The 138,401-nt window shown below is 59.2% G+C and overlaps 1 protein-coding gene and 1 long non-coding RNA gene across 13 annotated transcripts; both read left to right on the top strand.

Annotated features, from left to right (window-relative positions):
- The first annotated feature begins 41,393 nt into the window (after positions 1-41,393).
- Positions 41,394-64,498, top strand: LOC138850440 (uncharacterized). Of its 6 annotated transcripts, none has more exons than XR_016236777.1 (4): positions 41,394-41,543; positions 43,173-43,336; positions 52,381-52,471; positions 64,158-64,498. It is a non-coding gene; the product is annotated as an uncharacterized LOC138850440 (long non-coding RNA). The 6 variants fall into 6 exon arrangements; XR_016236778.1 differs by having other exon boundaries at positions 52,378-52,471; XR_016236775.1 differs by lacking the exon at positions 64,158-64,498 and adding an exon at positions 61,320-62,263.
- Positions 64,499-71,894: 7,396 nt separating this feature from the next.
- DISP3 (dispatched RND transporter family member 3) lies at positions 71,895-129,588 on the top strand. 7 transcript variants are annotated; one of them, XM_070077053.2, is made up of 21 exons: positions 71,897-72,290; positions 92,105-93,173; positions 93,614-93,833; positions 107,918-108,054; positions 108,867-109,001; positions 109,399-109,559; positions 110,653-110,792; positions 112,256-112,404; positions 112,577-112,738; positions 113,684-113,812; positions 115,304-115,423; positions 115,938-116,074; positions 116,732-116,916; positions 118,430-118,560; positions 118,639-118,811; positions 119,528-119,654; positions 120,040-120,159; positions 121,724-121,883; positions 122,283-122,396; positions 122,741-122,907; positions 123,583-129,588. In XM_070077053.2, exons 2-21 carry the CDS (start codon positions 92,108-92,110, stop codon positions 124,431-124,433), a joined length of 4,584 nt encoding a protein of 1,527 aa, XP_069933154.2. In that variant the 5' UTR covers positions 71,897-72,290; positions 92,105-92,107; the 3' UTR covers positions 124,434-129,588. The 7 variants fall into 7 exon arrangements, 4 of the variants coding, with proteins under 4 accessions (XP_089155440.1, XP_069933154.2, XP_069933153.2 ...); XM_070077052.2 differs by having other exon boundaries at positions 71,898-72,290; positions 113,651-113,812; XM_070077054.2 differs by having other exon boundaries at positions 71,899-72,290; positions 113,651-113,812; positions 120,014-120,159; positions 123,583-124,077.
- The last annotated feature ends 8,813 nt before the right edge of the window (positions 129,589-138,401 follow it).

Here is a 138,401-nt window from a genome sequence, read left to right as displayed (position 1 = left end):
TGTGTGCCTGTGTGTGAGGCGTGTGTATGTGTCAGTGTGTGGGGTATGGGTATGTATGAGAGCATGTGTCTCTCTTTGTGTCAATGTGTGTCAACGTGGGGGTGTGTCTATGGAACAGTGTGTCTGTGAGGCTATGTACATCTTGCATGTGTCTGTGTGTGTGTGTGTGTGTGTCAGTGTGGAGGTGAGTCTATGGAGCAGCATGTCTGTGAGGCTGTGTGTACCCTGCACGTGTCTGTGTCAGTAGTCTGTGTGTCAGCGGTCTGTGTGTCAGTGATCTGTGTGTCAGCGGTCTGTGTGTCAGTGATCTGTGTGTCAGTGGTCTGTGTGTCTGTGTGTCAGTGGTCTGTGAGGCTGTGTATGCCCTGCATGTGTCTGTGTATCTGTGTGTCTGTGTGTCAGTGTATCTGTGTGTGTGTCTGTGTATGTGTGTTTATGTATGTGTGAGTCTGTGTGTGTGTCTCTGTATGTGTGTGTGTGTGTGTGTGTGTGGTGTTCCTTGGGGGTATGGGGTCTTGAGGAGGAAGCAGAGGAGTCATATTTTCTTTTCTTTTTTTAAAAGATTTATTGGTTGGCGCCGCGGCTCACTAGGCTAATCCTCCACCTTGCGGCGCCGGCACACCGGGTTCTAGTCCTGGTTGGGGCGCCGGATTCTGTCCCGGTTGCCCCTCTTCCAGGCCAGCTCTCTGCTGTGGCCCGGGAGGGCAGTGGAGGATGGCCCAAGTGCTTGGGCCCTGCACCCCATGGGAGACCAGGAGGAAGCACCTGGCTCCTGGCTTTGGATCAGTGCAGTGTGCCAGCCGCAGCAGCCATTGGAAGGGTGGACCAACGGAAAAGGAAGACCTTTCTCTCTCTCTCTCTCTCTCATTGTCCACTCTGCCTGTCAAAAAAAAAGATTTATTTTATTTATTTGAAAGGTAGCAATACAGAGAGCGAGTGAGATCTTCCATCTGCTGGTTCACTCCCCAAATGGCCACAATGGGCGGGGTTGGGTCAGGCCAAAGCCAGGAGCCAGGAGCTTCTTCTAGGTCTCCCATGTAGGTGCGGGGGCCCAGGGACTTGGGTTATTTTCCACTGCTTTCCCAGGTGCATTTAGCAGGGAGCTATATCGGAAGTAGAGCAGCTGGGACTAGAACCAACACCCACATGGGATGCTGGCGCCGCAGGGGGAGGATTAACCTACTGCTACACGGCGCCGGCCCCTAGGCGTCACATTTTCTATGCCATCAGCTAAGGGGCAGATGCTCTCAGACCACCCTGTGTAAGCCCTGGGCCCCGCCCGGGGAAGGAAGCGCCTCAGCCCCATTGCTCGGAGCCTCTGATTGGCAAAGGAGCTACAGCTTGCAAGTGTCCAGGATTGGGGTCCAATTCACACCTGGGTTATTTTCTTCTTTCAACTAACAGGATTTTCTGATTTGGAAATTTCAAAACGAGGCCGGGAAGGAAGGCTACTGAGACTGAGAGAAGCGAGTTCATGGCGGAGTCTTGAATAAATCAGACCACATTTCTTCACAGGCAGAGGATGGGAAGCAGCCCGAGCCTGGGGGCCCAGGGACTCTGGGAGGGGGAGGATTCTGGCTTCCTCCCTACTCCGGGCTGCGCAGGAGCCCAGCCCACGGGGGGAGGGGGAGCAGGGGCGGCTTGCTCCGTGCCTGTCTGGACGCAGCCTCTGGTGGAGGGAGCCAAGGCCCGGCTCCCCACACAGCTCAGGAACCCCCTGGAGACACAAGGGAGCACGCTGATGCTCCCTGGACTGTGTAGAGACTCCCGGGGCGCCCTGCGGGTCGGTGAATCCCGGCCTCACCGCTCACTTCTGCTGGGGTAGCAGCTTGTAACCAGGGCGTTCTGGGCCGTGGGACTCAGCTCTGGCCAAGGGAAGTGACGACCCCGCCCCCACACCCCCATCCCCAGGCCGTGGAAGGAAGCCCCCGCTTCCTGGCTTCTTTTCTGCTCCCAAAGGGAGCTCAGCAGCCCTGGGACACGATGGGAAGCAAGCTAGAAGGAGCCTCTGGGGGGGGAGACCTGGGCAGGAATCCTGGCTTGGCCACTTGGAGCCGTGGGAACCTGGGCAGGCTGCCCTCGCCTCTCTGAGCTCAGTTTGTCCATCTGTAAATAGAGGGCAACGCGCTGCCTTCCTTGAGGGGCTGTTTCGAGACTGCTGATCTGGGAGAACTCTGAAAGCCATCAGGGTTCCTGCCGAGCTGGCCGTGGCCCCTGTGCCTTCTGCCGCGTCTGCTCGACTCCTGCCAGGAGTCTGCCGCTCTGTGTTCTTCGGATGGAAGAGGTCACGGAATGAGGTTTGAGATGAAATTTCTGGGGTCCGCTGGCAATGAGAACCCCCTCCCCGTGCTATAGCAGTGCTGTTGTTCAAACGATCGCCAGGGACCAGCGTGGCTCTGGTACTGGAGCACTGGTTCAAGTCCCCGCTGCTCTACTTCCAACCCGGTTCCTGCTAATGCTCCTGGGAGAAGATGGGCCGAATACTTGGGCCCCTGCCACTCACGTGGGACACCTGGGTGCAGTTCCGGGCTCCTGGCTTTGGTGTGGCCCAAACCTGGCTGTTGCCATTTGGGGAGTGAACCAGCGGATGGAAGACCTCTCTCTGTCTGTCTGTCTGTCTGTCTCTCTCTCTCTCTGTCACTTTGCCTTTCAAATAAATAAATACATTTTAGAAAACCAACCAGCCAACCTGTCTCCAGCGGTGAGATTGGATGGAAACTCGTGGGAGGGCGTGCCTTGGTGACTCAGGATCTCACAGCCCCCGAGAGGTTTAGAGGAAGCCACCAGTCCAGACTGCAGAGTCAGAGAGCGGTCGCTGGGAGTCTCCCAGGGCTTGCAGAAAGACCATGAGAGGCCGGGGTGATCACTCAGTGGGTGAGTGAGGCGTGAAGGCCGCCTCGGCAGAGCCCACCAGGAGCCCCTCCCCTCCCGCAGGGGCGGACGTGGAAGTTAATTAAAGAGGAGTTAATTAAAGAGGATGCTGGGGGCTCTGGCGGTAGGACGCTGTGTGTCTGCCTCGGGTGTGCCTCGTCCTCCCCTCCTGTCCAACAGACCCATACCTCGGGGCAAGGACAACAGGCCCCATTATGGGAAGGGAAGGGAGGCACGCTGGGACGCTGGGCTGAGCAGGCCCGGGATCCGGCCGGCCTTCACTGGCTTGGACCCGAGAGTTTAGGTGGATTAGATCGCGAGCGGGCTGCGGTCAAGGGTGATGGAGCAGGAAGTTGGAGAGGGAGAGCTCATGTGGGAAGTCTGGGAGGAGCGGGGCTCACCCGGGGTGAGCAGTGCAGGTGGGGACGTGGGGATCACAAGGCTGGAGCGTGGTGGGGGGTGCTGCCGTGGCTACGCCATGGAAAGCCAGTAAACCCACCTGCCAGCTTTGCTCCCGGCAGTAGCGGCAGGGGATTGGGGGGGGGCAGACGAAAGCCATTTGCCATGTGCCTGTGACGGGGTGACAGCACACTCGCAAAGTTCAGCGGTGGCTGTCCCCTCAAAGCCAACGTTGACAGCTGCTTTGACAGAGCTGCACTCCCCGTGGTAGCAAGGGGGCCGGGATCCCAGGCTAACAGAGCCTGGGGGTGGGATTGAACCTCTGAAGCCAGGCGGGCAGGTTTACTGCAATGAGCTGCAGGATCAGATGGCACGCAGGTGCCTGCCGGGAGCTCTAAAGATGGGAACCGGCACGCGCTGTTCCCAGGGGCAGGGCAGCCGGGCAGCCGGAAGCGTGGTTATAGCTCTCAGGGCTGGAAGACTCCAAGGGCGGAGCGTCTGAGTTGAAGCAGCCGTCCCAACTGTCCCGTGCTGGGTTGTGGCGTGGACCGGTGACAGGTGACCAACAGGCCGGAGCCCAAGGAAGGAGGAGCCGGCAACACCAGCAAGCGTGCATGGTCGCGGCCACCCCGGCCCTGTCCCAAAGGACCTGCAGCCATTCACGTGGGCAACGGCGCTTATGAACGAGGCGGGAACCATGCATTTGCCACCTTTGTCAAGTGCGGAATACGTCACTTAAAGACCACTGTAGCCCCAGAAACTTCACGGATGTCGGGTCCCACCTCCTGAAGCACCTTTCTGGTTTTGTTATTTGATGTTTAAGTATTTATTTTCATCTAATTGAAAGGCAGGGTGAGAGAGAGAGCGAGCGAGAGAGAGAGGGAGAAAGAAACAACAAGAAACATCTTCCTTTTTCTTATTTTTTTTTTTTTTGACAGGCAGAGTGGACAGTGAGAGAGAGAGACAGACAGAGAGAAAGGTCTTCCTTTTGCCGTTGGTTCACCCTCCAATGGCCGCCGCAGCTGGCGCACTGCGCTGATCCAATGGCAGGAGCCAGGTGCTTCTCCTGGTCTCCCATGGGGTGCAGGGCCCAAGCACTTGGGCCATCCTCCACGGCACTCCCGGGCCACAGCAGAGAGCTGGCCTGGAAGAGGGGCCACTGGGACAGAATCCGGCGCCCCGACCGGGACTAGAACCTGCTGTGCTGGCGCCACAAGGTGGAGGATTAGCATAGTGAGCCACGGCACCGGCCGAAACATCTTCCTTCCACTTGTTCATGCCCCAGTGACTGTAAGAGCCAGGCAGGGCCAGGCCAAGAAGAGAAGCCAGGAACTCCATCCGGGTCTCCCATGGGGTGCAGGGCCCAGCCCTTGGGTCAAACTCCAGTGCCTCCCAGGTGCAATAGCAGGAGGCTGGGTGGGAAGCAGAGCAGCTGGGACTGGATCCGGCGCTCCGATACGGCCGCAGGCATCACAAGCACTGGCCTCACCCACCGCGCCCCAACCCCGGCCCCTGAGGCGTGTTTCCCCCAAAGCCCCCAGAGAACTTGCCACTTCCTGCCTATCCAGGCTGACTGACATGGGTGTCGCTGATGGAAGGGACCCGTGTGGAGTCCGTGGGGTGCTGGGATGGCCCAGGTGCCTGTAGTCCAGGGTTCCTTGGAGTGGGCACTGCTCACACGGTGGAGCAGATCCACACGGACCGCCCTGTGCACTGCAGGTGCTGGCAGCAGCCCCGCCTTGACCCAGGAGCACGTGCCCGGCTGCGACAGCCGGAAATGTGTGCACAGTGCCGCGTGCCCCAGCTGGGAACCAGCTTGAAGCTCTGTGGAGACGGAGTGCTGTCTCTGGAGCGCTCGTGCCGTCCGAGCCCGGTTCATGGGGCCAGCGAGGGAGCAGTGGAGGAGCCTGTGGGGAGGCCCTGGCCCTGCCCTCCTCTGCCTCCGCTGCTGCTGCCCTGTCCTGGGTCTCTGCCCTGCGCTCCGCCGTCCTCGGGCCTGGCTGTGGGGCTCAGGATGCGGCCTCAGGGCGCCTCCGTGCCTACTTCACTGATCTGCTCTGGTACCAAGGGCCAGAGGGGCTTCTACTCCGACCATGAGTTCCAAAGGGACACTGTGTCAGCACGGTCTGAGGCCGGAGTCAGTGCTCTTTTTATTTTATTTCTTTAAGATGCATTTATTTGAAAGTCAGAGCTATAAAGAGAGAGAGAGGGAGAGACAGACAGAGATCTTCCATCCACTGGTTCACTCCCAAACAGCCAGGGCTGAGCCAGGCCAAAGCCAGGAGCCAGGAGCTTCATCCGGGTCTCCCACATGGGTGCAGGGGCCCAAGCATTTGGGCCACCCTCCGCTGCTTTCCCAGGTACATTAACAGGGAGCTGGATTGGAAGTGGAGCAGCTGAGACTCAAACCAGCGCCCGTAGTGGATGCTGGCATCACAGGCGGTGGTGTTACCTGCTGTGCCACAACGCTGACCTCTCAATGGCTTTATTTTTATTTTTTTAAAGATTTTATTTATTTATTTGAGAGGTAGAGTTACAGTGAGAGGGAGAAACAGAGAGAAAGGTCTTTTGTCTGCTGGTTCACTCTCCAAATGGCCGCTACGGCCGGAGCTGCGCTAATCCGAAGCCAGGAGCCAGGTGCTTCTCCTGGTCTCCCACGCGGGTGCAGAGGCCCAAGGACTTGGGCCATCCTCCACTGCCCTCCCGGGCCACAGCAGAGAGGATGGCCCAAGTCCTTGGGTCCCTGAACCCATGTGGGAAGACCTGGAGGAAGTTCCTAGCTCCTGGCTTTGGATCGGTGCAGTTCCGGCTGTTGTGGCCAACTAGGGAGTGAACCAGCGGATGGAAGACCTCTCTCTCTCTGCCTCTCCTTCTCTCTCTGTGTAACTCTTTCAAATAAATAAATAAACCTTAAAAAGCTATTTCAAACAAGTAAATAAGCCAATCTTTTAGAAAAGTATTTGATTGTTTATTTAAGAGATGGACAGAGAATGCTCCCATCTGCGGATTTGCTTCCCAAATGCCTGCAAATGCCTCCCTCCCACTGGCAGGACCGCAGCTGGGAGCCAGGAACCCCATCCAGGTCTCTAAGTGCACCGCCACTGCTGCCCCCCAGGGTCTGCATCAGCAGGAAGCTGGAGCCAGGAGTGGAGCTGGGATGGAACCCAGGCCCTTCTGTGCGGGCTTCAGGCTTCTTACCCACTTGACCAAATACTTAAGTGCTTGTCCTGAGTGACTTTGGGCAGGTAACTCAGCCTCAGTCTTTTTACCTGCAAAATGGGCAGAACACTGACTTCCTCCGGAGATTGCTGTATTGTAGAGGACACTGCCCTGGCGTTGGAAAGGTGTCGTCCTCGCCATTCCTGGTCTCACCTCTGACCTCTGACCTCAGATGTCACCTCTGACCTCTGACCTCAGACGTCCCCAGACTGAAGGAATCCTCGCCTACAAGTCAGAGAAATGCCGGGGTCCAGCCTAGCTCTTCCACCCCCAGTTTCCCAGGAGGGTGCCCGGGACCTCCTGTCCTGCTCCTGCCGCCCTCAGCGCTGGGGGGCAAAGCTGGCCTCTCCCCTCCTCCCCTTCGCCTCTGCCCTTCTCTGCCCTCCCTGGGTCTCCCAGGCCCCAGTCCTCTGCCACCAGTCACCCACCGCCCACAACTCGATGGCCTCCTGGTTTGCAGTGCACAGTTCACGGCTGCTACTTTTGATTAAATTTCCAGTCTCTCTTTTCAAGTTTATTTCCCCCAGGTCTCCCGGCTCTGCTCGGAGCCGGGAGGGAGCCGAGGGGCCACACTTCCAGGGAAGACTGAAGACTTGGGAGATGACAGGGAGGGGGGCATGTGGGCTCTGTGTGCTGGGGGTGAGCCCCTGGGGCCTTCCTGACGCCGCATTCTGCACTGGCAGCCTTGAGCCCACCCATTGCTGGGGCTTCCCTTCAGCTTCTGCCCACTCCCTCCCAGCCCTGACCCTTTTTTTAGAAATCATTATGAAGTCTCTCTCTTTTTAAAAAAGATTTATTTATTTATTTGAGAGGTAGAATTACACACACACACACACACACACAGAGAGAGAGAAAGGGTTCTTCCATCTACTGGTTCACTCCCCAGATGGCAGCAACGGCTGGAACTGAGCCTATCCAAAGCCTGGAACCAGGAGCTTCTTCTGGGTCTCCCACTTGAGTGGAGGGGCCCAGGGGCTCGGGCCATCTCCCACTGCTTTCCCAGGCCATAGTGGAGAGCAGGATTGGAAGAGGAGCAGCCGGGACTTGAACCGGCGCCCATACGCTACAGGGCTGGCTCCCCATCCCCAATTTTTTATGGTTTCCCAGCACCACCTGTGTGTTCCACCCAGGCCCTGGCACCCAAGGACACCCTGAGCGCAGCCCAGCCCAGGCTGCTGGCTCCCTCGTGCACCTGCTCAGCCCTCTGCCCAGCCGTGCTCCTGGTCCCCAGGCCTCTCCTGCACATGGACTTCCTGCCAGCCTGCCCCCTGCAGGACAGACGTGCACAGTGCGGGCCAGCGGAGGAGCTCAAGGCTGGGAGTCCGCGGTCACTGTTCATCTGAGCAATTGGGTGACCCTCGGCAAGCCACCCAGCCTCTGCTGAGGACACAGACACGGTTAGAAAACGTCTTAGGAGGCCCAGCATAGGCGGCAGCTCCTGTCTCGTTACTGCAAATGAAGTCCCCTGCGGCTCAGACTCCTGGGCGCCCCCCCACCCCCCACCCAGCACCTGTCATGGTGAATTCCCAGCGCCCGGTGCACGGTGAGCGCTCTCAAAGCCATGGCTGTTGTTCCTGTTACTGAGAGCGGAGCGGAGGCCTTGTGTTTTCTGAAAGGGTCAAGTTTAGAGGGAAGACTGGACGTGGCTTCACCAAGGCCTCCAGGGCTACAGAGGGGCTGTCTGGGCTTGGCCAACCAAGGCTGCTTCTTGGCCAGAAGGGGACTTGGAAGACGCAGTGAAGTCCGCAGGAAGCAGAGGGAAGAGGAGGCGGGGCAAGGGGAGGGAGAGAGCAGACAGGGGCAAGCCACGCGGTGCGGGCCGTGGACTGAGCCATGACCCCTGGGAGGGCGCGAGGACAGGATGCCCGATCGTGTTTCCTGCACTGTCAACCTCCTTTTACCCCCAAATCGTTGACAAAAAGAGCCATGGTGGGGGGTTCTCCATGTCGAAATCCAAGAGAGAGGCCCCGTGCGAAGCCGGGAAAGCCGGCTCGGGACGGCAGGAAGGTGACAAACTGAACGAACTCGGGGGGAGATGGCTCCTGGAGGCCAAGGTGACCAGACACATCTGGAAGAGGCCCTGGCGCCCACACCGGCGGGCACCCCAAAGCCAGGAGCCTGCAACTCCATCCGGGTCTCTCACGTGGGTGCGGGAGCCCAAGCACTCGGGCCACCTGCTGCTGCCTTCCCAGGCGCATCAGCAGTCTCCCTCAGTTTTTATTTGGTGTTTTGGAAACATTTCAAGCAATATGCGATGCTGTCACAGCAGACCCCCGAGCTTCTGTCCGTCTGTCCGTCTGTCCGTCTGTCCGTCTGTCCGTCTGTCACTCGGATTTGCCGACGTCAGCATTCTCTGCTCGCCGCTTTCTCCCATTCCTTTTGATGACCTGTGAGTCAATTGTAGACATCCCACTCCTCACCGCTGCGTGATTGGCACCTGTCGCCTCTGAACCGGGACTCTGTCCTGGGTAACCCAGGACTTCAACACGGATCCGACAATGTCATCTGCAGCACCATTCATACCCAGATTTCCCTGCTGTGTCACAAATGTCTGGCAGAGCCGGGTTCCCCCGTTCAGTAGCCACTCGAGGACTGTGCTTTGCATTTAATCCCCGTGTCTTTGGGTCTGGCGTGTAATTGACACATTCCGAAGAGTCCGTAGCCGAAGTCTGGCGGAAGACGTTTGTTTGCTCCTGATTGGATTCGGTTCCAACCGTTCTGGTGAGAATACCAACTAGGGGATCTCGCGTCCCTGTGACCGCATTGTGGGGCCGCCTTGTCCTGCTTGGGTGGCCCTGCCATGACCCCCGTAGTGAGGGTGGTGTCTGCTGGGCTTCCCCCTCCAGTACTGAGGAACCAGTCTGTGGGGGCACTGTCGGGCGCAGGGATGCGCCGCTGGGACCACCTACGCTGGCAGTGGCAGAACGCGTTTGCTGCGGCTTCTGCCGGCAGGCAGCTCACGTGCACGGTCACGCACCAGCCCCATGGAGGGGGCTTTGTGAGTGTGACAGCCCAGGATTGTCCTCAGTGGCCTGCAGTTCGCTGTCCTTGGCCACAGGGCCTGGCTGGTCTCTGGCCGGAGAGCTGGTCTCCCACCAGCTGGAGGGACCCGGGCCTGAGACTGCCCAGTGGAAGGAATGACCGCTCATCCGCCGGGTCAGCCTGCTTGTTACTGGGAGTGCCTGTGTTTTCGCGTGTGTGCGCACATGCGTGTGCGTGCACGTGAGCTGGGTGGGAGGACGTCTGGGCACCCGGGACCCACAGGCAGCACTTTCGCTCCGTGCCTGGGAGCTGCAGGGTGCTGGGCTCTGGCCTTGGTTTCCATGGCAATGGGCAACCTCCTTTGGCAGCCCGCTCCTCTCTGGACCAGCTGACAGTGCTGGGGCCAGGGACAGGAGGCGGGGTGGGCCAGGGGCTCTGCCAGACCCTGAGTGTGTATCTTGGAGAGGAGAAGCAGTAGGGCCTCCATGATATCTTGGAGATGAGAACTTTGGGTCACTCCCCACCCCCGCTGTGCTATAGAATGGACTTTCCCAGGGGTCCCATGTGCCCCCACTGACAGCAGAATGGACTCTCCCACCAGCATGGCAGCAGGCGCCCAGTGCATTCCCCGTGAATTCCACTCAAGGGTTAAACGCAGTGAGATCTTTGGTTTCTTGAACTGCTGCACGTGTTATCTTGATCTCTTGGCCACGTCCGTCATGTGCCCTGTTCCACCATCAGCCACTGTTGTTTTCCCATCGTCGGGTACAGGGACGACTCTGCTAGGGTTCCACGGCCAGGACAGGATGACGCTGGAACCGGAACTCAGGGCAGCAGTGCGGCTTAGCGACTTAGCCCTTGAGCGGCAGGACGGGCAGCCCGATTCTCTCACTTACTCTCTGGGTGACTCTGGCACTGATGGCCAGCACGGGGCCTCTCCAGGGCCGCAGGCTCTGCTCTCAGACTTACTGGTCAGAGGTCCCACGTGCGTGTTCACCCGTGGCTCTCAGGGCAACTTAGACCAACAGAGTCCCCAGAGCTGAGCGTGTCCACGTGACTAAGTTCTGGCCAATGAAGAGCGATCTATTGTACTTCTAGGACGTCTCTTTGAAAGAGAAGTCTGCTTCTTTGTTCTCTCCTCTCCTTCCTGTTCCCTAGAATGTAGTTGTGATCAATGGAGCATTTGCAGCCATCCTGAACTAAGAGGTGACCTTGAGGCTGGTGGAGCAGAAACAGCCTAGGTCCCTGCTGACTTCACGGGAAAACCGTACCAGCCCTGCACTGCCTACGCCTGGAGTTCTGCGTGGGAGAGCAAACCCCACGGGTGTTTGAGTCACCGGTTCTCAGATCGCCAGTGGCACTCTCAGAGGTGTCCAATTATTCTGAGGCTGCCCACGGCAGGTGCACCTCTGGCGTGAGCACCCAGGCACCGTCACCCTCACACTCAGTGCCCCTCCCTCTCCAGCCCTGCGAGCTGCCCTCAGCCTGGGAGCCGCTCTGCCCCCTCTCCCCCCGCCCCCTCTCCTTTCTTCCGGCTGCACAGCCCCCCCGTTTCTCGAGGTGGTGCACCTGCCTGCTGTCGTGTCAGAGGTCAGCGCTGCTGACTTCGCAGGCTGACCGGTCCCGTCCTCGGGTCCGAGGCCCGTGGGAGGTGGCTCTGGAACGTCCAGCCCCCGAGGGCCCATCGCCACCTGTGCGTCTCCGGCTACTCGGCTGTTCGTCACCGTAGCTCGAGGCACCATAGCTCGAGACCAATCTCCAAAGTAGCGGAGCTTCCCGCCTCTCCGCTTGGGCTTTCTCAGGTCCAGGTGAGAACGGGAACTCGACCTCATGTTTGGGGAATGGCAGCAGCTTGGGACTTCCAGAAACATCAGAGATGATGCCGTGGCGTGGAGTTCAAAGTGAATTTTCCCATTGCAAGACTTCAATAATCCGCCCATCCGTCCACCCCAAACCCATCTATCCACTGAGCTGAACTTGACAGAGGGCTTGGTGTTCCAGGCACTCAGCCAGGCAGTGGGGGTGGAGAAATACACCCGAGCCGGCTCCTTTCCAGGCGCCCCCGGGCCCCACGTGCTGTGAGGGGGCGAAGGTGGGGCTCTGTGTCGCACGGGCAGGGGCTCCCCGCTCCGGGCTGGGCCCAGGACCTCCAGCAAAGCCTCCAACTGTGGGTGATTTTTCAGCTGAGACCTGAAGGGGCAGGGAAGGTGCGGGAGGGGCAGGAGGGGGCACCCCCTGGAGCGGGCAGGGCCTGCGGGCTCACTGCTCAGAGAGGTGATTGGCATCTCTCCTCCCCGCCCCCTGGAAGAGTTTCACCGTCTTGTTTTGCCAGGGGGGCCAGGGAAGAGAGCTCCTCCCTCAACCCGTGACCCCGGCAGCCCAGAGAGGGCAGGTGCCGGCCGGCCTGGGGTGCCACAGCTCTTCTGTAGCAGCCCTGATTCAGGTGCCACGGTGGCCCCAGGCCCAGCTAGCCTCCGGCTCCCCAACTGTCCGAGTGACCCACTCCCTGACTGCAGGAAGTAGCGGAGCTGGGAGCTCATGCACTGGGCAGTCTGCACTCACTAATTTAATCCTTACAACCACAGGAAATCGCTACCATTGCTAGCATCCGCATGGCACAGACGAATAAGGAGAGGCTCCGCGTGCCTGAATCACGCAGCGGCTGCACCGTTCCGCACCTCGTCCTTGGCGGTCATCTCGGTGCATGGTGGGTTGTCAGGCATCTCCCAGGCCACGTTCAAGGATGCAGCGAGCAACACACACAGGGCCAGGATGGACGCGTCTCACTGCAGGGCGCGGCACCCTGCTGCCCCCTTCCTCGGCCCTGCCGCTGTCCTCCGCCTACAGAGCTCAGCTTGGTCCACGGCTTCCCCTCCCTCCCACCAGCTCCCTCCCCCCAAACATCAGAGCCCTTCTTTCAGGCTCAATGACCTTGGACGGTGCCCTTCATGGGTCAAGTTCACTTTTCTCGTCTGTGCCACGAGGTGCTGGTGCAGAGCCGGTGGGACTGTCGTGGGGAGGAGACGAGGCTGCCCTGGAAAGAGCCAGGCGTGTTCTGGGAGAAGTCCAGAACCAGCTCTGTGCATCCTGGTCTTCCTTCTGGGCAGGGAACTGCCGAGGCCCCCGCGTGCCCAGGCGGCCGTGGCCAGCAGCTGTCACGCTCTGGGGTGGCTCGCGTCCCATCACTCTCGCAGCGGGTGGGCTCCTCGCCGGCAGATGAGCCGTCAGCGGCCTCCTCCTGCCCCCCACGGCTCAGAGTCTCTGCCCAGGAGGTGCCAGTGGCCAGGATGCCTCGTCTCTCCAGCAGGAATGTGGTTACCACGGCGATGAGTCTTTTGTCCCCAGCCCCCCCCCCCCCCCCGGGACACGGCCCCCTCCTGGGACCAGCTGGCTCCTGCCCTGTTTCCTTGTCTCTCGCTGACGAGAAGTCCTCCAGCTGCAGCTCTGCCTGTTGCAGAAACACCTGCAGAGCGGAAGTGCGGCGGCCGCTCCGAGGCCCCCAGTGTCCTGGCCTCCTGGGCCTCCCCTCAGCTTCTCCCATGAGGCCGAGGGCACCTGGCCACAGGTGCGGCCCCGTGCACCAAGGTCCTCTGCTTCATGCTTTCAGTCTGGGGGTGTGCTGGGGTGCAGGGGTTGGGAAGGAGGTGGCCCTGCCTGGGGTCATGCGGGCCCCTGAAGGCCCCAGGGCGGCAGCCACAGCAAACCAGACCCGGGCACTTGGCAGAGAGCCTCAAGGGGGCCCTGGCTCCAGGCTCCCGCGAGAGACTTCTCTGCCCAGATGAGCTGATGGTGGGCACGGGGGAGGCTGCCATGGGCTGTGAGTTTCCCTGGGAGTCAGCATCCTGCCAGGCCTCCAGGTGAGCGGGAGGGAACTGCCCAGTGTCCCTCCCCTGGGGAGCAGCCTGGACAGGGCAGGTCAGCCTGGTGTGGCCAAAGATGGTGGCCGTGGCCTTTTGGGTCCGTGGGCCTGGCGTGCTAAGGCACTGTGGCCGTTGGAATGGTGAAGCCCAAGGACTGAGGGCACAGCAGCTGTGCAGGGCACCTGTCCCGATCCACAGGGCCTGCACCCTCCCTTCCCCCTCCCTTCCCTCCCCACCTCCGGACTCGGCGGTGACCACATCCTGACTTGGGGAGGGAGGTGGAAGTTGCTGGCCCTTGGCGCTGGGGAGTCTTTGTGAAGCCCCTGGGGGAGTCAGGGACCCCAGGGCTGAAGCAAAGCCCAGGGCACCTCCCCGGTGCAGACGCCTGCTCTCAGCCCTGCTAACCGGGCGGGAGAGAGAAAACTCACCAGCCTCTGGCCACAGGTCTCTGAGGTCATGTCCGTGTTCCACTGGCCGTGCCGGAGGCGGGAAAACCACGTGTCTGCCCGCTCCCGACCGTTGCCTTTCTTGCTGCTCTCACAAGCGACGCTGGCCCTGCCATCCCCCGGCACACGGACCTTGTCCCCTGGACTCTGGGGCTCCCCCAGGGTGGGCGCCTTCTGAGCGGGGGTTCCTCCGGGCTACTCCTCTTGTCTCTGTCTTCCCTCTCCCTTCCCTTCCCAATGTAGTTCATCTCCACCCTCTCCGTGTCCCAGAGGAGGGACAAGAAGGAGGAAAAGGAAGCGAGAGAAGTCTCACATCAGAGCGCCAGGAGGAGGCCCGGCTGCTCCGCTTCCGATCCCGCTCCCTGCTGATGGCCTGGGAAAGCGGCAGAGGCCGGCCCTGGATGAAGCTCCCCAAATGGCTGTGACGGCCAGGGCTGGGCCAGGGTGAAGCCAGGAGCCAGGAGCTTCTTCCAGGTCTCTCATGCGGGTGCAGGGACCCAAGGACTTGGGCCATCCTCTGCTGCTTTCCCAGACCATAGCAGAGAGCTGGATCGGAAGAGGAGCAGCCAGGACTCAAACTGGTGCCCATATGGGATGCTGGTGCTGCAGGCGGAAGCCTAGCCCACTACCCCACAGCGCCAGCACCAGGAAGAGCGCTTGACCAAATGAATGCCTGCTGCGCGTCACCAGGAGTGGACTCCAGGTCTGCAGAGCCAGCAGTGTGCGCGCTCCCGGGAGTCTGTCCGTGTGGGCCAGGGCCCAAGGCAGAGAGGCCACCTCGCCAGAGCCTGGGCCTGAGATGGGCTGGCGGGCGGCAGAGCTGGGCAGCAGGGGAGGAAGCAGCTCCATTGCCCAAGGGCCCGGCTGAGCCACTTCCCGCACTCTCCAGCTGTGCTGCCGCCCATGCCACGTCTGAGTGGCCCCAGGCTGGTCTCTGCTCCCGCCAGGCTGGTCTCCGCTCCCGCCAGGCGTGCCCAGGATGGAGCAGGGCCCCTCTGGATGCCCCTGAAGCCGGGCCCTCCCCCCGTGCCTTCGATGTAGACTTGCCCAGGCCCAGTGGCTCTCGCTCAGCCTGCGGTGCCTTACAGAGTCACTCATTCAACACAGGGAGTGACACCAGCAAGGAGCCCGAGCCGGAACCCAGTCACCAGGCTCAGATCGGCCCTGTGGTTCACAGCTGGATGCCGGGGTCTGCTCTGAGAACCTCCACATGTCCAATCAGGAAAGTGATTAATCCCCAAGCTACCCCTAGAGCCACAGAGAAACCTGAGTCCAGCTGTGCCGGTACAGAGGAAGCACACGGCACCGACCAGCTCCAGCCTGGCCGCGGGGGCTGATCACACACTGCCCACCCCCACTTTGATCTCTGACTCACTGCCGCTAATCCCTCGGGGAGCTGGGGAATTGAGCAAGCGGCCCTCCTCCCACCACCCCAGTGTTTGCGATTGGCTGGCTGCTGTCAGGTGAGCGGACCCAGTTCTGGGGGCTCCACGGCGATTCCCCAGCCAGCTTCAGGGTGCTCTGGCTGCTTCCCAGCCTGGGGGGGCCTGGGAAAGTGCATCCTGACTCCTGGACATCCCTGGCCCCAGGGATGCTTTCTGAGTCCCTTGTCCCCATCCCCCGCCCAGCTGGGGTCTCTGTCCTGGCAGCGCCACCTCTGGGGACCCTCTCAGAATCTTCTCTGAGACTCAGCAGCCAGGGCCGGGAGACGAGACCTCGCTCCTGGCCCCCTGCTCCCGGTCTCTGGCTCTTCCGAGCTCAGACGCATGCTGCCTCCTTAGGGGGGCGGCAAGGATGGGCTCCCCATTTACTGCTGCCCTTTTGTGTCAATAGAAGGTGCTTTGGTGGAGCAGACCCTGGGCTCTCCAGTGTCCCAGGAGTGTGGACACCGGCTCTGGGTCCAGATCGATGTCCCGAACGTGGCAGGTCCAGACTGCGCTCCTTCACCTGCCCGATTCGGTCTCCGGAGCCGCGGTGAGTGGCGCCCCAGCCCCCAGGGGCTCAGCTCTAGGGCCTTGGGGTCGCCCTGATGGCCCCCCACTCCCACGCCACCTGTCAGGAAGTCCTACGAGCTCTACCTTCAGAGAGTAACCGGAATCCCAGCGCTGCTTCCCGACGCGGCAGCCTCTGCCTCGGTCAGTTCCCACGGAAGCCACTGGCCTGGCCCCCAGCTGGACTGCCTGCTCCCCGCTCTGCTCATTCAGCAGCCAGAGGGGTCTCAAAGCCCCGGTCAGCACAGCCCTGCTCTGCTCACAGCCCTGCCAAGCCGCTGGCCGCGGCCCCTGGCCTGTGGGATGTGCCCCTCGGACCTCTCTGCGCTCTGCTGTCCTCCATCCACACTGGCTCCGGCTGTTCCTGAGATCCCTGCCCCAGGACGTTTGCTCTTGCTGTGCCCTCGGCCTGGGATGCGGCCCCCCCCACACAGCTGCGGGGCTCACTCCCCCTCGGGTCTCTGCTCCCCTGTGACCTCCTCGTATCTCTCCACGTGCACAGGCCCCACTGCACCTGCTGGGGTCTAGGTGGGATTTGTCCCCCAGGTTTCATGTGCCAGCGGCTTTGGAAGCCTGGCTGCCAGGTGGTGGTGTTGAGTGGCGGGCACTTTAAGAGACGCGGTCCAGTGGAGGGTAACTGGTGGTGGGGGGGAGGGGGCCGTGTTCTGGTCTAGTGGAACAAATTTATCCTGTGGACAGTAGGTTATTAGACAGGGAGGCCACCCCCAAGTGGCCCCTTCTGCACAAGGCTGGCTCCCTCTCTGTTCCTCTGTGGTCAGGGGCTGTCAGCAGGGGCTGGTACAAGGCTGTCGGACCCCCAGCCACTAGGATCATGAGCCAAATAGACCTCTTTAAAAAGTGTCTGGGGGGCAGGGCTGGTGCTGTGGTGCAGCAGATTAAATCCCTGGCCTGAAGCGCCGGCATCCCATATGGGTGCCAGTTCAAGTCCCGGCTACTCCTCTTCTGATCCAGCTCTCTGTTATGGCCTGGGAAAGCAGTAGAAAATGGTCCAGGTCCTTGGGCCCCTGCACCCACATGGGAGATCTGGAAGAAGCTCCTGGCTCCTGGCTTCAGATTGGCTCAGCTCTGGCCATTGGGGCCTGGGGAGTGAACCAGTGGATGGAAGACCTCTCTCTCTCTCTCTCTCTCTCTACTTCTCTCTGTAACTGTCTTTCAGATAAATAAAATAAATCTTCAAAAAAAGTGTCTGGGGGCCAGCATCGTGGCACAGTGGGTAAAGCTGCCGCCTGCAGTGCCGGCCTCCTGTATGGTCCTCTAGTTTGTGTCCCGGCTGCTCCACTTCTGATCCAGCTCCCTGCTATGGCCTGGGGAAATCAGTGGAAGATGGCCCGAGTGTTTGGGCCCCTGCCACCCACGTGGGAGACCTGGTTGGAGTTCCAGGCTCCTAACTTCGACCTGGCTCAGCCCAAGCCATTGCAGCCATTTGGGGCGAGTGAACCAGTGGATGGAAGATCTCTTTCTCTCTTTCCCCAAACTCTGCTTTCAAATACATAAATAAATCTTAAGGAAAAAGTATCCAGTCTCCCACACAAGGGACGGATACACACTATGGAACCAAACACACGATGATAGAGGCACATACAAGAGACAGACACACAACAAACAGGCACACACAACGGGTGGGCACAGACAGTAGACGACACACACAAGGGACACATACAGTGGGCGGATACACACAGTGGACAGACACGCTCGCCTGCGGGTTGCTCGTAGCCCTGTCCAGCTTGGACGGCATAAGGACTTCCTGTCGGTTCAAGTGTTGGTGCCGGGGCAGCAGGCAAGAGTGCCGTGGGCAACCTCATTGCTGTTGCTTAGCACTGTGTGGTCCAACATGGTAGCTCTGAGCCTTAGGTGGCTTTTTGAAAAAAAGTTATTTATTTTATTTCCATTTTATTTGAAAGGCAGAGGGGGAGGGACACTGACAGAGAGATCTCTCAGAGGCTGGGGCGCTCTCCAAATGCCTGTGTCAGCAAGGCTGGACCAAGTTGACGCCAGGAGCCAGGAGCTCCATGTGGGTCTTCTGCGTGGATGTCGGGGACCCCACTACCAGAGCCGTCACCTGCTGCCTGCCCGGCTGTGCGTGAGCAGAAAGCCGGCTGGGAAGTGGAGCAGCGGGGACTGGACGCAGGCACCAGGTGAGGATGGTGATGATGGTGATGGCACAGGATGTGGGTGTCCTAGGGCTCCCCTCCCCCGTGTGATGATGTAACTGTGAAATTAATTAAAATGAAACAAGCCCAGTTCTTCAGTCACAGCAGCCACACTGCGAGGGCTCGGTAGCCACGGTGGCCAGGGGCTGTGGCGTGGGGAGACAGAGAGGACTTCCTTGGTAGTGGGAAGTTCTGCTGAGCAGCGCTGGCTTAGAACACGGCAGCGTCCTGTGCTGTTCGTGGAGGGAGGGAATGACTGGGTGAACGATGCTCTCGGGCGTCATCCTCAAAGGGGCGTGGTGAGTTCCTCCCTTCAGCCCGGAGGTCTCCCGAGAGCGGCACGCAGCAGCCCCCGTGGTCCCAGGATCAGAGGAGGAGATGGGGCTATGGATCTTTTTTCTTTTTTCTTTTTTTTGACAGGCAGAGTGGACAGTGAGAGAGAGAGAGAGACAGAGAGAAAGGTCTTCCTTTGCTGTTGGTTCACCCTCCAATGGCCGCCGCGGCCAGCGTGCTGCTGCAGGGGCACCGCGCTGAACCGAAGGCAGGAGCCAGGAGCCAGGTACTTCTCCCGGTCTCCCATGGGGTGCAGGGCCCAAGCATTTGGGCCATTCTCCACTGCACTCCCTGGCCACAGCAGAGAGCTGGCCTGGAAGAGGGGCAACCGGGAAAGAATCCGGCGCCCCGACTGGGACTAGAACCCGGTGTGCCGGTGCCACAAGGCGGAGGATTAGCCTAGTGAGCCGCGGCGCCGGCCTGACCTTTTTTCTTAAAGAGTTACAGAGAGGCACAGCAGAGAGAGAGAGAGAGAGAGAGAGGTCTTCCATCCGATGGTTCACTCTTCAAATGGCCGCAATGGCCAGAGCTGCACCGATCCAAAGTCAGGAGCCAGGAGCTTCCTCCGGGTCTCCCACGTGGGCGCAGGGGCCCAAGCACTTGGGCCATCTTCCACTGCTTTCCCAGGCCACGGCAGAGAGCTGGATCAGAAGTAAAGCAGCCTGGTCTCGAACCATATGGGATGCCAGCACTGCAGGTGGCGGCTTTACCCGTTATACCGCAGCACTGGCCCCAGCTAGGGACTTTTTGAAACAGCTTGATGGAGCTGTAACTTCCAGACCAGGAAGCACACCCGTTTTCAGCGCACAGCTCAGCTTTTTGCTGTGTGCTCGCCATTGACAGGCATCCGCATAACCGGCTGTAGAACGCCGCCTCTCCCCACACAGCACCCGCCTCTCCCATGACAGCGCCTGGAAGTAGTCATTCCCCACCCTACCCAGTGCCCGGCTCCAGCCCTGGCTGCCCGCAGGCTGCCATCTGTCTCTGGACTTTCCCTTTCCAGTTGTTTCATAGAAATGGGAGCGCACAATATGTGGCACTGTGTGACTGGTGACTCCATGCTCTTGTTGCTGTTTTAAGGTTTATTTATGTATTTGAAGGCAGAATTACAGAGAGAGAGAGAGAGAGAGAGAGAGAGAGAGAGAGAGAATGAATCTTCCATTTGCTTGTTCGTTCCCCCCAACTGCAATGGCTGGTACTGGGCCAGGTTGAAGCCAGGAGCCAGCTGCTCCATCTGGGTCTCCCGCATGGGGCCCAAGCACTCGGGCCATCTTCTACTGCTCTCCCAGGCCACAGCAGAGCTGGATCGGAAGTGGAGCAGCCAGAACTCGAACCGGTGCCCACATGGAATGCTGGCACTGCAGGCAGTGGCTTTACCTGCTACGCCACAGCACCAGCCCCGAGGCCTTGAGTTCTAGTTGTGATTCTGTCTTTACCTTCAGGAACTTGCGCCAGACCACAACTTCCCAGGGGACACTAAGTTTGTGCCACAACCGACAGAAACAGACCACAGCTGCTGCTCTCCCTGTAAGACCCACTGTGCAGGGGAACTCTGGGTCGGGCCTTCAGCCGTGCAGCGGAGCGGGCTCGGGGAGCCGCCACCCCCACAGGGGCCTGGGACTTGTGCTGCCTTCTGGCTGGTCTCGCTGGTCTCCCCGGCCGGCTGGAAGGCAACTGCGGAGAAGCCATGGTCGAAGCATCAACTGAGTTCCTGAAAGTCTCCTTCCCAGCCGCACATCGAATCCCCAGAAATAAGCCTCAGTCTCCTCATCTGTAAATGGGCTAACACATGCATCTGCTGAAGACGACCCACAATGAAGCATGCACCTGGCACGCAGCCTGGGCTTCGCCACTCTGTTCTCTCCTGGGGCGAGGAGTCGCTGAGTGCAGGTGCGAAGGGGGAGGAGAGGCTGGCGTAGGCTCGGGTCTTTCTTGGTTGCACCTGGCCCTTCCTTTTGGGGCCTGGAGCCACTGCCCTATGGTGTGCTCCCCTGAGGCTGCCTGGGTGGTGCCGGGGACAGGGCCCTGGCAGGGTGGGGGAGTGGAGCTGGGGCGGCTGCCTGTTTCTTACCCCCACTCGGAACACTGTGGCCTCCTAGCTGGAGCATCCATCTCAGTGGGAACCTTTGCTGAGATTTATCGCGCTGTTCCTGCAGGCTACGGACTGCGGGGAGGTAAAAAATGTCCTTTTTGAGGCAATAAAACATAAAATGGAACCCAATTTCTCTCCAGGGTAAGAATCATTATGGTTGACAATGGCTGTAAAGTGTGCAGCCGTGAGGGGTGGGGTCGGCTGCTGGGGCCCCAGGGGTGAGGGGGAGAGTGGGAGTGAGGGTAGCACCTGTGAGCTGGCACCTGTGCCATTGCTGAAGTCGGCCTGGGAGGCGCCCAGGGCCCAGGACGCCCCTCCGTCTCCTCCCTCAAGGTCCCCTTGCAGATTCCATGCCAATTACCAAGCATCCGAGCCGGGCAGGGAGCAGTGACAGGGCCCCAGCTTGCTATGCCTGGCCGGTGGGAGACAGGAGAAATGTGTGCTCCATGAAGCGAAAGCAACTTGACTTACACATTAAGGCATCTGGACCTCACCCAGCGGGAATCAGGAGCCCAGGGTTTAAGGGCTTCACATGGTTTGTGACATTGCTTATAAAGTACACAGATCTTTTAAAAATAAGTCAATTAATTTGAGAGGCAGAGTGACAGTGAGAAAGTGACAGAGAGGGAGATAGTGAGCTCCTCCCATCCACCGGTTCACTCCCCAGATGGCCACAACATCCCCGGCTGGGCCAGGCCGAGCCAGGAGCCAGGAGCCTCCTCCAGCTCTCCCACATGAGTGCAGGGGTCCAAGCACCTGCCCTCCCAGGAGCATTAGCAGGGAGCTGGACTGGAAGTGGAGCAGCCGGGACTCGAACTGGTGCCCTTATGGGATGCCAGCATGGCAGGTGGCTACTTTACCCGACACAATACAAGAAACAAGCCCCCCAGGCACAAATCTTAAGTATATAGTTTAATACCTTTTCACTCACAGACATCCATGTAATCACCACTCAGGCCAAGAGAGAGAATATTTATAGCATTCTAGAAAGTTCCCTCAAGCCCTTTTCATTTTCCCGTTTCTTGAACTTGAACTTCACATTGTGGGAGTCACAGGACAGAGGGCGGCAGTCGAGTCTTTCCTTCTTCGACTCGTCGTTGTCGGGAAGACGGTGTTGCTGTAACTCCATGACGGGCACAAATCACAGCGTCCCTCCCACGCTGCGGTAGCTGGACATCGTGGCCTGGGTGTGGGCTCACAGGCTGCTGTGGGCGCTGTGGTGTGGCTCCGGCAGTGGGCACCTTGTGATGAGTTGTCCACAGGGGAGTGACAGCTTAGGTTGGCACTTTCTAGAAAAGCTTTTGTTTCCTCAATTTCATCTTTTTAAAGGTTTTTATATATTTATTTGAAAAGCAAAGCTACAAAGAGAGGGAAAGAGAAAGAGAGACAACTTCCATCTGCTGGTTTACTCCCCAAAATGGCTGAAACCGCTAGGGCTGGGCCAGGCCAAAGCCAGGAGCCAGGAGCTTCTTCTTGGTCTCCCACGTGGGTGCAGGGGCCTAAGGACTTGGGCCATGTTCTGCTGCTTTCCCAGGCCCTAGCAGAGCGCTGGATCGGAAGTGGAGCAGCAGGACTTGAACCAGTGCCCATGAGGGATGCCAGCACTGCAGGCGGAGGCTTAGCCTACTATGCAGTAGAAGATGTGGGAGACCCAGATCGGTCTCCTGGCTCCTGGCTTCAGATCAGTGCAGCTCTGGCCATTTCAGTCATTTGGGGGAATGAACCAGATGTTGGAAGACTTCTCTCTCTCTCTGGCTCTACCTCTCTCTGTAACGCTTTCAAATAAATCTTTAAAAAACCAATCAATAAAAAAAAAGTGTTCCTTTCGCTGCTTCCTCTCCTGGATCACTGCCAAGGCCCGCGGGCCTGAGGGAGGTAGAGGCCATCGGGGAGGTGGGTGGTCCAGCCTGGGGCAGCGGAGTTGCCCCAGCATTGGCTTGGGCTTGTAGTGGATGGCTAACTGCTGTTAAGTAGGGGTGGTTTGTTAACAAAACCCCCGGCACAACAGCAAACACATGCTGATCCCCCACCAGCATTAATGCTGGCTGCGGTATTTGCCTGACTGCTCTTTTTATACTTTGTTCCTTGAAATGTTTCAAAGTTGCCAACATGATGACATTTCCCAGAAGGCGGTGCCCGCCATCAAGACACAAAGTTGCGTTCCAATGATACCATGTGACGTCCAGTGCATATCCAGAGTTCCCCGAGCACCCAGCAGCCTCCTCTTGAGCTGTTTCATGAGTTGTTTCACATCCGGGACCCAGTGAGCATCAGTCCGGGGCACTGCCCTGTTCCACACTCCTGTCCCTGGCTACAGATTGCCAGAGGCCCAGGCAACATCCACCCAAGGGAACCGAGGCAGGTCAGCGTGGGGAGTGCAGGCATCAGCTCACGTCCTGCACGGCCACTTCCCAGCGCGGTGACCTCGGGAACATGGCTTTGTCTTCCTGCCTAAGGCTACGATCCTGTCCATCTCACACTCACTCACCATGTGACTGTCCAGTGAACGCTCAGGGAAAACCAAGCGAAAAGATGTTTGCTTTGGTGCAAGCTGAGTGACTTTGGTTACAGAAACTTTTTTTTTTTTTTAAGATTTATTTATTTATTTGAAAGTCAGAGTTACACAGAGAGGAGAGGCAGAGAGAGAGAGAGGTCTTCCACCTGATGGTTCACTCCCCAGTTGGTCGCAAAGGCTGGAGCTCTGCCGATCTGAAACCAGGAGCCAGAAGCTTCTTCCAGGTCTCCCATGCGGGTGCAGGGGCCCAAGGACTTGGGCCATCCTCCACTGCTTTCCCAGGCCATAGCAGAGAGCTGGATCAGAAGTGGAACAGCTGGGTCTTGAACCAGCGCCCATATGGGATGCCGGCGCTTCAGGCCAGGGCGTTGACCCACTGCACCACGGCACCGGCCCCCACAGTAACATTTCTTGCTCTCCAAACATTGATTAAAGGATTTTTCTCATGAACCTTTCCAGGGTCTGTCGGAGTAGGGTGCTGTCATCACAGCTGGGAAACCTGCCAGGGCTTGGATTCCTGCTTGGAAAATCCCCATTGATCCAGGGGAAGCTTGCATGGTTTGGGAGAAAGAGCGCCAGGGTGGGAATCGGGAAACCTGGACCCGAGGGCTCTCCGCCTCCAACTTGCCACGTGTGACCTGGACGGGCCCCTGCTCTCTGGTCTCAGTACCCCGCCCCTTCCTTCTTCCAGTGATCTTGATTGAAATTTTTTTCCCCTGGATAGTCCACTATTTTCCTATTAATTCGGAAGTTAGAGTGCATGCGGCATCTACTCCCTCATAATCCTCTTAGCAAACTGAACCAGCATATTGGATTATAGCCGCCATCCATGAGGTCTGCCTTCGCCCATGCCCTCCACAGTCCCAGCTCCTTAAAGGCATCCAGGCAGGCACATCCCTTCCAACTCGCGTGGCATTGTTCCCCTGCACTTTTATTGTCTCTTCTTTGTTTGCTTTAATGCTGAAAACCAAGCGTTTTCAATAGCCGATGTTTGCGTAAGTCACCAGCACGCTGGCCTTTTGTTTTTGCGAGCTGTTCTTTCTTGAATCCCTCACCTTCGCGCTGGAGTCATTTTCCTTTTTCATACTCTTTAGAACTTCTTTGGTGAGGACGTTGTGTTGTAAATCCTGACAGTTTTTGTCTGAAAATGTCTTGATTTTGCTCTCATTCTTGAAACATCTGACGTTAATAAAATCCTCAGATGTGTCGTCTCATCCCAGCTTTTGGAAGGAGTTTTTTTGTTTTTTTCACCACCTTCCGGCCCCTCCAGCAGAACACGCCCTGGGTCCTTTGACGCCCTTTGACCCTTTCACAAGGTCATCTCGACGTGTCTCCAGCGGCTTCTAAGCTCGCTCCCCTCCGTCTGTGGTCTGTGACAGTGCGGGGTGGGGAATCCCCCGGCTGCACCTGCTCGTGGTTCGCAAGCGTCCTGAATCGGAGGACTGGAGCTTTTCAGGTTGTCTGGAAAACTCTGCGTGGTCCCCTGCGAGGTCTCCAGCAGGAGTCTGACCCCGTGAGTCAGACTCCGGGATCGCCAGGTCTCTCCTCCTCTCTGTTGTGGTGTTCACTTCCTGGTCTCTCTCCGCTGCCTTGGAAGACGTGCGCTTCTGAGACCCCATTCCAGGTCACTGATTCTCTTCTTGGCCGCGTCTCCTCTCCTGCTGAATCCCTTCCTCAGCTTCCGATTTCAGTGATTCCGCTTCTCATCCCTGAGATTTTCCTTGATCTGCCTGGGCATTTTTCATCCTCTCATTGTCCTTTGTCCTATTTTTGACTCCAGGTTTTCCTTTTTTTTTTTTTTTAAGATTTTATTTTATTTATTTGAGAGGTAGAGCTACAGACAGTGAGAGGGAGAGACAGAGAGAAAGGTCTTCTGTCCATTGGTTCACTCCCCAAATGGCTGCAATGGCCAGAGCTGTGCCAATCAGGAGCCAGGAGCCAGGAGCCAGGAGCTTCCTCCGGGTCTCCCACGTGGGTGCAGGGACCAAGGACTTGGGCCATCTGCTGCTGCTTTCCCAGGCCATAGCAGAGAGCTGGATGGGAAGTGGAGCAACCAGGACTTGAACCAGCACCCATATAGGATGCTGGCACCACAGGTGGAGGATTAACCTACTGCGCCATGGCGCCGGCCCCCCAGTTTTCCTTTTTAAACACACTACCTACTTGTTTTATATGTGGTTTCTGATAATTCATCATTTGCAGTCTCTGCCGTCTGGTTTGTAGTTGTTTCTGCTGAGTTTTCCTTAAAGGAGTTTGTTTCCTTGATTTCTGTTTTTTTTTTTTTTTTGGATTAAGATTGATTTATTTGTTTGAAAGGTAGAATTACAGAGAGAGGGGGAGAGATGGAGAGAGAGAGACAGAGACAGAGAGACTGAGAGACAGAGAGAGACAAAGAAAGCTTCCATCCAGTGGTTCACTCCCCAGATGCTCACAAGGCTGTAGCTAGGCCAGGCCCAAGCCGGGAACCAGGAACTCCATCTAGATCTCCTACCTGGTGGCAGGGACCCGACTACCTGCTGCCTCTCAGGGTGAGCATTAGCAGGAGGCTGGATGGGGCAGAGGCGGGACTTGAACCCAGGCGCTACGATACGGGACGGCGCGTCTTCAGCGGCGCCATACCTGCTAGGCCAAATGCTTGCCCTGTGTGTGGGTTCAGAGGCCACAGGAGTAGAATGTCCAGCCCCAAACCCACATGGGGGTGAGCCTGTGGCTCCGTCTCTCCCGCAGGGAACTTCCCGCTCCCGACCAGAGCCCAGGGCCTTCCGCAGCCGCACGAGGAGGAGTCTGCCTCTGGGGAGCTGCCGACCTGACCCCACCCAGCCCAGCCCAGAGCTCCTCTCTGCTCTCCTAACACAGCGTGGTGGAGCCCCAGCTGTGGGGCGGCCAGAGGCCCCCAGGGAACTCGCTGCTGCTCTGACGTTGTGTTTCTTGCCCTTTCCGGCCCACAAAGGGTCCTCTTTACTGTCCCACAGGCACGGCCCTGCATCACGGGTGTTCTCTTTCATTGTTTTTTTTTTAAGATTTATTTATTTATTTGAAAGGCAGAGTTACAGAGAGGCAGAGGCAGAGAGAGAGAGAGAGAGAGAGAGAGAAATTCTTCCATCTGCTAGCTCACTCCCCAGACAGCCGAAACGGCTGGAGCTGAGCTGATCCAAAGCCAGGAGCCAGGAGCCTCCTCTGGGTCTCCCACATGAGTGGGGACCCAAGGACCTGGGCCATCCTCTGCTGCTTTCCCAGGCATGTTAGCATGGAGCTGGATTGGAAGTGGAGTGGCAGGGACTTGAACCGGCGCCCATATGCTGTGTCACAGCGCCAGCCCCTAAGAACATTTTAGAGTTGATCCAACCGCGTTAGGTGTCCTGTATGGGGAAAGCATCTCCAGAAGTTGCCGTAGGCCCAGTTTTATTCCTCCTTCATTCCTTCTTTGTTCACTTATTCACGAATCGACACCTCCTCAAGCATCCGCCAGGGCCCAGGCCCCGGGTCAGGAAACGGGCTCAGAGACCCACAGGGCGCTGTCTCTGCTCGTGGGGGTTCATCATGAACCAGGAGCCCTAGAAAGTGTCGGGGGCCCTGGCGGAATCATCCAGATTCTACAAGGTCGGCATCTGCTGCCATGGGCCCAGCTCCTCGGCCAGCCAGCCTCCCCTGTGGCAGCTCACCGACTGCTCTCACTGGCCCCGTGGGGGAGCCGGCGCCAGCAACTCATGAGCGGGGAAACCAAGGCACAGGGCGATCAGAGCCGCAGGGGGACAGGATTGTCCTTGGGAACCAGGTGCCTCCCGCCCCTGGCAGGAGCTGGGGTCTTGGCCTTTGTGCTGAGGAAGCGCTGGCTCCCGTCCGGGCTCCCCCTCCCCACTCACCACCTGTCCCTTCAGCAGCCTCCAGGCCCTGTCCTGCCATCTGGGCCAGGCCCGTGCTGAGCACCAGAGGCAGCTCCATGAGGACGTGGCGAGGACGGCCCGGGGCGACTCCTTTCCTTCTGTCACCTTGGCAGGAAACCTGGAGATACTGGGGGAGGGGGTTTTTGACCCTGGCAAAAGGCAAGGTCTTTTTTTTGTTTTTAAGATTTATTTATTTAGGGGCAGGCTTTGTGGCTTACTAGGCTAAGCCTCCGCCTGCGGCGCTGGCATCTCATATGGTTGCTGGTTCATATCCCAGCTGCTCCACTTCTAATCCAGCTCTGCTATGGCCTGGGAAAGCAGTAGACGATGGCTCAAGTCCTGTTGTGGTCATTTGGGGACTGAACCAGCGGAGGGAAGACCTCTCTCTCTGTAACTCTCCCTCTCTCCATAAAGGACCTCCTTGCTGGGGTTGACTCTCAGGCCTGCAGAGGTGGGATGGGGGGATTTTCTTCACACTGGGCCCAACCAGTCTTATGCTGCGTGTACAGGCAGGCACGCACACACACACATGCACACACACTCTTAGGCATGCACACGGACTCACACGCACATACGCACACACACACAGGCACACATGCACACATGCACACGCACCCACACTCATAGACGCGCTCACACACGCCCTCCTGGGCCTCTGTACTCCCCAAGAAAGGACTGGACTGTGGAGCCACCTCTGTCCCCAGCGCACTTAGCTTGGAGCCTGGCTGAGCAGATCACAGCTGACGGATTAAGCAGTCCTGACTGCTGAGTGCGGCTCCTGGCTCGAAGCACGCCCCGGGGAAGCGCGCCATGGAGAAGTGAGCCCCCTCCCCTCCCCTCCCACTCCTCACCCCCCACAAAGGCGGCCACTGTTGGCTACTTGGCGCCTCTCCTGCCAGATGGTTTTCCAGACTCGTGAATTTGTAGTCTCATGAAATGGGCACCACACACCCCTGCACACACCCCCCACAGTGGACAGTAGACCGCATGCACACGCACACACACAACACCGGGCTTTGGCACCTACAGTTCTGGACGGAAACCCCTCTCCCTTCCCTGAACTTGTGTGTACTCCTCTGGTCTCCTCCTGTGTGGAGGGAGGGGTGCGGCCGGGACAGGGGGAGGCCCCGGAAGGAAGGTGGGGGATGCTCCCGAGGTCCCCCACGATGGCGAGAGAGGATGCGGAGACCCAGGAGCAGCTGCATTTCCCAGGGGGCTGCTCTTCCCTCACGCTCTCCCCTTTCCCTCCTCCTCCTCCGTGCCCCCCTCGCACTCCAACAGGGCCCCCGTCTTGCATCTCCTGCCCGGATCTGCCACCCGGCACGGAGGTCTGGCTCGCTCTGAAGGCTTGTCATGTCTGCGCTTAATGAAGTTTAATTATCTTCCAAGATTCAATGAATAATTATAAATCTTTTCAAGATGCAATCACACGGGTTCATGCTTCATTAACGGTGGGAAATCAATTGTAATGCGCGTAATTCCTCTCTTCTGGAGAGTGGTCTGTTTGTGCGGGCTGGCTGCTCGCCCCGCTGTGACTCCCCCTGGGAGTACATCTGACGCCTGGTGTTTTCCTTCCGAATGAATGAACCTGGGGTGGGGGGGTGGGGGCAGGGGAGGAGCCGGCCCAGGGGAGGCGGAGAAAGACAGACTCCCTGCAGAGAGGGTTGGGGGCAGGGAGCAGGAGCTTAGAGGCCGCCAGGAAGCACTTTTTAGGGAAGCACAGTCCAGAGAGAAGGAGAGGCAGAGAGAGAGAGAGAGAGAGAGAGAGAGAGAGAGAGAGAGGTCTTCCATCCGCTGGTTCACTCCCCAGTTGGCTGCAACAGCCAGAGCTGCGCCAATCCAAAGCCAGGAGCCAGGAGCTTCCACCAGGTCTCCCGTGTGGGTGCCCCATAAATAAACCTTTTTTAAGGAAAGAGGCTCTGCCTGGACTCAGGGCCGTGGGCAGCCAGGCTCCAGGAGAGACTTTGCTCTGGGCTTCTCGTAAGCCCTGGGCAACTTGGCGGGAGCCTCACCTTCGCTCCAGCTCCTCTGCCTGGCATGGCCACCCTGCAGCCTGGACGTGGGCCTTGCTCTTGAACGTGGCAATGTGCCCAAGGTTGCACAGCACAGGGGAGCGGGGCTCTGTGGGGGACTTCAGGGAACACAAGGACCTGGGGAAGTTCTCACGCAATTAGCCAGACCAAGAGGGAGCAAGGGCCCTTCAGAGCAAACAGAGGGTGAGGACCCGTGGCCCCCACTGCCGGCCCAGCTTCTTCCCCCGCCCTTCAGTTCTGTGCCGCCAAGCTGGGCCGGGCAAGAGAACTTCCTGTCCGGTCCAGAAGCCGCCAGCCACAGGTGATGATTCCACTTGAAATCCATATTGAGGGGCCGGCCCTGTGGTGCATGGAGTAAAACCACCGCCTGAGGGGCCGGCATCCCATATGGACGCCGGTTCGAGTCCTGGCTGCTCCACTTCCCATCCAGCTCTCTGCTATGGGGGAAAGCAGTGAAAGATGGCCAAGTGCTTGGGCCTCTGTGCCACGTGGGAGACCGGAAGAAGCTCCTGGTTCTAGATGTGCTCAGCTCCGGCCATTGCGGCCATTTGGGGAGTGAACCAGCGGATGGAAGACCTCTCTCTCTCTCTCTCTCTCTCTCTCTCTCTACCTCTGCCTTTCAAATAAAAAAATTCACAAGCAAATGAAAGCAGATGAAAAAGCTAGTTCCCAGCAGCACCAGCCACATTTCCAGGGCTCCACCGCCACGTGGCGAGTGGCTGGCGTCGGGGCCCACACAGAGAGCAGGCCCTGGGGCATCAAATCACGCAAGAGCTGTGCCCGGACTGTGTCCACACCCTTGCCCCAGCCCCGGCAGAGGGCACGGCACGAGGCTGGAAGTGAGGTCGCACCTCCCGCACACTGTGTGAGACGCCCCTAGGCTCACTTCCTGCCCCCTCCGTGACCATAACCATCGCGAATGTGTGCATCTACGGTCCTGCAGGTGACAGGCCAAACGTGGGTTTCACGGGGCCAAACTGCAGGTGTCAGCAGAGCTGTGTACTTTCCGGGATGTTCCGGGGGGAGGGGGGACTGAGGCCGTGACCTTGCCTCTTCCGGGTTCTGGAGCCTTCCCGTGTCTCTGGGGCCATTGCCCTGTGTCCATCTTCAAAGCCAGCAAGACCCTCGCGTCCCCCCTGCCATAAACTAGACCCCTCTCCCGCCACCAGACAGATGACCTAGGATAAGCTCCCAGTCTCAAGGCCCTTACCTCGGTCACGTGCTAAGCCGGAATGTCTGCGCTGGCGTCTTCTCTTTTTCTGTGCAGGGCCCCTGAGACCCAGAGCAGGGAGGGGCCTCTCCCTGGTCACCCCGGTGTCCTGGGCACTGCACTGCACGTCCAGATCTCTTCTCCCGGGGCACCCCTCCCCCAGCGCCATGACAGCTCACGGGGAACTGCCTCAGTCACAGTGCCACCTTCCCACCTGCTCTCCTCCTGCAGGGGATGGCCCCCTGCCTGGACTGGCCTGGGGGAGGAAAGACAGAATCTGTCCCCTTGCCTCCAGTGGGGTCCGCTGCAAGGGGCGGGCCAGGCCCTGGCAACCCCCAGGCTCAGCTTGGGCATCGGCTGCTCCCTGGCCTGGCCTGCGACCGCACTGCCTGCCGGTGTGTCCCCCGAGGGATGCTCCAGCTCCTCATCGCGGTTATTCCTGTCCTGATCCGGCTCCTGCCGAGCCCGCAGCCCCCTGCTCCAGCCCCAGCCAGCCGCTTCCGACTTCTCAAATGTCCTACACCTTCTTTGGTCCCCACGCCTTTGCCTGGGTGGGTCCTACTGCTTGCAATGCCCTCCGTCTCCTGGCCAGCCCCTCCTCACTCTTTAGCAACGAAATCCACCTGCTCACGCGTTTGCCACGGAGAAAACGGAAGCACGCAGTCCTCTCGACCTGGCCAAAGCCTTCCTTGCGTCAGAGCTCACCCGAGGAACTGCCTCCAACAGGAAGTCCTCCCAGACTGCCCTGACTCTCAGCGGGTCTCCAGCTCGTGTGCTCCTCCTGCCTTGAGCCGCAGCCGGCCTGCAGCCCGGCCGGCAGTTCAGCTAGGAGCAGGCTAATAATCACTGATGTGCCAACCCGGTGAGTAATTTGCTCTGAAGGAAAAAAGATCAAGCGGAGCAGATTTAATGTTCTCTCTCTAATAAGGTCACTGTCACTCATCGCCAGGCTTCCTCGCAGGGAAGGCGGGGCCGGGGGCATCGCACCTGGGAACAGCACGGTCCCCAGGGCTCGCGCTCATCACGGAGGCGCCCAAGGGTCACGCGCGGCCGGGGAACCTGTGCAGGATCGCGGGGCGCATGCGCGGCGGCTTTCGTACCGTCTCCGTTCCTCTCCCAGGCTGGCCGCTCTGAGCCTGGCTGGGCCTGGGTAGGCGTACAAGGAGCGGGTGGAGCCCTCTGGAGCGCTTTCCCACGCCCGGGTGCTGCCGTCCCAAGCTCTGCGTGGGCAGGGGTCTTTGACAGCCCCTGGCAAGCCCATGAGGTAGGTCCTGTGGTCTGCCTCCTCGCAGAGAGGACAACCAGAGCTCAGAGAGGTGGAGGAACTGGCCCAGGCGCGCACAGCAGCCCGTGGCAGAGTGAGGAGTTGAACCAGGTTTACTCCAGTGCAGAGCTGGTTTTAAAAAAATCTTGCAAGGCGAATGTTGCATAGCCTCAAAGGCACCCACGGGCCCACTCTCTGTGAGCTGGGCTCTGGCCAGAGGCTCAGGAAGTGGCCCCCAGGGGATGCTGCTGTCCACCCATACTCCTGTGCCACCGATTCCCCCTCCCCTCGGGTCAGGCCCACACTGTAGAGCTCGCTGCTACCATTTTCCCCTGCTTAAAAGAACCTCTCTAAGCCTTGCTTCTCCCTTCTTTATTTTCTTTTTTAAGATTTATTTATTAAATTGAAAGGCAGAGTTACTGGGGGAGAGAGAGAGAGAGAGAGAGAGAGAGAGAGAGAGAGAGAGATCTTCCATCTGCTGGTTCACTCCCCAAATGGCTGCGATGGCCAGAGCTAAGGCCAGGCTGAGACCAGGAGCCAGGAGCTTCTTCCAGGTCTCCCACGCAGGTGCAGGGGCCCAAGCACTTGGGCCATCTTCTGCTGCTTTCCCAGGCCACAGCAGAGAGCTGGACAGGAAGTGGAGCAGCCGGAACTCGAAACGGCACCCATATTGGATGCCGGCACTGCAAGTGGCGGCCTTTCCCGCTACGCCACAGCCCTGACCCTAACATCATTTGAAAGCGTACAGAGTACAAGAATCCACGAGTGACCTTCATGGGGGAGAAATGCTGGTGGTCAGAGAGGGCCAGTGACTTGCCCGAGGTCACACAGCAGGGTCAGTGCAGAACCAGGACACAGGTGCTTCTCTGCAAAGTCCTGTCCCAGCTGGGATAACCTGGCCAGTTCTCCAGCGTCTCTCTGTGTGTCCGGTCCTGGACTGAGTACTTGGAGGCACGAGCTCCGCCTGCCAGCAGCCTTTCAGGAACGCTGTTACCGCCCTGCCCCGCGTGTGGGCAGGGGCCTGAGTCCTGGAGCGGCCAGAGTCCATGCCCCGAGTCCATGTCCCAACCCAGAGTTCCCCCGGGGGACCTGGACTGGCTGCGGCGGCCTGGGAAGCCCCTGAACTCGCGCACCTGTGTGCGATTCCCAGGGGATAGGATCTGCCACTTTGACTGGACTCTCACACACCCTGCTCGCTGCGAGGTGACATTGATCGGATGATTAATTCCGAGGACGGAGGTGCCGGTGAGCTTAGTGAAGGGGTGCGTGTGTGTGCGTTTGCATGCGTGTGCGTGCGTGTGCAGGGAAGATGTGTGCGAAGGGGGTTGGGGGAGGCTCCCCTCTCGCTGTTTTCCTGCCCTGCCCCCACGTCCCCTGCCAACACCCGTGTGCTCCGCGCCGCGGTGGCCTGGACTCACCGCCGGCTTCCACGCCACCTCCCATTTCTCTGCCGCCCGTCAGCCCGGCCTCCCCAGGGCCCGATCTCCACAGTTGTTTTATGGAAGGTGTCAGCTCCCTGCTCGGCTCTGGCCTGATGTAGTTATCAGGAACAGCTACAAGGAGAGACAACCACGGTGAGCAGGCGGGGGCTGGGTCCCGAGCAGCTGCTGAGACCGTGTAATCCCTCATTCCTCGTGTCACGGAGCCGCCTCGCCACTCCTGCCGTCACTTCCTATTTAGAACTGCATAATCATTAGCACGCGTATTCGGAAACAATTAGAAATCAGCTGCCAGTGTGTGGCTAATTTTGCTCAGGCTGCGTTGATAAAATGAACGCAGAAGAGAGTGAGAAGGAGAAGGCGGAGTCCCCAAGGCCCAGCCGGCTTCTGGCCTGCCTGCCGGTCTTATTATCCGACCGCCCCTGGCTTCTCTTTGGCCGGGGCCTAGGCCTGGCGGGGTAGGGATGGCGTGGGCCGGCAGCCGAGGACCCTGGTGATCGGTTGGCAGGACCAGGCTGCTCTGGCAGCCCTCACCTTTCTCCCTGAGCCTGCACACCCACGTCCCCATGGCTTCGGGAGAGTTCTCTGTGCTGGGGGGAGGCAGCCCCCACCCACCCGTGGCCAGCTCCCCTGGCTCCTTCTGCCCCGGCAGGTAACCTCCAGGGCATCACATGAGAGTGAATTTGTGCACAGGGGGCCTGGGTTCAAGTCCTACTGCGGCCTCCTATGGCCTGGGAGCCTTAGAGGAATTCTTTGCCTCCTTTCCCTCCACTCTCCCTCTGCCTTGGCCTCAGCCAGTGTCGATTCAGATTCCAGCTCCGCCTCTCACCAGCGTGGTGATTTTTGAGTGAGCCTCAGTTTCTTCATCTGCAAAATGGGGGTAACAGAATCTGCCTTCTGCCGTTCTGATGGAGATGAAAGGGGAAAAGGTGCAGAAAGCCCTTGGCGAGGAGCCCGGCTCGTGGGGAGCCCTGCGGAAGATTCAGAAACGCTGCTCGCACTGGGGCCTGCGCTGCTTGTGGGAGCTGCCGACCACCAGGGCAAATTCCTTCCCGCACACCCCCTGGTCTTTGTAGCTCTCTCTCCACGCTCTGTCCTGGGCAGTGAACTCAGAGGGCAGAGGCCAGTCCTGGGGCCCCCCAGTGCCCTCCCTGCCCCCCATCTGTCTGCCAACCCTGGAGGCACCCACTCACACTCCCTTCCGCTCGGGCCTCTGCTAGTTCCCGTAGCGCGGCCTCCACGTGGGCTTCCTAACCTGGCTGCAGTGGGAGATTCCCCGAGGCCGTGGTGGTGGTGGTCCTGAGGCCGTGGTGGCTGCGTCCTCACTGCCCCTACCCCACCCAGCAGAGCATGCGCCCTGGTCCTTCCCAGCATCACCCCCCCCCCACTCTCCTCCAAGGACATCGGGGGATCCAGGATGGTCTCCTCTCTTAAGATCCTTTGCTTAGTTGCATTGAAGGTCACGGCTCTCAGTTCTAAGCGTTTGGATGGGGACGTGTATTTGGGGGGTGCAGCCTCTCGGGGGTTCCATCCCTCCCTGCACCCTCCCCTCGCTCCCTCGCCGCAGCCCCAGCCTGCACGCCATTCTGCAGACACTGCCTTCTGGGTGTCTGGCAGCCCGGCCCTTGCTCCTTCCCAGTCTTCTCACGGGTCCCCGGCCAGCGAGGACATCCCTGGCATGCTGTTGGGTCCCTGCTGCCCTCACTGCCTTCAACCTACGCCCAGGCGCCCTCCAGCTGCGACGTCCTGTGGGTGAGGGGCTGCGAATGCCTTGTTCACGGGGCTTTCCCCAGCGTCTAAGGCGGTGCCCAACGCAGCGCAGGTGCGCTGGAGCCTGTGGTGGAGCGGAGGCGTGGGAGGCGAGGTGCGATGCTGCTCCGAGCTGGGCACTCCCCAGCGGCCTGCTGAACCGGCCCAGTGCCCTCGGAGCGTCTGGCGGGAGTGGACGTGGTGGCCTCGGGTCTGCTTTGCTCTCCTATCCGTCGAGGGAGAGAACAGGTGACCGCGAGGGTGCAGAGTTGGTTTTTGTCTTTGTGAGCAAAGCTGTCGGGAGCCCCCGCTGTGTGTCAGCCTTGAGCCTGGAACAAGGGGATGGAGCCCAGGGGCAGCTGTGCTGGCTGCTCCCTTGCCCCACCCCCAGGCCCCAGCACAGGGCAGGCGCTCTGCAGAGCCTTGTTGAATGAATGAATGAATGAATGCTTCACCCCATCCTGGGTCCCAGACAGTACAAGGGGCTGAGTCCTGACACAGAGGGGAGGACTTGGGCCTGGCCCCTGTCTTTGGTCCAGGACGGGGAGAGGTGCACACGTACCTTGTCACTGTCACAGTGGCAAACCCTCCTGAGAAGCTGATGCTGTCCCTTGGGGTGGGGCTGGCTGGTGACCAGCATGTAGGGCCAGTCGCCTGGGCCCACACAGAGGTGGTCCCTGGGTGTGTGGCCGCCCCTACCAGGGACCCCCTCATGGCAGGTGCAGAGTGATGATTGGGCTGCAGAGCCCAGGAACATCAGAGTGAGGGGCTTGTCCACAAGGAAGGGCCAGGTTCCGTGTCCTGTGTCCCTCCCCTCCCACCGTTCCAACCTGGCCCTGCTGCTGCCTACCACCTGTGCCAGCTCATGGGGCTGTCTCAGCAGTGCAGGGAGACAGGCGTGGGAGCCTATGTCAGCCCCTTAGGGAGAGCAGAGCAGACGGCCGGGGCACAGCCGTGGTGATCCCAGGGGCTGCTCAAGGAGGCACCGCCTCCGTCCCCTCCCAGCAGCGAGGCCCGGCAACACGGAGCCAGCTCCTTTCCTCCCAGGCACCTGGGACCAGACAGCGAGAGCCGCACCAGACTCCTTCCCTTGGGACAGCGAGGGGAGGGGGGACTGGGCGGCAGGGGATCCCCAACAGCTCCCTCTTCCCAGACCCCCGCGGGCACAGAGTCTGTCCCAGGAAATGATGTCCAAGTCCCCATCTGGCTCCTCACCACCACCGTCACCGTCTGTGCAGCCCCCCGGGAGGCCAGGCCCTGTCTCCTGCGGGCAGGACGTGGAGGACAAGCTGCCGCAGCCTGCAGGCATGTCCTTGCCGTGACTGTCAGGGGCACCTGTGCCAGCCGGGGAGGTAAAGGGGCTCGGAGGGTTGCAGGGGCCCAGCTGCTGCACTCGCTCCTCAGGTTGGAGTGAGAACACAGGGGCTTTTTTTTTCCTTTGTCATCTGAGCCAAAGCTTTTATCCCTGGAGAAGGCCAGCTGGGGTACGAGATGGTGGGGCTGGGGGCGTTGGGCCCCCATGGTGGTGGGACAGTTCCTTGCCCTCCTGGGCTGTCCCCAAGGATGCCCGCAGAGCTACCTGCAGCCCACGGCTACCTGTCCCCAGCCACCCTGGCTGCAGCCCTCTTTGCGTCCACCCCCGGCCCTGTCCCTATTCCTGGGTCAGGGACTGGCACCAGGCAGGCCCAGGATCCCTGTGTCTGTGCCCCCCAGTAGGGCACAGGAAGGAGGAAGGGTGTGCCCTATGCCCCCCTGTGGCCCTTCATGCCATTTTGATATAATTCGGGCTAGGCCATATGGCTCATAGTGGGACACTGAAGGAAGGTCTGGGCACAAGGGAAAACCTCCGGATGGCCTGTACCTGTTCTCGCTGTTGCGTGCCGTGGACTTCCACACATCGACAACCAAGGGCTCCTCGCCTGCCTCCAGGGAGCAGCTTTCCCCGCCGCCTGCCGGGATCGCGAGCGTTGCTTGGCGAGGCGACGCTGGCCGTGCTTTCTCACTCGGTGACCCAGGACACTGCGTGGGATGTCAGCAGCCGCGATGCTGCCGACACGTTTGTCCGTGAGGAATCAGACCCCTGAAAATCGTCTGTGGGTGGGCAAGGCACACGGCTGTGTTCACCTGGAGGCGACTGCACGTGGGGGCCCCCATGGTCAATTTGTGGCCCTAGGGATCTGTGGCTGGCTTGGGCTGCGAGGAGCCTTGGAGCAAGCCCGGGGTTGGGGGGGGGGCGGCGGGGTGTGTGTGTCCCATGTGGACGCCGAGCCGCGTGAGGTCTGCGGCGTCAGCTTCCAGATTCTCTCTCCTCCCGGTCAAGGTGAAGGTGGCCTCTCTGGAGCCCTCCCCTAGGAAGGAGCCTGCCTTCTCCATGCCCTGGGCACCCTGGGGCAGGGAACCCACAAGCCAAGCCCTAGATGAGCAGAGACGGAAGAAGGGCAGCTTGACATGTGAGGGGGACCTCCGGAGGTCGAGAGATGGGGGCCAGGGTGGGACACTGAGGGGATGGGGCCAGCAGGGGAGCCTCTGGGATGAAAGGAGAGGCCCCCCACCCAGGGAGAAATGGCCAGAAATGGAGGGGGGGAGGGCACTGAGACTCAGCCTTCTCGTTCTACTTTCTTAAAGATGTAGTCGTTGATTAAGAAGGCAGAAAGAGAGAGAAAGAGGAACAGGCAGAGAGAGAGAATCTTCCCTCTGCTGGCTCGCTCCCGTGCACCTGTAACATCTGGGGCTATACCAGGCTGAAGCCAGCAGCCCGGAGCTCCATCCGAGTCTCCCACATGGATGGAGGGCACCCAACGCTCCGGCCAACATGCGCCACCTTCCCAGGAGCGCCAGCAGGGAGCCAGATCAGAAGCAGGGTAACCAGTGCTCCTGTCTGGGGTGACGGCGCCCCAAGCCACGGCTTAACCTGCCGCACCGCAACAGCGACCCCCAGCCTTCTTCAGTGTGTGACCAGGAGCCAGCAAGAGCGCAGGGTCTCAGTGCTCGGGCTCACCAGCCCCCTGCTGCACCAGGGCACAGTTCCTCTCTCACGGCTCCCAGGGAGCGGCTGGCTGTGAAGGGTCTTCCGAAGGCGATCGCTCCCCAGGCCCTCCTCCGATGGCTTCAGTGAACGTCTGACGATGCACCCACGAGATTGGGCCCTGCCTGTCTCTTCCCCTCTCCCTTCCCTTTCTCCTCCTCCCTGCCTCAATGCTGGGGGCCTACGGGCCATTCCTGAAACACACCACGCCCTGTCCTGCCTCAGGGCCTCTGGACCTGCTGTTTGCTCTGATGAGAACTCTTTGCCCAGATGTGGGCGTGGCCACCTGGGTGCCATTATTTGGCTCCATCCTCACACGTGGCCTCCTCAAAGAGGCCTGCTCTGTCCAGCCAAGGGGCAGCGGTCAGCTGGTCTGCTGTGCTCAGAGCACTCTGCTTTGTAAAATTGTTCATTTTGTTTGAAAGATGATAGAGAGACTATGAATGCGGGACAGCGACAGAGGTCTTCCGTCTGCAGGACTTGGTGGGGCAAGCCAGGAGCCCAGGGCCCAATCCAGGTGGCAAGAACACAACTACCTGAGCCTTCATCTGCCGCCTCCCAGCGTGCGCGTTAACAGGAGGAGGAGTAGCTGGGACTTAAAGCAGGAACTCCATCCAGTACAAGACCTGGGCATCCCACGTGGGGACTTAGCCCTGCACCCCTCGCCCGCCCACCCTCTGCTGGGGCTGCCTGAGACGGTCCTGCAGGCTTGTCTTCCATGACTTTCCCCACTCTGAAATCCACGAGAACTGCTCCACCCGTGGAACGGCACCTGGCACGTAGGACACACCCAGCAAGCACCTGTGGGATGAATGAACAGACAGGGGTGAGCTGCGCACTCTTCTGTGAAGCGGAACTCGCCTTTCAGGAAGCAGCTGTCCATAGACCGGAGGGGGAGGTTTTATTTTGTGTACCAGGGACACTGGATTACTCGTGGCTGCCTTTGAGAACAGGCAGTGTTGAACACTGACCCTCGGGCCCAGTCCAGCCCACTCAGTGGATCCAACCCCAAGGTTGAGGCCCCTGCTTCACCCTCCCTCAGCAGGTAGCAGACTGGGTGGAACCCCGAGACACGCCCACGGAAGGGGACCTGCAGGGGGGGTGGTCCAGGAGTGGGGGGCGGCTCCAGGAGGGAGCAGGGCCGAACAAGGCTCACCCAGCTCGCAGGCAGCACCTGGCACGTAGTACACACAGTGCTGAACACTGGCTCTCTCTCTTTTGGAGAGAGAGCTGTGATTGATTAGTCATGTCTGCCACAGGCATAGCATCAGAAGTGATGGAACATATGCCACATTTCTGCTGTACCTGGAATGGATCGGAAGTCCCTGGAAGGAAGGCGGGGCCTTCTCCTCTCCCTGGCAGCTCCTAGCAGTGGCACCGATCAGGTGCTCTGTGGTGACTGACGGCTGACTGCTGGGCACGGCTAGCTTTGAGACTCTGGCTCCTGAAAAGAGAAACATCTAAGCCCGTGGTTTTCAATTTGTCTAAAACCTGCAGCGTTCTCTCTTCAGAGACCACCTTGCATGAAGCCAGGTGTATCAGCGGGTACAGGCAAAGCCACTCCAGGCCTCTCCCTGCCTGCACCAGGGACTGCTCCGAGATGCCGGCTCCTCAGATCACAGCTGAGAACCACGGGCCAGGAGGTCAATTTAATTAATTAATATTTAATTTATCTAAAAGGTAGAGTGACAGAGAGAAAGGGAGAGACTGAGAGAGAAAGAGATCTTCCGTGCACTGATTCACTCCCCAAGTGGCTGCAGGGGTTGGGCTGGGCCAGGCCATTGGAGTTCCAGGAGCCTACACCTCCATCCGGGTCTCCCACGTGGGTGGCAGGAGCCCAAGCACTTGGGCCATCTTCCGCTGCTTTCCCAGGTGCATTAATAGGTGGAGAAGTGGAGCAGCCGGGACTTGAACTGGCACCTGCCACTCGGATATGGGATCCAGTGTGGCGGTGGGGTTGCATCTGCCGTGCTGCAACCGCGCCGGTCCCAGGACTTTCTCCAGGTTGCGCGGCCTCTAGAACTTCAGTGCCAGCCCTCGGCTCTCAGTCTGGGTTCTTTCTGCCGCAAATCGGAGTCTTGCATAGGGCAGGGGCTCTGGGCTGGGCGTGGAGGCCAGGCCAGGCTGTCCCCACCTTCTCGGGGTCCCTCTGAGCAGCCCTCTCACCGCAGACCAGGAGAGAGGTGCACCTGCCTCCCTCCACCCCCCCCCCCAGTCCAGGCCCGGCAGGGGGGCTGCGGGTTCCCAGCTTTGTTGATTTTGCTCCTGGAGCCCCCGGGGTGCAGTGTTGGAAAAACAGCTCCTGCTCTCTGACTGCGCTTTATTAATTAAAGCGGTTCCCCTCTTTGGTAGCAGCTGCTTCGGAAGAGCTCAGCAAATGTTTAATTCATTGGTTCTGAGCTGGTCCCTCCAACTCCCCCGACACCGCCGCCCTTCAAAGTGCTTTCCAGGGAAACCCTCACGGCGGCGCCGGTGCCGGGCTGCTTCTCCGGCCGGTCGGCAGCTGCCCTTCCTGCCCTGCCTATCAGCCACCAGCGACGATCTGTTATTCAGCTCGGGAAATCTATAAAGAATGAGAAAGGCTGGGTGGGAGCCCGGGTCCTCCTCCTTGAGACAGTTTAAAAGGCTGCGATTTGTCGAATTCGTGCCTGAGTGTTTAATGATCATCTCCTTGGCCGTTCAGAGGCCAAAAATGAAGGCATTGATTCCCCAGTGATGCTGGTTAGCGGCTGGGGCTCCCGAGGTGTGTGTGCGAGGCTGCCTTGGGCAGGCGACCCCTCCCCCAGGCCCGTCCTCTTCACGGCTGTGGTCCACAGAATGGAAGGGCCCTGGCTCCCATGGCCTGGCTTGGGCTCCTCTCCTGGAGGGTCACTGGGGCATTCACAGGTACTTCCTGGAGGTGGAGCCTTGTCGACCACGGATGGACTTGTCTGCGTCTGCACCGCCCCGGAGCCGCCACCTCACCCCAATTTCCCGAGCTCTTGAAAGATCCACTTTGAACTCGTGGCCGGGTGTACATGCAACCTCTCCCGGGGCCGGCGCCGTGGCACAGCGTGTTAAGCCGCCGCTTAGGACACCAGTGTTGAACACTGGCTGTTCTGCTTCCAATCCAGCTCCCAGCTAACGTGTCCGAGAAGGCAGCAGATGATGGCGCAAGGGCTTGGGCCCCTGCCGCCCACGTGAGAGACCCGGATGGAGTTCCCGGCTCCTGGCTTCAGTCTGGACCAGTCCGTTGGGATGATTTGGGGAGCAAACCAGCAAACGGAAGATCTCGTTCTGTCTCTCCCTCTCTCTTGTTGTTCTGTCTTTCAAATAAATAAAAATAAATCTGAAAAAACTCCGACGCTCTTGCGATCTGGAGAGGTGAGCCTGTTTGCCTCTCGTCTGTCTGGGCTCCGCTGGGTGAGGCTGAGGAAGGGGAAGAACCAGCTGCCTGCAAGCTGGGTGAGGCTTGTTCGGCCCTGCTCCCTCCTGGAGCCACCCCCCACTCCTGGAGCCCCCCTCCCCGCCCCGCAGGTCCCCTTCCGTGGGCGTGTCTCAGGGTTCCGCCAAGTCTGCTACCTGCCGAGGGAGGGTGAAGCAGGGGCCTCAACCCTGGGGTTGGATCCACTGAGTGGGCTGGACTGGCCCCAGGGGCTCCCCAGTTAGTCCATGAGAGCTGCTCAGTGACCTCCAGGTTCCGCCGGCAGACAGACAGCCCGGTGGATGGCCCTGCCACACCCGAAACACGGCCAGCATTCTTCAGGGGTCTTGGAAATGCTCCCAGGAGCCCAGCACCCTCCAGGCCTTCCTGGGACCTTGGCCTTCCTCTGAGCGGATCCTGGGCAGACGGCCAGCCCAGGGGCGTGCTCAGGGCAGTGCCGGGCAGAGACGGAGGTTTTGTCCGCTGTTCTTTAGAAGGGCTGCTTGTGCTGCCTTGGAGAGAGGCTCCCTCTTGCTCCCGGAACAAACGGCCCAATGAGAGGCTTGGCCCGCGGCTTCCCTGCCCGCTCCCCCTGAGAACCAGTGGTTCAGAGGTGCGAGGGCTCCCTGCCCATAGTGGCCCTGGGCAGGGGAGGAGGTGAGCGAGGGGGTGGAAGAGGCAGAGGGGGGGGGAAGGAGATAGAGGGAAAGGATAAGAAGCAAAGACAGGAGATGGGAGACAGGGGAGGAAGAAGTCAGCAGGGAGAGGGAGGAGGAGGAGGAGGGAAAGGGAACACGAGGGAGGAGGAGGGGGAGGAGGGAGGAGGAGGCGGCCCCACCGCAGGTCCAGCGTCCTGCAGCCCGTCAGCTGGGGGATCCCCCGGCTCCCTCCCAGGGCGGCTGTTCTAGAACTTCAAAGCGGGCTTATTTGGGCGGCAGTGTGTTTGGGAGCTTGGAAAGCAGGAGGTTGCGTGGTGATTGGGGTTGGAATACGTTGACAGCATCAGATATCGCCACCCCTGGCGCGTGCAAGACTGTGCACCGTCAGTAAGGCCGATCAGCAGGGAATGAGTTTGCCTCGGTGGAGCGAAGCCCCCCTTCCAGCGCCCCCCAGTTCCTCCCACGGAGGAGGCGACTGGGAAGAAAGTGGCCGGCGGGGAGAGCAGGACCCAGGGGCTCCGCAGCCAGGGAGGGGGCGCTGCCGCCCTTTGGAGGCACCCGTGCCGCGGCGTCTCCTCCGCTGGTCTTCTGGGACCGGCTTCTGGGGCTGCCGGCCGGTGCCCAGGCTCTGCCCCTGCCCCGTGTTGACCTGCATGACCTTTGGCTTGGGCAGAAGCAAGTTCTCTGTAGCTGGGAGCCACACGGTGGCGAGCGCTGTGGAGGAGGGGTCGGAAAGAGGGGCCTGCCCTGCTGGGGGCTCAGGTGTGGCGGAGGCATGAAGAGGGCGGGAGCTGGGAACAGCTGGGGCTGCTTCCTGCTGTGCCGGCCTGGAGAAGGTGGCCCAGGGCTGGGCTGAGCCTTGAGGGAGGCCTAAGGGTGGGGGAGACGTGAGGGAGGGAGTTCTCACTGGGAAGAGCGGCAAAGGCAAGGCTGGGGGAGCGAAAATGCACACTGTACCCCAGGCTCCGTGAGCCCCGCGTGTGTCCAGGCATCCAGCCCTGGGCCACCTGTGCACTCCACAAATGAACGCCCCACGCCCACGCCCACCACCTCTCCATGCACCTCCAGCCCTCCTCCCAGCCTGACCCAGCCTCGAGCCATCAATCGATGCTTTACCCCACCCACCACCCACCACTCAGTCCACTCCGCTAACACAAACCAACTCCTCCCCAACCCCCAACCCACTTCCCAGGTGAAGGCAGCAGCTGGGGCACTGGTGGCCTGGGTTCCAGTCCCAGTTCTGTCGTTGTCAACTGTGTGGCCTTGAGCAACCTCCTCGACATCTCTGTGCTTTGAAATGAGGGAGTTTCTGGTCTTTGAAAACGAGGGAGACAACTGCATGGGAGTTGTAGTGAGGAGTGATGTGACAAGCGCTCCATACTCAGTGGCCTTGTCACTTAGGCTGATACGATCCAGTTCAGGACCGGTGGGCCCAGGGGAGCCCGGGCTGAACTGGAGGGAGGTTCATCTGTGGCGGGATAGGAGAGGGGTCAGAGGCAGACTCCAGAGCAGGGAGCCCCTAGGTCAGGCACGTGGGGCCCACCCACTGCCCCGCCCCTCCACCCTGCAGCTGGGTCCCCAGAGTTTGTTGGCCAGGAACTCACTCTGTCCTCGGCACCTCTCTCAGCGTGTCTGCGTCCATGTCTGACGGGGGCGCCCAGAAAGCCGGCCCCAGTGCAGAGAGCCTTCTGCCCTCCGGACTCTCCCACCCTGTTCCCCAAGGCACGGTGTCCACAGCCCAAGTGCAGCCAGAAGCCGCCCCAGGAAGCGCCTTTGCTCATCAGGATGCAGGTGATGTTAATTCACCAGACCCCTTATGTCCCCAGGGATTCTCCCCAGGGTCTAAGGGAAGTCCCCTCCCCAGCTTCTTGGCATGTCCTCGGCCCTGTGGCTGCTCCGGGGTGGGAGGGGGGCATGGATGCGAAGAGGAGTTTCCCGGGGCAGGGGAGCGCAGCCGTGGCTGCCCCGCCGCCTGGGCGGGCCACGCTGAGTGGTGGGTTATTGGCCCCGGGCCGCCGGGCTGCGGAGCTATTACAAGGCACAGTGCAATTTCATGCCCTGTTTCCTCCTTCCTTGGTCTGCAGTTTCTGCTCTATTTGTCCAAAATGAACAGAGATGGAGTGAAATGAATTACTCTCGCTCCCTCCCCCCTTTGGCTCTCTCTGCCTCCCGGACACTCCTCGGCCAGCCTCGGCCTCCCTGCCCTCCCCTCTGCCCTGGGGCTGTGCTGCCCGCACCCTCTCTCCTCCATCTGCTAAAAGCCCAACTCCAGCCCACACTTACCCACTCAGTCCAACCGCCACTCAGCAAACGTTCACCGAGCCATGTGATGGGGAATGTGCCTGTGCCATTTGCCTGGCCTCCCCCCGGCTCTCCTCTCTCCCATCCGGTCTGGGCAAGCAGTGGCCCGGGCTGCTGTCAGCCAGCGAGGGTGCTGATGTCCCCAGGAGCCCTGCTTGCTCCCCGGGATGGGGGCTGTGCTCTCTCGAGCTATCACAGCCCCAGCCCCATCTCTGCTCAGGTAGCTCTGGCTGGATGCTGGCCCTAGGGCCCCCACAGAATGTCAAGGTCACTGCCAGCCAAAACCTGTCCTCTCAGTGCTAACCCCCAGCGGGGAACTAACTCGGACCCCTCTGTAGATGGTGCGCCATGCTGGATCCCCAGGGAGGCCCGGAGCAAAGTGGGGAGACAGTGAAGTGGACGTGCTTGTGCAGGGGTGCAAGTCTGGGAGGTCATGGCTCTGTCCAGGGTCACTAGCAACTGCCCCCACTCCCGGCTCTCATTCTGGGCTGGAAATGGGGAGGCCTTGGGGGGATGCTGGCAGTGAAGTCAGGAACAGAATACCCCACGGAAATACGCGGTAAGACCCAAGACCCCCGATGTCACCCCCTCGCTCCTGGTGGCATGCTCCTGGGGACAGGTGTGCTTCTAGTGTCAGCCACGGTCCCTGCCCGGGAGGCCAGGGTGTGGGCAGGATGGAGGTGGGCAAGGCCTGGCCCTTGCCCAGGCCCACCCCTTCTCCCAGATCAGCAGCCGGGTCCCTTCCGGGACTCCTGGGTTCCAACCTCCTTCACTCCCGACTTTCAAAATTCCAAGCCAGGAGCTGTAAGAGCAAATGTCGGCAGGGCTCAGACAAACAAGCAAATGCGAGGAATGGGCTGGGAGGGTCAGCAGGGAGGGGTAAAGATTGTGGCAAGCTGGAGAGTTCCCGTCTCCAGGGGACAGCCACCACTCAGGGCAGCGAGCCAGCCCCCGCCTCCCCAGGCTTAGGCGCTCCGATCAATCCGGGTTTTCCTGCAGCTTTATTCTTTGTGTTTGAACACGCTGCAGGCTAACACTTTAAAACAGCTCTGCAGGCCAGACTGGGCCCCGGCTGTCAGTAGAGGCCCCGAGGTCTAAGTGCTCCGGAACATTCCAGAACACCAAATTCTCCCCTCGCACCCTGCCATCCAGGATGGATGGGCCCGTTTGTGAGGCTGAAACTTTCGAAGCCACTGCTCTGCCAGTGAGCGGTAATTACACCCTGACATTAATATTTAAACCACAAACAGAGTTAGCACGCTAATGCCACCCCCGAAGGCTCTGGACTCATTTAAGTTTTATTCTTGTGAGACCTAATTATTGTCAGCAATGAATCCTGTAAGACTGCAGGATTAGGGCCAGAGGAGAGGAGCTGGGCAGGCCCCTGGGGCTGGTGGCTCCTGGGGCTGAGCTGTGGGGTGGCCCTCGGGCCTCGGTCGACACCCACTGGTCACATGAGCCATCCAGGGGCGAAAGGCCCAACTGTGTCCCCCAGTCATCCTGTAATCAGGGCTGTTGCTCCCAGGACTTCCCCCGTGAGGACTAGGGCACCGGGGCCTCACTCGAGGTTCATAGCAGTCTCCAGTCTTGGACCCTTCTTCCAGCTGGGAGACCACCCCCCACCGCCTATCCCCCAGCCCACCTGGGGCAGACCTCAAGGGCGAGACTGGCGTTGGTGCTTCCTGCGCGTGTCCCGAGGCAGGCCAGGTGTGTGGCTGTGCGGAGGAGGCTGAAGCTGACTTCCAAGCCTCTGGATTCCAGAAGCTTCCATGCTTCCCAGCTTCTGCTGGATTGGCGGGTGGCGTTGGGCTGACGTTTCTGCCAGTGCCACCTTGGCAGCTGACAGCCACGTGGCTGCATTGAGCAAGGAGATATGGGCACGAGCCATGTGGGGAACTTCCAGCCCCGTCTGCCCCCGGAGTCAGGTGGGGAAGTGGGGGACCAGGTAACCCCGTGAACGCAGGACAAGCTTCTGTCCCGAAAGCTGGCCTGCTTGTCCTGGCGGTGGAGCTGCGGGGCAGACCCGGCTCCGAGCTCCTGGAGTGCGCGGTCTCAGCCAGTCTGTCCCACTTGCTCCGCTGTTTCCTCTTGCATAAAGCAGGGTCCTGTCTGGGCTGCGGGAGGAACTACAAACACTGAGGCTGGCACCCACGGGATTTGATGAGCAAGGGCTGCTGATCTCACTTCACTGCCGGCCGCTCCTCCCGAGGGCCCACACGCTGCTGGGAATGGCTGGGGGCCCCCGTACAGCACACAGCACCCCGTCCCCGGTCCCCAGCTGCCTCCCCCCACGCTGCCCCCTCCCTAGGCCTTTCCTCCAGGCCTGCAGTGCCTCCCTGACTCCCAGCTTGCTCTGCACAACCATGGGTGGTGAATTTTCTCAGAAAAGAAGGGCCCAGCATGAACACCCCTGGATGGGTCACTGGCTAGGGGCAGGAATGGGCCACAATGTAATCAGGGCCTCCATGCAGACGAGCGGTCCCGTGCTCCAGGCCTGCGGTGGGGGAGGGGGCTGAGCGACCCCTGAGGGCTGGCTGGCAAGGCAACTGAGCTTCTCCCTGGCTGGGTCTTCAGGCTTGGGGACAAGACACAGCTTCCAGGGGGACCCAGGACCATGGATTGGGGTGGGAGTGGGGCGTCCCCCTGCCTGCTCCCAGCAAAGTGGAGGGGGGAGGCGGAGAGAGCTGGGAGAAGCGGAGACGGACTGGGGTCCGCAGCCCCTGCCCTCACCGCTCTGGGTGTCCCTCCATGGCTCTCGCTGCAGCATCTGTCGTGGGCAGAGAGCAGGCTTGACCAGAGGTATACTTCAGGATTAAAAATGTACACCCCTCAGGCAGCTGGTTTGACCTGGTGCTTACGGCACCTGCGTCCTACGTCAGAGGCTGCCTGTGTTTGATCCCCGGCTCCAGCTGGGACTCCAGCTTCCTGAAGGTGCAGACGCTGGGAGCCAATGGGTGACAGCCCAAGTGACTGGGGTCCTGCCACCTACGTGGGAGACCTGGATTGAGTTCCTGGCTCCCTGCTTTAGCCCCAGCCAGGGGCCACTGCAGGCACTTGAGGAGTGAGACAGCAGAAAACTCTTTACCTGTCTCTCTCCCTCTGCCTCTCAAATAAAACTGTACTAAGGAAAAAAAAATGCAGGAAATCCTTTGACCCCTTTGACCCAGCAAGTCCACTCAAAGAAATCCACCCACGAGAGTCACCGGGTGCGCTGAGTTGTGTGCCCGAAGTGCAGCATTGCTCGCAGCAGCAAAGGACAAGACACGGATGTCGTAAACCGCGCTGGGGGATGAATGATGGCTCAGCCTCCCCGAATTAAAATGAGGATGGAGGAGGAGGGAGATCGCCGTGAGCGCGCAGGCGGGGCGTAAGCGCCAGGGAAGGTTGCAGAGGACTAGGGAAGGGCGGGGGCGGTGGGGAGAGAGGCCGAGGCCCAGGAAGACAGATGCTGTCTGATCTTGCTCATGGGAGGGGCCCAGGGCAGTCATTCAGAGACAGAAGGCGGGACATCAGAGGCCAGGGGCTGGAGGGAGGAATGGGGGTTGGTGTTTAATGGGGACCCAGTTTCAGCGGAGAAAATGAGAAGTTCTGCAGGTGGATGTGGTCATGGCTGCACCCAGCGTGAGCGCCACTGAGCTGGACACAGGATGGTGACAGTAGGGGCTGGTGTTGTGACGCAGCGGGTTAAGCTGCCACCTGCAATGTTGGCATCTTATATTGGAGCACTGGTTCCAGGCCCAGCCTCTATGTCCAGCTCCCTGCTAACGCGCCTGGGAAGGCAGCAGAGGATGACCCAAGTGCCTGGGCCCCTGCACCCACGTGGAGACCAGGATAGAGTTCCTGGCCCAGCCCTAGACAGTGTGGCCATTTGGAGAGTGAGCCACGGGGTGGAAGATCTCTTTCTGACTGTCTCTCTCTTTCTCTCTGTCACTCTGCCTTCCTTATAAATACATAAATCTTTAAAAATTGTTAAAATGGCAAATTTTGTTCTGTGTCTTTTCCCCTGAGAGGAAGAGGAAGAGGAAGAGGAGGAAGCAAGGAAGGAGGAGGGGAGGCAAGGGCAGGGTGGGGGAGGGGCTCCTCACATAGCATAAAACAAGTCCAAGGTCACACCCTAGACACCTCTCCTGTGCCCCTGTTGGCCTCACCCTGTGTGTTCCTCACAGGGCTGGGGTGTGGGAGGTGCCGATGGGCCAGTGTTCAAGGGATGCCTTTTTTTTTTTTTTTTTTTGACAGGCAGAGTTAGACAGTGAGAGAGAGAGAGAGAGAGAGAAAGGTCTTCCTTCCGTTGGTTCACCCCCCAAATGGCCGCTACGACCAGCGCACTGTGCCGATCCGAAGCCAGGAGCCAGGTGCTTCCTCCTGGTCTCCCATACAGGTGCAGGGCCCAAGAACCTGGGCCATCCTCCACTGCCTTCCTGGGCCACAGCAGAGAGCTGGACTGGAAGAGGAGCAACCGGGACAGAATCCGGCGCCCTGACCGAGACTAGAACCCAGGGTACCGGCGCCACAGGCAGAGGATTAGTCTAGTGAGCCACGGCGCCGGCCCCAAGGGATGCCTTTGCCACATAGCTGATGTTCCCAGCTCTCCTGGTGTTTGCTGTGTGAGCTGGGGGGAGTCCAGGGAGTCTCTGGTCCTCCCTCCCAGCACTTCAGTGACCCTCGACGCAAAGAACAGGCTATGTCAGTCCCACCCTCGCCAGCCCCCAGGGCTCGGCTGAGCAAGTGTGGGCAGCATGGCTGGGCGACTGCCCCTGCATCTCAGGCGACGAGGCAGGGTGGCAGTGGCCCTCTGCCGCAGCCACTGACCTGACCCCTCCCCCAGACCCTCCAGCTCCTGCCGCGCCCAGCTGTCTGCTGCCCCCTACAGCAGCAGCGGGTGGGCTGGAAATGCCTTCTTCTGTTTCACGAAGTGGCAATCTTCATTTTTGGCCTCCAGGCGGCTCCATGGGGCTGGTCAAGGCCACGGCTGGCATGAGGGGCGCCTTCGGGTAAAGCAGAGCCTGGGGCAGGGGTCTGCGCTCCCTCCTTCCCGCAGGTGGGGTCCTTGGGAGAGAAGCCGTCTGTCCAGGTGGCCAGCTGTACAGCCACGATGCTGGGAGATCGGGCCTTTCCCCACCTGCTTCCTCATCCGTGAAGCGGGGAATCTGCCCACGTCTCACTGGGGAGGACGAAAGCTGAGCGCTATGGAGAGAGAGCGAGCGGGGATACCCCGGTGACCGCAAAGGGCCACTAGAGCCAGCGGCGAGGTTGGGGGTAATGGGAGGGGAGCGGCCCCCATCTCAGCTCTGCACCCGGGGAGGGAACAGCGACACGGGCTGTCCCCAGAGAGCCAGGTGCTCAGGCTGAACCCCGGGCTGCACAACCCCATCACCCCCTAGTTGCCTTTCCTGAGCTGGTTTGCGAGGAACTGGAGTAGAAGCAGGGTGGTGGGCTGCACTTGTGTGCGGGGAGGCAGGTGCAGGGCTCAGCGCCAGTCTCCTGGGCAAGCCCCTCCCCCTCTCCGCCGTCCTGGGCCCCTGCCCCCTCTAACCTGGACACATCCCCAGACAGAGCGCTCGGGAGGGTCCCAACCTGCTTTTCCTCACGTCACCTCCCACTGCCCCACCCCCAGCCCCCCGCCCTGTGCCCCTTTTCTCACCTGGCTCAGGGCCCGTCTGCCTCGCTGTGTGGTGTGAACGGAGGGGACCAGGTGTGCTCCACAGGACGCCCGGTGGGGTGGCGTGAGCCTCGGGCCGGGGCCAGCTGGGCAGTGGGCAGGACGGTGACAGCCGTAGGAGCGACAACCTAACCCGCAGCAGCCCAGGCTGCAGAACTCACATTTATTTAATCAATTCTGGCCCCCGGGCTGGGGAAGGCAAACGGCAGGATATTAAATCTGTCGCTCTCACCAATCTGTCATAGCGAAGTCCGCACACACCGGTTCTCCTCCTCCCCCCACCCCCGTCCCCCGCCCCGCGCCTTTATTAACCGTCTGTTGCAGGGGGCCCCGGCTCCACCAGTCCCAGCCCCGGCCCCGGCCCTGGCCCGGAGCAGGCAGCGGACAGTGGAGTGCAGGTGGGAAGGAGGGGTGTGGCGCGAGGGAGCACTAACAGCTTGCGGGGCACAGTTAGAACTGAGAGTTGGAGGCTGGGCAATGATTTGGAATGCGCACTGCTCAGCTCGCAGGCACAGACACTGCGTCTGGGCGCGAGGAGTCGCCTTGGTGACCCAGCAGCCGGGGCGGGGCCGGAATGGGCTCCAAGGGTCTGACACTTGGGCCAGGGTTCCTTCTGTTCACTCAATCCACATATTTTGATTTTACTTTTGAATTTTTATTTGAAAGGGAGAAAGAGAAAGAGAAAGAGAGAGAGAGGCTCCTATCCACAGGGTTACTCCCCAAATGCCTATAAGAGCCAAGGCTGTCACCACTCCCGGGGCAGGTGTCCAGGGTCAAGGGTAAACACTGCTGGGGACACGCGCATCCCACATCAGAGTGCTGGCTCTGGTCCTGGGTCCACTCCTGATGGCAGCCTCCTGGTAACGGTCACAGAGGACCTGGATGGAATTCTCAGCTCCTGGCTTCAGGGATAAGGATGCGTTTGGCACCGCCCTCCTGCCCCAGCTCCGCACCATCTCCCCAGATAGGCAACTGTAACCCCTGTGCAACCTTGACCCCATCCCCTACCCTGTCAGGTCCTACAGCCACAGGCTCTGAAGGACACTGTGGGGCCACTATTCTGCTGACCACGGGCATGGCCCCAGGGTGGTGCAGAGCAGGTGACCACACCTGCAAATACCCCGTGAAGTCAGTGCTAGCTGACCCATTGCTCAGATCAGAAAACTGAGCCTTAGGGAGGCCCAGATTACAAAACCTCACAGCTGGGTGGGGATGGAGCTGGCATCCAGACACAGGGCCAGCTGAGCCCAGAGAACTCCCCTGGGAGCCCACCAGGGACCCCCAGTGTGCAGTCTGCACTTCCTGACTGCACCCAGGCTAGAGGACAGGTTCCTGCGGAAGACCCACCCTCTCCTTGACCCTCTGGGAGAGGGGACAGTGCTGTGCTTTTGTCATGGGGCACTCCAGCAGCCCCCCCCCGCACCCCCACCAGACCCTGGGAGGCACGTTCTGCTCTCAGCAACTGGGCACCTGTCCTGCCCACCCCACCCCCCAGCCCCGACCCGCTCGCCCCCAGTCAATGGATTTGCTCATCAAATCAAAGACCTCCTCCGGCACCGTTTCTTTTTTCTTTTCTTTCTTTTCTTTTCTTTTCTTTTCTTTTCTTTTCTTTTCTTTTCTTTTCTTTTCTTTTCTTTTCTTTTCTTTTCTTTTTACAGGCAGAGTGGACAGAGAGAGAGAGAGAGAGACAGAGACAAAGACAGAGACAGAGAGAGACAGAGAGAAAGGTCCTCCTTTGCCGTTGGTTCACCCTCCAATGGCTGCTGCGGCCGGCGCACCGCGCTGATCTGATGGCAGGAGCCAGCTGCTTCTCCTGGTCTCCCATGGGGTGCAGGGCCCAAGCACTTGGGCCATCCTCCACTGCACTCCCTGACCACAGCAGAGAGCTGGCCTGGAAGAGGGGCCACCGGGACAGAATCCGGTGCCCCGACCGGGACTAGAACCCGGTGTGCCAGCGCCGCTAGGCGGAGGATTAGCCTAGTGAGCCGCGGCGCCGGCCCCGGCGCCAGTTTCTGTTCAGCTTAGACAAATACTTAGCAGCAAGACCTGACTTTACTTTCCTTAAAGATCAGGGGACGAGTGACGGAGAGCCCGCCCAGTGAGTGAGGACGCAGGGCTCTGCGGTGGGGAGGGGGCAGGATACAGCAACCCCTTCCTTAGAGGGACCACCTTTCCCCACGACCGCCGAGGTTCCCCACCCCCCACACCAGTGACCACGGTCAGCTCTCCCCTCTGCCGAGGCTGGAAGAAGGGCAGATCGCAGAGGGCAGGTCCCAGCGACTCGCAGTGTTCAGCGGAGCTGGCACCAGGGCAGGACCTGTCTGTGGGCGGTGCTGGGCAGAGCAGTTAGCACAGTGTAGGAGAGGGCTGGGCTGTCCGCTGTCGTCGGTTCGCTCTCCCACATGCCCGTTCACTGATCTACCGCCTTCATTGACTCACAGAGAGATTTCAGTCCCGTCCGGGGCCTGAGAGTCCAGGGCTGCTTCGTGGGAGTTTTTGTCCCCGAGGTTGGCCAGGAAAAGCAGGCTTGTGGGGAGGGGAAAGGTAGGAACTGTCCCCATAAAAGAGGGCGGACCAAGATGAGTCCCCGAGGAGGAGGCAAACAGGCTGCCCGGGTGATGGCCATGTGTCTAGGGTGTGCAGGAAGTGGGCAGTCGACCCTGTGGCTGGAGGACAAGTGGCTGTGTCCTAGGAGGCAAGGACTCTGGGTCCCCTTCTCAGGTCCCAAGCCCCGCGCCCCTGCCCCAGGGCTGTCCCTCCCTCCTGTGCTCCCTGGTTGAGAAGACGGAGCCACCCGCACCATCCCCAGTGCCTGCGTGGAGCCAGCCCCTGCAGAGTGTTTTATGGAGGTTTCTCCCCCTGACTCTCACAGCAGCTGCGGGAAGCCGGCCATGGGGGACCCACGCTTCGTAGCAACGGCCATCTACCGACAGACAAAGTCGCTGCTCCAGCACACACCCAGCAAGGTAAAGCTGAACGCCAGCAAACAGGACAAGAGCCCAGGACACCTTCTCTTCCTGGAGCTGCTTGCCACCATGGGAAGAAGGTGATTCGGGATCTAAAAGGCTCTCAGGAAACATCACTGCTTCTTCTACAACACATGAGAGCCAGTGGTCCCATGCCCCTCCTCCCGGCACAGCCTATCTGCACCTCCAAATGGCTGCAACAGCTGGAGCTGGGCCCAGAGGATGCCAGGAGCCAGGAGCCTCTTTCTGGTCTCCCATGTGGGTGCAGGGGCCCAAAGACTTGGGCCATCCTCCCCTGCTTTCCCAGGCGCATTAGAAGGGAGCTGGATTGAAAGTAGAGCAGCCAGGACATGAACCAGCGCCCCTGTGGGATGCTACTGGCTCAGGCAGTGGCTTAACCTGCTACGCCACAGCGCCAGCCTTCAAATTTGTTTTTTAATAAGAGGGGTGGGGCAGACATTTGGCACTGTAGTGAAGACACAGCCTGGGATGCCTGCTTCCCATCTTGGGGTGCCCAGATTCAAGTCCTGGCTGAATCCAGGTTCTTCCCAACACGCTCCGGAACGCACCAAGCAATGGCTCAAGTCCTAGGGTCCCTGGTGCCCTAAGGAGACCCCAGTTGAGTTCCAGGCTCCCAGTCCTGGCTGCTGGGCACTTTTAGGGAGTGAACCACAGATGGGAGCTCTTACTATCTCTGTCTGTTTGCCTTATTAAATAAATAAAAGTAAAAAAAAAAAAAGACTTTACTGGGAAAATAAAAAAGTAATAAATGTAAAAAAATTTAAGTAACAAGAGCATTTTCTCTTTTTCAAAGATTTATTTATTTATTTTAAAGTCAAAGCCAGAGAGCGAGTGAGCAAGTGAGAGAGAGAGAAAGAGAGGTAGAGAGAGAGAAATGTCTTCCATCTGCTGGTTCACTCCCTAGATGGCTGCAACAGCCAGGGCTGGGCCAAGCTGAAGCCAGGAGCCAGGAGCTTCCTCCAGGTCTCCCACGTGGGTGCAGGGGCCCAAGCACTTGGGCCATCCTCCACTGCTCCCCCAGGCCATTAGCAGGGAGCTGGATGGGAAGTGGAGCAGCTGGGATTTGAACCGGTGCCCCCACGGGATGCCAGCACTGTAGGCGGCAGTTTTACCCGCTAGGCTACAGCGGCCCAAGAACATTTTCTTTAAAAAAAAAAAAAAAAAAAGTGCCCCTGAGTCACTCAGGTGCTGCCCACTGCCTCTGACGTCTCTTCGTCCCTCCAACACCTCCTCCCTGGCTTCTTGGGCCAGATGAGTCTCGGCTGGGGGTGCCTGTGCCAGCCGAGCTCCTGGCCCCGGGCCGCAGCGGGCGCCACCTCATTACCAGGCAGAATGTAACGCAATTTCACCCCTGGACAGCGCTGAAAGACAGGCCTGGACAGCGTAATGGATGGGCCGGAAGCCGCGCGTGGTGCCTCCGCCCCCTCCCGGGCCTGGCAAATCTCCGAGGCGCCCAAGAAGCTGGCACACAGCACCCATCACAGCTGAGGCGCGCAGATAAACCGCCCCACGGCAGGCGGCAGGAAATGAATGGGTCTCTCCGCAGGCAGCGCCTCGCTGCCCCTCCCCGCCCCTCCCCTGCCTGGGCTTTGTCCTCCCCTCCCCTCTGTTTCCTGCTTGCGCTGAACATGATTCACGCCAGTCCAGCTGGGCCCTGTCACCTGCCCAAGGCCAGCTGTATATCTCATCAGTGAGCAGGGGCTGGGGCGCTGGCCCCGCATGGGCCCCGCGAGCAGGGTCCTACAGGAAGCAGGAGAAGGCAGAGGTGATGGGGGAGGGTGCTTCCCAGAGCTGCGGGGACTCAGCAGAGGTGCCTACGGCCAGACCTCTATGGATTAACCCGGCCCTGAGAGCTGGGGGTGGGGGTGGGGCAGTGTAGCTGTTAGGGCTTCAACATCACTTTCTCCGGAGCAGGGCGGGGGGGCAACTCAACTCGCGACAGCTCCCAGGATGGCCTGGCCCCTACCTCCCTCGCGCTGTGCACCCTCCTGGCTGCCTGTCACACCCTGGCCATCTTGCTGTCCAACTCCTAAATGTGCCAGGATTCTCCTTCTCTTTGGGCCTCTTTTAAGAACTTTTTACTTATTTGAAAGGCAGAGGGGCCGGCGCCGCGGCTCAGTAGGCTAATCCTCCCCCTTGCGGCGCCGGCACACCGGGTTCTAGTCCCGGTCGGGGCGCCAGATTCTGTCCCAGTTGCCCCTCTTCCAGGCCAGCTCTCTGCTGTGGCCAGGGAGTGCAGTGGAGGATGGCCCAAGTGCTTGGGCCCTGCACCCCATGGGAGACCAGGATAAGTACCTGGCTCCTGCCATCGGATCAGTGTGGTGCGCCGGCTGCAGCGCGCCTGCCACGGCGGCCATTGGAGGGTGAACCAACGGCAAAAGGAAGACCTTTCTCTCTGTCTCTCTCTCTCTCACTGTCCACTCTGCCTGTAAAAAAAAAAGAAAGAAAGAAAAAAGAAAGGCAGAGGGACAGAGAGACAGAGAGAGATCTTCCGTCTGTTTGTTCACTCCCCAACTCCGCAGCCAGGGCCGGGCCAGGTGGAGGCCCGGAGACCAGAACTCCACCCTGGTCTCCCACATTTGTGGCCGGGGCCAAAGCACTTGAGCCATCACCTGCTGCCTCCCAGGGCGCACATTAGCAAGAAGCTGGACCGGAAGTAGAGGGAGGACTCGAACCCGGGCACTCTGACGTGGGATGCGGGAGTCCTAAGCAGAGTCTTAACCACTGCACCCAATGCCTTCCCCCTCTGGATCTCCGTGTTCTGCTCCCGTGTCCCCGTGTCCACCTGCCCTCCATGATGGTCCAGGTGGTGGATGACGCCTTGTCCACAAGAGGCGGCTTAGCCACATCCTCTCCCCGAGCCTGCCTGACCCTCTCCCATGGCCTGACGTCCCTGCTCACGTGCACCGTGGTCTTCACCACTGCTCACCCAACCCCTGGCCCTGGGCTCACTGGCCCGGGTCTCCCTTCTACATCCCAGCACACAGGTGCTCAGTAGTTGCAGAATAGCGACAATCGGCATTTACTGAGCACTTACTGCACCAGGCACTGCCCTAAGCCCTTTGTTTCAATTAACTTATTTCTTCCCACAACAGCCTTACCAGGTGGGCGCTATTGTTAACCCATTTTACAGCTCAACAAACTGAGTTCAGTGTAGCTAAGCTACTTGTCCAGGGTCTGATGGGTGATAAACTGTAGAGGCTGAGATCTGGCTGCGTGAATGGCACCTCAAAGGGCAGCAGAGAGCTTTGTGAGTGCCTGGCGGTTCATGCTCCGATGTACAAGGAGTGGCCCAGAGCGTCGGTGCTGGGGGAAGCCAGGGCCCTGAGCTCTGCCCCTAGACTGAGGGCGCGGTAGTTTGCACAGCTCATCCCCAGGGCTGTCACCTCTTGCGGGCAGGTTCCCCTGCCCCCCGTCCCCGCCCAGTTCTGCCAGAGCCCTGCCTGCCCACAGAGGCCAGCACCTGGTCTTTCCAAGCATGGCTCCTACGACAGGTTCTGCCACCTAGCAGCCGGATGATCTCACAGGGTCACTTCCTGTCTGCGCCTCTCTGTCCCTTCGGAGCAGCATTTGGGAGGCAGCTGGAGAGTGCACCAGTCACAGGCAGGAGGTGGCGCGGGTCAGCCCCGCTGGCGTTTCCATCCCAGCACCACGGCGCGTGTCAGCGGTATGACCTTGGCCCGGTTACTGCAGCCCTCGGGGCTCCTTCCTCTTCCCGCGTGCTGAGTGGGGAGACAATGAGCAAAGCCGAGCCAGGCAAGTTGGGAGCAGATCCCAAATCCGGCAGCCGGTGGCCGGTGGCCGAGGCGCCTCCCTCGCCGGCTCCAATGGTGCTGCCCGGGACGCCCTCCTCCACGGGGCGAGGGACGAAGCTTCCGTCTCCTTTGCATCTGACTCATTTACTTACCTCTGAACTTTTTTTTTTTTTTTAAACAAAATGAAGGAAACTCAGATAAACAGCCATTTGGAATCATGACTCCATAATCCAGGAATTCTCCTTGCCATGCAATCTGTTCAGCAATCATTCTGGGAAGTGGGAGGGAGGGCATTGTGGGAAAATGCGGCACGCGAGTTCCAGGGAGGGGGGAGGTGAGAGCCCAGCTCCCCGCAGGGGTCAGCGTGGGTCCCAGTCCGGGGACAGATCGTCCCCGGTGAGCCCCAGGAAGAGGTCTTGCACCCCGAGGGGAGTGGGAGAGGACGCTGAAGGCAGAGACGAGGCTTCAGCTCCTGTTAGTAAAACAGCAGGGGGCATCCCCTGGGTACGGCCACACCCGGGGGGCCTGGAACGGCGCTGGGTCGTCCACTCGATGGCCTGGAAAGTAGCCAGGCCACGGGCCAAGCTCAGGTTCTGTCACCTGCTGGTTCTCAGCGCCTCAGGTGCTCAGCGGCCTCAACGTGAGCGGCTCCCAGGAGCGCCAGTGGCTGGAGGGGAGCCCAGAGCGAACGCACAGCAGCGCTCAGAGCCGTTTTGGCCGCAGGAAGGGCTGGACACACAGGGGCCCGCGTGTCGCAGATCCCCACAGAGGAAGTAGGGAGCAGTGGAGGCAGCCTTCCTGGTGGCAGAAGAGCTGGGCGTTGGCTGGGGGGGAACTGGCTTCCTGTTGGGGAGGGAGGCAAAGGCAGGGAAGCCCAAAGGGGCCTCCAACAAGTTCACGGAAAATGAAGTTACAAGAAAATTGTACATGGATTTGAACATTTTCCTCACCAAAACAAACTTATCTCTTGATTCGAATTTCCCTTGGACTTGAACAAAATTGTTTTTATTTGAGAGACAGACAGACAGATCTCCCAACGCTTGTCCACCCTCCGACTGCCTGCCATGGCTGGGGCTGGGCCAGGCCAAAGTTGAGAGCTGAGAACTCTCAGTTCGAGTCTCCCACGTGGGTGGCAGGCACCCAAGTACTTGAGCCGTCGCCACTGCCTCCCGGGATGTGTGTTGGCAGGAAGCTGAGATTTGGAGGCAAAGCCAAGACCGGAGCCCAGGCGCTCTGAGGCGGGACGTGGAGTCCTAATGGGGATCTTAATGGCTGTGCCTGCCGCCCGCCCCTCTCCTTGAACTTGTAGAAGCAGCCCCGTGTTTCCTGAGGCCGCCTGGAAGGACTGCTCTGAGGTTGAAATCTTGGTGCACGATCGGAGTTCAACCCAGAGGAGTTCCCCTCTCCCAGCCAGTGCCTGGTGGGTGTGCAACACGTACCCCCTTTCACGGCACTCTGCACGTAGTAGGTGTTCACACACATTCCTCTTACAGGGCAGGATACGTAGCTGTGCTCAACAGATGCCAGCGTCCCTGCCTTCCCACTCCCATTCCTATTGGACTCAGGAGCTGGAGCCGGGCATCGAACCCGGGCCCTCTGATACGGGACACGGGCGTCTTAACCGCTAGACTGAACGTCCACTCCAGTTTCACACATCTTCTCCTTGATTCCCTGTTGTCACTCTCATGCTGAACGCACAGTAGGTGTTCAGGAAGTGTGGACTGGATGCACTCGGCCTCCCTCCCTCCCAGCTGGGCAGAGTACAGGGGATCAGAGAGAGAGGGCAGCCTCTCCCTGTCCATGGAGTAGCCCTGAAGTGTGGGCACAATTACAGGCCTGGTACCTACTTGCCCTGCCCTCTGGGGTCAAGCATCCGACTGCAGTTCCCAGCTCACCAACCTGCTCTTGGCTCCAGCTGCTGACGGGGAGTGCCACTGCCTCCCCTCCCCCACCTGTCCCTCCTGCATTCATGGGACACAGTCAGGCAGGACAGGCTGCGCAAGGCATCCTGGAAGCCCCCCTCCCTCTTAAAGATTAATTTATTTATTAGAAAGCTAGAGTTACACACAGAGAGAAGGAGATGCAGAGAGAAAAAGAGAGGTCTTCCAGCCTCGGGTTCACTCGCTAGATGGCCGCAACGGCCGGAGCTGCGCTGATCTGAAGCCAGGAGCCAGGAACTTCTTCCGGGTCTCCCACGTGGGTGCAGGGGCCCAAGGACTGGGGCCATCCTCCATTGCTTTCCCAGGCCATAGCAGAGAGCTGGATCGGAAGTGAAGCAGCCGGGACTGCAGACCGGGGTTTTAACCCCCCACGCCACAGCGCCAGCCCCAAGGAAGTGCATTTCTAACACTGCTGCTGGGCCTGGGACATCTCCTACTTCACACCAACCTGCCAGTGGGGCAGCACCTCGATTTCCTTCTCTAAAGGGTGGGGGTAGCGATAGGCTGTCGAGCCACCGCTGGGCAGTAAGGGCCGGCAACGCGGATGGGGGACGTGGCGTGCAGTGTTAAAAGCAGAGGTCTTTAACCCTGGCTTCAACCTCACTGCCCATGAACATCACCTGTGTGACGTCCAGGCGATGGTGCGGGCCAGCTAAACCGGAAGCTCTGCGGGTGCCCAGCCGTTAGTGTTTCCTGTGCCTCCCCGGCTGATTCTAGGGTGCAGCCAGGCTTAAACACCGCAGCAGATCTCATTTAAAATGCGGGTTCACGGGTGGGCATTGGACGTAGCAGTTAAGACGCCTGTGCGTCATCAGAGTGCCTGGTTCAGTTCTCTGTTCCAACTCTTGATGGGCATTCTGTCCACCTTGAAAACCAACCTTTTTTTTTTTTTTTTAATGTGGATTTCCAATCAGCAGGTCTGGGTTGGGGTCAGGAGTCTGCATTTTCTTCTTTCTTTCTATTTTTTTTAAAGATTTCTTTATTTTTTACTTGAGAGTCAGAGTTACACATAGAGAGGAGAGGCAGAGAGAGAGAGAGAGAGAGAGAGAGAGAGAGGTCTTCCATCCGCTGGTTCACTCCCCAATTGGCCGCAACAGCCGGAATTGAGCCAAGAACCAGGAGCTTCTTCCAGGTCTCCCACATGGGTGCAAGGGCCCAGGGACCTGGGCCATCCTCTACTGCTATCCCAGGCCATAGCAGAGAGCTGGATAGGAAGTGGAGCTGCTGGGACTCGAACCGGTGCCCATATGGGATGCTGGCGCTTCAAGCCAAGGTGTTAACCCGCTGTGCCACAGTGCCGACCCGGGAGTCTGCATTTTCAATGACTGCTCAGGTGTTGCCCACCTGCTGGACCATGGACCGGAAGCAGGAAAACAGTTGCTGGTATCATCTCTGGGGCCATGCACATTTTAAGATGCCTTAAGTAGGCAGCTAAGGGTTCGTCCTGGTATGTGCAAGTCCCACCTGCCCGTTCCCAGCGTCACTCACGTGCTAGCCTGTCCACAGGGCTTCCCCACTCTCGGAGCCGTCACTGGAGGACGTGGGGCCCACTCCAGAGCTCATCCCCCGAGCTCAGCCCCTGCAGGCCCCGAGCAGCCACGCCCGCCAGCCACCCCTGCTCGTTCCCTGTCTCCATTCCGATCTTCACCGCGAAGCCCCGGATGTGATAGAACTTTTATGTTGCCAAACCCAACCTCAGGGCTGGATATGGACATCTCCCTTTCTCCCCTGCGTCCTCTGCTTTCCACTGCCATTGTGCCCAGGCTTCCTCCTTGTCAGTTGCCCACAGGGTATGTCAGCCAATTCATGCATCGATTGAGCACCTACTGTATGCCAGGGAGAGGACACTTTGCTCCCCAACCCTCAGCAAGCCTGCTACTCAGCTCCACTGAGCGGTGGTGTTTTGGGGACCTATTTTATTTGCTTTGGTGTTCTCAGAGCCCAGCACAATGCCGGGATGTCCTGAGTGCTCAGCCAGTGTTTGTTGAATGAATACTGCTGAGTGCATGGAGTCATGACCTCTCCAAGCCTGGATTTCTCTGCCTGTAGAATGTACCTCATAGGCCTATTTCACAAGAGTGGGGTGAGGTTGATTATTAATGGGGATGCCTCCAGTTTACAGTCCATAAACTGAGGCCAAAATATACAACTAGGAAACCACCAGGAAAGTGGACCTAAACGCCTCGTCTATGGCACCCAGGAGCGTTCTCGCGCCTTCCGAGGAAGTGAGCGGCAAAGGCGGAAGCTACGCGGGATCCCCGCGTGCTGCAGGGAATGGGGCAGCTGCGACCCCAGCCCTGGCGCAGAGAAGGAGCCAGGGAGCCAGGCCAGTGGCTGGCATGACTGTCGATCATCTGCACAGGTGGGGAGCCGGGGGAGGCGTGCGTCTGCATTCCCCAGCCTAAAATATCTGCTCGCAAAGGTCAGCCAGGAGGAGCAGGCGGCAGTGCCACGCCGGTGCCAGGCACTGGGTTCAGCGAGGCCGGCCCCGGGCAGCCCTTTGGAGGGGTGTCCTCAGTGTCTCCCTCTCCTCTGAGCACCCGCGCTTCGCCCTTCCCTGCCCCTCATTTGCAGCAGTCCCTCCTGGCCGCCCTGTCCCACCTGCAGCGTCCCCTGTGAGAGGCACCTCAAGAAACACAAGCGGGAAGCAGGCCAAGGAGGTGCCAGGGCTGAGCCCAAGGAGCTGATTAGAAGGCTCTTTGCGCCTGCTCACTCCCCAGGGCCTGGCCCCACGGGAGCTCCTGCTGCAGGACAAATGTGCCAGCACCCACAGGTGCACGTGGAGGCATGGTGGGTCTGTTGCCTCTCCTCACTAACAGCTTCTGGCCTCTCTCCTTGTTCCGAAGTTAGGCTTACTCTCCAAGGACTGCAACTCTCTGCGAATCGACAAAATTTATGATACAACCCTTGGCTGTAGCTGTTCAAAATTCTCTGATTATTGGATTCTGAGCTTATTTAATCAGGATTCTTTCTGTTGCAAGCAACAGAACACCTGGTCTACCTGGCTTCACAGTCGTAGAAAAGTTTAAAAGCAGAACAAAGACATCTGGCATGGCTTGATCCGGGAGCTCAGGTCATCTCTCCCTCTCTCTCTCTCTCCATCTCTCCCTCTCTCCCTCTCTCTCTCTGCAGTCTCTCAGGTCCTGGTGCCTTTATTCTCGGAGTTGATGTTACGGCACGATGGCAACCTATAACACAAAGCCCACATCTTCTCAGGCTCGAGCCCTGCAGGGGAAGTCGTCCCTTCCCCAGCAGCTGGACAGAAAGTTCAGCGCTGAATTCACATTGACCCCGATTTGCTGTGAGTACAGTGAACCAGTCACTGTGGCTGGGGGAGTGGGAGGGGACTCTGTTCCGGTGCCAGCTGCTCTACTTCTGATCCAGCTCCCTGCTCCTGGCCTGAGAACGCGACTCATGGCCTTGAGGGATCCCTGGGGCTCACCTCTCCAAGCCGGGGCGGGGGAGATGGGTGGTGCCAGAGGTGGGGGTGAAGGGAAGCTCCCCCGCTCTAAACGAACCAGATGCCCCGGCTCTTCCTTCACCCAAGGCTTGGAGCCCGAGTGCTCTCTTTGCCCTTTCTCTGTTGTGCCATCAGCAAGGCTAAGTTTCAGACGGGCAAGGCAGAGCACAGGTCAAAGCTGTGCAAGTCGCAGCTCCGGGGAACAAGGGAGGCCGTGTCCAGCAGCTCTCGGTCTGCACTTGCACGTGCGAAGGTGGAGGCCTTATGCAGCAACGTTCAAATGATCGCTCTCACTCAGTTCTTCACCCTCAGAGCCAGTGTTGTGGCAGGTTAAGCCTCTGCCTGCAACATCGGCATCCGATGTGGGCACCAGTTCGAGACCCAGCTGCTCTACTTCCAATCCAGCTCCCTGTTGATGTGCCTGGAGAAGCAGTGGAGGAGGGCTTAGGCGCCTGGGCCCCTGCACCCATGTGGGACACCTGGATGGAGTTTCTGGCTCCTGGTTTTGGCCTGCCCAGTCCCAGCTGTTGCAGCCACCCAGAGAGTGAACCAGTGCATGGAAAATCTGTGTGTGTGTGTGTGTGTGTGTGTGTGTTTTCCTCCTCTTCTTTCTGCTACTCTGCCTTTCAAATAAATAAAAAATAAATGTTTAAAAAAGTCTTCACTCTCCTGGGCACACCCCCTTGCCAAGGCCACTCGGTGGGCAGAGTCTGCTCCCATTTAGCTTGGCCAGGCCACCTGCTTTGGCCCAGGAGGTGGGAGAGGTGCCCGGTGGGTCTGCCTGGTCATGCTTGCCCTCTGGCTTTCTTGCCACAATCAGAAAAGGAAGTTAATAACTAGGGCGGCCTTGGCCCTTGACGTGACACATGGAGCAGCCAGGAGCCGACCCACAGCCTGAAGCAGAGTCGCTGTGAGTGCAGGGCAGCGAGGCCTTGCAGCGGTTCCGCGCATGCGTATGGGGCCACGGCCGTCTGCTAAGGATGGGAGTCTGTGGTGGGCATTAGCGCAGCCCTATAGCTGGGCTTTGGCGAGCCCAGGTTCTGCCGGCCCCCGCGGAGGGCCATGTGATGGCGGGGAAGCTGTTCCTTCAGGCAGCTTCGCGCGCCAGGTCTGGACAATGAGAACACTCAGGCTGACCCGGTTGCCAGGGCTGTGAGCAGGTGATGCGGAGACCGCGGGCTCCACCGCTTCTGCTCCCTCCCCGCAGCCCCGCCTCCCCGGAGTCTTCGTGCACCCTCACACTTAGGCAATGGACTTTATATAGAACGCAAGTGAGGCTGGGAGAGTTGCAGAAATAGAGGTGTGAAGTTGTCTCAGGAGCAAGCAGGAGAGAGCGTGGAAGGCTCTGGTGGGGACAGAGTGGGGGTGGGTGTGGGGTGGCTTCTTCAGGGAGGGGATGAGCTGGCCCAAGGGAGGAAGACAGAGAAGAGGAAGAAGAGGCCGGGGGCCGAGGGAGTGACATGGGTAAAGGCAGGGCTGTGGGTTTGGGCGATGCAGACCCCACTCCTTTGCCAGGAGCCCTGCAGGAACTGTGGGGAGTGGGCTGTAGGGTGATGGGGTCACATAAGGGTCATGGAGGAGGAAAAGGCCTTTGGGGCCACTTCTGTGTCCTGTGGGCCATGGGGAGGCGTCCTGGGGTGCTCGGCACAGCAGTCTCCCCCGGGGCCTCCTGGGCACCCCAGAAGCTCTCCTGGCTTCCCCCAGCCCCTACCTGCAGATGTGGGGGAGGGCAAGGCCTGGGCTCAGGGCCTCTGTTAGCGGCCTCGCCCCGCGAGCCTTGCAGAGTGAGCAGGTGAGAGGACCCCAGGACCCTGCCGGAGTTAGGCAGGAGCGTGTCTGAATCGAAGATTCAGTGGGAAAGGGCGAACTTCTGGCTAAGGCAGGTGTTGGGTGGGGGGGGGCAGTTGTGAGCTCGTCTGGGTCACAGCGTCAGAGGGAGTGGGCTGAGCCACAAAGGGGCCCACGGATCTCGCCCATCCTCCTCTCGCTTTGTAGACTGCAGTGGGAAACCCTTATTCCAGGGATCAGTCAGCTCTGGGTTCAGTTGTCTGCCACTGACTCGCTGTGTGACCTTGGACTAATGACTTAACCTCTGCCCGTGGCCTCTGTGGTAAAGCAGGAAGCACACTGTCCACTTCATGAGACTGCCTGCGGTGGAGATTAAATAACAGCCGCGGATCCTTCCTGAGCAGGGATCTTGCCACTCTCCTGCCGCCTGGCCTCCGCCCCAGGGGCAGCAATACCAGGTGCCCCCTTTGCAGATGAAGAAAGGACAGGTGGGTTGCCCAAGGTCACAGCAGTGCATGACGATGCTGGGATTTGAACCCAGGTCGTCTGGTTCCAGGGCTTGTGCACTACAAAGATGCTGTGAGTAACATGCACACCACAGCACACAGAAATGTTGGCTGTTGGGGCCAGCACTGTGGCATAGCAGCTGAAGCTGCCGTCTGCAGTACCAGCATCCCATATGGGTACCTGTTCGAGTCCCTGCTGCTTCTCTTCTGATCCAGCTCCCTGTTATGGCCTGGGAAAGCAGTGGAAGATGGCCCAAGTCCTTGGGCCCCTGCACCCACGTGGGAGACCCAGAAGAAGCTCCTGGCTCCTGGCTTCAAATTGGCCCAGCTCCCAGCTGTTGCAATGAATTGAGGAGTGAACCAGCGGATGGAAGATCTCTCACTCTGCCTCTGCCTCTTTGTAACTCTGACTTTCAAGCAAAAATAAATGAATCTTTAAAAAAAAAGTCAGCTGCTACCTGCTGTTTACATCCTTTCAAGAAATAATCGGGAGAACAACAGCTGGGAAATGAGTCCCAGGGAGACGTCTGTGGGCTGGAGAGCGTGTGCTTCCCTGAATTCTCTGGGCTCAAGTGCAGTGGGGCATGGCCGCAGCGTTCCCCGGGGACTGTGGCTAGCCAGGCGCCACCTCGTCTGATCCTCACAATGACTCCTGTAGGCAGGTGTCATCTCTGGTTCACAGGTGAGAAGACGGAGACTGAGACCATCAAGGCAACTTGCCCCCTGCCATTCCCCCAGGAAGTGACCTGTTTATCCATCAGTTGGAGTCTGGCTGACTCCAAACTCCGTGCTCTAACCACCTGCTCTGTATGATCCTAAGTTATTCATGGATCGAAAATGAGCAAAATCTCCAGGGGTCAGCAGAAGTCTTTTGTGTTTGGGTCCTGTGTGTAATGAATGGTGCGGTTCCATTTTCCTGACTTAGCAAACTGACAAGCATTGGGAAGGGTGGGGCTGGGGGTACAGCGAATGCAGTAATCTGAGCGGAAAGAGAAAATCAGCTGAGAGTTTTAAAAGGGGAAAACAGGCCTCTGGTCAAAGAGAACAGATGGCACCACTGCTGGCCTTTCTGCCCCCGGTGATGAGGCAGCACTGTCCCCAGGGGAGCAAGGTGACAGGGAGCACGGGCTCGAAGGCAGCTGGTTCTTACATCCCTGCCTTCCCTGAGTCATATGTTCCCTGTGTGTAAAAGAGAGATGATTATTCTCCGAGGGTTGTTGTGAAGATTAAAGATGACGGTGCATGTAAAACGTTTGGTGCAGGCTTGTCATACTGTAAGTGCTCCGTAAATGTTTACTGTGGTCGTTACCAAGGGAAGGACTAAGCTGAGGCATTTGGAGGTGTATGGGGGAGAGATAGGAAAGAGGAGACAGAACAGGAGGAAGAGGAGGAGAGGGAGAGGAGGAGGAACAGGAGGAGGGGGACCTGACACCAGCCCAGCTCCCGGGCACAGTCAATCAAGCTGACCTGGTCTGGGATGGCCCCCCTACATGGTCATTAAGCCTCCACACGCATTCTTTCTGCATCCCACTGCCATGCCTGCCAGATGTGGCCCTGGATGCCAGCAAGAACAGCTGTCCCCTGACGTGTCCAGCTGCAAAATGAGGACCCAGAGATATTGGGAAGGACACAGAGGCTTGGAGGGGCAGCCCAAAGGGACAGTGGTGTCGGGAGGCAACACACCGCCATGTCACCTGCCCTGGGCCTCGGTCTGCCCCCCTGTGGAATGAGACTGGACGATTACCCAGGGGATGCCGACACTGTGGTGTGTCAGCAGCTTGGGGACCCTGACACCTGCCTCTGGTCCTGGCAGGTGTGGGTATGGCGCTACCCTCCTGGGTCCCGGGGACTATGCAGTCATTTTGCAGGCTGGCCCCTCTGGTTTCTGGGGGAGGATCTCATTGAACATAGCAAGTCTCAAATGGAAATGTGAGCTCTGGCTTGAAATGCTTCCCTCGGAAAACTGGGGGCTCACAGAGACAGCAGGCTCTCTGAGGATGAATGGAGAGATCTGGTTCATTGTGCTGTGGACCTAGGATGAGGCCCATGTGCCATGGAGGGAGTGTGGGCACCCGACAAGGGGCAGTAACAAGGCATCTACAGCACTGGGTCAACCTGGGCTCCAACCCTCTCCATCTCTGGCTTGTTCTGCAGCCCTAACCAAGTCCCTTCACCTCTCTGACCTCCTGTCCTTCCATCTGCAAAATGGGAGGAATGATGTGATCAAGATCTTGGGTAACAGAATCAAACCATCCGGGTCTGGGTCCTCAGCATTTACCTGCTGGGTGACACCGCTCTCTGAGCCCCGATTTCCTTATCTGGAAATGGGGACAATAAGAGGACTCACCTTGTGGGTGGCTGTGGGTTTGGATGAAGTAATGCATATACTGGCTGGCCATCAGTAAGAGCAGCCAGTAATTATTGCTGCTGATGTTGTTAGTAACACTGCTTGCTGCCTAAGAGACATTTTAACTGCAAGGACACTGACGATCTGCCTACCATCCCTTCCTTTCAGCCCAGGGGCCGTGGCCTTGGAGTTGTTAGCACAGAGCATTCTGTGCCTGGCCACATTGTAAGTGCCAGCCGAGGAGCTGGCACCAGGGCAGTCCCTCAGAGACGCACCAATTCCTGACTGGGAAAATGCCAGGAAAGCTCTTTCTTGCTGTTACTACAAAGCCTCAGCTGGGGCCTGGTGGTCAGGGTTAAAGTTGACCCAGCTCCTGGCGCCAGTGGGCCAGCCAGGCTGACTGGGGCGGGGGAAGGAGCTGGCCCACTTGTGCCAGGAAGCCGAAGCCAGGGGACAAAGGGACAGGACAGGGTGGGGGAGAAGGAGCAAGGACTCTGTGCTGAGTCATGAAGAGTTCATCTGCCAGCAGGTGCACCAGGAGCCTTGGGTATACCTGGGGGAATGTTGGGGGAAACAAGACCACTACTCTCTAGGCTTAGGAAGCCCCACCAGGAACTCAAACATCAGTGTAACTGGGCTATTTCTCAACCTTGGTCTTGCTCAACACCACTCACCCCCAGCGCCACCTCCGAGGAGTCCACTCAGTGGCAGAGTCCACTCCCCACATCCCTCTGCCCTCACCACAACCTGGCAGGCACTGGCTGCTGTCCGTGGTCCTGAAGCTCCACCATGTCAGCATCTGTGCTGGGGGAATGCCCTGGCCTCTCCCAGGAGTTCTGAACCAGGGGGGTGATTTTTATTTCCTGTCTGGATAAAAGGTATGTGGCTGCTTTTACTGCTGCAGAACCAACAGATCTGTGACTGACTTAACTCTTTAGGTTCCTGGATTCAGGTTTGGTTTGGTTTTGCCAGTCCATCATGTTTTCTTGGGCAGCCATTTACCCCTGAAGAACTGGGGAGTTTGTAGCCCCCTCCCCAGCCTGCTGCCCATTCTGGACTCATTCTGCTCTCCCAGGCTGTCCTGCAAGAGCCCAGCCAGAGGACTCTGGGGCAAATTTTGACTCATGGCCTCATTTGTATGTGGGATTGAGAAACCAGAGACGGAGGCGCACTGAGCCCACAGAATAAGTTATCTCAACTGCCCGCACCCAGGCCTCCTAACTGCTCATCTGTATCATTTTCATCACACCACACCCCTCTGGGGGTCATGAAATCTCCTCCCAGAGATTTTCCTGGAACACAAGCACCATCGTTGCTGTCCAGTGCTCTCTGGAGCCCTCACTGTACAACAATGTGCTTCTGCATAGCACATCTCAGAGTCCTCCATGGGAAGGCAGCCCCACCATTCCCAGCTCACAGCTAAGGACATGAGCCCAGAGATTTGAAGTGATTTTCCCAGTGCCACAAAGCTAGTACGTGACTGAACTGGGATTAAAACTGGAATTTGGGACATTTCCAACCTCCCCCTCTCAAGCCAGTCCTAATGAGAAGAATTCTCAAGCATCTCCCAAAAACTCTATCTCTGGAGGTTATGGTTCCTCCCCCACAAGGGGACAGCCTGTGGTTAATGCCACACTGTCCACATCCTTGGCAGGGTCCTGCACTTCCCCGGCAGGGCCTTGGCCCTGTTGTGTGCGGTGCCCCCTCTGGGTCTAACCCTGCACTGACTTTCACTCTCAGCAATATTTGGTCTTCCCCGGATTCTGGGGTCAGAGCAGAGGCCCCTGGAAGCACTGGTGGAAGGATCGGGGCCTGTCCTGTTGGGAGAGGCTTCTGCAGCAGCGTGAATATTGATGAAGCTGTAATTGGCTCCCTCTTTCAGAGCCAGGGTGTCTGCAGGCCCAGGCGCTGGGGCTAATTGTTGCAGGCAATTAATAACTTGGATTGTCTTCACTCTGGCGCAGGCTGCCTGCTTCCTTGGAGGAGGCAGGCAAGGCTGGGAAAGGAGTGCTAGGCCAGCTGCTAGCAGAATTCTGGGGGAGGCAGGTGGGGAGGGCAGCCATCTGTTCAGCCTCCCCCAGGTCCTCTCTGCTGCACCCCTACCCCAGCCTGGCCCCATCACTGCCCCCCAGACCTTCATCCTCTTGAATTATTGGTCCTTCCGTCCTCTTCTCCCGCAAGCTCGCACTCACCTCTGACCTGGATACGGCATTTCAGGAGAAGCCCAATGCCAGCTCTTCCATGGACTTGCCATGTGAGCTCGAGCTGTGAACACATGCACTGTGAACTTGGGCAAGTTTCCTAAACTCTTTTGCATCCATGACGTCACATGAATACAATCAAACTCCCCCCCAGATCACAGAAACTGTGTTGATCATCCTATCACATGGCTCTCTGGCTATATATAACTATACGTAGACTGAATCATCAGCTAACTCTAATTCTGGAAAGATAGTGGCAAACATCTTACAGGCAGAGGTCACAACCGCTCCCATTGTGCAGGTGAGAGATTCAAGTCCTAGAAAGATGAAGTGACTTGCCCAAGGTCATCCAGCTAATAAAAGACATCTGTAAATGTCACCCCTCACTCCCAGCTCACCTGACTGCCCAGTGGCTTCCTGGATAAGGTGGGATTGGGCGTGGGGCATCAGGAGTTTGATGTGGAGGGTTAGTGACTGAAGAAGGAATCACGTGTAAATGTATTTGTTCTATTCCTTGGTGCTGGGACAATGTCTTAATCTGGTGTCTTTTTAAAGATAAACACTGCCAACCCTTCCCATATGCTCAGTCCTCAGCTGCTCAGCCATCTGTTGGATTTGATATGCACACAACTCCCCTTGCCCCCCACCATCACCACCAGGAGTGGGGCTGAGAAGGGAGAGGTGTTAGGGTCAGCTCTGGCCCAGCACGGGGTGAGAATATGAAGAAGACAGTGCTAATAGTTATTCAGGGCATAGTCACGCTCAAGGCAGTTTCTGCAGAGATCGCCTCATTTAATTTAACGCTCTTTATAGCTGCTACTTTGAGATAATTACTTCTGCTGCCCCATTTTACAGACAAGACGACTGGGACTCAGCAAGGTGGAGTGACTTTCCCAAGGTCACACAGCTGGTAGCGGGTGGAACTGACATATGGCTTTCCTGGGGAGCATGGGATCCGAGCCCGAGCCCAGAGGCCCTCCTCAGACCTAGTTGGAGAGAAATAAGAGTAGAAATAAAGGACTGGGAACTAAGGACAGAGCAGCCCTTTATAGCGCAAACCCCTTACAAAAGAAGGCTTTTCAATTAGTTTTGAAGACCGAGTATAAGGAAGCAGCTTATCAGCACCAAGAGGCATTTAAATCAGACCCAGGACGGACTGCCACTGGATACCACCGGATGCAGGAGCCCGAGGGGATGCACAGCCTCTGTCTCCACCACCTTCCCGCAGAGCACCAGTTGGCCATTGGAGCCATCTCTGACACAGCCCTGGAGGCAGGGAGGCGCCCTGAGGTGGGGATGGTGGGCGGTGGTCTCTGAGCCCAGCATTCCCAGGTTCCAGAGACAGCTTCCTGCTGGCAGATTGGGCAGGGAGGGGAGGGGAGCTCTGGGCTGAGCCCCCAGAGGAGGAGCCTCATGACTTTCCACACCCGCGCCAGCTCCTGCCGCCACCACCGGCTCCCCTTTATGGCAGGCATATTTCAAAGGCCCGGTTCCATTTGCATTTTTAAAACCCCGCTGATGGTTGGGGAAAATTGCATCCTTCTAGTGTTCCTGGGTACCACACTCCACACCTCCACCCCCCCACCCCAAGCAACAAGCCACAAGCCTCTGCCTCTGCACCCTCCCTTGGCAGAAGACCCCCACCCCAGCAAGGACAGAGCAAGCTCAGCCCCTCTGGCAGTCACGTGGAGTCCAGGGAGACCAGCGAGGCTCTGAGGAGGGTGTGGCCGAGGTGGTCACGGGGTGGCCAGTTGGGCAGCATGAAGCTTCAGTATTTTTGAAGGTGATGAGAGTTTTATTGGGACCCTTGTCACATCCACTAGCAACATTTCCCAGGGGAGCGGGCTGTCTCCCCACGCATGGACTGAGGGTGGCACAGCAGCAGGGGACACACCCAGGGGTGCTCCAGGGAGTTTCCCGGCTGAGGGCAGCAGGGCAGAACTTCGGAGGAGGCTCCCAGGAGCAGCCTTCAAACAAATGGAAAAGAATGAAGCCATTCACTGAGCAAAGCGATGCAGCGGCTGGGGAACACCCTTTGTGTCTCCCCAGGAAATGAGTCTTCCTTGTTCTCCCCCCTCCCACCCTCTCCACGCCCCCCATTCTCTGCCTTCCCTCTTGGGCACGGCAGAGACCCCTGGAGGTTTACAACACAGTGCCGGGCTGGCTCCTCTGCACTCATGTCAGCAATGGCTCTGATCTTAGGGCGGCCACAGGCACAACCTCCATTCCCCAAGGCGGGCAGGGGGTGTCTCCTGCCTCTCTCTCTCCCCACCCATTCATGCCAGGAGCTGCCCCAACCCTAATGTCTCCAAGGCCAGATGCAGCCACCGGGTGTCCTCTAGGCAACTCAGCCAGCCTGGCAATGGCTCCCTCGACACCCTGAGCATGTGGGGAGTGAGTGCCAGGGCAGGGACACGGGCTCGGGCCATTTGCTTCTGCACAGATGAGTTCTCAGGCAGCCAGGGTCGTAAATACCAATGTGTCCAGCTGGCAGCCAGCCAGCAGGTCCAGCTCCCAGGGACTGCAGAGACAAAGCAGGGGATTCAGCACCCTGAAGTTAGCTGTGCCCTCAGCTCCATTTTCTCTTTTAAAAATAAGGATAGGATATAGGCTGCCATGGGTTGGGCACCTGTGGGTCTGGTGTGGGGCCTGGCATTCTTCTCTCTCCCCTAAGCGGGAAGCTTCCTGAAGACAGAGGCTGCGTCTTCCCCACTCCCTCCCCATCTTCCTGGTCCCACATCAGCCCAGACTCTGGTCATGTGAGATAAACTCCAGGACAGTAATGGCTGTGGCCTTGCTTCTTTCCACATCCCATCCATAGCATCCTTTGATCCTGCAGCGGGGGGCTGGCAGCTGGTCCCCTTCTGTCTCCGTAGGTCCCCGATCCCCGGTGGAGAGACATGGGCCAGGGCACTGCCCTTGGCTCCTAGCCCCCTCCCCCTTTGCGCCCTCTGGCCAGAGGTGTCAGGCAGCCCTTTTGCTAGAGCTGGAGGCATGCCCAGTCCCAGGGGCTGGCGTGGTTCCGGACTCTGGTGCCAAAGAGGTGAATGGAGAGGGAGGGAGGAAGGAAGGGACGGCGCCAGGAACCTGGGTTTGGCAGCTCCCTCCGGAGGGCACCCGGGGATGCCCCGGAGTGTCCGCAGCTTGGTGACCCTCCAAGGTGGAGCCCTGGCACCGCTGGCTAGAGGCGTGGGGAACCCAGGAAACTTGGGGGCGGGGCAGGGGCCTGCCCAGGGCCATTTGCAGCGGCGGGAACTGACCCCCAGGGGTCGCTGTGCAGCGCGCCGCCCCCGCCCCCCGGCTCCCGGACCTCGGCTGTACCACCGCGCGCCGCCCGCAGGGGGAGCGACGGCCACGGCGGCGCCTGGCGGCGGGCTCCGGACACGGCAGTGCGAGGCGCGGCGCGGCGCGGGTACTCGCCGGCCGCTGACGCAAGGCGCGGTGGCGCAGAGGCAGCAGGCGCCAGCGGCTGGGGGACTGCGCGACTCCAGAGCCTGCTCCGCACACCCCCGCGGCCCGTGGTAGGAGCCGGGACCCAAACAAAGGCGGGCGGCGAATAAAAGGCGGCGGCGGCTGAGTGCTCGGCTGGAGCGCTGGGGACGGGGATCGACGCGGAGCAGTCCGCGCTCGGTGCGCCCCGGAGCGGACCGCGGACCGCCGGTCTCCTGCGACTCGGAGAAGCTTCCCCTGCGACCCTCGCGAGTCGACGACCCTGAGCGGCGGGGTGGCTACGGACCCCCGCCCCTCCGGTGCGTCCCCTCGGGCGCCCGCGGCTTAGCGCAGCCGGTGCGGCCGGCCGAGGTGAGTGCGACGGTCGCCGGGCGCGTCGCGAACCGGTCTGGGGGAGGCACTGCTCTAGATGGGCAAGTTCTCAGCGCCACCCGGACTCGGCCTGCGCGGGGTCGGGCGTGAAGTTCGCTTGCCAGACGGCCCAGGGTGCGGGCCTCCGAGCCTCCGGGAAAGTCGTCCGGTGCGGGGGCAGAGCCCAGAGCTGGTCCCCAGCTCCGGGCCCCAGTTTCGCATCGGCTCCCCGCAGGGCTGGAGCAGCCTCGGTCTGCCCGGGTGAGTTTGATGTCCAGGAATGGCGAGGCCTCCGAGCCCCAGGACCCTGCCTGTCCCCACGGGTGGACTTCTGGTTCTGTAAAAGTTGCGCGTGGGTCTGAGGTCGCCCCCCAGGTCGGGCTCTGCCGGGCTAGGGCGGAGGGGGGGGGCCGGGGGAGATTCACGACCCCCTCTCTGTCCGATACCCACCCCGCGCCCCCAGCTGAGCGCACTCAGGCCCTTGGCGGGACGTCCGGGGCCATTGAACCCGGCTGCAGGTTCGGCAGGGCGCGTGGGGTCCTGGGGCCGGCCGGGCATATGATGCAAGCCAAGCGCGAGGGTCCCCGGGCTCTGCGGAGGACGCGACCGCTGTTGGAGTGGGGTGGGCATCGAGGCAGGCATGGCGCTAAGGGTCGGGAAGACGGTGGTGCGCAGCGCCGAGTGCCGTGAGCCAGTCCCGCCGTCGGGAGAACTTTTCCCAACTCCCCGGGGAGGCCCGCAGCTGGGCTGGGAAGGCGCCTCCTTGGGGGCCTGCTGTCGTCGGCCCCCTGCCCTCCACGGCGGGCTCCAGCTCCCTACGATCCCGCCTAGGGCTGGGCGCAGGTCCCCGCCGGGTCACGCCCGGCTCAGCACCGCGGACAGCGCCCGGAGGTGGCCTGGGATGCCTAACTCCCTGCGGGCGCCTGGGGACCCGCACAGGCACTCACACCCGTTCGCGCGCCAGCAGGGCGCACCGTCCCCTCCGCAGGTGCACAGCCGCCCACAGTCCACATGCAGACCCAAGATTCACACACACTGAAGGGAAGGATCTCCCTACAAGCACTGCTGTGTGGCCCAGGGCAGTGTCTCCCACCTGCAGCCTGGGCTGCTGCCTCTGCACATACTGACTAAGCTGCGGACTCACAGAGAGACTGCCGGCTCCTCAGACCCGTGCCAGTGACTCACTGAGGCGCCAGGCTTCTGGGCACAGACGCAGCCCCGCTGCCACCGCACACAGACACACACACTCCCGTCATTCTCCTCCCACCCCCAGCCCTCTCCTGCTCCTGTGGAGAAGCGGCCCGAGGCAGAGCAAGCCTCTGAAACACCCCCTGGCCCAGTCACCTGCCAAAGGGAGCAGGAGGTGGTGACTCGGTGGCCGCCCTGGGCAGAAGCCCAGCCCAGCGGACGCCTTTCTGGTTTTAACCTCAGGGTCCATGTCGCCCACTCCCCTTCCTCAGACCTTGCTCCAGACACCTCTTTCCCGGCCAGGGGCCACATTCCCAGCTGGCGGGGTCAGTGTCCCTGCTGTGTTGCCTCCCCAGGCTTGTCCTCCAGCACCTCCCTCTATTCAGTCTTGATCTGCCCAGCTGTCCACCTGCGGCCTGGACCTGACCCAGTCTCTGCTCGGGGGAGCCGACTTCGTTCTCCCAGCCTTGCCTCCTCGGCTGCGGGCCCCTGACCCCTTGCTTCAGCAACTGCCTCCCTGCTCCAGAGCCTCCACGATCTTCCCCAGGGGGCCAGGAACCTGGGGGTGCAGGGTCTGCACAAGCCCCGACCCTTGGAGCTTTGGAGGACCTGATGCCTATGCACTGCCTGCCCTTTCACACCTCTCCTGCTATTCCCAGCGCCTTCATAAATTCGGTGCAAAGAGACAGGGCCTCAGCAAGATGTTGTGGACAGAGCACTAGACCAGAAGTGGGGAGGCTAGATTCTAGTCTCAGTTTGACCACAGGCTCCCAGAGTCCCTTGGGCTAATCGCTTCCGTCTCTGAGCCTCGGGCTTCCCATCTATAAAAGGACAGAGCTGGGGCCAGGGCTGTGGTGTAGGGAGTAGAGCCACCGTCTGCAGCAGTGATGGCGTCCCCTATGGGTGCCAATTCACGTCTCGGCTGCTCAACTTCGCATCCAGCGCCCTGCTAATACATCTGGGAAAGCGGCAGAGGATGGCCCAAGTGCTTGGGCCCCTGCATCCATATGGGAGACCCGGACAGAGTTCCAGGTTCCTGGCTGTAGCCTAGCCCAGCCCTAGGAGTTACAACCATTTGGGGAGTGAACCAGCAACTGGAAGATATCTCTCTCCCTCTCTCTCTGTAAATATCTATCTGTCTCTGTTTTCCTCTATCTCTCTGTAACTCTGCCTTTCAAATAAAATTTAAAAAAATTTTTAAAAAGGACAGGAGTAGCTGGGGCCACCTTCAGGTCCCCTTCTTGCCCTAATTAGTTGAAATATTGACTCTCTACTGAGTCTCCTGGGTTGGGGGGAGGGGGCAGAAAACCGCAGTTCTAACCCCAGAGGTTGTGATACCTTTGCCTCTCCTTAGAGCATCCGTCACGGGAAAGCCATCCTGTCTGTCCCCTGAGTGAGAGATGTGCACGTGATTTCCTTCATAGGACTGTACATGCAAGTCGTTTGCTGGCTTAAGGTCAGACCACTGAAGTACAGTCTCCATGGGGGTTGGCGCTGGCTCAGTCATCAACTGAAGTTGTCTGCGTGAAGCGCCAGTTCTTGCTGGTAGAAGCTTCGTGAGTGAATGAAGAGTAGAGGCTTAAACCTGGATCTCCTGATCCGCAGATCCTTGGCATTACGGTTTCTCTGATGTTTTACACCTGCTGCCCATATCCGCATTAGCCCTGGGTGCACCTGCCATCCAAAGGCACCTGGGACTGAGTTAAGGTCCTTCCCCCAAGAGACAGACCCCGGGCTGGTTGTAAATGACCAGCCCACAGTAGAGGGGCTTGGCAATCCGTCTCAAGCCCCTATGGCTGAACTGGGTAGACTGCCTGTGAGCAATCAGTTGCTAGCCGGCTTCTGTGGCTGCGGAGGGGGAGGGGAGGGGAGGGGGGAGGGGGGAGGGGAGAAGGAGACAGCGATCACCAGCACAGCCTCTTCTTCCAGCCCCCGGAGCTGGGGCCAGCAAAAGCAGTCCTCCAAGTGAGGTGCTGAAGATGAGGTGGCTGCCCTGGCATAGGCAGCGAGCTCACTGTGGGTCGGGAAAGCAGGCACCCAGAAACGGCGGCCGTGGCAGGTTTGCTACCGATCCTGCTGGTGCCGTTAATGATCTTAGCCTTCTTTTACTGGGAAGCTAAGATCAGCCCCTTGGGTTCCATTCACCCTCTTTGAAATTGTTTCCCTACTCGAACCCCTGTTGAACCCCTCACCCCACCCGAATATGGGGAGTTCTACCAGGGGCTGGGACAGCGAGGCCGGGCCGGCCGTCGTGGTCCGTCCTAGCCGAGAGGGCTTGTCCCTGGATATGCTCCTTGTCTCACCCATCCTTCCCCGACCCGGGAAGGGCGGGTGGCAAGTCTGGCACAAAACCCTTCCAAGCTGGATTCCTATGCGCCAAAGCCCAGGGAAAATAAATAAAGAGAGCAGTGTCAGCCCGAAATAGAAACATGCACCAAGTTCCAAATATGCATGTTTTCCAAAAGTCGCATTTCACGGGCAGGCAGTGCAGCTCATGCTCCAGCGACTTGACAAAGCCAGAGGCAGGGACACAGCCGGGACTGGTGCAGGGACGGGGACAGAGCCTCCTGCTGTGAGTGCACTCCCTGGCTGGCCACAGGGAGAGCAGACGGCCGGCCGGACTCTCGCTCAGCACCAGCTGGGAAGTACTCTGCTGGGAGGAGGGCCATGAATCTGTGTCTGTGTTTGTCCAGGCTCTTTGGAAATGGGCGCCAGCCAGACAAGGCTGGTGGCCTCGGGTGCTCTCAGCCCTACAGTGGGAGGCGGGTGAGAACAATGCCAATCATTTTAGCTGCCATTTGTTGAATACGTACCATGTACAGGAGGACAAGGATCTGCTGGGACGGTCTCACCGCAGCCTCACAGCCGTCTCAGCCTCACAGCATGCCAGTTGTGGGTCTCACTTAATATATGGGCCAACCAAGGTCCAGAGATGGGAAGGCACTTGTCCAAGGTCACACAGTTGGAAGAGCTCAAGTGGGGATCAGATCTTGATCTAAATGAAGCAAAAGCTCCCATTTTGCCTACTACCTACATTTTGTTTACCTGTTCATTCAGTCAATGATATTTTTGCCAAAAAAATTATGTGATGATTTTCAAAAGGGTCTAGATCCTTCTGCCAGCTGGGCCAGGGTGAGAGGCAGGGCTGCTCCCCACCTCGACCTCTGTCCCCAACCATCAGAGCCTGGCCGTGTCTCCTGGGAGAGGGGCTTGGGCAGGAGCTCCCCTGTGAAGCCTGGGCCGTGAACAACCCCTAACTGTGTAAGAGGCCAGGGCTGCAGAGCTGTGAGCTGCCCAGTGCCACACAGCAAGTCGGTGGCAAAGCCGGAGTCTCAGAGTCCCATGAATGTGTGGGAGGCATCCAGACGGCACCGGGGGAGGAGCAGAGGCAATGCAGGCAGAAAACCTAACAACTCCCGTCAGAGCACAAGACAAAAGGCCGCTGCTGCCACGGTGCTGTCCTCTCTGCGGTTCCCTGTGACATCACGCCTGCCCCGCCCCCACCTGTTCCTCCCGGGTTCCCTCTGACATCACGCCTGCCCCACCCCCACCTGTTCCTCCCCAGTTCCCTCTGATATCACGCCTGCCCCACCCCCACCTGTTCCTCCCCAGTTCCCTGTGACATCACGCCTGTCCCACCCCCACCTGTCCCTCCCCAGTTCCCTCTGACATCACGCCTGCCCCACCCCCACCTGTCCCTCCCCGGTTCCCTGTGACATCACGCCTGCCCCACCCCCACCTGTCCCTCCCCGGTTCCCTGTGACATCACGCCTGTCCCACCTCCACCTGTTCATCATGAGCGATCACCATCACAGAGGTGGAGCCTCTAGCGCGTGCCAGGCGCGTGCTGGGTTCTCTGTACCTTAACTGATGTGATCCACGTGGCTGCCCTGGAGGTGACCATCCCTACTCCATTTCACTGAGGCCAGAGAGGTGGAGACACCTGCTCCAGGCCACACAGCCAGCAAAGAGGCAGATGGAGCCAAGCAGAGCCGCTGCTAGCAGGTGCACCCTGGGGGTGAGGCAAGGGACAGTCTGGAACAAAGCTGGGGGTGGGGAGATGCTGTGGGCAGCCCCAGGGTGATTTCTGTCACAGCTCCAGGCCCTGTCACACTGACGGGCACTCGGGCAGGCAGCAGCTGTGGCTCTGCCGAAGCCTGAAGGAAGGAAGCCAAGTGCGGTGTCCGGGGGCCAGTGCCCAGAGGACATTCTCAGCGTGGAGGGCCTGGGGAACCCAGGGGAGGGAAGCCCCTGGAGCAGGCTCCAGTGCACGGGGAGCCCCTGCATGGCCCAGTTCTGCTAGCTCCCCGCCCCTTCCCTCTTTTCCCTCTGTGGAATGGGCCAGGAGCCTGAGCAATTTGGAAATGGCTGCAGGGTAGCAGCTTAGGGTCGTGGTGTATGCAGTGAACGGGGCAATGGGAGCGAAGAGGCAGGGACAGCAGGAAATGTCCCTGTTGGCTGTGGCTGCCGGCAGGTGCTATCCAGGTCCCTCCCAGAGGACGGTCCTGGGAGACGGCGGCCAGATGCTTACTCTTCTGGCTCCTAGTATCAGCCTGAGCAGCCCTGGGTGCCAGGAGCTTGGCTGTGCAGTGCAGGAGTCTCCTCTGTCGTTGTGGGGCTCACCACGCCCCCACCCCACCCCGATGGCTGACCCTAGTCTCCCACTGGAAGGAGCGGAGGCCCCCTGTGGCCTCTGGGGCCGGGAGGACGTGATCCGGGTGAGCGGCCATTCTGGGGCCAGGAGAAATGTTTTCCGTGCTCCGTGCTCCCCCTGCCCCGCCACCCGCACAGCTGGGCACTGTCCCCAGCTTGATGTCTTGGAGGCAGGAGGAGAGCATCCACCCAGCCATCTGCTCCAGGCATCCGACACCTACCCTGGCACCTGGCCACTGCGTCCTTGGCCAGCCCTTGGTCATGGAGGAGACACGGCTGCCAGCTGGGAGCTGTTGAACACCTCGCTCCTTTCCCCTCCCGGCTGGCAGATTAAGCGGGGCTGAGGGTGGGGAAGGCCACGGCCACTGGGTGTTCCCAGGATGCTGGAGGAGGAGACTGTGTTGCCCCCACAGTCCGGTGCTTTGCCGTCTGCTGGAGAATCGCTCGTGGTGTTGGCAGCGGGCTGCGTGCAGGGCCATCACCTGAAGGCAGTGATGATCATAATGGTCGCCGAGCTCGCATGTCTACTACCTGTGGGCACTGGACTTAGCTATGAATATTAGCTCATTGCCTCCTCATACCTGCCCAGCGAGGGGGACGAGAAACATGAGACGCAGACGGACGGAGCTGCTTGCTAGGAGGTCCCAGAGCCGGGGTTTCAGCCCAGGCCAGCTGCCCACAGGTGTCGGAGCCCAACCACCCCACGGCGATTAGGGCCCACGCTGTGGCCTCTCTGTGGATTGGATTTGGGTCGTTAAGGATGACTGTGAGTGAATCCTGGAACCTTTGGGTCCTCCAGGATTCTGGGTGTGGTCTGTGCCCCTGGACTCAGGGACCGGGTGACCAGGGCTGACCCGACAGACTGCTTTTCTACTGTGCAGATGTGGGTGGCAGCTGGCAGACTGGCAAGACTTTGCGGGCTTTCGTCCAGCTGTTTCCCCTTTGAGTCCTCGTGGGCGCAGCTGGGACTTGCATCCCCCTGGACGCGGCTGTGGGCGGGAAATTCCCGGCGGGCAAGAGGCTCCGGCTTGCCAGCACGTCGTCTTGTGACTTCACCGCGGCGGGATGTTGGTTTTGGTTCCTCCCTGTGGTCCTGGCCTCAGGGACATTAGGCTAAGCCAGAGAGAAAGTGGGCTTTGGAAAGCTGAGCAAGGCCGGGCCGGCTGTTGCAGGTGCCCTGCGAGGCGCCTTCCCCACCTGGGGGCCCGGAGGCTCTGAGCAGATGTCCCAGACTCACAGAGCCGGAAACTTGCGTGCCAGCCGAGAGGCATTCTTGGGCGTTAGTGGGCATGAGAATGAACTGGGATGAGAAGGATCAGGCAGCCTCCGGGAGGAAGGGAGTTCAGACATCTCCAAGTGATGTCTGATGATTTAACCCCGCGTCCTCATTTTATACAGCGAGCGCCAACAAGTGAACGAGGTAAGGCCACCGATGAGTGAATAAATGAATTAGTGAGCAGGCTGAGGGATGGCGACAGTCACAGCTTTGATCTGGAAGGGCCTGACCCCACTGCTGCGAAGGGGAGAGTCCTGTTCTCGTCCCCTCCCCCCTCCCCCGATGCAGGAGGAGCCCTGGAGCCAGCCCTGCTCTTTAGGCAAAGCCCCGGGCATCTCCCTTCCTGGGGGGATGCGGGGAGGCTGCAGCCGACCACAGGTGTGCCCAGCTCTGGTGCCCTGAGGGTGTTTACTGGTCGTTGCTGGGGGTGAGGGGGCAGCTGCCCTCTCTGCCATCGCCAGCTTTGCCGGGGGCAGCATTGAAAGGGAGCAGTCGGCTGCATTCCTACCCCCACCTGCCTAAAAGCCCAAGTCCATTCTTCGTGGCCCTGCACACCTGCTCTCGGACCACAGCGCTGGCCCAGGGTGGGGAGGGGCAGCAGCCCCCTTGGCTCAGGGTGAGGGAGAGGTGGTCTGAGCCCTGACCTTGCCCTCTCGCTGCACACCTCTGGTCACGGAGTTTCTCCCCGATGCAGTCCCGGGTTCTGAGAAATCTGTAGCCTCCTTCACCTTCCCAGTGGGCTCACCCCAGCCCTGGGCCACCCCCGTCTTCTCTCCTGCCTCACTGCTGTGTCCTGGCCTGTGGGGCCTCCAGAGGACAGAACGGGAGGCGCCAGAAAGCTCGTGGGGTCCAGCCACCCATTTGACAGAAGGGTAACTTGAGGCCCAGTAAGGAGAGAAAACTGCTGAAGATCACAAGCAAACAGGGGCCGAACCCTGCACTGTGGAGGGAGAGAACCTGTGCCCCATCGAGCAGGATTGGGGAACAGCAGAGGGTCTGGGATTCTGGAACCCAGGGAGCGTGCCTGGGACTCCCCCAGCATCTGGGGCTGGGAGCAGCAGTTTGTGGTCCCTAGGGCCCTGTGCCTCCAGGGTATTTTATGAGAAGGGCAGCTCAGGTGCATCTAGGGGGAGAGGGGAGACTTGAGGAACCACTCCTGTGAGCTGGACAGCCTGACCCTGACTCCTGGCTCTATAGGCTGACCCCAGGGGCCAGTGTCACACTCCCCCTCCTGGCTGAGGGATGGACTAATACCCCTCCCCACTGCCCGTGGCTGAGCTGTCAGTCAGCAGGGTAGCCAGGAAGTCCCGCCCCAGACCTGTGCAGGTGCTGCAGGGGTTTCCACCTGGGCACCTGGGAGAGGGGGAGATGGAATGTCAGCCCCTGACATGTGCACCCCCCTTCCCAACCCAGACCCACTCCAGTCTCCGCTGTGCCCAGACCGTGGCCGGCATGGCTCAGGGACTGATGCCGAGTGTGCATGCGTGTGCACACTAGCGGGGGTTGGGAGGGCTGACTAGGGCTCTGAAGGTTTTCAGACATGTGAGACTCAAATAAAATCTCACATAGTGAGAAGAGTACTGAGCTTATCAGAAACCAAGTTCAAATAAATCCCTTTACTTTAGCTTCAGTTTTCTTGTTTGCAAATTGGAAATAATTCATAGGAGGAGAAAACCTCCAGGAAAATGATCCGCGGGCTGGAAGTGGCTGCCGGGGTCGGTCTCCTGCCGTCTGATCAAGGACGGGGGGACACGGCTCTGACCGCCTCCTTGCTGTGTGCCTTGCTCTGATGCTGCGTCCTGAGCCTGCCACAAATCCAGCCAGCAGGGCGGGGGGAGCCCCTCCCCTCGGAGGGACACAGATTTGCCCTAAGGGTCTCACTTTCCGGGCACTGGCGCTGGGGGCACAGCCGCCTCCCAGAGCGCCGTCCGGCTGCAGCAGCAGCAGACGGAGGACTTGCCGGATGTGCCTTTTCATCTTCCAGCTCCGATTTGCCCCCAAGCCCCTCTGGGTGGGCTGTGGGTGCACAGTTGGTGGTCTGGGTGTGTGGGCTGGCGGTGAGGGAGGGGTATCAGTCTCCAAGGCCCTCCCCAGAGCTAGAAGCTGGCACAGGGCCACCCACTGTGCCCCAGCAAGGCTGGCGGTCCTGCTGGGTGCCGGCTCTGCCTCCGCACTTGGGTCGCAACTGGGCACCAGAGGATCCAGAGGCTGCCTCTTCCCACCAGCCGGCTGGCAGGTGAGAGCTGCCTCTCCAGAGATGTCTGCTGACTTGTTCTGGGTCACACAGCAGCCCAGTGGCAGGACAGGTCCCTACGCCCAGCCCCTCAGGCCACTTCTGCTGCCCTAGGCACACCCATCCCTTGCTCCCCCACCCCCCTTGCCCCTGAGCTTGAGCCCCCCAGGAAGAGCTGTCTGGAATGGAGAAGGAAGGGGAATTGCTCTATGTGTTTGGTAATCGGGTCTCAGAGAGGAGCGAGGGCTCTGAGCTCATCAGCCAGGAAGGAATCTAATTTGGCTTTTCTGGCCATGGTCATTGGGCATATATTTGGGGGATCTTTTTATTTTTTTATTAACCCAGCAGTCTGGGGCCCAGAAGTGGCCCCCTGGGGGCCCCAGGCTCGGCAGCTGCAGTCTGCAGCTGCAGAAGGAACTCTGGGCGGTGACCAGGATTTGGATTAAGGGGAAGGAGGCGACAGTAGGAGGGGGCGGGGACTGGTTGGCCCACGCAGGCTGGGAAGGTTTCAGGAACCTTCTGATCTCGAGGTCATGAGCACCTGGGAGCCTGCTCACATCTCACGGGTTCTCTGGGTGTTGCTGTTTTACTGAGGCTGCTTTGTGGGCTCCAGGAACCAGGGCTGATGAGTCAGGGTTATGAGGCTTGAGTTGTGCAAGGTGGAGGGCAGCTTGGGGGACTGGGGGCTGGGGACACCCCCTTTGGCAGGAGAGCAGGGTGGCTGCAAGGACGAGCCCTGGCCGAGGCCTGCAGAGGCTCCGGTCCAGCCCCAGCCCGGAGCTGCCCCGGAGAGCTGAGGTTGGATCAGAGATGGCGTACGTAAGTGAGGCTCCTGGCACGCGCTGGAAGCACAGTGGTGCTTGATGGGTAGTGGGCCATCTGCTTCAGCCCCTGGTGAGGGGCCTGACAGAGATCACCCCTTGGCCGTCTGTCTTCTTCCAGAGCTGGTTGGCAGCTCTGGGTGGCCTGTTTGTGTCCCCTGCTCTGGTCACTACGTCCTCTTCCTGTCCCAGATGCCATCCTTTCTTCCTTCCCAATGGCTGAAGGAAAAGATGCTACAAAAAGTCCTGGCCAGAGATCCAAGGGCTGAGCCCCACGTGTGAGCCAGCAGGGAGGGGCTGGAGAGGGGCTCCCTCACCTGCTGGAGGCTGAGCAGGGACTTCCAGAGAGTGGCCCTTGACCCCCTGCGTAGGTCACCTAGGGAGCTTCCTGGGTCCCGCGCCCTGAGGATCTGCTCTGGCATCTGGATTTTAAATGAATGTATCCAGTGACTCGGTTCATGTTCTAACCCAGGGATGTTTGGTAGAGAGGAGAAGCGTCTGCTGTGGCCAACGTATCTGCCTGCCCCCAAGCAGGGGCACCATCGGGGGGCCCTGGCCACTTGAGAAGTACATAAGAATCACACAGGCAGCCAGCGCTGTGGCGTGGTGGGTGAGGCCGCCGCCTGTGGTGCCACCATCCCATATGGGTGCCGGTTCGAGTCCCAGCTGCTCCACTTCCCATCCAGCTCTCTGCTGTGGCCTGGGAAAGCAGTGGAAGATGACCCAAGTCCTTGGGCCCCTGCACCCATGTGGGAGCCCCGGAGAGCTCCTGGCTCCTGGCTTCAGATAGGCGCAGCTCCTGCCATTGTGGCCACGTGGGGAGTCAACCAGTGGATGAAAGACCTCTCCCCCCACCCCCACCTCTGCCTCTGCCTCTCTGTGACTCTGCCTTTCAAATAAATAAGTAAATCTTAAAAAAAAAAAAAAGAAAAGAAAAGAATCATATAGGCCCAGGGCGGGGCGTGTCTCCATCCCCATCTTATAGATGCAGAAACTAAGACTTGTCCAATGCCCCTGGCTGGAGGCAGGGCTAGGATCTGAACGCAGACTACCTGGCTGCACAGGCCATGCTTAGCTCACCCCTGCCTCTGACTCCGGCCCCGCTTGTCCCTGATGTCCCTCTTAGTGTTGGGAGGACCACATCTGTCCCCCTGAGCCCCCAAAGGGAAGTGACAGTGGCTGCTGCACCCATTAATGTGGAGTGCCTCTGGTGCTGGCCAGGCCGCCCCCGGGTGATCTACTGCCCGGAGCACAGCTTGTTTGCCTGATATATATCGAGCTGTTGGGTTTACGAGTCAGCGCCCTGCGTTTCCTCACCAGCTGTCAGCCGGGGGAGGCCGGCCGTTCTTCATCCGCTCCGTCGCCGCAGCCCGCCCTCCCCTGAGAGATGAGGGGCTTGAACAGGATCAGCACAGAGCTCCCCTTCCCTCCCCTTCCCCCTCCCCCTCCCCCAGCTACACAGAAGCCCAGGTTTTTCTTTGCAGAGAGAAATGGTCACTTGCATCTGTCCAAGTTCCCTGCTTTCAAATTGAGCGCAGGATGGTGTTTCACGGCGGGGGGCGGGGGGCGGATCTCATGGGGAGGGGCTGCTGGTGCCTACTTCAGCTGCAGCCAGGCAAGCCAGGTTCCCCTGAGGCTGGGGTGTGGAGGGGCCCTTAGGGTCTTCTTGTGGAGGAAGGACTCAGACAAGTGCCATACGCGCTCCTCTCCGGGTTCGAGAGCATTTCTGCTCTGTTGCCATTCTCACTTGAGATTCTGGGTAGGACCTGAGACTTTCTTTTTCAAGGCAGAGTTACAGAGAGGGACAGGCAGAAGCAGAGAGAGAGAGAGAGGTCTTCCAGCTGCTGGTTTATTCCCCAAATGGCCGCAATGGCCAGGGCTGAGCCAGGCCAAAGCCAGGAGCCAGGAGCTTCATCCAAGTCTCCCACGTGAGTGCAGGGGCCCAAGCACTTGGGCCATCTTCAGCTGCTTTCCCGGCACATTAGCAAGGAGCTGGACAGGAAGTGGAGCAACCGGCACCTATATGGGATGCCAGTGCGGCAGGCAGCAGCTTTGCCTGCTCCACAGCGCCAGCCCGACTTGACACTGCTTGAGAGAAGGTTGGGAAAGGCTTTAGGGGGAGGCTCCCTGCTTCACTCCTCAACTTCTCTCTGGGATACTGCATGCCCCCAAATCATCAGGGTTTTCCAGAAATACAGAACCAAGAGGATCTGTCCTCTATCTCCATCTACCTGTCTACCTGTCCATCCATCCATCCTGGAGCTGAGAAGTTCCAAGACATGCATTCTACAAGCTGATGACCCTGGGGAGCCAATGTTCAAGTTCAAGTCTGAAGGCCTGAGAACCCAGGAGCCAAAGCCCCGAAGCTGCAGTCCGACAGCCAACAGGCTCCAGGTCCGGGCAGAGCCAGTGTTTCAGCTGAGTCCGAGAGCCAGAAAAGACTCCCGCCCGGGCAATGTAGTCAGTGGGAAGCGCTCTCTCTTACTCACCCTTTTTGTTCTGTCCAAAACGTGAGGCCCATCCTGTTAGGACTGTCCGTCTGTTTTCCTCAGTCTGCTGAGCCAGATGTTAACCTCTGGAAGCTCGCACAGACACACCCAGGGTCACCTCTGGCCCAACAAGCTGACACTTGGAAGGCCAAGCTTCTGAGGGTGGCAGAGACATCCGTCATCTCCTGCCCCGAGTTATCATTCGCTGCAAGCAGGATTGCGAGGACCGAGTGATTCCAGGTCCTGGGGAGGAGTGGGGGGGTGCCAACTTGCTCAAGAGCAAGCAGTGACCTCCTTCAGTGCGTGTTGGCATCTCGGTTCTCAAGAGCTGTCTGGCTTGGCAAAGGGAGTCTGGGCTTTGGGGTCAGTAGGCCTGAGGGTGAACTCTAGGTGAGTCTCTGATCAGCTGTGTGACCTCCAAGAAGCTACTCAACCCCTCTGATTTGTATTTTCTTCTGTGAAATGGGAATGCTCATCATGCCTTCCTTGTGGGGCTGGGGACAGAACATTGAGCTGATTATTGTGATTCTCATAACCGGTGTCAGAGTTCCTGCACTGAGCCAGCTGGGCTTTTGGCCCTGTGTGTATGGATTTTTTTTAAGGATTTATTTATTTACTTGAAAGTCAGAGTTACACAGAGAGAGAAGGAGAGGCAGAGAGAGAGAGAGAGAGAGGGAGAGAGAGGTCTTCCATCCGCTGGCCAGATGGCCACAATGGCCAGAGCTGAGCTGATCCAAAACCAGGAACCAGGAACTTCTTCCAGGTCTCCCACGCGGGTGCAGGGGCCCAATGGCTTGGGCCATCTTCCACTGCTTTCCCAGGCCACAGCAGAGAGCTGGATTGGAAGTGGAGCAGCCGGGACTCAAACTGGTGCCCATATGGGATGCCGGCACTGCAGGTGGCAGCCTTACCTGCTGTGCCACAGCGCCGGTCCCCTGTGTATGGATTTTGCATCAGTTTTACCAGCACATCCCAATGCTTCTGCAGTTCTTCACCTGTGGGTGTAGCTCGCTCTCCAGCGGGCTCTGGGACCTGGGTGAGGGGGCACAGCCAGGGCGCAGGAGGGTGGCAGATGCAGAGAAGATGGAGACTCAGGGCTTAGGACGAGGAAGCCCAGAGGGGCCCAGGCCCGCGTCCCTTTCCCCCCTTCTCTGCCTTAGAGGAGCAGAGTTCACCGCAGGAGCAGCCCCATGGCCCCGCCTGCATTCCAGGGGTCAGTGAAGCCTTTAGCTGAAAACAGTGCGTGGCGAACTCCTGCCCAGATTGCTCAACCCCGGGGTAAGAGAACCAAAGAACTCAAGACTCGCAGGGCCCAGCGCCGAGCCAGGGAGCAGGACGACCTGAGCCAGGAGGGAAAACCTGCTCAGGTCCTGATTGCCATTAAATTATACATGCACACTCGTATTTTGAGTCTAATCTGCATGTCGAACGTGGGGTTTATTTATTTATTTATTTATTTTTGACAGGCAGAGTGGACAGTGAGAGAGAGAGACAGAGAGAAAGGTCTTCCTTTGCCGTTGGTTCACCTTCCAATGGCCGCTGTGGCTGGCGTGCTGTGGCCGGCGCACCGCACTGATCTGAAGCCAGGAGCCAGGTGCTTATCCTGGTCTCCCACAGGGTGCAGGGCCCAAGCACTTGGGCCATCCTCCACTGCACTCCCTGGCCACAGCAGAGAGCTGGACTGGAAGAGGGGCAACCAGGACAGCATCCAGTGCCCCGACTGGGACTAGAACCCGGTGTGCCGGCGCCGCAGGCGGAGGACTAGCCTATTGAGCTGCGGTGCCAGCCACTGATTATGTTTTAATAGCCTGGCTGGGATAGGGGAATGAAGAAGGAAGGGTTATGGTACTCGTCTCCCAGCAGGGCCACAGGGAGGCCTGGCCTGGGGCCCTGTCCCTGGGCATGCCTGGGAGAAGAGCAAGGCCTGGCAGGGGCGGGGTGTGTCAGCACCACCTCCCACCAGAGTCCCCTTCTGTCCAGAGGGGAGGTCTGCGTGGTTTGTCATCTGAAGAATCCCCCTTCCCCTTGTCCTCAGCAACAGCCGTCGTGTTTTGGCTCTCTGGGTCCACACGCTGTCTCCTCCAGGCAGGTTGTGCCCTAGGGCTGTCACCCCCCCCCCAACCTGGTGATGGCATAGAATGAAACTTCCATCCAGAGCCCAGCCTTGCCCTTGTGAATACAACTTGGGTGTCATGACTCTACACCTTGCCGGGTCTCAGCTCTCCTGTGGGGAAAACGAATGTGCTGGGCCTCAGGTATGCTCTGAGGTTCCTTCCAGGTCCAATGGGCCAGGACCCACTTCCTGCTCATTTAACGAACCCTCTCGGGGCCGGCGCCACAGCTCACTAGGCTAATCCTCCGCCTTGCAGCGCCGGCACCCCGGGTTCTAGTCCCGGTCGGGGCGCGGGATTCTGTCCCAGTTGCCCCTCTTCCAGGCCAGCTCTCTGCTGTGGCCCGGGAGTGCAGTGGAGGATGGCCCACGTCCTTGGGCCCTGCACCCACATGGGAGACCCGGAGAAGCACCTGACTCCTGCCATTGGATCAGCGCGGTGCGGCGGCTGCAGCAAGCCGGCCGCGGAGGGCATTGGAGGGTGAACCAACGGCAAAGGAAGACCTTTCTCTCTGTCTCTCACTCTCTCACTGTCCACTCTGCCTGTCAAAAAAAAAAAAAAAAAAAAAAAAAAAGAATCCTCTCGGCCAGCGTGGTGGGGCAGTGGGTTAAGACACGGCCTGTAAAGCCGGCATCTCTTCTCAACGCTGGTTTGAGTCCTGGCTACTCCACTTCTGGTCCAGCTTCCTGCTAATGCACCTGGGAAAGCAATAGGATGCCTGGATAGAGCCAGACTCCTGGCTTTGGCCTGGCCTGGCCCCGCTATTGCAGTCATTTGGGGAGTGGGCCAGCAGATGAAAGGTCTCTCTCTCTCTCTCTCTCTCTCAACAGCCTTTCAAATAAATAAAATATTTTTAAATAAAAGCACCCCTCTCCCCATCCCAGGGGAATAGGAAACTCTACACTCACTCGCCCCCTGGGCATGGCCAGCTCCCTCCGTCCCAGGTCCATCTGCTGCTTCCTGGGCTGGAGCCCACTCTCCTTGGTGTCTCTCCCTGAGTCAGAGCTTCTCCCATGTCTATTATAGTAACTCCTCCAAGACCGCAAGGCTGTTAGCAAATCCCTTCCACACTTAGCACACGCGTTCTATTTTTAAATAACATTTATTTCTGATTCTAAAAGTAAAGCTGTACCTGATCACTGCAGAAAACTAGGAAACAGAAAGAGAAAATCGGAATCGCCCATCACCTCCCGAGCAGAGACAGCGCAGCGTTAATGGGCTTTTAAGATTTTTTCCTTTCCTGTTTGAAAGTTGGGATTCTGCTGTAGGTATGCTTTTGGGCTGCCCCAAGTCCAGCCTGGAACGGGGTGAGGGTCTCCCTTGGGAGGCTCTCCAGGCTCTACTGTTGCCTTTCTGGAGCTGCCCCAGGTGCCTTTCCCAAGAGGAGGAAGCCCCTGCTCCATGGATCTGTGTGCACCTTGGTTCCCGGGCCCCGGGCGGCCCAGAGTTTAAATGTTGACTGTGTTTGTGCGTGTGCATGTCTGTGTGTGCATGTCTGAGTGTGCATGTCTGTGTGTGCATGTGTGTGCATGTCTGGGTGTGTGCATGTGTGTGCATGTCTGGGTGTGTGTGCATGCGTGTGCGAGGCGGGGGCAGTGGTCACCGAGGAGACCACGCCAGAGCCCGTCTGAACGGGGCACTGTGAAGGTGAGCTCACAGTCCCCTGTGATCACGCTCCTACCCAGGTGCACGAAATGCCAGGAACCTCCAGAGCCTCCTGCGTGCCCTTCCCCAGCGTGGCCGTGCTCCGCGCTAAGCCAGCCGATTCCCATGGCCTGAGAAAGACAGCAACCTTCCCGCCCGCTGTGGAGGTGCCTGCGGAGGCTGTGCTGCCAACCCCCCCCCCCCCCCCCGCCGCCAGCCGTCCTCATCGTGACGGTGGGGACTCCAGACTGTGCCTCCCGTCCTGGCCTTCATGCTGGGAAATGGAAATGCCTAGGTGTCAGAGATGTCACGACTGGAGGAACACAGGCCACAAGAGGGCGGGGACAGACCCAGGCCACAAGAGGGCGGGGACAGACCCAGGCCACACGGAATCAGTGGCAGAGCCAGACGCCAGCCTGGTGTGGTGTGGTCTCCGATGTGACAGTTCCTTATCTTAGGGGCAGGCATGGGGGTGCGCACAGGGCATGGTGGACCGAGAACTCCTGCAGTCCACTGGCTGCCTTGACCACCTCAGAGTCTCCCAGCGCCTGCCTGCGCCGGACTCTATGTGTGTTTCTTGGTGTCTGACTTCCTTTCTGTCCAGGAGAAAGTTCCAGCGAATCCCTAACCCAAGTCCCTCAGAGCTTCCTTCCTTCCTTCACAAACACCTGACCCCCACACCTCCCCCGGAGTATTGAGGCCACAGGAACTCAGCAGGGCACGTGACAGCCAAGTCCCTGCTCCCTGGAGCTCACGTCTGCCTGGCTGTGGGGCTCCCCCTGGAAGGTGGAGTGACTGTGTCAGATTCTCAGTCTCTCAACTCAGCAAATGTCATCTGTAGGGCATGGGGTCACATCAGTGGAACAGGGCTCCCCTCCCCCAACGCAGGGCTGGAGGACAGGACAGGGCACGGGGAGGCGGGCTTAGATTATCCATGGTATCTGGCCCCCAACCGGGAACACTTCCGATGTTACTGGATGCCCAGGGACCCGGACTTCCTGGAGGCGGCTTCCCGCATGTGGTCATCACGTGATCAACGCTGGCCGGCTGCCAGCCTCTGCCGGGACCCCTGCGTGTGAACGCTGTCCGTGAGTGTTTGCTTGGGCTTCCTCCCAGCATGGCAGCTGGGGTCCCAGCATGGCAGCAGGGGTCCCCCAGGACGAGTGTCCCAAGAGAGCCAGACGCAAGGTGCTAGGCTCAGTGCAAGGTCCCTGCCAGCCCACCCAGATGGAACGCGGAGGTGACTTCTCCGTGGGAGGAGCAGCGGAATCCCATGTCGGAGCTGCTGGAACACACAGCCTGGCCCTGGGTCTTTCAGGCGCTCACAGCCTGCGCAGGAAGTAGAAGGCAGGAAAGCAGTGGATGTCGCTTGCACAGCACTTACCCTGCAGCACGGCGTCTACCTCAGCCATCCAACAACCTGTGTGTGGGGGGGGTACTGCTATCCCCACTCTGCAGATGGGAAGACAGAGGCTCAGGAAGTCACGCTGCCTGCCCTAAATCATAGGAGGGGATTTGTACCCAAGTCTTGTCTGCCTTCCAAGCCATAGCTCGTAACACTGTTACAGGCCTCTTTCTCTATGTAATTTGTATCCCCAGACAAAGTGTGCTAAGGGAAGAGAGAAGCGTAGGCAGCTGGGAGTTTAGACCTGGGAAGGCTCGGCAGAGCTGACGTTTGAGCAGCGCCTTGAGAGATGAGTTGGGTTTGGACATCTGGGGAAGGAGGTGGCGTGCCTGGTGCAGCAGCAATGGAGCAGAGGGGCCCCCATCGCCCTGGCCATCGCCCCCCCCACAAAGGGGCTGGGGTGAGGAGTGGGGAGCAGGAGGGACAGACCTGGTCCCCCGGAGAGGAGAAGCGGCCCTGCCACTGTCCATCCCGCCCCCATCAACTTCCTCCTCCTGCAGCTGGGAGGGGGCAGGGGCTCGAGCCACCCCCTCTCACCCTGCCCCTGCAGACTTGGGCTGTCCCTTTGGAGAGGGGTGAGCCTGAGCTGAGCCCCGGGGACTTAGTGTACCCCTGCAGGCTGTGTGCTCGCTTGAGGGCCTCCCCAGCAGGAAGTCGGATTATCTCAGCCACAGGTGCCTTCCTGTTACAGGTGCCTGTGACACCCCTTCCAAGCCTCTCTCTGTGCACCCCTCCTCTCACACCCACTCCAGGGCCCCCCACAGTCCCTGGCTTTTTGTCTCCATATGTGCATCTGCGTCTCTCTGCTTCCCACTGTCTTCTCGGTAACTCTCCCGTCGCCACCCGCCCCTGTCTCCAGTCTCTCCTCCCTCCTCCTCACCCTCTCTTTCTCCCTTTCTCTTGCACTGACGGCGGCCTCGTCTCTGCCCGGACAGACCGTCTAATTGAAATGGAGCACTCCAGGGAATGCTGAAAGCAAAGGCAGCATTAATTAGCCAGCGCCGGCATAATTAGCTTCCTCCTTGCGCGGCCCGGCGTCTAACTAGATAATGAGTCTCCCTCCGTCCACGCAGAGGGCAGGCGGGACAAGGACAGGCTATGCCGGGGACGCCGGGAGGCCTCCTGCCTTTGGGCCACGCTGCCGGACCCCTCCGCTGCCCAGCCCAGCCCTCGGCTGCCGGGCCGCCCTGCTGAAGCCGCAGGAGGCAGATGTGTGGCCCTGCCCGTGCCCAGAGCTGCTGCCAGAGCTGCATATTAATGGTCTGAGGCTGAGGAACAGCGACTGCAGCTGCCGCATCTGGGGGGGGGGGGCAGGGAGCGCTCCAGAGAGCTCCCAGGGACAGCCAGGGAAGCCCCCTCCCCGGCGCAATGGCTGAGCTCCCGAGGAAGCCTGCTCATGCCACGGTGCCCAGGTGGTGGCCACGGCACTGCCCCGCCGCGGGGTGCGCCCCTCGGACCGCGTGACTGCGGTGCCGGCGGCCGCCTCCTCCGTGCAGCGAGGACCTGGAGTTCAGAGAGGCTGCAGACTGCCTGGCTGATGCTCAGGGCCTGATTCCAAGGAGCGCCTCCCGGCCCTTGCACCCCGATGCTCCCTGAAGGCACAGCAAAAGCTGGGAAGTCGCGAGTAGTTAAAGTTCCCCTCGAATCCCCCGAGCGCCTCTTGCGCGGTTCCCCCTTCCTGACGGCTTTCAAAGCCAAGAGCTCACAGGGGGCTGGCGCCGCAGCTCAGTAAGCTAATCCCCGGCCTTGCAGCACCGGCACACCGGGTTCTAGTCCCGGTCGGGGCGTCAGATTCTGTCCTGGTTGCCCCTCTTCCAGGCCAGCTCTCTGCTGTAGCCAGGGAGTGCAGTGGAGGATGGCCCAAGTGCTTGGGCCCTGCACCCCATGGGAGACCAGGAGGAGTACCTGGCTCCTGCCATCGGATAGGCGCGGTACGCCGGCCGCAGCGCACCAGCCGTGCTCCCGCCTAGCCCGTGGCTCTCACTCTCCCGCAGGCTATGGACTCGGAGGATGACCCCCTGCTGCAGGACGTGTGGCCGGAGGAGGAGCAGGAGGAGGAGGAAGCACCTGGCGGGGGCTGCAGGGGGTCCCGGGGGCCGGGGCCCCGAGCCGGGGCAGGGGGACAGGGCTGCTGGCGCCGCTGGGCCTTGCCCTCCCGGCCCCCGGCCTCGGGCTTCTGGAGCACCCTGGGCTGGGCCTTCACCAACCCGTGCTGCGCGGGGCTGGTGCTCTTCCTGGGCTGCAGCATCCCCATGGCGCTGTCCGCGTTCATGTTCCTCTACTACCCGCCGCTGGACATCGACATCTCCTACAACGCCTTCGAGATCCGCAACCACGAGGCCTCGCAGCGTTTCGACGCCCTCGCCTTGGCCCTAAAGTCCCAGTTCGGCTCCTGGGGGCGCAACCGGCGGGACCTGGCCGACTTCACCTCCGAGGCGCTACAGCACCTCATCTCTGAGCAGCTGCAGCAGCTGCACCTGGGCAACCGCTCGCGGCCAGCAGCCAGAACCCCGCGCGCCACCCGCGGCGCCTCGGAGGCCCAAACCCCCGCTGCAGCCAATCGGAGCAGGCGTCTTCGGCGCGAGGCCCCGCCCCCGGCAGGTCTGGCAGCCAACCAGAGTGAAGCCTCGCAGAACCCGGGACCCGAAAAGAATATGCGGCGCCAGCCCAGCGCCCCGCCCCCTGCAGGGACCGCAGCCAATCAGAGCCGCCCGCGCCGGGGCGCTTCGCGCTGGGACTACTCGCGTGCCTATGTGAGCGCCAACACCCAGACGCATGCGCACTGGCGCATTGAGCTCATCTTCCTGGCGCGCGGCGACGCCGAGCGCAACATTTTCACCAGCGAGCGCCTGGTCACGATCCACGAGATCGAGCGCAAGATCATGGACCACCCAGGCTTCCGGGAGTTCTGCTGGAAGCCCCACGAGGTGCTCAAGGACCTGCCGCTCGGCTCCTACTCCTACTGCTCGCCGCCCAGCTCGCTCATGACGTACTTCTTCCCCACCGAGCGTGGCGGCAAGATCTACTACGACGGCATGGGCCAGGACCTGGCCGACATCCGGGGTGAGCAGGGCGCCCCCACCCCCGAGGGCCAGAGCGAAGGGCGCGGTGCTGGGGGGGGGCTGGAGGCCGGTCCCGGAGGACGGGGCTGAGGGGACTCCCAGGAGGGGTTCGTGCCTGGTAAGTCGGGCCGGACCTGGGGGCGCCCTGGAGGGGTTCGTGCCTGGTAAGTCGGGCCGGACCTGGGGGCGCCCTTTGGGAGGGCAGAACCCTGCGGGGCGCCACCACGGAGACCGTGCAGTGCATCTGGGCCTGGAGAGGCCCCGCAGTTCCCCGGGAACGGCGTGTAGCCGTGGCGGACGCCGCCTGAGCCCTGGCTCCACCCCTTCCAGGCGGCCCGGGGCGGGTGTCCTAGCTCCTCGGGGTGAGGGGTGCAGAGGCCTGCCGGGCGCGGGCCTGCTGAGCTCCGTGGGCACCGCCCCTCCCGCTCCGCGACCCCGCAGGCTCCCTGGAGCTGGCCATGACGCACCCCGAGTTCTACTGGTACGTGGACGAGGGCCTCTCCGCGGACAATCTCAAGAGCTCCCTCCTGCGCAGCGAGATCCTCTTCGGGGCGCCCCTGCCCAACTACTACTCAGTGGATGACCGCTGGGAGGAGCAGCGGGCCAAGTTCCAGAGCTTCGTGGTCACCTACGTGGCCATGCTGGCCAAGCAGTCCACCAGGTAGGAGGAGGAGCCACACGCCTGCGCCTGCCGGAAGGCACTGTCAGGCCAGGGGATCGGTGTCCAGGTGCCTCCCGCTCACGGACCCCGGTCTCCTCCCGGCAGTTCTTCCCCAGGAAATACTGCTTCCCAAGTGAGGGGCGGAGCAAGGTGCATCCTTGCTGTCACTCTGACGAGTGACAGGCCGTTGTCTTGGTCAGTGTGACAGCTGTGGGGAGGTAGGGCGTCCTAGAACTTTCTGGAAAGAGTTCTGGTCAGAGAATAAGGCCTTCCTCCCTGCCCCTAACGCCCAGGGGGACAGTGGGCAAGTCACTGCCTCTCTGGACATCACTGTCCGTGCTGGTGAAATGGGAGCCGTGGCTCCTGCTGCCCTGTGCCATCCTTAGGAAGGGGCGTGCTGACAGACGTGAGCGTGCTTTGGAGTGGCAGGTGCATGGGATGCTGTGTCCAGGACGCAGGGCACCTGTCCTGCTAGGCAGTAACTCCAGGTGGCCGCCCTGACAGGCCAGCCCCCCGCACAGGAGGAGTCATTCTACGTGGTGGGCACACGTGCACACACACACAGACACACACACACATATACACATATATACACAGACACACACACAGATACAGAGACACACACACAGATACACACAGACATATACACACAGAGACACACACACACAGACACACATATACACACACAGACACACATATACACAGATATACACAGACACAGATACACATATACACACAGACACACATACACACAGACACATACAAATACACAGATACAGAGAGACACACACAGAGACACACATACACACACAGACACACATATACACAGATACACACAGACACAGATACACATATACACACACAGACACACATACACACAGACACATACACATATACAGATACACAGAGACACACAGACATAGACACACATAGACACACACACAGACACACACACACAAGCCACTCTTCCCCTTCTCCTATCCTGCAGCTTCATGGAAGTGGAGGCAGCCTGGACCCCTGTAGACTTGGCTGTAGCGCCTTCTTGGGGATCATAAAATAGTTCTGGTTATTCAGTTACTGGTTACCCGAGAGATGGCAGGGTGCACCTTGGCTTCCTGCAGAATACTAAACCCGTCACTGTGCCGCTTTCCTGGCGACACTGGGATTGGAGAGCGCTTCGCCGCGGCTACTTCCCCTCCGTCTTTGGCGTTCGTTGCGTGCGTTTTCTTCCCAACCTCGGAAGCCCCATAAGACGCCGCGTTGCTACTTTCCAGCGTCTGTGTTACTTACATTCTTCACGGATTTATTTTTTCTGTTCTTCATTGTTTTCTGCAGTTTCAGATTTCCCTCCAGGGCAACTGTTTTCTTTTAATATTCTAAGATGCCATTCCATTTCCTCTGGCTTGTGCCATTTCTGTAGGAAAATCAGCTGTACGTCCTTCCTGTTACTCTCTGATGGCTCCGTTTCCCCTCTGGTGTGAGGGTCTCACCGAGGGATTTGCTGGGGCAGTTTTCTTGTATTTGTTCTGCTTGGCGTCACTCGGCTCCTGGAACCTTGGGTCGATGTCGTCTTTGGTTTGGGGACTTCCTGGCTGCCACCCGCTCCTCGCCCCGCCCCTCCCAGCACGTCCTCTGGGCCGTGAAGCTCTTCCCTCTGACTGCCACGTGTCTGCGCTGTTCTCCGGGCTTCGCGGCTGAGCTCCCGAATCCAGAAGCCCAAAGTCCGTCTGGAACGTTCCAGACCTGAGACTTCGTTTCTGAGATCACCGCCAGGCTGCTCGAAGATTTGGGTTTTGGAACATTTTGGATTTCAGACTTTTGGATTAGGGATGCTTGGCTGGTAACATCCAGACAGATATTCTAAAATCAGAAAAACTTGTGAATCTGCAGTACTGCGAACGCTTTAAGTCAGGGACACTGCACCTGGCTCCGTGATTTTTTCTGGTCTTTGGTTTGGATGTTTCAGTTCATTGGCCTGTCTTCTGTGGTGTCTGATCTGCCACTTAACATCTGTAGAGTTTTTCATGTTAATGTTCTGTTTTTCAGTTGATAATTTCCCTTTGATTCCTTGTTGTATATTAAAATTGCTGAAATTCTTTATCTTATTTATTTTTTCCACAGTCTTTTTTTTCTCTTTTTTCTTCTGAAAGATGCAAGGGTACTTCAAAAACTTCACAAGAAGTGGAATTAAAAGATAAGTTTATGTTGGTGCAAAAAAATGCTTGAAATCCATACGTCTTTTTTTGTAATACGTGTTTTTCCGTGAACTTGATGAAGACCCCTTGCATACATGGATTCGAAAATGTTGCACCAAGTTGACTTTTATCTTTAATTCCACCTTTCCATGCACTCGGGAAGCACTCTCCTCGAGCCTAATTGTAGTTCTCGCAAAGCTCTCATCAGCTGACTCCCCTCTGGATCACCTGTGTCTGTGTCTGTGGTCGGTTCTTTCACTTGCTGTTTGGCCACGTGCTTCCGCCCGTGAGTAGCCCGATGATCGTTCTGTGCAGAAACCACAGTGCAGGGGATGCTCCTTCTTCCAGAGGAAGTTTATCCTCCCTCTGCTGGGCGATCGCCTTCAGCCGTCCGTGACTGCCCCAGGTCAGGGACAGTCTGCCGCCCTGCGGCGTCTGTCTCACGTGCGCCCTCCGTTCCCTGGGACCCCACAGAGAGCCTGTGTATCCACAGAGTCCCTTCCCTTCCCCTGACAGCTTCCAAGCTCTAATATTTCTTTGGTAAAGATTTTATATATTTGAAATCCAGAGTGACAAAGAGAGAGAGAGAGAGCGAGAGAGAGCGAGCGAGCAAGAGAGCTCTAGTGTGCACACACAAGCACGACCTTCCATTTGCTTGTTCACTCCCCAGATGGCCGCAATGGTGGGGGCTGGGGCAGGCCCAAGTCAGGATCTCAGAACACAACCCAGGTCTGCCATGTGGTTGCCAGGGGCCCACACACTTGGCCATCCTCCTCGGCTTTTCCCAGGCCATCAGCAGGGAGCTGAGTTGGGAGCCTCAAAGCAAGGGGCTGGCGTTGTGGTGTAGTGGCTAAAGCTGCTGCCTGCACTGTCGGCATCCCACATGGGTGCTAGTTCGCTTCCCGGCTGCTCCACTTCCAATCCAGCTCCTTGCTGATGTGCCCAGGAAAGCAGTAGAAGATGCCCACATGCTTGGGCCCTGCACCCACGTGGGAGACCCCAAAGAAGCTCCTGATTCTGGTCTGGCCCAACCCTGGCCTTCGTGGCCATCTGGAGAGTGAACCAGCAGATGGAAGATATTTCTCTGTCTCTCTCTCTCTCTCTCTCCCTTGTTTCACTCTCCCCTTCTTTCTGTTAACTCTGCTTTCAAATAAATAAATCTTTTTTAATAAATGGGATGCCAGGGTTGTAACCGTTAAACCGAACGCCAGCCCTCCAGACTCTAATCTTTGTCTCTCAGAGCTGCTTTTTAAAAAAAGAAAAAGAAAAGTCCTTCCAGTCTGCTTTTCTCTGAGGCTCTCTGCTAGGGTTTGCCGCCTCGTGCCCCTGCAGCGCCAGCCTCAGCAGAAGCAGAGGGGAGCACTGACCAGGGCTGCAAGTCCCTGCCCACGCTCTGCTGATCGATCCGTTCCCAGCCAAGCATTTCAGGCACCTGCCGCCGGGGGCAAAACAGCCGAAGACAGGCGGCTGGCTGGGCCGGGTTTTCCCTTTGTGGTGTCCGTCCTCTGGGGTCATTGCTTCAGCTGCTCGGCCGTCGTCGGGCAGGTGAGTCCTGAATTCTGCAGGACTTTCTGGTCCAGTCGCCTGTAAATCCACAACTACTGCATCCATGGATTCAGCCACTGTTTTGTGGCTCTGGCACCTGGAACCCATCCCTGGGGTCCTGAGGGACAACGGTAGCTCTAGGCAAGGACGCGTCTCCTTTCTCCTTGAGAGTCAAAGTCAAGCCCTATTGTCTCTTTATAGCCAGCAATTAGGACAGGCCCTGGAACCCAGAAGTCACTCCACAAATGTGAGCAATTAAACAAGCGGTCTAACTTGGCAGCTTTTTGTTCTAATGTCAGGACGGTTGGCCCATTTAACTCTAGGTAGGTAAGGCAGGGAGCTTGCCTGCTTGGCTTTCACGTGTCCCGTTTGTGTTTCAGTAGCAGCTTTATTGAAGTATGAGTGACGTGTAGCCAACTGCACGTACAATCTGGTGAGCTTAGGAAGGTGACCAAGCTTGCCCCTGCTAACGGTGCCGCCTGCCTCCCCACCCCACTCTGGGGAAGCACTCACTGTTTTCTGTCCGTTCTATGAGTTTTCATTTTCTGGAGTTTCAGGCACATGGCATCCTCTAGCATACACCTCCTTGGTTGGCCTGTTTCATTGCATAATGATTTTGAGTTGTGCCCACGTTACCGCATCTACCCATAGTTCCTTCTTTGCAAATGCTAGGTGGGTGGTGTTCTGTTGTCTGGAGAGCCATGTCTTGTTCTTCCACTCGCTTGTGGGTGGATGATTTGGATTCTGTCCGGGTTTGGCTTCTACAGATAGGGCTGCTGGGAGCATCTGTTCATAGGCCTGTGTGTGGACATAAACTTTTCACTTAGGTCGATACCAAGGGGTAAAGTGACTGTATCATATGGCATTAACTTTATCAAAAGCTACCAAACTGTTTTCCAAATTGGCTGTGCCATCTTTTGTCCCTATCAGTAGTGCATGAGAATTCTAATTCTTCCACATCTTCCCAGGCATTTGATATGGTCAGTTTTAAGAATTTTAGCCACAGGCCAGCGCCGCAGCTCAATAGGCTAATCCTCCGCCTGTGGCGCTGGCACACCAGGTTCTAGTCCCAGTCGGGGTGCCAGATTCTGTCCCGGTTGCCCCTCTTCCAGGCCAGCTCTCTGTTATGGCCCGGGAGTGCAGTGGAGGATGGCCCAAGTGCTTGGGCCCTGCACCCCATGGGAGACCAGGAGAAGCACCTGGCTCCTGGCTTCGGGTCAGCGCGGTGCACCGGCTGCAGCGCGCCGGCCACGGCGGCCATTGGAGGGTGAACCAACGGCAAAGGAAGACCTTTCTCTCTGTCGCTCTCTCTCACCATCCACTCTGCCTGTCAAAAAAGAAAAAAAAAAAAAGAATTTTAGCCACTCTGATAGCTGTCTGGTGGTATCTCACCATAGCTTTAATTTGCATTTACGCAGTTGCTGGTAATTAAGTGGGCATTTTTATGTGGTTATTTGGTATCTATCTTCTTTGGTGAGCAGATCTTTTTTTAATCCATTGTATTGTATACTTCATTTGTCTTTAAATTTTTATTGACTTCAGAGAGAGAGCTTTTACCTGCTGCTTCTTTTCACCAAGTGCCTGCAATGGACAGGGCTGGGCCAGGCTGAAACAGAGCCGGGCATTCAGTCCAGGTCTCCCACGTGGGTGGCCAGATCCCGATTACCTGAGCCATCGCAGCTGCCTCCAGGGTCTGCATGAGCAGGAAGCTGGAGTCGGGAGCTGTAGGTGGGAATTGAACTCACGCCCTCCACGGTGGTTCTTCCATCCACTGGTTCACTCTCCAAATGGCCACCATGGCTGGAGCATCTTCCTGGTCTCCCACGTGGCTGTCCATTCTCTGCTGTTTTCCCAGGTGCATTAACAGTGAGCTGGATCAGAACTGGAGTAGCTTGGACTCGAACCAGTGTCCATATGGGATGCCAGCGCTATAGGCCAGGGCTTTAACCTGCTGCGCCACTGCGCCAGCCTCATGCCCCCTGTCTTGATCACAGTAGCTTTATACTAAGTTGAAATCAGGTAGTGTTAGGCCGGCACTGCGGCTCACTTGGCTAATCCTCCACCTGCAGCGGCACCCCGGGTTCTAGTCCCGGTTGGGGCACTGGGTACTAGTCCTGGTTGCTCATCTTCCAGTCTAGCTCTCTGCTGTGGCCTGGGAGGGCAGTGGAGGATGGCCCAAGTGCTTGGACCCCTGCACCCATATGGGAGACTGGGAGGAAGTACCCGGCTCCTGGCTTTGGATCAGCACAGCACTGGCTGTAGCAGCCATTAGGGGAGTGAACCAGTGGAAGGAAGACCTTTCTGTCTCTCTCTCTCACTGTCTAACTCTGCCTGGCAAAAAATAAATAAATAAATAAATAAATAAATAAATCAGGTACTGTTAGTACTCCACCCTTGCTCCCCCTTTTCAAAGTTGTTTTAATTATTTTGGGCCCTTGGCATTTCCATATGAGTTTTAGGGTCAGTTCATCCATTTCCACCAACAACGAAAGGCTGCCGGGAGTGGGCTGTGACTGTATTGAATCTGAGGTGGAGTGGCATCTTGCGTTGCGGGTTTAGGCCCATGGACGTGCTGTGTCTGGACGTCTCTCATCAGACTTAGCCCTGGGTAGTTCACACTTGCATGCTGAGCTAAATGGTGCTTTAAAATTTCCTTTTCCAATTGTCAGTTACCTGTAGATACAAATATACTTGATTATGTGGTCTATAACCTTGCTAAACTAACTTACTAGTTCTGGGAGATTTTTGTTTTTTAGATTTGTATTTTTTCATTGTTTTTTACATTGGATCTGCTTAGCTAGTCATGACTTCTAAAATAAAGACAGTTCTTCCCTTCCAATTTGGATTTTTAAATTTCTTTTTCTTGCCTGATTGTGCTGGCTGATGCCAGTACAATAGAGTGGAAGTGATGAAGGTGATGGAGGTGATGGATGGGATGGAGGCGATGGAGGTGATGAAGGTGATGGAGGCGATGGAGGTGATGGAGGGGATGGAGGTGATGGAGGCAATGAAGGTGATGGAGGTGAGGAGGTGATGAAGGCGATGGAGGTGATGGAGGCGATGGAGGTGACTGAGGTGATCAAGGTGATGGAGGTGATGAAGGCGATGAAGGTGATGGAGGTGATGGAGACGATGGAGGGGATGGAGACGATGGAGGTGATGGAGGTGGTAGAGGTGATGGAGGTCATGAAGGCAATGGAGGGGATGGAGGCGATGGAGGTGATGGAGGTGGTAGAGGTGATGGAGGCGATGGAGGTGATGAAGGTGGTGGAGGTGATGAAGGTGATGGAGGCGATGGAGGTGATGAACGTGATGGAGGTGATGGAGGTGATGAAGGTGATGAAGGCGATGGAGGCAATGAACGTGATGGAGGTGAGGAGGCGATGGAGGTGATGGAGGTGAGGAGGTGATGGAGATGATGGAGGTGATGAAGGCGATGGAGGTGATGGAGATGATGGAGGCGATGAAGGTGGTAGAGGCGATGAAGGTGATGGAGGTGATGAAGGTGATGGAGGCGATGGAGGAGATGAAGGCGATGAAGGTGATGGAGGCGATGGAGATGATGGAGGCGATGGAGATGATTGAGGTGATGGAGGTGATGGAGGTGAGGAGGTGATAGAGGTGATGAAGGTGATGGAGATGATGGAGGTGATGAAGGTGATGGAGATGACGGAGGTGACGGAGGTGATAGAGGTGATCGAGGTGATTGAGGCGATGGAGGTGATGGAGGTGATAGAGGTGATGGAGGTGAGGAGGTGATAGAGGTGATGAAGGTGATGGAGGGGATGGAGGTGATTGATGGAGGTGAGGAGGTGATGAAGGTGATGGAGGGGATGGAGGGGATGGAGGTGATGGAGGTGATGGAGGTGAGGAGGTGATGAAGGCGATGGAGGGGATGGAGGTGAGGAGGTGATGGAGGTGAGGAGGTGATGGAGGTGATGGAGGTGATGGAGGCGATGGAGATGATTGAGGTGATGAAGGTGAGGAGGCGATGGAGGTGATGGAGCTGATGGAGGTGGTAGAGGTGATCAAGGTGAAGAGGTAATTGAGGTGATGAAGGTGATGGAGATGACGGAGGTGACGGAGGTGATAGAGGTGATCAAGGTGATTGAGGTGATCAAGGCGATGGAGGTGATGGAGGTGATAGAGGTGATGAAGGCGATGGAGGTGAGGAGGTGATGGAGCTGATGGAGGTGATGAAGGGGATGGAGGCGATGGAGGTGAGGAGGTGATAGAGGTGATGAAGGTGATGGAGATGATGGAGGTGATGGAGATGACGGAGGTGACGGAGGTGATAGAGGTGATCGAGGTGATTGAGGTGATCGAGGCGATGGAGGTGATGGAGGTGATAGAGGTGATGAAGGTGATGGAGGTGAGGAGGTGATAGAGGTGATGAAGGTGATGGAGGTGAGGAGGTGATGGAGCTGATGGAGGTGATGAAGGTGATGGAGGGGATGGAGGGGATGGAGGTGATTGATGGAGGTGAGGAGGTGATGAAGGCGATGGAGGGGATGGAGGTGAGGAGGTGATGGAGGTGAGGAGGTGATGGAGGCGATGGAGGTGATGGAGGCGATGGAGGTGAGGAGGTGATGGAGGTGAGGAGGTGATGAAGGCGATGGAGGGGATGGAGGTGAGGAGGTGATGGAGGCGATGGAGATGATGGAGGTGAGGAGGTGATGGAGGCGATGGAGATGATGGAGGTGAGGAGGTGATGGAGGGGATGGAGGTGAGGAGGTGATGGAGCTGATGGAGGTGGTAGAGGTGATCAAGGTGAAGAGGTGAGGAGGTGAGGAGGTGATGGAGGCGATGGAGATGATGGAGGCGATGGAAGGGATGGAGGTTAGGAGGCGATGGAGGGGATGGAGGTGATGGAGGTGAGGAGGTGAGGAGGTGATGGAGGTGATGGAGATGATGGAGGTGAGGAGGTGAGGAGGTGATGGAGGTGATGGAGATGATGGAGGTGAGGAGGTGATGGAGGTGATGGGAGTGAGGAGGTGATGGAGGTGATGGAGGTGATGGAGGTGATGGAGGTGTATGCCCCTGTCCTTTTCCCAGCAGAGTATGCAGGGTTTTGCAGGTGTCCTTATCAGGTTAAGGAATTTCCTTCTGTTCCTAATTTGCTGGTAGTTTTTTAAAATTATTTATAAATAATGCATTTTTCAAATGGTTTTTCTGCATCTAAAAGAATTTATTGGGTGGGAGGGTGGGTAGGGTGGGAAGAATCACTGTGTTCCTAAAGTTATATTTAGGAAATGCATGAAGTTTGTATACCTTAAGTAAAAATTTTCTGGAAAAAGATTTATTTTAAAATGGAGGACGACACTGATTGAGCTCTTCATTTCTCTGGTGAGCCCACCTCTGGTCGTGGTTTGTTGCCTTTCTCGTGTAGTGTTGGATTCTTTTTGTCTCTCATGATAGACATCTGCCTGTACTTTTTTTGTAAGAGCCTTGTCTGACTTTGATATTGATGGTCCTGGCGATGTAGAATTAGTTATGAAACAGTGTCTTCCTCTGTTTTCTGGAGAGTTTGTATAGAGCTGGTATCATTTCTTCCCTAAAAGGTTGGTAGAATTTGCCTGTGGAATTGTCTGGGCCTGTTGTTTTCTTTATAGGAAGATTTCTAACTACAAATTCAATCATGTTAAGGTTTTTGGTTTTTTTTTTTTTAAGATTTTTTAGTTATTTATTTGAGAGAGAGCATTACAGAGAGAGGGAGAGACAGAGCGACTGATCTTCCATCCACTGGTTCACTCCTTAAAAGGCTGCAACGGCCTGAGCTGAGCCAATCTGAAGCCGGGAGCCAGGAGCTTCCACCGGGTCTCCCACACAAGGGCAGGGCGCAAGCAGCTGGGACATGAACCAGCGTCCATGTGGGATGCCGGCACCACAGGTGCTCAGCCCACGGCTCCCAGTGCCAGCCCAGTTATTTATCTCTTTCATGAGCTTTGGTGGTTTGAGTCTTTCACAGAACTTGTCCTGTATGTTGTCACATTTGTTGTTGTAAAGTGATTCATAACATTCCCTTAATCTCTGTTTGGTATTTGTAGAAACTGTAGTGATGTCAGCTCTCTCGTAGGAGTATTCCTTCCTTTTTGTCCATGATCAGTCTGGCTATCAGCTTAACTGACCTTGAACTTTCGCTCTCATCGATTTTCTGTTTCCTTGATTTCTGCTCTGATCTTTTTTATTTCCTTTCTTCTGCTTTTTTTGCATTTAAGTTTCTTTTGTTCTACTTCCTTAAAATAGAAGCTGAAGTCTTTGACTTAAAATTTTTCTTCTTTTCTTTTTTTTAAAGATTTATTTATTTATTTGAAGGTCAGAGTTACACACAGAGAGAAGAGGAAGAGAGAGAGAGAGAGAGTGAGAAAGAGAGAGAGGTCTTGGATCTGGTGGTTCACTCTCCAAATGGCCACAACGGCTAGAGCTGTGCCAATCCGAAGTCAGGAGCCTGGAGCTTCTTCCAGGTCTCCCATACAGGTGCAGGGGCCCAAGGACTTGGGCCATCTTCTACTGCTTTCCCAGGCCACAGCAGAGAGCTGGATCAGAAGTGGAGCAGCCGGGACTTGAACCATATGGGATGCTGGCACTGCAGGCGGCGGCTTTGCCCACTACACCACAGTGCCGGCCCCTTTCTTCTTTTCTAATGTATGTGTTTCATACTATGGAATTCCCTTCACTACTATTTTAGCACATCTCACAAATTTTGCTATGTTGTGTTTTCATTTTCATTCAGTTAAAATATTTTTATTTTTCCTTTTTTAAAGATTTTATTTCATTTATTTGCAAGACAAAGTGACAGAGGAAGAGATCGAGGGAAAGGGAGCTTCCATCCATTGGTTCACTCCCCAGATGGCCACAACGACCAGGGCTGACCAGGCTGAATCCAGGAGCTGGGACTCCATCTGAGTCTCCCATGTGGGTGGCAGGGGCCCCAGGACCTGAGCCACCTTCTGCTCTTTTCTGCAGGCACGTTAGCATGAAGCTGGATTGGAATTGGAGCAGCCGGGATTCGAACCGGTGCTCTGACATGAGATGCCCGCGTTGCGAGTGGGGTCTTAGCTCAGTGCACCACAGTGCCAGCCACTCTCTGTTTCTTCTGTTGGTCTGTTTTGACCAGTGTTATTTCATTTCCAGATATTTGGGGATTTTCCAGGTAGCTTTTGGTTGCTGACTTTTAATGTAATCCCATTGAGGAAAAAGAACGTGCTGTTTGTGACTTGAGTCCTCTCCAATGTGTTGAGTTTTGCTTTCCAGTCCAGGGGACGGACGGACGGTCTGCTGGAGGCTCCCGTGTGCTTGGGAAGACGTGGCCTCTCTGTCGCTGGTGGAATGTTCTGTGTTACTAATTAGATCCAGGGTGGTCCTTGTGTTGTTCAAGTCTTCTCTGTCCTTACTGATTTTCTGTCTAGTTGTTTTAGCATTGACTGCAAAGGGGCTATTGACATGCCCAGCTGTGTCTGTGGGTTGATGTAGTTCTTTTTTTCAGCCCTTCAGTTTTTGTGCTGTTGCTGGCTCCAAGAACACGGAGGGTTCCTGACTTCGGATGAACAGCCCCTTCGTTGTTCTGAAAGTATCTCTCTCTCTCCAGCGGTGTTCTTTGTCTTGGGGTTTACTTCATTTGCTCCTGACGTAACCACTTTCTTTTGATCCCTGTTAGCACGGTGGATCTTTTTCCGTTTCTTCACTTTTAACCTATTTCTGTCTTTAACATGGTTTTTTGTTTTGTTTTGTAGGCAGCTGGATCTGGGCTTTTTAAGTCTACCTGAGAGTTTCTGCCTTTGATCTGGTGTGCGTGAGCCATCCACGCTTAATGTGATTATCAACTCGCCGCACCGCCTGTCTCGCTCTGTCCCGTGTGTTCTCTGGTCGCCTTCCCTCCCTTTGCCTTCTTTTGGATGAGTTGAGTATTTTCAGCGACTCCATTTTTCCTCTTTGTTGGCTTTTTGGCTGCAGCTCTGTATTTGGTGACAGCTTTGGGATGTGCAGCACATCTTTATCACACTGTGTCTCAGGTGGTGTCACACCGCCTCCTGTCGAAGGGCCTTGCAGTCGCACCCCTCCCTTTCTCTGCCCTTACGCTGTGTCCATCAGTGGTTTTATCTGTAGGTATATTGTAAGCTGCACACTGCATTTTTTAGTGTTTTTGTTTAAATGGTCAGTTATCTTTTGAAGATTTAAATAAACAGGAAGAAAATTGTATGTGTTTATTCTTGTCATTTTCATTTCCAGTGTTTTCTGTTCATTTGTACAGATCCATTTTTTCTGTATGTTATCATTTTTCTTCTGCCTGGAAGACTATTTTTTTTTAGATTTATGTATTTTACTTGAAAGGCAGAGTTACTGAGAGACAGAGAGGTCTTCCAGCCAGTGCCACGCTCACTAGGCTAATCCTCTGCCTGCGGCGCCGGCACCCCAGGTTCTAGTCCCGGTCGAGGTGCCGGATTCTGTCCCGGTTGCTCCTCTTCCAGTCCAGCTCTCTGCTGTGGCCCGGGAGTGCAATGGAGGGTGGCCCAAGTGCTTAGGCCCTGCACCCGCATGGGAGACCAGGAGGAAGCACCTGGCTCCTGGCTTCAGATCGGTACAGCGTGCCAGCCGGCCATTTGGGAGGTGAACCAATGGAAGGAAGACCTTTCTCTCTGTCTCTCTCTCACTGTCTAACTCTGCTTGTCAAAAAAAGAAGAAAAAGAAAAAGAAAAAGAAAAAGAAAAAGAAAAAGAAAAAGAAAGAAAGAAAGAAAGAAAGAAAGAAAGAAAGAAAGAAAGAAAGAAAGAAAGAAAGAAAGAAAGGTAGGTCGGTCGGTCGGTCTTCCATCCACTGGTTCACTCCCCAGATAGCTACAACAGCCGGAGCTGGGCTAGTCTGAAGTCAGGAGCTTTGTCCAGGTCTCCCATGTGGTGACAGAGCCCAAGGACTTGGGCCATCTTCTGCTGATTTCCCAGGCACATTAGCAAGGAGCTGGATCAGAAATGGAGCAGCCAAGACATGAACCAGTGCCGACATGGGGTGCCGGTGCCACAGGCAGTGGCTTATCCTGCTCCACCACAGCGCCGGCCCGGAAGACTAACGTCTTCTCCAGTGTGGTGCCAGAGGTTGTTTCATCTGCTGGGCATGGAAGTGGGCTTTGCTCCCCTCCGTGTCTCAAGGCTGTTGCTCCACTTTGGACCTCACCCGGCTTCCAGAAGAGGCCCGTTGTCCTCCTGGCCTTCGTCCCTCTGTGTAGGATGGGTCATCTTGCTCGGCTGACCCTCAAGATTTTCTTCTTGTCAGTGGTTTTGAGCAATTTAGTTATGATGTACATTGTGATTTTATTCCTGTCTCTCTCCCTGGGCTTTGTCGCTGAGTGTCTGATTAATGGGCTTAGGATTTAGCAAGTGGGGAAGCTCTTCAGCCTCGCCGGGGAGTCTCACAACCCACAGATGGGGCTGCGCTGCAGCCCAGAGCCGCCCAGGGCCGCGATCCTGGGCCACCTGGCCCTTCTTGCTCCTCTTCTCCCAGGGACCGTCTTCTGCTGTCTGATGTGCAGTCGTCTGTCACGTTTTTTCTCATATGATTGCAGGTGCTAGGTGGTGAGTAAATCGTAGACTGCACCTCGGCCAAAGCAGGTTTCGCTCCCGCTGATGTGTTAAAACACAGGTGAGCGGGTGGCTGTTTAGCCTAGTGGCTAGGATGGCTGCATCCACTTCAGAGTGCCTGGGTTCAGTTCTCGTCTCTGGCTTTGGACGTCAGCTTCTGGCTAATGCAGCCCCTGAGAGGCAGTGGTGACGGCTCAGGTAACCCCATGGGAGGCCTGGGTTGTGTTCCTGCTCCTGGCTTCAGCCCCAGCCCTGGCCCAGCCCTGGCGGGCATTTGGGGAATGAACCAGCAGACGGTAACTCTGTGTCTTTCTGACTGTCTCTCTTGCTCTCAAATGAATAAATAAATTTTTAAACCCACTGTTTGACCAGCCTGATTATGTTTTCCGTACTGAAAATAACTTGTGTTAAGCACACACTAGGTAGAAGTGCAGAACTGCCCATCAGGAAGCCAGTTTGAGTTTAGAATTTTTGCCATGGATAATTGAGAATCGGAGGATGACGTAGCACCCAGCCATGACGCATGGCTGTCCGTGTGGAGCGTGGTTCCCAGCGTTGGGCATGCGTTTGAACTGCCTGGGAGACGTAAAGCCACTGTGCACTCAGCCTCGCCCAGAAATTCCGATTTCACTCGCCTGGAGTCTGATTTTCTTTGGCCTGGCCGTCAGGACGTATGGCGCGCCTGGGGGAATCTGACTTGCGGCCCAGGTAGAGAGCCACTGGTGGACTGGGTGTCCTCCCGTGTCTCCCCTTTCCCGGCCTCCCTCCCCAGCAAGGTCCAGGTGCTGTACGGGGGCACGGACCTGTTTGACTACGAGGTGCGCAGGACCTTCAACAACGACATGCTCCTGGCTTTCATCAGCAGCAGCTGCATCGCCGCCCTCGTCTACATCCTTACCTCCTGCTCAGGTAGGCCCCGCCGGGAGCCACCCGCGTCCCCGCCCCCAGTGTGCTCCTAGCGTGCCGAAATCTGACTTCACGGAAACACCAGAGAAGTCTTGAATCTGCCTGTGTCAGATCTGGGCCGTGGGGTTGCTCCGAAATCGTCTTCCAACCCAGGAACAGGCAGGAGGTCCAGACAGAGGGTCGGGGCAAGCTGGACCGTGCCCGGGCCCCACTCAGTGACCTGTGAGCGTCTCCCCCACGATGACCTGTGACCGTCTCCCCCACGATCACCCAGTCACCTCGGGCTGGGGAGTCTGGGGCGCTGGGCTCTCCCTTTCAGATGATTCCAAGACCGGTCGTGGCCCCAGGTCGGCTGCCCGTCTGCCGCCGGGTCCCGCTCCCCCAGTGCCTCCCCGGGCACACCAGCTGCTTCTCACTAGCCTGTGTTGCCCAAGTGAGCAGGAGATGTTAACCCCTCCAGAAGTGCAGAAGGCGCCCACTCATCCATGCCGCCGGTTGTCACCAGGCGACCGCTGTGTGCCAGGCTGTGTAAGGTGGCAGGGCCCTGGGCGAACCTCACAGACCCCCTGGGGACCTCTAGTGTGGGGTCTGACCCTAAATGCGTAGAGTCCAGAGTTCTCTCACTGAGGAAGATCGCCGCTCGGGCCTCCAGCCCAGCCTTGTTGCATGGAGAGTCGAGACTGGCACACCTCCTCCCATGCCACAGACAGACAGGCCGCTGAAGGCACCTGGTGGGGAGGACGGAGGTGGGACCAGCCGAGCTCAGAGACGCGAAGGGGCTGTGTGATCGCGAGGGACCCCCTCTGCCCCGCCAGTGTTCCTGTCCTTCTTCGGGATCGCCAGCATCGGCCTCAGCTGCCTGGTGGCGCTCTTCCTGTACCACGTGGTCTTTGGCATCCAGTACTTGGGCATCCTCAACGGGGTGGCGGCCTTCGTGATAGTGGGCATTGGTGAGTGGGCTTCGTGGCCGGGCTGAGGGCCTCCCACTTGGCAGCTCTGCCCACCTTGGGTGGGGGGTGGAATGTGAGTGTGTGTGTCGGGGGTGCTTGGTCCATGGAGTGCGGAGAGAGCAGAAATGCCCTGAACGAAGGCGAGGGTGGTGGGGCGCTGAGGAGCTGTGAGGAGGAGGCTAGGATTTGGAAGGAGGGGTGGGATGGCAGCAAGGACCCCGGGGGCGGGGCTTGGGCTCTGGGCGGGTAGCCCAAGCTCCGGGCTGAGACGCAGAACTCCCTGGTGCCTGGCCTCTCAGGAGGGGCCACAGAGTTGGCCTGGACGTAGCTTGGGGCTGACCCTGAGGGCAGCAGAATGATCCCGACTGCGCTCCGGGCCCGGGGCTCCCTCCTGTAGGCGTGGACGATGTCTTCGTGTTCATCAACACCTACCGCCAGGCCACGCACCTGGAAGACCCGCAGCTGCGCATGATCCACACCATCCAGACGGCGGGCAAGGCCACCTTCTTCACCTCCCTGACCACGGCCGCCGCCTATGCAGCCAACGTCTTCTCCCAGGTGGGAGGCCCGCCCCGCCGGCCCTGGCCTCTCTCCCTCCCATACACACCCCGCCCTGTCTCTGCTTCCCTCCCGTCCCCTTTGTGGCCGACGGCCCTGGCTCGAGGTACTTGCTAAGTCTCTAGATCCTGTTTTCATTGCTCATCACTCATTGTCCAAAGTTAACAAGTGGGAAGACGAGTACAAACTGTGTGTGTGTGTGTGTGTGTGTGTGTGTCAGTTGAAGAGACAGAGAGAATCCCCAAATACTCACAGTATCCATGAGTGGCCTGAGTTAAGCCAGGAGCCAGGAACTCCATCCGGGCCTCCCGTGAGGGTGGCAGGGACCCAATTACTTGAGCCATCGCCCTTGCCTCCCAGAGCCAGGTATGGAACCCGGCACTCCAATGTGGGAAGCACCGTCTTAACCTGTGTCTTAGCTGCTAGGCCAAATGCCCACCCCAGACAGTATTTGTCACTGGTGGTCATTCGTAGTAACCCCACTTCCGAACGAAAGGACATTTGAAACTTTCCTGAGGGGAGGGTGTTGTGGCGCAGCAGGTGAAGCCACTGTTGGGACACCGCATCCTATCTCAGTGCCGGTTCAAGTCCCAGCTGCTGCACTTCAGATTCAGCTCCCTGCTCGTGCAGACCCTGGGAGGCAGTGGGTGGTGCCTCCTGTGCATGGTCCCTACCACCTGCGTGGGAGACCTGGATGGAGTCCCGGGTTCTTGGCTTCAAGTCTTCAGCCTGGCCCAGCCCTGTTTGTTGCACTGTTGCAGGCATTTGGCTGGTGAACCAGCACTTGTTTGCTCTTTCTCTCTTTGCCTTTCAAAAAAAAAAAAAACAAAACAAAACAAAACAAACAAAAAAAAAAAAACAAAAAAAAACACCAAGCTTCCTGGAGCTCTGGGCATGGGCTGCAGAGACCAGAGCCTCTGCTCTCAGGGGAGACCCTTCCTCCACTGCTCTGCCTCCTGGCCCAGCCCTGGCATCCAGAGTCGCCCCAGGCCAGGGGCTAGCGTCCCAGCGGCCTGGGCATCCGTGTCCTGCCTCCATCTGGCCATGTCTCCAGCCTGACCAGCCCCTACTCCTGCCACTTCCCCATCTCCAGATCCCAGCCGTGCACGACTTCGGCCTGTTCATGTCGCTCATCGTGTCCTGCTGCTGGCTGGCCGTGCTCTTTACCATGCCCGCGGCCCTGGGCCTCTGGAGCCTTTACCTGGCGCCGCTGGAGAGCTCCTGCCAGACCAGGTGAGCCGGGAGTCGTCCTCCTCTTCACACGCAGCCACGACGGCCTTCGGGGGCCACTCAGCACACCACCCTCTCTTCCCAAAGCCTTTGGGGTTCTTTAGTGAACACCTTGCTTATGCCCAGCCGTGGGCTAGGCAGGGGGACCCGGGAAGGAGGAGACCCATGTCCCCAGCCTAGCCATTGTGCCCACTGCTGTGTGCCAGGAAGTCACTGCACTTTTGTGGGAGACCTTAGCTCACTGCAACCACCCCAGCCCCCTAGAAGCTGGCTCCTCTTATTATGCCCATTTTACAGATGAGAAAAGCAGGGCTCAGGGACGCCGGGCAGCTTTCTCAAGGTTGCCCACTTAGTAGGCAGCAGAGCCAGGACTGAGATCCAAGAAAGCTGACTCACGCCCCACACTCATCATTCCTCTTCTCATTGTGGTGCAGGTGCAGTGAGCAGGTGCAGAGAGGAACGGGCGGTCCAGAGGAGGGGTGGAGGGCTCATGGGCCTGGTGGCTGGGGAAGATTGCGGGCAGGGAGGGGACAGAGTGGAACAGGCCTGGTGGCTGCGTGGGGCTGAGAGTATTGAGCAAGCGAAGGTCTCCGGGCTTGGGGCAGGGCATGCAGAGGTCTTGGGGCCCACGACTGTTTACCTGACTGAGAACAGGAGGACCTGACAAGGAGATTGGACCTGGGCCTGGGGTGGACTCCTCAGTTCTCCCCCATTCCCACCCTGTCCCTTCGGGGCTGCCTTGTGCAGTGGTGCAGGTTGGGTACTGCACGGAGGCCCTGGCTGAGGCACGACTGTCTGCACTGGGGGCACAGGTTGGACCGTGTCTACGGCAGCCTCAGGACACGGGAGTCAGGTGTCTTCAGAAAGGGCACCTTTGTCCACTGTCTGGGGAGGTCCCAGCCTCGGCTGCGTCTTCCCCAGTGACCCTCCTGGGCGCCGTGGCCCTCCCAGCTGCTCAGACGCAGGCTCCAACCTCAGCCTCTGCACTTGGCCTCTCCGTGTCTTGGTTCCCTTTGCTGATGGGTGTGGTCCCTGTGCAGGAGTCCTGTGTGCATTCAGCAGAGTAGCGCCCAGGGCTCTCAGCGCCTGGCACCAGCCTCCACGCGTCCGCGGGGGGAGTGTTGTCCTCGAGCAGGCCTTGTCTCCCCCACATCCGATCCACGCCCACTGAAGCCTCAGCCACGGGCTTGCTCCCCTACTGGCTTTCTCCCTAGGCCACAGGCCACAGCAGGATGTCCCCTGCTTGGTCCCCTTGAAGCTTGGGCCACCGTGTGTGGCTGTCCCCTCTCCCTGGGGAGCACCTGCTGTCCCCATTTGTCTCCCTAGAGGGCCCCATGGTGGGTGGCACTAGCAAGAAATCAGGTGTCCGGCTCCCGGAAGTCTCTGAAGCCCATCCTGTAAGAGCTGCGTCACACCACAGCTGGTCTCTGGCCTCCGGGGCTCGCCCCGGCCCGCTCTCTCCATAGCTGCCACCAGAAGTGCGGCCACCGGAGCTCCCTGCACTTCCCTGGGGACGTGTTTGCCACTCCCGAGCGGGGCGGAGGCAGCCCTGCCCAGGGTCCCATACCCTACCTGGACGACGACATCCCCTTGCTGAATGTGGAGGAGGAGCAAGGTGAGAGCTGGCACAGGCCCTGGGCCTGCCCCTGCTGGGCGAGTGACCTTTGCCATAGGGTTCCCCCGCAGGGCTGGGTGGGGAGACCCGTGGGTGCCCGTTGCAGCACTGGAGCCTCCTGGAGAGGGTGAGGGCCAGGTGGGCCATGACAGAGCTTCACTCTGCCTGGCAGTGTCGCTGGAGCTCGGAGATGTGTCCCTGGTGTCTGTGCCTCCTGTGGGCCTGCAGCCTCCCCCCGACAGGGGCAGCCGGGGCCACCTCATCATACAGCTGCAGGAGCTGCTGCACCACTGGGTCCTGTGGTCAGCCATCAAGAGCCGCTGGGTGATTGTGGGTAAGTGGGCTCCTCTCCAGTGCTCGGGGTAGGGGCTGACTCCCCCCATGGCCATGCAGGCGGTGGGATCCCGCCCCTCCCACAGAGTCCCTTGCCCTCTCTCAGCCTCACTTCTTCCTGCACAGATGCGGCTGGTGCCACAATCACCTACTTACTGGGCACCTGCTATGTGGCCGCCGTGATGCTGGCCAAGACAGCGGAGTCTTCGTGCTTGGCTCTGGAGTTAGACCAGCTTGGCTGAGGCTCTGTGTGCTGGTTTTTACCTATCTAAGAGGCAGAGAGGAAGCTCCTATCTGCTAGTCCGCTGCCCTGGCCTGCAGCGGCCAGGGCTGGGCCAGAGGCAGGAGCTGGGAGCTCAGTCCAGGTCTCCCGTGTGGGCGGCAAGAACCCCACTACTTGAGCCCTCGCTGCTGCCTCCCAGGCTCTGGATCGGCAGCAAGCGGAGTCAGGAGTGGAAACCAGGAATCAAACCCAAACCCTCCAGTGTCGTAACCACTGGGCTCAACATCCACCCCAGCTTGGCCGCGTTTGACCCCTGTTTCTGCCATGTTGCCACTGCGTGGCCTGGGCTGCTGGCAAGCCTGCCCCCCAAGAACCGCATCCGAATGAGGCAGCCGAGGAAGGCAGCAGCCGTGCAGGTCGTGGCCACGTGCAGGGCGTGCAGCGTGCCCCACAGACCTGAAGGGCCGTCAGCCGTCAAGTGCGTGTGCCGCTCCTTACAAACTGCTCGGTGCTCGGAGTGCCGGCTGGGCGATGGCTCGGTCAGATCCAAGCGACACCACGCGTCCCAGCCTGCCCCAGCCTGGAGGAGCTGCCCCTAGCTCACGCCACCCGCAGCGTCACCCCTAGTGAGAGAGCTCTTGCCCAGGCGTGGGGCCCGGCCCTGCCTAGCACGGTGTCCTTTCCTTGCAGGGCTCTTCGTCTCCATCCTCATCCTCTCCCTAGTGTTCGCCAGCCGGCTCCGCCCCGCCAGCCGGGCGCCGCTGCTCTTCCGGCCCGACACCAACATCCAGGTGCTGCTGGACCTCAAGTACAACCTGAGTGCCGAGGGCATCTCGTGCATCACCTGCTCAGGTGAGGGGCCCGGCCCTCCCCGGTGTCCAGGTCTCAGGCTCTCAGCCTTGGACTTGTAAGACCTGGGCTCCCCGTCGCCGTGTGGCCTCAGGAACCTCCCTCCTGCTTCTGAGCCTCCGTGTCCCCACGTCTCGTGGAACAAACACCTCCTGGGTGCGGCCGTGCACTGGCTCTGGCGGTGTCTGTGGGCAGAACATCAGACTTCTCCAGCTCAGGGAGGCCACATCCCAGCGCTGGGAGTGAGCCGTTGTCGGGAGACGTGAGTGTAGGCCGAGGAGGAGCATGGTGCCTCGGAAGGCGTCTTGGAGGAGGTGAGGTCTGAGGAAGGCTGGCAGTGTGGGAAGGAGTTAGGCCACGGGGCGGAGGGCTGGGGGAGGGGAGGGAAGGGCAGGAGTCCAGGCAGGAGCCGTGCTGCAGTGAGGACTCTGGGTTCTGTCCTGTCACTGGAAACTGGGGTGGGGGTGGGGCTAGGCCACAGCTGAGTCCCTGGGTGCCGTGTGGAGTGGTGCCGTGGGGAACGGGGCCAGCGAGCCAACAGTGGCAGAGGAGCCGGGGCTTTTAGGCGATTTCCACGGGACTTGGTGGTGGAGCAGGTGCCAGGGTGAGCGAGGAAGGGAGCGGGAGCTGTCGCCCTGCCGTGTGGTGTCGTCCAGCCGCTGAGTTTGCACACAGGGAGTCTGCGGTCAGGGGTGGGGCCCCACAGCGCGCCTGGGGCAGCGAGAGAGCAAATGGGAGGCACTTGAGCGAGAGCCTCCAGCTCACGGGAGAGGATCCGCTGACCTGACCGCAGTAATTGCTTCCATTTAATTAGGGCGGTGTTCAGATGAACCTGGCCCTCCCTTCGGTTGTGACATTCGCCAAGTGCGTGGTAATTGACCGTAGCACAGAGAGGTGCCCGAGAGTCCCTCATGGATCGGAGCCAGCGCCGGCCACGTGCCCAGCTCCTCTCCCCCACGCGTGGGCACAGGCTCTGGCCCCAGCACCTCTGCTGCACAAGGCCTCTGCCTGCCCCAGGACCTCAGCCCCACTGTGGTCCCAGGGTCCCCAGCCAGGCCCAGCCCCTGCGCCTCTTCTCTCTGAACTGCTCTTAGAGGGACCTCTTGGTGAACTCTGGGAAGGGCAGAAATGCAGGCTCCCAGGGGGCCCTGCGGGTCACGGTCACGTGCTGTGCAGGTCACCTCTGCTTTGTCTTCTGTCAAAAGGTGAATGATAATGACCTGGGATTACAGTGAGCTCTCAGTTAAACACACACACAAGCTAAGCCACGCTGCTTGAGGCAGGGCGAGAATGGGAGCCACCAGGCCTGCCTGTGGTCAGTCCCACTCCGCCACCACGTGTGAGCCGCGATGACCTCGTGCTGAATCCTCAGCCCGTGGCAGGGAGGGGGGTGGGTCGGAAGAGCGAGAGCACCCTCCCCGCCCCCTCCACTCCCGAGCCCCGGGGCCGGCCGGGGAGGCCCTGCTGTGGCTGATGGAGCGGGGGTGGGGGCAGGTCTGTTCCAGGAGAAGCCCCGCAGCCTGCAGAACAACATCCGGACCTCCCTGGAGAAGAAGAAGCGAGGCCCAGGCCCGGGAGTGCCCTGGGCCGGTCGGCCCGAGGCCGCCCCACAGGGTCAGTGCTGGGTCAGGAGCTCCTCCCTGGGGCTGGGAGCGGACGCCTGAGCAGGGAACAGGTGGAACGCATCCTTGAGTGTCCTGTGGGGCACCCAGGGGCCTCGGCCACCAGCCCAGCAGCTCCCCCGGGCCAGAACAGCCTGGCCTGTGGTGTGCCGGGGGTGGGGCGGAGGCGGGGCCGTCCTGAGCCCTGCAAGCTGGCACTGCGTGTGGCAGGGCCCTGAGGGACTGGAACCCCCAAGGCAGGACCCTCTGTCCTTACCGCCTCGTGGCGCCAGCCCCGTCCTCCCCAGCGTCCCCGCCAGCAGCAGCCCCGCCACTCACGCCGCGGACTCCCGTCCCCAGCACATCTTCCCAGCATCCCTGCCACCTGTGCTGCCCGCCCCGCTGTGACCACCTCCGTCTCCCCTGAGCTGTGCAGAGAGAGGGCCAGGGCCAGGTTGGGGCTCAGCTGCTCGGGATCGGGGGTCCAGGGAGGCCGGTTGCAGTGACCGCCCCTTGCTTGTCCCTAGACGCCCCAGGCACCGTGTACGTCTCCAGAGTGAAGAGCAAAGGCCACCCTGCTGTCTACAGGCTGTCCCTCAACGCCAGCCTGCCCGCCCCCTGGCAGGCCGTGTCCTCCGGGGACGGAGAGGTGCCCTCCTTCCAGGTGAGCCTGGGCTGCTGTGCGCTGAGCCACAGCCACGGGGAGGGGCCTCCGGGAAGCAGGGGCTTTGAGGACGAAACTGCTGCGGGCAGATCAGTGTCCCCACCCCCACCTCCCGCAGCCAGGCCTGTGGCGGGGTCCTGCAGGGTGAGCTGGCGTGGGCTCCCGGCTCAGCAGGCCTCAGTCTGAGTCCGAAGACAGCTCTGTCTTTGGGGAGATGACTTAACCCCTCTGCTGTGACGGGGGTGAAGGAGGCAGCGGTAGCTCCTGGCTGGCTGGCGGCCGCCCTTCTCGTTCACCCCCCTGTGCCCCGCATGTGGCCCCTGGCGTGGCACCAGCCTGAGAACCGCAGCCCTGCCCGGCCTCTGTGCCTTGCTGCCAGGGACTGTGCCCATGGCGCTTGCCGCACCCGCAGGACCCGGCCCAGTGCCTGCACAGAGTAGACACTCGGTGAACTTTGCCTCCCAGAGAGGCAGGGAAGGATTGGTTCAGCTTGCAGACTCAAACCAGGCCCCCTGAGCCTCTGCCCAGGGCTCTGTCCCCCACTCCGGGGCTGGGACAGGCGGGACAGGCGAGGAGGGAGGGGACGGCCCCCGAGGCCGGGCCCACTGAGGCAGCCTCCCCGAGTCACGTGTCTTTCTCTGTCAACCCACTGCTTAGGTGTATAGAGCGCCTTTCGGTAACTTCACCAGGAAGCTGACCGCTTGTATGTCTACAGTAGGGCTGCTCCAGGCGGCGAGCCCCTCCCGCAAGTGGATGGTGACGACCTTGGCCTGTGACGCCAAGCGGGGCTGGAAGTTTGACTTCAGCTTCTACGTGGCCGCCAAGGAGCAGCAGCACACGCGGTAATGATGCCAGTGCCCTCCGCATGGGAGTGCCCTCCCCTCGCTGTCCTGTGCCCAGGCTCTGTCTCATGGGAGATGCCAGCAGGCACCTCCAAGACACCCCTGTTCAGGTCAGATGCTTCTCTGCCCAGGACTGGGGAGCAGGGAACGTTGGCTAAGGGACCAGGCCTGGAATTTGCCCCCCTCACTATTACTGATGTCCCTCCTGATGGCTGTGGAGGGGTCACAGGGGCCCTCTTGCTGCTCCTTAAGCGAATGCTCACCTCAGGGCCTTTGCACGTGCTGTCCTCTGCCCATCAGGCTCTTGCCCAGCTCCTCATGTGGTTGACTTCTCAAGATTCAGGTCTCTAATTGGTTGGGCCATCCCTGAGCTCCCGCCCTGTCAGGAACTGCCCCGCCCAGTCTCTGCACACTCACCCACCACTCCCTCTGGCCCCAGCATTGCTGAGTTCTTGCTGATCTGCACTGTTCCTTGCCTCTCACACATCTGCCTCCTGCAGTGGCCCTTTAACTGTGTCCATGCTAAGCCCCAGACACACAGTGAGGGCTCAGTCATGCTCGCTGAATGAATGAATGAATGAGGACACTCTTCTCCGCCAACGCCCTTATCCACTCTGAACATGTAACTCATTCAGAAAATACTTACATAATGCAAGGTGAGGGGTGCGGGCGGTTGCACACTCAGCCCCTGCCTAGTGCCAGCCAGGACGGAAGTGGACTTGTGGACAGGAGGCTGCACTCTGTGCTTCCTGGGACCCCCAGGCCGGCCGCAGCGTCTCTTCCCACTTTCATTCCCATGTTCTGGGCTTTCCTCTCTGCTCCTGTCCAAGGAGGCCATGCTGGCAAGTCTGCCCCCGCAACCCCATCCCCTCACTGATTGGATAAGCACTGAGCGCTGACTGCTGTGCTGTGCTGGGGCTGGGGACAGTGGGGAGCGAGGCAGACATGGCTCCCGCCCCCGGGGCTGTCCAGCGGGAGACAGGCATCGACCAGGCGGAGGGCGATGTCACAGCAGACGGGGACACGTGCTCAAAAAGAGGCCGCCCGGCGCTCAGGGCCCTGCCGAGTCCTGCCCTGTGACACGGGGGGGACGGTGGCCCCTGGCAGAGGTGCTTCAGGGTATTAAACCGAGCACTGCGTGGGGAGGAGGGGTGCGGTTTGGAGGCAGGGAGTCTGGGGGTTCCCCTGAGCCGCATCAGGCGCAGAGGGCAGCAACGGCTTCAGCGTGGAACCCTTGCTTCAGACACCATCTTGGCTGTCCCGGTGCAGGCCAGGCTCGAGCAGGGACTACCACCGCTGACCGAGGGGCCCTGCCCTTCCCCAGAGGCCTCTTTGGAAGCCGCTGGGCTCCTCTGCCCCTCCCTCTCCTGCCACCTGCAGAGAGACTGAGACCAGGAGCTCAGTGCTGGCAGGGGCAGGCCTAGCGCAGCCTGCAGACCCCTGTGCCTCGACACGGCTGCACTGGCCCCCCTGACCCCGACCCCTGGCCTCCTGGCCGCCCTTGCCTCCACAGGAAGCTGTACTTCGCTCAGTCCCACAAGCCCCCATTCCACGGCCGCGTGTGTCTGGCCCCTCCTGGCTGCCTGCTCAGCTCCAGCCCCGACGGGCCCACCAAAGGCTTCTTCTATGTCCCTAGTGAGAAAGGTACTGTGGGGGACACGTGGTGGGGGACCTTGGGAGCCGGGGCCCCACCTTCCCTGACAGCTCTGACCCCTCCTGTAGCGCCCAAGGCCCGGCTCTCGGCCACCTTCGGCTTCAACCCCTGCGTGAACACGGGCTGCGGGAAGCCAGCGGTGCGGCCACTCGTGGACACAGGGGCCATGGTCTTTGTAGTCTTTGGCATTATCGGCATCAACCGCACGCGGCAGGTGGACAACCATGTCATCGGGGACCCGGTAGGCTGCCGGGCCCGCTCAGGGCTGGTGCCCGAGGGCTTGCCCGCCCAGCTGCACACGTGCCCGCCTGGCTCTTGGTGGCTCAGCCAGCCCAAGCGGGACCCCACGGGGTTGACCCTTTAGAGTTGCCCTGAACCCAGGAACATTTGGGGGCCCAGGCTGGCAGTCTCAGGTGCGCGTTGGAGATGGGGGAGACACAGGCAGGCGAACCTCTGCCTCTCCCGCAGCCCTGGCTGCCAGCTACAGCCACGGTGCTTGTGAGGCCTCCCTCCCTGCCCCGGGGGCACAGCTTGGAAGGTGCCGGCTGGGCTGGGACTGCCTGGCACAGAACAGGTGCCGAGAGTGTGTGGTGGGAGGGCTTGGTGGGCAGGTGCACCACAGAAGCCACCATCTGGCTGGGCGCCAGGCACAGCAGTCGGGGCCTGAGTCGGGGGCAGGGTGGAGGTGGGTGGGGGACAGAGCGAGTCTGAGTGTTGGGAGCAGCGTAGCAGGGAGGGCACGGGGCAGCGGCTGGCACAGAGGCAGCTGTGGGTGTGGGAGCAAGCCAAGTGCAGGTGAAGCGGGGTGGGCGCTGCCAGAGGCAGAGGTGCTGGTAGGGCCGGGGTGACCGTGCAATGGGTAGGGGGCCGGGGCTAGGGCCACTGAGGGTGGGTGGTCCATGGTGAAGTCCTCGTCTCACTGAGTGGCCCTGGCCTGCTTGTGTCTCCTTGCGAAAGGGCAGTGTCGTCTACGATGGCAGCTTTGACCTCTTCAAAGAGATCGGACACCTGTGTCGCCTGTGCAAAGCCATCGCCGGCAACTCGGAGCTGGTGAAGCCGGGCGGGGCCCAGTGCCTGCCGTCAGGTGCGCGGGGTCCGGGCCAGGTGGGAGGGACACGTTTGCGGACACAAGTCTGCACTTGAGTGTGTCTGCACGGGTAGGGAACAGGCCTGTGTGTGAGTGGGACTTGGTGCGGTGGTCACTGGGGGTGGGGGTGGGGGGTGCAGCAGGAGCTTTTGTAAAGTTGGGGGTGAGGCTGGGGTGGGGGCTGGCCGAGGCCTGGCCGGGGTTGTCCCCGGGAGGCCCAAGGTGTCGGTGTCCACCCCACTGGCAGATGGGCACGGCGGGCTTCCCAGTGCCAGCGCCAGCAGTGAGCGCGCGTGCACGGGTGTGGTGGGCTAGCGCCGGGCCCCTGCCCACTCCGCTCTGGCCTCTCCCCACAGGCTACAGCATCCCCTCCTTCCTGCAGACGCTGCACCCGGAGTGCGAGGAGCTGCCCGAGCCCAACCTGCTGCCGGGGCAGCTGTCGCACGGGGCCGTGGGCGTCAGGGAGGGCCGTGTGCAGTGGATCTCCATGGCCTTCGAGTCGGTGAGCCCGGGCGCCCGCTGGCCCCGCATGCTGCTTGCCTCCAGGGTCGCACCCCGCAGGGGGACACTGAGGCCCAGAGAGGTGGAGAGGCTTGCCCGTGGTCGCGTGGTTAGTGAGTGTCAGTGTCCTACCCGGACAGCCGCCTGCCCGCTGAGGGGAGCTGTGCCCTTGCAGCCCACAGGCGCCAGCCAGCACCACTTCTGCTGCCGCCACCGCCCCCATCCCCAGGTCCAGGGTTCGTGTCATTTTTTTAGTCTCTGGGGATAGAGGGGCTGCGGGAGTCTAGGATGCCCCCTTCTGCCACTGTGGAAGGCTGGGGTCTGGGCCATGGAGCCTGGTGGGGCTCCCCCAGGTGGCCAGGGGAGGGCAGGCTGGAGGCCAGGGACTGCCCATCCCGCCCATCCCCCCTGCACTGTCGCCTGTTGTGCTTCTGGGCTCTACACTGCACACACGGACATGCACACGCACGCCTCCCTGACCGGGGCCTCCAGGCGGCCCTGGCCCTGACCCTGGCTCCCAGGCTTGGCAGAGCTTTCTTCCTGCTGCCTCTGCTGGGTGCGCTGGTCCTGGAGCAAATCTGTAGCAGGGGCAGAGGTCCCTGCCCCCAGCAGCAGTGGAGACCCCGTGACTATGTGAGCAAGCTTGGGACAGCACTGGGAAGTGAGAAAAATGGACTGACTCGCGTGGGGCGCTGCTGCCGGCCTGGGCTCCAGCATCGCTGTCCCCTGCTGCACCAGCACCAGGACCGCCAGCCCCAGCCACGAGGGCCCAGGCTCCACAGACGCCGGCCGGAGCTCAGGCCGCTCGGCCAGCTTTGTTTATGAACTCCGCGCAGCACACACAGGAAGACTGCATCTCCGCCACTCACACCCGCAGCTCGAGGCCTGACCCAGCCACACCCGTCACCCTGCACCTGTGCCCCCGCCTGCGCCCAGCCCGGCCACAGCGTCTGCTCTTCTGTGTCGCAGTCCTGCTGGGAGGGTCCTGTTGCACTTGGCGGAGCGGGCCTCAGTCCAGGCCCAAGCCCCAGGTCCTGGCCAGGCTCAGCCTCCCGCCGGGTGTCCCTGCTCACGCTGACCCCGTGACCTCTCAGACGCGCGCATGGGCACGGACAGGCTGCACGCTGGCTCACGCTCAGTGAGAGCAGCACTGGCTCAGTGAGGGAACACGGAAGAAAGTTCCGGAGCGGGACAAGTGCCTGACTCCTCCAGGGCGGGGCTGGGCGCTGACCCTGGTGGGCTGCGCGCGCCCTCTGGGGGCTGGGTGGCCAGGCAGTGATAAACCGTGATGGGGAAACACCGGGGGCATGACAGGAGCCCGAGCAGGCTTGCAGGCTGGGGAGCTGGCTGTGCAGGCCCGGGCCCGGCCTGTGCAGACGGTGGGACACGGGGGCACAGGGGTTCCGGGAGCTGGAGGTGGTGGCCCTGGGAAAGGACAGGGAGGTGGCTGCCCACAGCCTGGCGGAGCCACACGCTGCCCCCAGAGGCCGGTGGGAGCTCGCTGTGGTGGGAGGGGCGAGCAGCCCACAGCCCCCGCCTGCCTCACCAGCTCATGTCGCCCGCAGACCACGTACAAGGGCAAGTCCTCCTTCCAGACCTACTCGGACTACCTGCGCTGGGAGAGCTTCCTGGAGCAGCAGCTGCAGGCCTTCCCCGAGGGCTCGGCCCTGCGCCGCGGCTTCCAGACCTGCGAGCACTGGAAGCAAATCTTCATGGAGATCATAGGCAAGCAGGGGCGGGGCTGGGGCACGGCCAAGGGCCCTGGGAAGCCAGGGTGACGCAGCGGCCGGACGCCCCTCAGTGGCCAGGGGTGGGTCCTGCCCTGTCTGGGGCACCTGGCCGCCCTCTCTAAAGTGTGACCGTTGTGTGTAAGCTGCATTGTGAGCCCTTCTAGCGCCAGGCCCTGTGCTGAGGGCCTGGTCACGCTGGCTCCTAAACTCCCTTGGGGTAGGTCTGGCTGGTACCCCTGGTTTACAGATGCAGAAATGAAGGCCAGAGGGGTCAGGTGGCTTGCCCAGAGTGGCACAGCTGGTGGCCCAGCCTGGCCGGCCACGCAGCCGCAGGAGCCCCTGAACGGTGGGCAGGGTGGTTGCAGCCACCTGAGCCCCTCCCCGCCCCCCGCAGGAGTGCAGAGCGCGCTGTCCGGCCTGGTGCTCTCCCTGCTCATCTGTGTGGCGGCCGTGGCCGTGTTCACCACCCACATCCTGCTCCTGCTGCCCGTGCTCCTGAGCATCCTGGGTACGTGGGCGGTGGGCGTGGCGGCGGCAGGGACAGGGACAGGCAGCAGCGCCCGGAGCCTCCAGCCCACAAGTCTCCCCAGAGAAGGCTTCCCGGCCACGCTGGCTGGCAGGAAAGCACTGCGGTGACAGTGGCTCCTGGGACGGCACCCACAGGCCAGTGTCCCTGCCCCGCCCCCAGCAGTGTTAGCCTGGTGTCTTGTTGCCGCACCTGTCCCCTCTCTGTGGCCCTGGTCTTGCCTGTCCCTCCTGTCACCTGAAGTGGGGCAGGACCCAGAATTCCTGCTCCCCAGGTTCCTCCAGGGCGGTGCGGGTGGGGCTGGGACTCAGACCCTCGTCCCGCAGGCATCGTGTGCCTGGTGGTGACCATCATGTACTGGAGCGGCTGGGAGATGGGCGCTGTGGAAGCCATCTCCCTGTCCATCCTGGTCGGCTCCTCGGTGGACTACTGCGTCCACCTGGTCGAGGGCTACCTGCTGGCTGGAGAGAACCTGCCCCCCCACCAGGACGAGGTGAGCCCCTGCCTGCCCCCTGATTCTCCTCCTGCCTCTGCGCAGCTTGGGGGACCCCCAAAACAACGGGACACCCCAGTAGCCGGCCAAGGTCCCAGGGCCTCAGACTCTAAGGGCAACCAGGCCCTCGCAGCTCCGTGCACGCTCCCCAGCCTCAGTCTCCCCAGGTGAGCTAAGAGGGAGGGGGTGGGGCCAGGCAAGAGGATGAACGCGGAGGCTTCCCGCTCAGGCCCCCTCAGCCTCTGTGCCCTTCTGCAGCCCTGGGAGCAGCGGCTGCGCTGTGGCGGCTGAGGCAGCTGTGCCCAAGGCCACGGCCCCTCCCCTCTGCCTGCTGCTCCTGTCCTGGTGCCCGGGCCAGCGCTGCGGCCGCCAGGGTTGCTTTGCCTTTTTTCTTTCGTAGTTGGCACTGGTGTGAAGATAACTCCCAAATCTTTAAAAATTGTGTCAGTTAACACGTGTAGCTTGCTTTGGGTCAAAAGAACAAAATCAGTGCCCTCAGGGCTCCCACCTCGCGGACCCACGTGCAAACGCCCCGGTCCCTGTGACCAGAGCTGCCTTAACTCGCACGGCCGCGCCCCTGCGGTCACCCGCTGACAGCGCGGGAGCCGGGGCCGCTGGCGCAGGGCCGACCAGGACGCCAGCCCCAGCGCTCCCTCCATCTCGCTCTGGCCGCAGGACGCGGGCGCGCAGCGCCAGTGGCGGACACTGGAGGCCGTGCGGCACGTGGGCGTGGCCATCGTCTCCAGCGCGCTGACCACGGTCATCGCCACCGTGCCACTCTTCTTCTGCATCATCGCGCCCTTCGCCAAGTTCGGCAAGATCGTGGCGCTCAACACGGCCGTGTCCATCCTCTACACGCTCACGGTCAGCACGGCGCTGCTCGGCGTCATGGCGCCCGGCTCCTTCACACGCACCAGGACCTCCTTCCTCAAAGCGCTGGGTGCCGTGCTGCTGGCGGGGGCCCTGGGCCTGGGCGCCTGCCTCGTGCTCCTGCGCAGCGGCTACAAGATCCCCCTGCCCAGCGGAGCCTCCCTCTAGCCCGCGCGGGGCCTCCGTGCGCCGGGAGCGGCGCCAGCAGTGCACGCTGCGCGCTGTCCACGCTGCGGCCTTCCTCTGGCGCCAGGTGGGGCTGGGCCTCGGCACTGCTCTCTTCCCGTCGTCACTGCGGGCTCACGCCCACACCTGGCCTGGGTGTCCCCACCAGCCCGTGGAAACTGAAACACAAGACGCGGAGACTGCCCGCTGGCCTGGGTCTCCCTTCGCGCCTGCGCAGGAAGGCGCGGTGGGCGGGCCTCACCCAGGCCCTTCAGTGCCTGGCCGCAGACGACAGGGACCCAATTTTGGGTTCTGCATGTCCTACCCAGGACCCAGCCTCTGGGGCTCCTCGAAGAACCCCCCTGGGAGCTGTGGGGCCCCAGCCCTGCCCAACCTGCTTCACAGACCCAAGCCCCCGTCTCCATGACCCAGTTCTGCGGGTGTGTGGGGTGGCCCGTGCCTGCCGCCTGCTCACGGCAGATAGTTCCTGATAAAGTGCAGTGACACTGCTGATGCCGCGTTTACACGGGCACTTGACCAGCGTCGGTGCCACCACACTCGCGACGACTGCCTGCAGCCCATCAGAGCCCCGCAACAGGGAGGGCCCGGGACCTGGAAGGAGGTGGGGTGGGTGGAGGGTGCCCGCCCTCCGGGAACAAGGGCCGGAGCGCTCGGGGCACCCAGCGGGAGCTGAGGCACTTGGGGCCACCTTCAGATGACTGATGCACCAGGCACTGGCCTTTTCTGGGGGGGCAGGGGGACATTTTATTTGTTATTAGAGAGGCAGAGAGCTTTTCTGTCTGCTGGTTCACACCCCGAATGCAACAGCCAGGGTTGGGGCAATCCAGGTCCCCCGTGTGGGTGGTAGGGCCCCAAGTTCTTGAGCTGCCACCGCTGCCTGTCGGGGGGCGCATTAGCAGGAAGCTGCAGTCGGGAAGCAGAATCCAGGCCCTGCCCCATGGGTGCAGGCATCCAGCGATAACCCTGGCACAAGCACTCGTCTAAAGTCTTTGGTCTGTGGCCAAAGCACCCATCTGTGGTACTTTGTTATGACAGCCACAGAAACTGAGCAAACCCAGAGACCCGTGTCAGCCACTGCTGCCCGCTGCCCGCTGCCCGCGCCCCGTCTGCACTGGGGAGGGTGGGCGTGGAGATTAGGTTCCTGCACAAGGACTGCACAGTGCTCTGTGCCAGGCGTGCACCCGGGGAGGGGCCCCAGCTGTGCAGCTCTGCCTCGCAGCCCCAACCCCAGCCTTGGGAGTTGCTTTCCCACCATGAGGGCTCAGTCCCGGCTCAGTCTGTATCTGGCTTTACCAAGCGTGCGGCTGGGGGTCGGAGCAGCGCTTCAGACACACTTTGGGACGCCTGCGTCCCACACGGAGAGCCTGAATGTGAGTCCCAGGTTCCTTTCTGATTCAGCCTCCTGCTAATGCACCCTGGGAGGCAGCAGGTGACGGCTCCGTTGCCTGGTCCCTGCCACTCCCATGGGAGACCTGGACTGAGTTGCAGGCTCCTGTGCAGCCAGTGCTGGCTGTTGAAGGCATTTGGGGAATGAACTGTGTGGCGTGTTCCATGTGGCGTGTGGCTCCATCACTCTGGTCCCGGCAGGGGACATCGCAATGGAGCGTCGTCCTGTGACACGGGAGCCCCCTGAGCCCAGCCCTGAGTGTCGTGGCCCAGGGGAAGGGCCAGCCCTGGGCACACAGCCCTCTGGCAGCCCTTAGATGGGAGAGGCCGCCTCGGCAGGGGGTGTCCTATGCCAGGTGCCCACAGCTACAGAGGGGTGGTGCTCCCTGGAGGAGGCCAGGTGGGCGGGGCGGGGGAGGGGACACCCCAGAAGGTGCCTAGAAAAAGTCCTTGTCCTGACACCTTCCCAATGACCTGGTTTGGATGTGGAGGCGGGCTCATCTGCATACTATTTGCATGCAGACCAAGGGAGCCATTCCCTTTGCCCCTTCTCTTGCTTTTAAGGCGAAGCTCCTCTGCCTCCCCATCTCCACCTGCCTCTGTCTTCAGGGTGCCTGGAGGGTGGCGGGCAGGGCCCAGGGGGCCAGGCTGTGCCACTGCCACCTCCCCCCACAGTGGCTGGGGCGCTCGGGCACCCATGTGGCTCTGCTGGGACCTGCGTGACGCTCCTGCGGGTTGGGTTCCCAGTCCAGGGTTGAGCATCCTAGGAAATAGGAAGAGCACACAGCACGTTGGCTTCAGGCCAGCTCACCCTGGGGGCGGCCTTCTCAGCTGCACAGCTGTTTGGCCTCAGAATTCATCTGTCCTTGTCCCCTGGGGCCCTGCAGGACGCCTGATCCGTCCGCCTCCCAGGGGCGAGGGCCAGGACAAGGCTGGGGGAGGGTGTGGGTCACAACATAGGAACTCCGGGAATGGGGGCCACACTGCTGGCTGCTTCCTTGCCTGCAAATGCACCCCCCTTCATTGTGCTTGTGACCGTCGGGGCCAGAGGGTCCCAGAAGCCCTGACCGCCATGGATAGGACCTTGACCGACCTGTGCTACTGATGCGCAGCTCCTGGTCTTAGAGCCGTCACACGTTGGTGGGATGCCCTTGGTCGGCTCGGGCACAGCAGTCGGCCTGAGTTCTGTGAGGATGCACAGGCAGAGGACTGTCACCTGCCCCCTTCCAGAGCCCAAGCTCCTCCCCCTTCCCGTGGAGGCCAGGAGCCCTCATGGACAGCCAGCTTTCCCGGGGCGCCTGCGGCCCACGTGCTCTGCACGCCTTCCCAACTCTCTCAGCAGCAAGGACTTGAACCCTTTTCACTCCTGGGGGAACGGGAGCACTGCGACATGAGCTCTGTGCGTGTCTCCCTCCCGAGCTGACAGTGAACCTGAGAAAGGACAGGGCTGTGCCCACCCCCTTCTGCCCAAAGAAGCCAGGTTTTGCCCCGGGCAGCGGGGTGGGGAGGTTGGAGGATGGGGATACAACCAGAGGATTTAAAAAGCCCAAGACCATTTATGCCTGTCTGATTGGGAAACACCCGTGCATCTGCCCGCCGCTCGTCCGAGGCTCTGGGGAAGCAGGCGCTCCGCACTGCCGGTGGGAGCCTGCAGGAGCGTGCAGGAGAACCCAGAGGCAGCTCTTACGTTACCGTCACCCTGGCCTTCCAATTCAGCAGCTGTGCCTCTGAGCACTGAGCCCAGCCCAGCACGAGGTCAGGCGCCGCCAACATCCGTCAGCACAGGGATGGGTGAGGGTTGCCCGGCCCCGTCTTTGCACACAGCAGGCTGTCCTGCAGCTGTCGAGGAAGCTGGAGCCACGTGGCATGTGCCCATGTGGAAAAATCTCCAATGCACATGAGACGGGGAAGAACAGGTTGCAAAACAGTGTGGGAAACAGAAATATGCAAGCTTATGGGTGCAAAACACAGACAAGTGAGAAGTGTGTTCATTTGTGTGTGCGTATGCAGAGGGAGTCTGGGGGAAACTGGAACGGTGGTTCCCCGGCAGGGTGCCAGGTGGATGGCAGAGACGCAGGAGACTGGCCTTAAAGACCTTTGCACTCTGGGGGCTGGGCTGCAGGAATGTGTCACCCACGTGACTTCTGCAAGCAGGAAAGAGGAGGCTGTCATTTGCTCCTTAGAAAGCTCACTGGCTGCAGGGCTGAGGGTGGAAGGAGGCAGGGAGAACAGTGAGAAGGAGAGAAGGGACCCTCCCCCAGCCCCCACCACAGGCGGCATCAAGCATCAGCCAAAGGGCACGGCATGGCATGCACGCCCGTCCGCTCTGGGCCGTGGGGCTGGAGCCTTGGCGTGGTCAGGGCGGGGCATGGCAGCTGAGGGAGGCTGGAGTTGGCCAGGCAGCCACAGAAATCATCCTCTGTCTCTGTCAACTCCACGGATCGGAGAAGGCCCGTGCTCAGCCTTAGCCTGTCCACTCACCCACTACATCGGATGATACCCATCGTGCACAGCGGCTGGGTTAATCAGCAGTGCCCGCTGTGCCTTCACTGCCGTCACCGTTGTTACCAAACACGTGGCTCCCACTCGAGATGGCGTCTGTGTGCCTGGAGTTACAAAACACAATAAACGGGATGCTGACCGGCTCGTGAAAAACTCCATTTAAAAATGAGTATTTTGGTGGAAGATAATTTGAAATTCACGCAGATGAGGCATCTTCAAAGGGCTTCTGGAAAAGGCCTATTATGAAAAAAACATTAATTTCCAATTTTTGCATCGAAATAAACTTGCCTTTTTAAAAAGATTTATTTGAGAGCCAGGGAAAGAGAGCTCCTATCCACCAGTATGTGCCCCAAACACCTGAAACGGTTGGGGCTGGGACAAGCCAAAGCCAGGAGCTGGAAACTCCATCCGGGTCTCCGGTGTGGGTGGCAGGCCCTGTCACCTGAGCTGTTGCTGCTGCCTCCCGGGGGCCGCATTCGCAGGAAGCTGGAGTCAGAAGTGGGAGCAGGGACTCGAACCCAGGCCCTCCAATACAGGAAGTGGGCCTCTTAACCACCAGCCCAAACACCTGCCTGTAAACGTGGATTCTGATTTTCCTTTTAAAGATTTATTTATTTATTTGAAAGTCAAAGTTACACAGAGAGAGAAGGAGAGGAAGAGAGAGAGAGAGAGGTCTTTCATCTGCTGGTTCACTCCCCAAATGGCCGCAACGGCCGGAGCTGTGCTGATCCAAAGCCAGGAGCCAGGAGCTTCTTCTGGGTCTCCCATGTGGGTGCAGGGGCCCAAGGACTTGGACCATCTTCTCCTGCTCTTCCAGGCCATAGCAGAGAGCTGGATCGGAAGTAGAGCAGCCGGGTCTCCAACTGGCGCCCATATGGGATGGCGGCACTGCAGGCAGCAGCCTTACCTGCTACGCCACAGTGCCGGCCCCAGATGTGTATTCTAATTTCGTATCCCACAGACTTTTTGAAGTCCCTGCGTAGGACGGATGTCCTCCCGCACTGGCCGCTCCGTGGGTGGACCAGGCTTTCCCATCCTGGTGCTGTTGGGTCTGGCAGAGTGACTTCCGCTGTGCACTGGGATGTGACAAGAGTGAAGTAAGAGAAGGAAGGGAACCGGCTTGGCCTGGGGCCTCCCCTCCACGAGAAGGTGGTGCACTGGTCCCGGTGACGGAGGGACACGTGGAGCCTCTGAGAGCCCACCTGCGGCCTGAGCCAAGCCCAGCGGCTCCTAGCCCGGATCGGCTGACTCCAGCTAGAGCCAGTAGGTGGTCACTCTTGGCAGCCACTATGCTTGGGGAGGTTCTGTGCGTAGCAGACTGGTGCAGCCAGCGGCACCCAGGGAATGAAGCTGGACACTCTGCATGCAGCCTTCCAGGCCCTCCCGGGCTCACAGCCCTTCTGCTTGCAGCTGGTGCCCTGCCTCTCCTGTGCTGCTCCGGCCTCGGCCGAACCTCAGTCCTGTTCCTGACGCGTGCAGAGCTGAGCTGACCTCGAGGGGCTGCTCCTCCTGCCTGGACTCCTCCTGTCCCCACTGTCCCCACCTCTGGAGCTCCTCTTTATCGTTTGGGACCCAGCTTTCTCCAGGAAGCCGTCGCGGGTGTCCCAGGTCTGGGATGTGACCACACAGCACTTGGTACTTGGTTTGCCTGCCGCTTGTCTCTCTCCCCCCACTAGGGGGCGCTCCGTGAAGGCAAAGACGGGACCCCCCAGTCCTGGCCTTACGGTCCACTCACTGTGGTTTTTTTTTTTTTTTTTTTTTTTTTTTTTTTTTTTTTTTGACAGGCAGAGTGGACAGTGAGAGAGAGAGAGACAGAGAGAAAGGTCTTCCTTTGCCGTTGGTTCACCCTCCAATGGCCGCCGCGGCCGGCGCGCTGCGGCCGGCGCACCGCGCTGATCCGATGGCAGGAGCCAGGAGCCAGGTGCTTTTCCTGGTCTCCCATGGGGTGCAGGGCCCAAGCACCTGGGCCATCCTCCACTGCACTCCCTGGCCACAGCAGAGGGCTGGCCTGGAAGAGGGGCAACCGGGACAGAATCCGGAGCCCCGACCGGGACTAGAACCCGGTGTGCCGGCGCCGCTAGGCGGAGGATTAGCCTAGTGAGCCGCGGCGCCGGCCCCCACTCACTGTGTTTTGCCCCCCTTCAAATCTGAGTCCGCCTGCCTGTAGAATGGGAATGATCTCATCAGAGCTGGGCCGGGCCCTCGCCTTGCTCGGCTGCGGGGGGAGAAGTCAGCAGGTGCCCTTTACTCTCCCGGAGCCTCTGCCCCGGGCCTCCTGGCTTCCCAGCCACCTCCCTGGCTTCTCCTCCAAGGCTGGTCAGCAGTGTCCTGCACACGTGTGCCTGTCGGGGGCGCTCTTTGTCCTGCTCCAGCTTCCGACCCAGCTGTCCCGACTGTCACTCCACTCAGCCTGCCTTGTCTCGTTGGTGACAACAGGCAGCAGTGGGGGCAGGGATCGAGGGAGAGAGGAAGGGAGGCTGGGGTGCAACTGAGTTTCTTCCACGTGCCTGCTCCCACCCAGCTCACAGCACCACCAGCACCCATGCTGGCAAGAAGGGACACCCCCAATTTTCCGAGGAAGAAGTGGCTCACTCCCCTTTGCCCGGCATGGATTCAAAGTCAGGCCCGCTGGCTCCAAGGTCGGTTCCCACAGGAGCAGTGACCTGCGGTGCATCAGTGGTGAGACGGCATCGTGGGGACAGAGGCTTTGACCCACTATTACGACAGAAGGGAGACTGCCGACCCTGAGCGGCTGTCACGTTCCCAATCGCCCGGGCTCCTCGCAACTTTGCAAGGCAGGAGCAGCACAGAGCAGGAAACCGAGAGTCAGGAAGGCGCAGTGGCTTCTCCTGGGGGTCACTGAGTTCCAGAGGTGCCACCCAGGGCGCTTGGGCAGAACCTGAGAGCTTAGGGATGCATCCTGTCCCTGGAGTGTGACAACCAGACATCAGCCTCCCTGGGTCCCTCCTGCAGCTGTGTAACCTTGGGTAAGCCACTCAACCTCTCTGAGGCTGGGAGTATCAGTCCTCAGCTTGATAAACCACTTCAAGACCCAGTGGCTTGGGGGCTGGGCGCTGTGGCATGGGAGGCAAAGCCTCTGCCTGTGGCACCACTTGGGACGCCTGTGGCTGGAGTACATGAGTCCCTGTCATCACCACGTGGGAAATCCGGCTGGAGTTCTGGGATCCTGGCTTCAGACTGGCTCAGCCCTGGCTGTTACAGACACCATGTATCTGCACCTTTCAAACACAATGAAAATTAATTAATTAAGAAGGAAAGGCCAGCACACATCAGCTGTGTTCTGGCGATGTCCATCACAGGTCAGCCCTGATTCCAGGGTCCGGGGATACGAGGGAGGGAGCAGTGATGGCCACAGCTGCAAACAATGGACGACTTGCCGTCTCTTCATCCGTGCAATGGGCCAGTGCTAGACAGAGCGTGGCACCCAGTGAGAGCTCCCGCAATACGAGTGATACGTGACAACCTGTGCCCCAGGGGGCACAGGAACATGGGACTAAAAGATGATACACTCAGGGCCACCACTTGTGATGTTGCACCCCATGTGGGCACCAAGTTCGAGTCCCAGCTGCTCTGCTTCCCACCCAGCTCCCTTGCTAATGCGCCTGGGAGAGCCAGTGATGACCCAGGTACTTGGGCCCTTGCCCAAATCGGCTCCCGCAGGTGTTTGGGGAGTGAACGGTGGACAGAAGATTTCTTTCTCTCCGTCTCTTCCTGTCTCTCTGCTTTTCAAATAAATAAAGAATGATTTAAAAAATATGCTAAGTTTATTTTGGTGCCACACATTTGGGAATCCTTGCATAATTTTCCGTAAGATGCACTCCCTGGGGATTTTGAGGGCAGCCTCCTTGTTCACAGTTGAGCTCCAGTGTTGTGCACGGTGCCGGGCATGGACAGCAGCTCAGGAAGAGCCTGAAAACCGGGAGTCCCTGCCTGCCTGCCTGCCAGCAAGGGCCGCCCGGGTGCCAGTCACACCTGCAACACCGGCCTCGTCCCCTGCATTTGCTGCCAACCGACAGCTCCTGGGCCCTCACCCACTCTGAGCTCACTCCCTGTCAGGAACCACTTCTCAGGCCTGTGCCCGCCTCCTGGTCCAGACAGGAAGTGACCCACAGAAAAGAGGGCACAGCCATCTCCCCCAGGCAGAGCCAGCTCCAGGCAGGTCGGCTCCTCGGGCTCTCTGTGCAGCTGTCGAGAGGCAGGGGGAAGGGCGTGGGGCATGAGCCTCTGCCCTAATTGTTCCAATGCTGAGACTTCTGGGCAGCTGCCAGGTCACAGGCACAGACCTCGAGACGGATGAGCGGGCTTCACGCTAGAGGAGGAGAGCTGGCGAGGTGCACAGAGAGGAAGGCGCACGTGCAGGAGTGCCAACCCCAGAATGCAATTCATAACCGAGAGATCTGGTGTGACATTCAGCTAAATTAACAATTTACAGATAATTCACAATGCTCATGCCATTAAGCAAATGCACTTTAAATTGATTTCAAATTAGTGGGCTAATGATTTCCTCCAGGACCAGTCTCCGCCAGCCCCTAGTGCAGGGTTGTTAATAAGAGGTAGGTGTGTTCTAACAGCCTCTTCTTTCCATAATTGAGGCCATAATTGAACTTGAGGTCATTTCCAAGGACCCCATTGATCCGCAGAGCAGGAAAGTGCTGACGGGGACCATCCGGGGGCCAGAGCAGGGCGGGGCCAGGGTGCAGGGAGACGCCTGCGGCTGTGGCAGGTTCAAGGCCATCTTCTGCCCGACCGGCAGGCAGCCTTGACAGATGAATGGGGGATTAACTGACCTTGAAAACTGGAGAGGTTTCCATTGCCAGTCCCAGAGGCTGGCTCAGAGCTCCATGAAGGCAGGCGAGATCTAGGTGACCCCGAAATGTTCCAGAGCCCCTCCCTTCTTCACATGCCCTGCCTGTGTTAGGGGTCGTGAGGAGATTGGGTCTTGTCTTCCCCCAATGAAGAATGCGGAGGTGAGGCGGAGAGCAGTGGCGAGCAAGGTAGTGAGGTTTAGCGGGGTCCAGGGTGTCCAGAATGGATGGCCACCTCTCCAGACAAGCCTGGGAGAGTGCCTGGCCATTCAGACTGGGGACAGCCAGGTGACATAGTCGAAGGGAGACAATGCACCTGACAGCCAGGCGGGCAGCTCAGGAGAGAACTGAGAGAGCTGAGTGCCGGGGCGAATACGGGAGTGGGGTCCAGTGCTTCCCGCCGGTCTCCCTCTGCCCTCCCCTCCTCCTGGACAAAGGGTTTGCTGGGTGAATTGCCCCTCAGGCTTCACTGTCCAGCGCTGTCAGACTAGGTAGCCCACCTGGCACCGGGCGGCAGAGTCCCCCGGGGTGCTTTCCCTGGCGTGAGCCTGGGACCAGCTGTGAGGTTATCGGGGTGTAGCCAGGGCTTGGTCATAAAAATACCGGGCAGCTGCCAAGGTGAGCTGAGCTTCTGCAGGTGCTTGGTCTTCCTCTCCCACACAGGAGCTGACTTCTAACTTCCTACCTAACACCCGCACCCAGACTCTGCAGGCCAAGGGAAGCTGAGACAGGATACGCCACAAATGTGTTCCCTGCCGCCTCTTTGTCTTAAGTTCCAAGTCGTTTAACCCCCAGCCCAGCCAGGAGCTCCCCTGATGCCAACCCAGAAAGGCAGGTGGGGGGGGCAAGAGCGCCCTTGCTCTCACCCCACGAAGCACAAACGCGGCCCTTGCCCCCTGCTGCCCCGACACACACCCACCCAGGGGCGTGAGGGCCCGGGGCTGCCTCAGGAGGACACAGGGCCCTCATCTGACTCCACAGCAGCCACTGTGGCTGTTCCAAATCCAGAGATCTCCTCTCCAAAGGGCGTGGCAGAGAGGAGGCGTCGGGAGAAGAGGAAGCCGAGGGGGAGAAAGTGAGACCCAAAGGAAAGGAAGGAGGAGGCCGGAGACCTAGTGGGGAGAGACAGACGGGCAAAGGCAGTGAGACACGTGCATGAGAGAGAGAGAGAGAGGAGAGAGAGGTGGATTTCACGGGGGAGGTAGTGCGTACGCCCCCATGTCAGAGAGCGGCGTGGTGTGAAGAGGTGCTGGGGCCTCTGACGAATGACTCAGTGTTGAGGACGGTCCACCTGTGCCCTTGAGACGGCTGACCTACAGCAGCACAGCCACAGTCTGAACTTTAACACTGCCCAAACATTAGCCCCTAAACCCTGCACAGTCTGGGGAAAGGTGAGAAGGGAGAACAAAGGAGAAGAAACTGGCTCTCTGCCCTGCTGCTTGCCCCCTCCTGTGCCTGGAGCATAAAGCCCCTGGCATTTGTCTTGTTTTGTTTTTGCCTTTGAGTATCTGGAGCCCCTGGGACTCTGCATCAGCACTGGGGGTAGGGGCAGACCACGCCCCCAGCTCTCCTTGGCATGCTGCAGCCTGGAGTGTGGAGGAAGAAGAGGGCATGATCCATCCCCAACCCTGCACCACCTCTTTTGGATTCCGTTGCAGAGTCTGGCACTGTGATAGCCAGAGAAGAAAGGGGAGAGAGGAGACTGCAGGCGGAGATTAGCAGGGAGCAGTCACGGAGTCGACGCCGATCAATCAAGCCCCCGGCAGAACTCTGAAGCACAATTATTGAAACAGAGCCCCTCCCCAGGACACCTTCCTCATTGATCCAGAGAACAGAAAAGGCAAAACCAGGAAGGATTGAGTAGTTTTTCAAAAAACGGCTGTCCGTGGATACACCTGTTAGTGGAGATGGCTGGAATAGAGTTTCTCATTTTCGCACAAGAAAGAATTCAAGTGTGAGATGGACAGGCGTGGTCAGCGAGGTAGCGAGGTTTGAAGGGGGTGGGGCACCTGTCAGAATGGATGGGCGCCTCTGCAGACAGAACCGGAGAGGGGCTTCGCAGCCCTTCAGCCTGGGGTACACGAGAGAACACACCTGAGAGTCTAGGCAGGTATCTCAGCAGAGAACGGAGAGCCGAGGGCCGAACTGCACCTGACAGCTGGGCAGGCGTCTCAGGAATGAGCGGAGCACCTGCTCTGTGTCCAGAGGGGGCTTAGAAGGGAATGAGGTCCAGTGCTGCCTGCATTTCTCCTTCCCCCACCCTCTTCTCCCGGACAACAGGTTTGCTGAGTGTGGAATAAGTTAAAATTCTTCCCAAGCTTTTATTATGAGTGGCATCAGGCTGGGTATCCCACTTGGTGCTGGGCAGAGAGAGGATTCTCCTGGGGTGTGCTTCTTGGGGAGGAAGGCTGGGACCGCTTACGATGTTACTGGGTGTGGCCAGGACTCTGCAGTGTGAAATACTGGGCTGCTTCCAAGGCATGCGTCTGAGCTGCTGCGTCCCTTTCTGTGGGGGCTTTGCTTGCCTTAGGGGCCGCTCACATGCATAAGTTAACTGCTTTTCTTTAAGATTTATTTTTTATTTATTTGAAAGGCAGAGTTGAGAGAGAGAGAGGTCTTCCATCTACTGTTTCACTTCCCAAATGACTGCAACAGCCAGGGTTAGGTCAGGCCAAAGCCAGGAGCCAGGAGCTTCTTCTGGGTCTCCTACATGGGTGCAGGGGCCCAAACACTTGAGCCATCTTCCACTGCTTTCCCAGGCCATTAGCAGGAAGCTGGATTCGAAGTGGAGCAGCCAAGACTCAAACTGGCACCCATAGGGCATGCTGGTGCCACATAAGCTAATTACCTTCCCACCTAACACAATTGCTTTAGAAACATGTGCACTATGACCCAGCAGGTCCACTCCACGGTTTATACCCTACACAAATGTGTGCTTTGTTGATAAAAAAAAAAAACCTGCACTAGAATATCCACAGCTTTGCTTATAATACCCTCAAACCAACAACCCAAATGTCCAGTGAAACAGATAAACAATATGGTCTGTTCAAACAAAAGAGTATTATATAGCAATAAGAAAGAACAAGTGACCAAAAGGCAGTAACATGGATGAATCACCACGATGTTGAATGGAAGAAGTCAGGCTCAGAAGAATGTGTATTGAATAACCCCATTTATATGAACTTCAAGAACAAGAAAAACTAATCTGCGTAGACTAATATCAGAAAAGTGATCACTCATGGAGCTGGAACTGTGATGTAGTGGATTAAGCCACCGCCTGCGATGCCAGCATCCAATATGCATACCTATTTGAGTCCCAACAGCTCCACTTCCAATCTAGCTCCTTACTAGCAAGTTTGAAAAATAAATGGAAAAAATAAATGGAAGACGGCCCAAGTTTTGGAGCCCCTGCCACCCACGTGGGAGACCTGGATGGAGCTCCTGGCTCCTGGCTTCAGCCTGGCCCAGGCACAGCTGTTCAGCCATTTGGGGGGTGAATGAGTGTATGAAAGATTCTCTCTCTCTCTCTCTCTCTCTCTCTCTCCTCTATCACTCTGCCTTTCAAATAATAAAATAGATATTTAAAGAAAACAAAAGTAGGCAGACATGCTGGAAGGTGCTGCTGGCTGGGAGGCTCAGGGCGGGCACTGGAAGCGTCGGGAGTTTTGTCTGGATGATGGTTACATGCACACATCACTTTCTGTAAGATGTGCACTGGACATTTGCATACTTTCTATGTTATATCTCCACACTTTCAGCAAATATTTCTAAACAGCTGCCCTGTCACCCCAAAACGTAAGTCATCCTCAGTCACCAGGTGTACAGAGCTTGTCCTTTGTTTTCCACTTTGAGGGCAATGGAATTCGCCTGCCTGTGGGACACATGGGGAGACTCAGACATGGGCTCCCTGGGCCCAGGTGCTGCTCCAGATGGCGTGATCTAAGCCTGGGCTGGCAAGTGCCACAGCAACTGGTGCCTATGAACCGGGGTCCACGGCTCCTCTGCCCTGTGGCCTTGTAGATATGGTTCACAATGCCCCCTTGGAGCTGCTAAAACCCTCAGATCCCCCAGTCCTGCCTCTCTCCCTAGCATGGAATGGGACCTGAATAAGCATCAAGAGGTGCCAGATGAGAGCGGGTTTATAGCCCAGCCTGTGAGCTCCTGAAGCCATCACGGACTGCAACAGCAGGGCATGGTGTCGCCAGGTTGCCAAGTGGCTCCTCCAGTGGGGCGGGGGGGGGGGGGGGGCAGAGAAAGGAGTCTCAGCACCATGGACAGGGGGACCCTCAATGCGCCTGGGTACTGGGCTGACTCTTGTTTCAGCACCACGGACAGAGACTCGTGCATTCGAAGGCCGTGGAAATAGTTGTGGTTGGCAAAAAAGGGTTTGCATGAGTAATCTGCCCACAGTTTGCTATTCACACACAATGCTACTGCTTCCAGATTTATATAACAAGTTAGATTCTAGCAGCATAGAAATGCATGCTTGATGGAAAGATGGGTATGGAAAACACCAACACACTGACGCCACCTTCCTCCAATCCAAGAGTTTCCTGAGGGACTCACATGTTGGGAAGTGCCCAGGTAAATGCAGTTTCTCACAGTTAGAGCTGCCAGTGGAGTTTGGGCCGGCGCCTCGGCGCACTAGGTTAATCCTCCACCTGCGGCGCCTGCATCCCCTATGGGTGCCAGTTCTAGTCCCAGTTGCTCCTCTTCCAGTCCAGCTCTCTGCTGTGGCCTGGGATAGCAGTGGAGGATGGCCCGAGTGCTCGAGCCCCTGCACCCACATGGGAGACCTGGAGGAAGCTCCTGTCTCCTGGCTTCAGATCGACGCAGTTCTGGCCATTGCAGCCATTTGGGGAATGAACCAACGGAAGAAAGACCTTTCTCTCTGTCTCTCTCTCTCACTGTCTGTAACTCTACCTGTCAAATAAATAAATAAAATCTTAAAAAAAAAGAACTGTCAGTGGAGAACATGGGTAGAACAGAATCCTTGAGATCCACCTTATTTCCTAAAACAAGACACAAAAATACTTTTCTCTCTAAAAGGGGAGGAAGAGAAACTATTTTTAAACACTTTTTTTGACAGGCTGAGTGGACAGTGAGAGAGAGAGAGACAGAGAGAAAGGTCTTCCCTTCCTTTTTTCTATTGGTTCACCCCCCAATGGCCACTGCGGCCAGCGCGCTGCGGCCAGCACACTGACTGATCCAAAGCCAGGAGCCAAGTGCTTCTCCTGGTCTCCCATGCGGGTGCAGGGCCCAAGGACTTGGGCCATCCTCCACTGCACTCCCGGGCCATAGCAGAGAGCTGGACAGGAAGAGGAGCAACCAGGACAGAATCCGGTGCCCCGACTGGGGCTAGAACCCGGTGTGCCGGCACCGCAGGTGGAGGATTAGCCTAGTGAGCCACAGCACCAGCCAAACACTGTCTTTAAAACATGTACCAGCATCAATCAATTTATTCTTTCAGCCCATATTTGTTGGAAGCCCACTGTGCACCAGGCGCTGAAAACAGAATGATGTGGCAAATACGTCTCCTGCTCTCTGTGGCTTACGTTGTAGTGGGAGGGGAAGTGGTCAGCATAGCAACAACTGCCTGCCGGCTATGCAGCGAACAAGAGCACCAGCACCACTTATTCTAAGTGCTAGGAGATAACCGGGAATGGGGTGCATGGGGACTGAGTGGCAGCTGCTTTAGCGGGGAAGGTCAAGAAGGCCTCTCCG

This window comes from Oryctolagus cuniculus, chromosome 7 (genome assembly GCF_051225735.1).
Source record: "Oryctolagus cuniculus isolate XC-2025 breed Fujian yellow rabbit chromosome 7, ASM5122573v1, whole genome shotgun sequence".
NCBI lineage: Eukaryota > Metazoa > Chordata > Mammalia > Lagomorpha > Leporidae > Oryctolagus > Oryctolagus cuniculus.
This window is presented reverse-complemented; position numbering and strand designations above follow the sequence as displayed.

Excerpts from the sequence above, each read along its gene's own strand:
- DISP3 (XM_070077052.2), top strand. The coding sequence starts at position 92,108 with ATGGACTCGGAGGATGACCCCCTGCTGCAGGACGTGTGGCCGGAGGAG. Across the intron at positions 112,405-112,576 it reads GAATGTGGAGGAGGAGCAAG|TGTCGCTGGAGCTCGGAGAT; the intron begins GTGAGAGCTGGC and ends TCTGCCTGGCAG. Across the intron at positions 122,397-122,740 it reads CGTGCTCCTGAGCATCCTGG|GCATCGTGTGCCTGGTGGTG; the intron begins GTACGTGGGCGG and ends CTCGTCCCGCAG.